The 144,179-nt window shown below is 41.0% G+C and overlaps 3 protein-coding genes, 2 non-coding genes and 1 pseudogene across 7 annotated transcripts in view; 5 read left to right on the top strand and 1 right to left on the bottom strand.

The window, feature by feature from the left end:
• The first annotated feature begins 12,954 nt into the window (after nucleotides 1-12,954).
• ARHGAP11A (Rho GTPase activating protein 11A) lies at nucleotides 12,955-44,374 on the top strand. The gene is made up of 13 exons (XM_007521689.3): nucleotides 12,955-13,370; nucleotides 13,563-13,827; nucleotides 16,179-16,249; nucleotides 17,508-17,604; nucleotides 28,629-28,882; nucleotides 30,253-30,416; nucleotides 30,708-30,854; nucleotides 32,592-32,666; nucleotides 33,265-33,432; nucleotides 35,098-35,224; nucleotides 38,028-38,136; nucleotides 41,386-41,530; nucleotides 41,853-44,374. The coding sequence occupies exons 2-13, from the start codon at nucleotides 13,699-13,701 to the stop codon at nucleotides 43,421-43,423; spliced, it is 3,057 nt and encodes a 1,018-aa protein (XP_007521751.1). The 5' UTR covers nucleotides 12,955-13,370; nucleotides 13,563-13,698; the 3' UTR covers nucleotides 43,424-44,374.
• A 2,057-nt stretch (nucleotides 44,375-46,431) lies between these two features.
• Nucleotides 46,432-111,542, top strand: SCG5 (secretogranin V). 3 transcript variants are annotated; one of them, XM_016187521.2, is made up of 6 exons: nucleotides 46,432-46,684; nucleotides 49,037-49,260; nucleotides 89,577-89,726; nucleotides 97,261-97,373; nucleotides 106,114-106,167; nucleotides 110,971-111,542. In XM_016187521.2, the coding sequence occupies exons 1-6, from the start codon at nucleotides 46,536-46,538 to the stop codon at nucleotides 111,064-111,066; spliced, it is 786 nt and encodes a 261-aa protein (XP_016043007.1). In that variant the 5' UTR covers nucleotides 46,432-46,535; the 3' UTR covers nucleotides 111,067-111,542. The 3 variants fall into 3 exon arrangements, with proteins under 3 accessions (XP_016043007.1, XP_016043008.1, XP_007521777.2); XM_016187522.2 differs by having other exon boundaries at nucleotides 46,521-46,684; nucleotides 97,264-97,373; XM_007521715.3 differs by having other exon boundaries at nucleotides 46,521-46,684; nucleotides 49,040-49,260.
• On the top strand, nucleotides 84,742-84,880 carry LOC132533623 (small nucleolar RNA SNORA70). Its single transcript, XR_009545484.1, has one exon. It is a non-coding gene; the product is annotated as a small nucleolar RNA SNORA70 (small nucleolar RNA).
• A 2,690-nt stretch (nucleotides 111,543-114,232) lies between the features above and the next one.
• On the top strand, nucleotides 114,233-118,938 carry LOC132533458 (large ribosomal subunit protein P1-like; annotated as a pseudogene).
• Nucleotides 118,939-128,285: 9,347 nt separating this feature from the next.
• Nucleotides 128,286-128,392, bottom strand: LOC132533566 (U6 spliceosomal RNA). The gene has a single exon (XR_009545430.1). It is a non-coding gene; the product is annotated as a U6 spliceosomal RNA (small nuclear RNA).
• A 14,408-nt stretch (nucleotides 128,393-142,800) lies between these two features.
• Nucleotides 142,801-144,179, top strand: part of GREM1 (gremlin 1, DAN family BMP antagonist) — a 12,249-nt gene continuing 10,870 nt past the window's right edge. The window contains exon 1 of the mRNA XM_007521685.2: nucleotides 142,801-143,008. The gene's annotated coding sequence lies outside the window, so the exon portion shown is untranslated. The remainder of the gene's footprint in view (nucleotides 143,009-144,179) is intronic.

Here is a 144,179-nt window from a genome sequence, read left to right on the forward strand (position 1 = left end):
ATTGTGTGTGTGTGTGAGCCAGAACTACTGCAGTTTCCAATGGAGGAATTGGGGACACAGAACTGGTGGGAACGGTACAGAATTATACCCCTGTTACGTAATAATTTTTGTAAATCAATATTAAATCACCAGTAAAAATTGAAAAAGAAAAACGGCTTGTACTTTATTTATAACATCTCTATTGCTAATTGTGGGATATTTATTAAATTAATGTAACAGTATTTTCCAAAGCTTTTTTTTCCCTAAGTGCTACCCATAAATTGTACAATTCCATTTACATTAAAAACAGTAAATTTGAGGCCCCATACCTATGGACATCTAATCTTTGACAAAGGGGCCCAGACTATTACATGGGGAAAGCAGAGTCTCTTCAACAAATGGTGTTGGAAACAATGGGTTGAAACATGCAGAAGAATGAAGCTGAATCACTGTATTTCACCAAATACAAAAGTAAATTCCAAGTGGATCAAGGACTTGGATGTTAGACCAGAAACTATCAGATACTTAGAGGAAAATATTGGGAGAACTTTTTTCCGCATAAATTTTAAAGACATTTTCAATGAAACGAATCCAATTACAAAGAAGACTAAGGCAAGTATAAACCTATGGGACTACATCAAATTAAAAAGCTTCTTCACAGCAAAAGAAACCACTACCCAAATCAAGAGACCCCTCACAAAATGGGAGAAGATCTTTACATGCCATACATCAGATAAGAGTTTAATAACCAACATATATAAAGAGCTTACCAGACTCAACAACAAGACAACAAATAACCCCATCCAAAAATGGGGGGAGGAATTGGAGAGAATATTCACCACAGAAGAGATCCAAAAGGCCGAGAAACACATGAAAAAATGCTCCAAGTCTCTGATTGTCAGAGAAATGCAAATCAAGACAACAATGAGATATCACTTCACTCCTGTGAGAATGTCACACATCAGAAAAGGTAACAGCAGCAAATGCTGGAGAGGGTGTGGGGTCAAAGGAACCCTCCTGCACTGCTGGTGGGAATGTCAATTGGTCCAACCTCTGTGGAGAACAGTCTGGAGAACTCTCAGAAGGCTAGAAATGGACCTACCTTATGATCCTGCAATTCCCCTCCTGGGGATATATCCTAAGGAACCCAACACATCCATCCAAAAAGATCTGTGTACACATATGTTCTTGGCAGCACAATTTGTAACAGCCAAAACCTGGAAGCAACCCAGGTGTCCAACAACAGATGAGTGGCTGAGCAAGTTGTGGTATATATACACAATGGATTACTACTCAGCTGTAAAAAATGGTGACTTCACCGTTTTCAGCCGACCTTGGATGGACCTTGAAAAAATCATGTTGAGTGAAATAAGTCAGAAACAGAAGGATGAATATGGGATGATCTCACTCTCAGGCCGAAGTTGAAAAACAAGATTAGAAAAGAAAACACAAGTCGAACCTGAAATGGAATTGGAGTATTACACCAAAGTAAAAGACTCTGGGGTGGGTGGGGAGAATACAGGTCCATGAAAAATAATGAATGAAATAGTGGGGGTTGTATTGCTAAATGGGAATCTGGGGAATGATATGCATGTAAAAAAAAAAAAAAAGAAGTAGAAACGCAAAGCAGAAATTGACTGAGTTTGGAGTATGGCACCAAAGTAAGAAAGCAGAAGTACACTAGAGTTTGCAGTGAGTACCTCCCTAATACTTCCTCTCCACTTTTCCAAGCTTTGGGTCCATGATTGCTCAACAATTTGTTTGGCTTTGTATGTTAACTCTCTTTTCAGTCACCAGGTTCCAGGTGTCATCAGGATGCCAGCCAGACTTCCCTGGATTGAAGACCCCACCAATATGTCCTGGAGCTCAGCTTCCCCAGAGACCCATCCTACTAGGGAAAGAGAGAGGCAGACTGGGAGTATGGACCGACCAGTCAACGCCCATGTTCAGCGAGGAAGCAATTACAGAAGCCAGACCTTCTACCTTCTGCAACCCTCAATGACCCTGGGTCCATGCTCCCAGAGGGATAGAGAATGGGAAAGCTATCGGGGGAGGGGGTGGGATATGGAGATTGGGCGGTGGGAATTGTGTGGAGTTGTACCCCTCCTACCCTATGGTTTTGTTAATTAATCCTTTCTTAAATAAGAAAATAAATAAATAAATAAGCAAACAAACAAAAAAAAAAACAGTAAATTTGTCTCCTGGAATGAAATGTTACACATTTGAAATAGTAATAGGAAGAAATTATTAAAAACTGTTTTTAGTATTGATTCCACTATACTTGAAAATGAAATCTAGAAAATGAAACTTCACACTTTGCCATAAAAATGCTCTCAGGTAGTGCATTCTTATCTCCTCTAGTTTCTGATCAAAAGTCAGTGCCACTGTAACCGGCCCATGTATACTTTTGCCTCTGTTGCAGACCATGCTGCTCATAGCATCTAATGCAATCATGTAGATCCAGTGGTTAATAAAAAAGCATGAATTTGAAGACTTACCAGTTCTGTTTATGCACAAGGACTGAAAGAAAAGATCACATTCTTTTAGTGTTCCTTTACTTCCCTCTGCTGGTAATTCTAATATAACATCTTTTTTTTTTTTAGTCAAATTAATAAAAACGCCAGTTATATTTTTTAAACTACAAGGGAAATTAGTTTTGAAAAACTACAAAAATGTAGTCTGTATTTTCCAGAACTGCAATTTGAATAAATCATTGGCTTATACAATCTTTCTCTGATGTTCAGATAAAGGTCTTCTGCCACTTAAATTTGACTTATGGTCAAGAGAATGGAGCCAGTTGGAATAAGCAAGATATATACATGATTATAAGACTGAAACGTATCTACTAATTAAAATTATACCGTGTCTTTTTTTTTTCCCTCCAACGTTATTCCTGGGGCTCTGGCTCAGTGTCTGCACTATGAATCCACTGCTCCTGGAGGCTTTTTTTTTCCCATTGTTGCCCCTGTTGTTGTTATTGTTGCCATTAATGTTGTTGTTGTTGGATAGGACAGAGAGAATTGAGAGAGGAGGGGAAGACAGAGAGGGGAAGAGAAAGATAAACATTTGCAGACCTGCTTCACCACTTGTGAAGTGACCTCCCTGCAGGTGGGGAACCGGGGCTCTAACCTGGAACCTTATGTCAGTCTGTGAGCTTTGCACCATGTGAGCTTAACCTGCTGTGCTACCACCCGGCCCCCCAAATTATACCATACCTTGCTTATTTTAAGTTGTTCACATTACAAAACATTCTTATGGCTTAACTGGTAGGGGATCAGATGATAATGATTACCACAAGAATTATTGCTGGAGCTTGATGCCTATAGGAGGGGTCCACTGCCTAGCAACCATTCTTTCTCCTTCTCTCTTTCTTACTTGATGGAACAAAGAGAAATTGAGAGGGGAGGAGGAGATAGAGAGGAGGAGAAAAAGACGTCTTCTTCACAGCTCATGAGACCTTCCCCTTGCAGGTAGGAACCAGGGGCTTGAACTTGGATTCTTGTGTATGGTACTGTGTGCACTCAACCAAGTACACCAACGCCTTACCCAGTATGGATTTTCATACCTACAGTTCCTGGTTTCATCCTTGGCACTGCATATACTATTGTGGTGCACTGACTGATCCTTTCATGTCTCATGTGAAACTCCCTCTCTTATATGTAACAAATAAAATTTTAAAAAATTAATTATTAACAAAAAAGAGAGAAACAAGGGAGAGGTTAGCCAGAGTATCACTCTGTCACATGTAAGGCTGGGGATTGAACTCAGACTTCATATTCCAGTCTGAACCTCTAGTCATTATGCCACCTTCCAGGCTGCTAAAATAAGTGTTTTAAAAAAATATTCTCAGCGAGTCAGGCAGTGTGCAGCAGGTTAAGCGCACGTGGCAAGAAGCTCAAGGACCGACCCAAGGAACCCAGTTTGAGCCCCTGGCTCCCCGCCTGCAGGGGAGATGCTTCACAGTTTGTGAAGCAGGTCTGCAGGTGTCTATCTTTCTCTCCCCTTCTCTGTCTTCCCCTCCTCTCTCCATTTCTCTCTGTCCTATCTAACAATGATGACATCAATAACAATAAAAATAATAACTACTACAACAATAAAAAACAAGAGCAACAAAAGGGAAAATAAATAAATATAAAACAAAAAATTCTCATTGGTGTCTCATTTTTCAGAATATCATGAGATGTAGGTACATTCTAAAATACTGGACTTACTTTTCTTGAAGAAAAAAAGAAATAAATAAAATAAGTAAATATTTGCTGTGGATTCTGCTGATACAATTAACTGAGATTGTCTTGTCAATGTTTTGCAGCTGCTTGGATGTGCCTTGCATTACTGACCTCAGCAGGGAAGTACCCTGGATAAGTAGATAAACATACTAAACTCTGCCAGGGAAACCTGCAAAGTGGCGAGGGGTGAGGTGGGAACCTGACTGTTCCTTGAAGTGAGAATTAATTGAGAATGCCTTTATTCTGATAAACTAGGAGAAAGATTTATTTAATTTACTTATTTATTGCTCAGCTCTGGTTTATAGTGGTGCTGGGGAATTGAATCTAGGACCTGCAAGCCCCAGGCAGGAGAGTCTTTTGCATAACCATTGTACTGTCTGCCCCGCCCAAAGAGGATCACTAAGAGCTCTCCACAAGAAGTCTAGGTCAAAGCTGCCTCCTACTTTTAACATTCTGTGAGTACATACTTTAGCTACAAGTACCTGGAATAATAAACCTTGACATTTAGAGAGGTTTTCAGTGCATCAGGCAGAAAGCTTACCATTTTATTTTGTTATTCACGTAACAACTTTTCGAGTAGGCTTTTTATTTTATTTTATTTTATTTTACCTCCAGGGTTACTGCTGGGGCTCAGTACCTGCACTACGAATCCACTGCTCCTGAGGCCATTTTTCCCACTTTGTTGCCCTTGTTGTTACCCTTGTTGTTGTCATTATTATTGTTGGCATTGCTGTTGTTGTTGTTGGATAGGACAGAGAAAAACTGAACACATGGGGAGACAGAGAGAGGGAGAGAAAGGCACCTGCAGACCTACTTGTTTATTTTTATACAAGATGTATAGTGGGAGAAAGAGAAAGAGAGAGGGGAGGGGTGGAAAGGAACCAGAACACTATTCTGGTTTATGTTGATGTTAAGGTGAAAAAAAAAAGTAGAAGAATGGAGGGGAAGGGAGAGGAGGGAAGTAGGAAGGCAGGTAGGAGAAACATCAAAGCTCTCAATCTAATTTGAAAAGTTACGCAAACCACCTCACTCCAAGCAGGAACACAGGAAGGAAGTTTAAGGAAGACTTTGGCAGATACATGAAACAGAAAAGTGAACTAAGATAACATCTGAAAAGAAGAAATGCAAGCCATCTTGCAGTACTACTTTTTCAATAAATATTTCTTTTTATCTAAACAAGTTATTCTATGAAGCTGTAGTGTTTTATTTTTCTAAATACATATATATATATATAGTATATTTGGTAATGAGTAGTGAGCACAAATTTCTACAAATGGAAGTGCAAAAGACATGTTATTTTGTATGATATTGTCAAATTCACCTTTTGCATCAGTTCCTTGTTTGTCCATAGCCTCTTTTTTTTTTTTTTTTTAAACCAGAGGACTGATCAGTTCTGGCTTATGGTGGTGCGGGGGATTGAACCTGGGACTTCAGAGCCTCAGGCAAGCCAGCTGTTTGCATAACCATTATACTATCTACCCCCACCTTTCCATAGCCTCTTCAATAGTATAGATTGTCAAACACCTGGAATTTTGCTTATTTTATAGGCAGGGCATGATATCCCAGTGTAGTTTTGCAGTTACCTTTAAAAAATATTATTTATGAGAGCCAGGCTGTAGCGCAGCGGGTTAAGCACACATGGTGCAAAGCGCAAGGACCGGAGTAAGGATCCCGGTTCAAGCCCCTGGCTCCCCACCTGCAGGGGAGTCGCTTCACAGGCAGTGAAGCAGGTCTGCTGGTGTCTGTCTTTCTCTCTCCCTCTCTGTCTTCCCCTCCTCTCTCCATTTCTCTCTGTCCTGTCCAACGACGACGACATCAACAATAACTACAACAATAAAGCAACAAAGACAACAAAAGGGAATAAGTAAATATAAAAATTTAAAATAAAATAAAATCTTTAATTTATAAAAAAATTATTTATTATTGGATAGAGACAGAGAGAAACTGAGAGCAGGTAGATAGAGAGGGAAAGAGACAGACATCTGAAGTCCTGTTTCACCACTCATGAAGCTTTCCCTCAACAGGAGGGAAAAGGAGCTTGAACCTGGGTCCTGCCTGGCTCACTTAATGTCTGCACTTAACCAGGTGTGTCGCTGCCTGATCTTGCAGTTACCTTTCTAGATGGCTTGTTTTGTTTTGTTTCTGGAGCACTGCTCAGCTCTGGTTGATGGTAGTGCTGGAGACTGAATCTGGTACTTCATAGCCTCAGGCATAAGTCTTCTGCAAGATCACTATACTAGCTCCCCCACCACACATAAAGTTTTTTAAAAAGCATGGAAATTTGTTTCATAAGCTACTTTGCTATCTCCCCAGGTAGGTGAAGTACCTTTGTTAATGGTGCATGGCTACAGTGAGAGAGGGGAATAAGGCTGTTGAGTGTGGAAGATATTTAGTAATGCAGTAACTTGGCATAGATCTCCTATCCATTTATTTTTTATTTATTTATTTTCCCTTTTGTTGCCCTTGTTGTCTTTTTATTGTTGTTGTAGTTATTATTGTTGTTGTTATCGATGTCATTGTTGTTGAATAGGACAGAGAGAAATGGAGAGAGGAGGGGGAGAGAAAGATAGACACCTGCAGACCTGCTTCACCACCTGTGAAGTGACCCCCCCCTTCAAGTGGAGAGCCGGGGGCTTGAACCGGGATCCTTATGCCGGTCCTTGCGTTTTGCACCACGTGCGCTTAACCCGCGGTGCTAGCGCCCAACTCCCCTCTGATCCATTTTTAATCTGTTCAAAGTAGAAAAAAGAATGGATCCAATTTTATCTTTTCCCATACAACTCTCCAGCTCTAGACAATTTCATTTACATTTATGTCAAAGAACTGCTACACCGAACTCTCAAAGTCACAAAACACTTTCTGCATCTCTCTTATTAAAATAAAATGAAATAAAAAAACATAAATGATTTCCTTTTAAAACACAAACTGGCTATTTCTCCTGTTACCTGAATGATAGGTCATTCTATTATTCTATCTCCCTCCACTATATATATTTAAAAGAGTGAACATTCTAGTAAGAGAAATTTGAGTAAATTGAAACTAAGTAAGAAAAGCCATCTTTATTTCAAATTACTACTAAAATATTAGAATCTATGTCATGAAACAAAGAGCAAAGTTACACTTCAGAATATAATGAATGAAAATACTGAAATAGAAAGTTTCTCTTACAAATCTGTTAACAATGGGGCAGTAATTCTCAACATTTTGTCCTTTTTTTTTTTTTTTTAATTTAAGAAAGGATTAATTAACAAAACCATAGGGTAGGAGGGGTACAACTCCACACAATTCCCACCGCCCAATCTCCATATCCCACCCCCTCCCCCGATAGCTTTCCCATTCTCCATCCCTCTGGGAGCATGGACCCAGGGTCATTGTGGGTTGCAGAAGGTGGAAGGTCTGGCTTCTGTAATTGCTTCCCCGCTGAACATGGGCGTTGACTGGTCGGTCCATACTCCCAGTCTGCCTCTCTCTTTCCCTAGTAGGGTGGGTCTCTGGGGAAGCTGAGCTCCAGGACACATTGGTGGGGTCTTCAATCCAGGGAAGCCTGGCCGGCATCCTGATGACACCTGGAACCTGGTGACTGAAAAGAGAGTTAACATACAAAGCCAAACAAATTGTTGAGCAATCATGGACCCAAAGCTTGGAAAAGTGGAGAGGAAGTATTAGGGAGGTACTCACTGCAAACTCTAGTGTACTTCTGCTTTCTTACTTTGGTGCCATACTCCAAACTCAGTCAATTTCTGCTTTGCGTTTCTACTTCTTTTTTTTTTTTTTACATGCATAACATTCCCCAGATTCCCATTTAACAATATAACCCCCACTATTTCATTCATCATTTTTCATGGACCTGTATTCTCCCCACCCACCCACCCACCCACCCCAGTCTTTTACTTTGGTGTAATACTCCAATTCCATTTCAGGTTCGACTTGTGTTTTCTTTTCTAATCTTGTTTTTCAACTTCGGCCTGAGAGTGAGATCATCCCGTATTCATCCTTCTGTTTCTGACTTATTTCACTCAACATGATTTTTTCAAGGTCCATCCAAGGTCGGCTGAAAACGGTGAAGTCACCATTTTTTACAGCTGAGTAGTAATCCATTGTGTATATATACCACAACTTGCTCAGCCACTCATCTGTTGTTGGACACCTGGGTTGCTTCCAGGTTTTGGCTATTACAAATTGTGCTGCCAAGAACATATGTGTACACAGATCTTTTTGGATGGATGTGTTGGGTTCCTTAGGATATATCCCCAGGAGGGGAATTGCAGGGTCATAGGGTAGGTCCATTTCTAGCCTTCTGAGAGTTCTCCAGACTGTTCTCCACAGAGGTTGGACCAATTGACATTCCCACCAGCAGTGCAGGAGGGTTCCTTTGACCCCACACCCTCTCCAGCATTTGCTGCTGTTACCTTTTCTGATGTATGACATTCTCACAGGAGTGAAGTGATATCTCATTGTTGTCTTGATTTGCATTTCTCTGACAATCAGAGACTTGGAGCATTTTTTCATGTGTTTCTCGGCCTTTTGGATCTCTTCTGTGGTGAATATTCTGTCCAAGTTCTCCCCCCATTTTTGGATGGGGTTATTTGTTGTCTTGTTGTTGAGTCTGGTAAGCTCTTTATATATGTTGGTTATTAAACTCTTATCTGATGTATGGCATGTAAAGATCTTCTCCCATTCTGTGAGGGGTCTCTTGATTTGGGTAGTGGTTTCTTTTGCTGTGAAGAAGCTTTTTAATTTGATGTAGTAAACATTTTGTCCTTCTTAAGAAAACAAAAATCTCATGAACAGAAGTTGAGCAACAAGAACAGAAAAAGGAAACACAAAGTAGATCCTGGACTGAGTTTGGTGTATTGCACCAAAGCAAAGGATTCTGGGGAGGGAGTGGTACTTTCAGGTCCTGGTGCATGATGGTGGATGTAGACATAGTCTGGGGGTGACAGTGTCTTGCTGAAAATCATAAAATTTTGCCTATATATCAACAACTGTACTTCATGGAAACCACTGATCCCCCAATTAAAAAAAAAAAAAAGAAAGAAAAGAAAAAAGAAAAGAAAAACAAAATTCACTAGTCTCATCAGAATATTAAATAAAATCCATCAGAACTAAAATCTGTCAATTGTCAAATTGAATAAGCCATATTGGGCATGTTTAACATTTAAATTTTTAAAAGAAAAACACTATCATATATATATTTTTTAATTCTATATTTGTTTGCTGGATAGAGAGTCAGAAATTGTGAGGGAAGAAGGTGATAGAGAGGGAGAGAGACAGAGAGACACCTGCAGCACTGCTTCACCACTTGTGAAGCTTTCCTTCTGCAGGTGGGGGCCAGGGGCTCGAACCTGGGTCCTTGCGCACTGTAACATGTGTGCTTAACCAGGTGCGCCACCACCTGGCCCCACTATCATATATTTTTATTGATCTTGTTTTTGCTATAACATTTTACCTCTTGAAATTTTTAAAAATATTTATTTGTTCACTTTTGTTGCCCTTGTTGTTTTATTGTTGTAGTTATTATTGTTGTTGCTATTGATGTCATTGCTGTTGGATAGGACAGAAATGGAGAGAGGAGGGGAAGACAGAGAGGGGGAGAGAAAGATAGACACCTGCAGACCTGCTTCACTGCTTGTAAAGCGACTCCTCTGCAGGTGGGGAGCCGGGGGCTTGAACTGGGATCCTTAAGCCGGTCCTTGCGCTTTGCACCACGTGTGTTTAATCTGCTGCCCTACACTGCCCGACTCCCAAAATTTTATTAAAATATTTTGATAAGCAACATTCAAGTTGATATTTTAAATTCTGATTTAGGTAATTTTAACTATGTATTATTATAATATTTGTAATGTACATAAAATGTAATAAATAAAATTAATATTTGATCAACAGGAAATTGAAAAAGCATATTCTTTCATTATGCATTATACTTTAACTTTGTTTTCACAATAGGGAATAACTGAAATTTTGCACTTCACCCATTATGTTTTAGGAGTTAGGATATATGAATGATAAATCAAACACATTAAAGATATGCAGATTAAATTTGATACTTTAATAAGTAGAAAGCATGCCACTTGGGAGTTGGGTGGTAGCACAGCGGGTTAAGCGCAGATGGCGCTAAGCACAAGGACCAGCCGAAGGATCCCGGTTCGAGCCCCTGGCTCCCCACCTGCAGGGGAGTCACTTCACAGGCGGTGAAGCAGGTCTGCAGGTGTCTGTCTTTCTCTCCCCCTCTCTGTCTTCCCCTCCTCTCTCCATTTCTCTCTGTCCTATCCAACAACAATGACATCAATAATAACTACAACAACAAAACAACAAGGGCAACAAAAGGAATAAATAAATAAATAAATAAATAAATAAAATTTAAAAAAAAAAAGAAAGAAAGCATGCCACTCAGAGTTGCCCCTCTTAACAGTATCTGGGCAGAAATTAATCTTTTTTTTAATTTATGTAATTTTTATTTATAAAATCGAAGTATTGAGAAGACCATAGGATAAGAGGGGTACAATTCCATGTAATTCCCACCACCAGAACTCTGTATCCAATCCCCTCTCTTGATAGCTTTCCTATTCTTTATCCCTCTGGGTGTATGGACCCAGGGACATTATGGGATGCAGAAGGTAGAAGCTCTGGCTTCTGTAATTGCTTCCCCGCTGAACATGGGCATTGGCAGGTTGATCCATACTCCCGGCCTGTCTCTCTCTTTCCTTAGTGGTGCAAGGGTCTGGGGAGGCAGGATGCCAGCAGGACACATTGGTGGGGTCATCTGCCTAGGGAAGTCAGGTTGGCATCATGGTAGCATCTGAAACCTTGTAGCTAAAAGAGAGTTAAGATAGAAAGCAGAACAAATTATTGACTAATCATGAACCTAAAGGCAAGAATATTTCAGATGATGATTTGGGGTCTCTGTTTTCGAAAAAGCTAGTAGGTCTATTTTAGGTATATTCCAAGGGGCCCATGACTACTAGTTTTTGCTTGAGCCTGACATCTGATATGCAGCTGGATCCAGGTTATTGTCTGGAGATGGTGTCAAAGTTGTAACACTTGAAATATTTTAAAATGGGGACCAGGTGGTGTCAAGCCCCCAGTCCCCATCTGCAGGAGGGAAAGCTGCACAAGAGGCAGAGCAGTAATGCAAGTGTCTGTCTCTCTCTCCCTTTCAATTTTTCTCTATCCTATCAAATAAAATAAAGTTTAAAATCAAGTATATGTATTAGGATGTTAATTTATTAAAGAGAAAGTGAGAAGCAGAGCGTGTGTGTGGGGGGGGTTGAATCTGGGATTTTGGAACTTCAGGCATAACCTTTATGCTAGCTACTCCCACACCCCTCCCTCTGCTCCCCCCTTTAATTTTTTTAAATTATCCTTATTTATGTATTGGATACAAACAGTCAGAAATTGAGAGGGAAGGGGGAGACAGAAAGGATGCAGTACAGAGAGACACCCGCAGCACTGCTTCAGAACTCGCAAAGATTCCTGCAGGTGGGAACCAGGGGCTCAAACCCGGGTCTTTGTGTATTCCAACATGTGAGCTTACCCAGATGCGCCACCACGCGGCCCCTCCCTCTGCTTTTGACACTTCGATTTTTACAGATTCTTCAGATCAGTTTGTTATTCATAATCCCCTTTTCCCAACTAAGTGATTTTTATTACACTGTATCATGAGATAGTATTTCTTTGTGCATTTGATTGATAAATTATGCCCTCATTAATGAATTCCTTCATTAATATTCTTCTCTCGTTTAGGGCAAACTATGTGCTTTTTTTTTGTTAATCATGCTCTATTACATGATATATTAGGTGCTCAACATACAGACGTAAAAATAAAGCAAAAACCCCTCCATGTTGTTCTTATCTCTCCCGAGAACTTTATGTTGGAAATATCTGAGGATATGAACTCCAAAAGGAACAAAGTTTATTCTATAAATAAATACCCCTCCATAGGTAATCCATTTGGCAAATTCTCATGGTCGCCCCTGGACTGTAATAAGGATGCTAGAACAGATGAAACAGATAAAATCGTGTCGATGTTCTTACAAGTAGACTAAGAGTCTATTTGCAATGTGGACTGGTAATGAACAGCGTCTATACCGCACTTACATTCTCTTGCCCTAAATTAACCAAATCCTCGAAGGCAGAGGACACCCGGACGAGTGGCTGATGCTGGAGAATAGATTCAGGTTCCACACTGCGGTCTCCTAAACCAGAATCCCACCAAAAAAACCTTGAGCAGCAGTCGCCTCCTGCCCACCTAGCATTCGTGCACGCTATTCTTTCAGCACAGACCTTATTAACTGCACTGAACATCTGGGCTTTGAGCGAAGAGTATCCCCATCAGTCCCCAAAGGCAGACCAGTTTTAAGTTTTCTTCAATTAGTGGTTTAGTGTGACCAACATTAGCGTTTGTTAATTCTGACTTAATTTGACTCAAGGCAGGTCCCGTAAGACCGGTTGCTCCATAAAAGGACCTCAGCCTAGCATTGAAGAAATGAGGTGTCTGTGACGTCTCCCCGAGCATATTGGCGCAGGTCAGATAGAGTAAAATGCACTTTTAATGGCAGTTTTACCCCACGATATAACCACAATGGAATCAGTAGAGTTGATCTTCTCTTCGTGGTTTTAATTTCTGCCCGCAGCACTCCTTGTGGCGCCCCCTTTGCCTTCGCCTCCCTAGACAGGCAGCGCCTTAGCCACTCTCTGGGGTCCTGATTTTGAAAAGCGGAGCAGGCCAATCAGAATGCGGAGCGCTGTTTGGCGCTGCCATTTGAGTCTCCGCCGGAACTGAAGCGGAGACGGCCTGGGTGTCGCAGGGTGTCTGCTGGGGTGCTGCGGGTGGAGGCATGAGGAAAGCCGCTTGGCTTCTGTGAGCTCACCAGGATGTGTAGGCCGCGGGCCGGAGGCAGGCTGGTGGGAGAGGGAAGGAGCAACCTGTGAAACGGGGTGACGGCGGTGACCAGCCCGGGCGGGGACCGGGACTGGAAGAAGGGGCCTGGGCAGCCGGCTGGGCCGGCGGCTGGACCCGGGAGGGGTGGGGGGTGCGGGGGACTGAGGCAGGACACCCATCCGAGCCTGCCGGGACGGAAGGGACGAGGAGCGTCTTTACACTGGGGAGACGAGGGTAACGTGAGGCTTGGACGGAAGAGGTTCGGTGCAAGTGGCGAGAAGCAGGTGGGTGACAGGCGTGGTCCGAGGGGCTGGAAAGAGCGAGGAGGAGGAGGAGGAAAGGCTGTGTAGGTAGCTGCAAGGGTGGGGCGGCCGGAGAGTCGTGGTCGGGGAGGGAAAGGCGGGGCGGGGCGAGGATCGGAGGACTAAGGAAGTGGGAAAAGGACCGGGGGAAGCTGTGGAAGTGGCTGGGCTTAGGGGCCGGAGTGCCAGACCCGTTCAGAAGGCGGCGGAGCCCAGAGCAAACCGCAGAGTGTTGGAGAGTTGGAAGACTTGGTGGCGAACGAGAGTCCAGAGCCAGATCGTGCGTCGGCGAGCAGGCCGAGCGCCCGCGATGCGGGACCACAAGCTGGTGAGGTTGGCCTTGCTGCAGCAGCTTCGGACGGCCTATGGCATCAAGGTCAAAGGTGGCCGTGCACAGTGTGACCGCAGGAGGCCAGAAACCGCGACGTCTGAGAAGGCGGTGAGTTCCGGGGGTAGGGGGTCTAGGTGCTTTTTTTTCTTATGCGGTTAAATACGGTGACTTCATAGTGATTAAATACCGACTTGCAAAAAAAAAAATTACTAGATAACGGGTATAATTTCTCACCGTTCCCACCACCAGAGTTCTCTGTCCTCATTCCCACCCCTGGAAGCTATAGTAATTCTCCCAAGGTCGCAGGTATGGGTTGACTGTTATTTCTGTAACTGTGTTTATATGTGTTTGTCTATTGTATTCTATTGCCCTGCCTTCTTTTCAGTTATCATTTATTTATTGGATAGAGACAGCCAGAAATCAAGAGAGAGGGGAGTGACAGGGAGAGAGACACCTGCAACACTACCCGCAAAGCTTTCCCCATGGAGTTGAGGACTGGGGGCTCGAACCTGGGTCCTTGTGCATTGTAACATGTGCGCTCATCCAGGTGCACCACCACCCGGCCCAAACTTCTCTTCCTTTCTAAGTCACACCTACATCTATTACTTCTGAATGTCCCCTCCCTCCCCGTTTTTGGGGAGTTCAGAGCCCTCTGGTCATCTTCCCCTAACATTTCCCCCTCTGGGAGTCTGGACCAAAAATCTTTACGGGGTGTAGAAGGAGGTCTGGCTTCTGTAATTGTTTCTCTGCTGGACATGGGCTTTGGCAGGTGGATCCACACTCCCACCTTTCCCTGGCGGGCCAGGGCTCTGGAGAGGTGGGGCTCACGACACACTGGTGAGTGAGATCGTCTGCTCAGGACGTTCAGGATGAAATCGTAGGAGCATCTGCAACATGGTGGTTGGTGCTTTACTTTTTTATTTTAAGAGTTTTTTTTTTTTTACCTTTATTTATTTATTGGATAGAGACAGCCAGAAATTGAGAGGGAAGGGGGTGGTAGAGAGGGTGAGAGACACCTGCAGCCCTGCTTCACCACTTGTGAAACTTTCCCCCTTCGGTGGGAACAGGGGGCTGGAACCGGGTCCTTGTGCTTTGTTAACAGGTGTGCTACCACCAGGCCTTGCTAATATCTTCATTTTATGTGACTGTGGAAGAGAATGTAGTTAAGTATGTCTGATTCTATCCAAGTAATCAGCTGCTGAATTTAAAAGAATGACATTCTCGGTTCTTTTCAACTAGATGATCCTTTGGTATGGGGGGTGAGAGGTGGCTGTCTTGTGTGTTGTAGGATGTTTACGCTTCTGCTCACAATGTGCTAGTGGCATCTTATAATTGCAACAGTCATCTTCAGTTGTTGCCCATGAATTGTATTTAAACAGGTAACACCTGTGGAGAGGAAGACAAATATTCATTACCCTACCATCTCTGTAGTAGCTTGTTAAAAAAAAAAAAAAAATAGGGTGTTTTAACATTTTGATGTTTGTTAATAGTCTTTGGAGCTAAAATGCTAGTATTCTTTATTGATATAAATGCTTTATTATTATTTTTTTTTTTAGTTTCTCAGGTTTCACCACTCCAGGACAACATTTTCTGATGGAGACAGTAGTGGGTGGTTGGGGGTTGACATCACAGCATCAAAGTTTCCACCAGCAGTGGACACAGGGCTGGGCTTGACATCTTTTAGTTCTCTGTACAGTGCTATGACTATAATACTGGGCCATACAGAAAGTTAAACTTGGTCAAGGTCACTCAGCTAATAAGTGAAAGATCCAGAATCTAAAATATGGTCTTAAACCTCTAGGACTTGCCTCCTTTAAGCACTATAATCAAATGGAGTCTTATGATTGAAAAAGGGGTGAGTATGTAGTACAGTTGACCCTTGAGCAAAATGGGGCTTGGGGACACGAATCCCACAATTCCAGAGGAGTTCATGTGTGCCTAGGGACTCTCCAAAAACTTTAACCACTAAAAATCTATTGTTGATCAGAAGCTTTATTAATAAGTCAATGTATATTTTATATGTTCTGTTTTAAAATGGAGAAGAGAAAAACATTAAGAAAGTTATAAAGATAGGGAAATAAAATTTCTCGTAGTGTATTAGTTCCATAAATGTATGTCATTTGTTTATAAAAAAAAAAAATCTAGTGGTCCAGGAGGTGGCGAGGTGGATAGTATTGGATTCTCAACCATGAGGTCCTGAGTTCAATCCTTGGCAGCACATGTACCAGAGTGATGTCTGGTTCTTTTTCTCTCTCTCTCTGCCTGTTTCTTTCTTACGAATAAATAAATAAATAAATAAATAAATAATTTTAAAAATAAAAAAAAAAAGAAATCCACACATGCAGCTACTTTAAACCTTTGTTGCTCAGGATGTCCTAAGGTTTTTAATTTGCTTAATAGTAAGAAAACTGCTGTTGTTCTTAATGTTTGTGTTGTAAAAGCCACATTTTTTACTTTAGGGCAAAATATTTGGAGTACCTATTAGTGCATTGCCTCATTCTGTTGTACCAGAATATGGACAAATTCCAAGGTAAGCAAAGTGTGAAATAAATTGATATATATGAGTATTAAATTAGTTGATTGATACATTTGTCTTAAACTAGCAACTGTTATTTTTCAACATTGATATAAATTTGTTTTTAACTTTATCTTTATTCTCAGTATTGAAATTCTTAGAACTTTTATTTATTCTCTTTTGTTGCCCTTGTTATTTTATTATTGTAGTTATTACTGTTGTTATTGATGTCATCGTTGTTGGATAGGACAGAGAGAAATGGAGAGAGATGGGGAAGACAGAGGGAGAGAGAAAGATAAAACACCTGCAGACCTGCTTTACTGTCTGTGAAGCGATTCTCCTGCAGGTGGGGAACCTGCTGCGCTACCTCCCAGCTCCCCAAAACTTTATTTTCTTTAATAAAATATTTAAGGCTAAATCCTAGGAAAGAAGTTATTTTTTGTTTGAATTAAATCAGTTGGTGTTTGTTTGTTTTTGTTTTGTTTTGTTTTTGTTTTTTAGAGCACTAATCAGCTCACCTCTAGTTTTATGGTGGTGCTGGCAGTTAACCTGGGTGGAACCTTGGAGCCTCAGGCATGAGGATTTTTTTGCATAATCATAACACTACCTTCCCCACTGAGTTTTCATTTCATTTTTTTTTATTTCTATGTCAGTTATTTTGCCCCAGTTTAAATAGCAATTAGTAATAAATGCATTTAAATCTTAATGTTTCATTTTAGAAATGTGTGAAAGAATTTATCCAAACTATTAAGCAAATGTGTGATTGTAGACTATATGATACTTGACCTTTTCTATACCATTTACTAATAAAAAGTAAATTTTTGGACTACCTATATTGGAAATTATTGAGGGGTACTTATATCTGAAGAGAATAGTTAAAGCATGTACATAATCATTTTTAGGGGCTGGGTGGTGGTACCCATTCGGAAGAGAAACCAAGTTATCATGTGCAAAGACCCAGGTTCAAGCCTCAGGCTCCCACCTGCAAGGGGAAAGCTTCACAAACGTTGAAGCAGTACTACAGGTGTTTCTCTTTTTCCTGCTCTGTCTGTCCCTCTGAGTTTCTGTCTCCATCCAACAAATAATACATATATAAATAAATAGTTTTTTTTTTTTTTTAAAGAACCATGTCTAGCTTTTCCTAATTTGTTTTCTCCAGCTGATTGGTGACACTAGAACCTATATAAAGTGCTTGGCATACCCATGTATTTTTGGCAGAATTGAAGAAAATATGATGTGTAGGTGGCTATTTGAAAAGATTTCTCTCTTTCAGCTTTCTTGTTGATGTTTGCACATCTTTAGAAGGACATATGCATACAGAAGGGCTTTTCAGAAAATCAGGATCTGTTATTCGCCTAAAAGCACTAAAGGTAAAGCCTATTCTTGAACTATTTCATTTAACTTGTGCCACCTTTTGATTTAATTGTGACTGAAATTTAGAACCACCACATGAATTATCAAAGAAACTGGGTTTGTACATATATTTATATTTTTAATTTTATAGGGGGATTAATGGTAAACAGTAAATACAGTTGTTGGTACGTGTGTGAAATAGCTGAGTTTTCTGCAAGACACTAACCCCCCACCTAGGTCCTTTACCATCATGCACCAAGACCAGAACCCACCCCACCTGCCCATACCCAGTTCTTTACTTTGGTGCAATACTCCAAACCCAGTCTAAGTTCTGCTTTGTGTTTCCCTTTCTATTCTTATTTCTCAACTGTGGTAGGATCATCTCATATTCATCCTTCTCTTTCTGTCTTATCTCACTTAACATGATATCTTCAAGCTCCATCCAAGATGGGGTGAAGATGAATTCACCAGTTTCAGTAACTGAATGGTATTCCACTGTGTATATATACCACAACTTGCTCAGCCACTCATCTGTTTTTGGACACCTAGGTTGCTTCCAGGTTTTGGCTATTACAAATTGTGCTGCTGTGAACATAGGTATACACAAATCTTTTTGGATAGTTGTGTTGGGTTCCTTAGGATATATCCCCAGGAGAGGAATTGCCAGGTCATAAAGTAGGTCCATTTCTAGCCTTGTGAGGTCCCCCACCAACTTACATTTCCACCAGCAATGCAGATAGGTTCCTTTGTGCCCACAACCTCTCCAGCATTTGGTGTTACTACCTGTTTTTGATGTATGACATTCTCACAGGGGTAAAATGGGATCTCAGTGTTATCTTTATTTGCATTTTTCTGGTACTCAGTGACTTGGAGCATTTTTTCATATGTCTCTTTACCTTTTGAATCTCTTCTTTGGTAAATATTCTGTTCATATCTTCACTCTGCTTTTGGATGGTTTCATTTGTTATTATGTATATATATATTACAGAATTACATGTCGACAGGGGTTTGAATCCACACCATACCCACCACCAGAGTTCTGAACCTTCAGTCTTCCCTCTGCAATCCACCACGGTTCCCCTTAAGTTTTAGACATGGACCAACTATCTTCTCTACAACTATCTGTCCACATTTATACAAAGTTACCCCTTCTTTTCCTCTGATTCAATCCTCTTTCCCTCTAAACCACTCATAACATCAAAGCTACCTCCACATGTCCCTCTCCTTTTCTTTCTTTCTGGGTGCTTATTTTTATTTTAATGACAGGATAATCTTTTCAAAATAAATTACATACATTTATATTCTTTTTTTAATTTATTTTTTATTTAAGAAAGGATAAATTAACAAAACCATAGGATAGGAGGGGTACAGCTCCACACAATTCCCACCACCCAATCTCTATATCCCTTCCTCTCCCCTGATAGCTTTCCCATTCTCTATCCCTCTGGGAGTATGGACCCAGGGTCTTTGTGGGTTCCAGAAGGTGGAAAGTCTGGCTTCTGTAATTGCTTCCCTGCTGAACATGGATGTTGACTGGTCGGTCCATACTCCCAGTCTGCCTCTCTCTTTCCCTAGTAGGGTGGGTCTTTGTGGAAGAGGAACTCCAGGACACATTGGTGGGGTCTTCAGTCCAGGGAAGCCTGACCGGCATCCTGATGGCATCTGGAACCTGGTGGCTGAAAAGAGAGTTAACATACAAAGCCCAACAAATTGTTGAGCAATCATGGACCCAAAGCTTGGAATAGTGGAGAGGAAGTGTTGGGGGGATACTCACTGCAAACTCTAGTGTACTTCTACTTTCAGGTATATATTTTGCACTAGTTTATGGATACATGTGAACATATGCTCTCTCTCACAGAACCTGGTGTATATCTAGGTTTTGGGACTTTGTTAGAAAGTGAACCACCTGAGATGGAATTAGAGAATACTATGAAAGGAAAGGTCTCACCCGAGTAATGAAGCTGAAGGGTTGTCATTCCACTCCTGGAGTCTCTGGACACAGTCTGAGCTGAAGCATGTTGAGGTGGCAATGGTTGTGTTGATTAGGTTGCGATCGGCTGATGCAGTATTATTTGATATGGATTGGGAGAGGCATGCCGGAAAGTGTGCCCTATCCTAAGGTTCCAGGACTGGGGGAAATATAGGCTCTATAGTGGAAATGTGAGGTTCCTGCTTACTTAGGGTTCAAAAAGACGATGGATAGTTATTGTTATCATCACATTATTTGGTAATTGGGTTAACTTTGAAAAGTCCTTTTGTTAGGGTTTGCTGTATAGTACCCAGTATCTTGTACATAGCTGTGCCACTGATTGCCTCTAATCTACTTGGTCTAGGCTTTTGAGAGAGTCCGCATATCAAATACACAGCCTATATATTAAGAAGACTCAGTCTGTTTTAAAAACTTCGAGACATACAATTAATTTTCCCCCTCTCATATTAATTAACTAGTGATTTATATGACTACACTTTACTAGGAGTGTACATAAACACCATTCCCACCACCAAAAGACTGTGTCCCATCCCACCCACCCAACCCCACCCCCACCGACCCAGGAGCCGCATGTCCACCCTCCCCCTCACCACAGGGTTTTTACTATGGTGCCCTACTTTCAATTTAGCAGTCAGATCCTGCTTTTAGTTTCCCTTTCAGATCTTCTTACTCAACTTCTGTTGATGAGTGGAATCATCCCATACTCATCTTTATCTTTCTCACTTAGCTCACTTAACATAATTCCTTCTAGCTCCGTCTTAGATGGGTCAGAGAAGGTGGGTTCATTGTTCTTGATAGCTGCATAGTATTCCATTGTGTATATAAACCACAGCTTTCTCAGCCACTCATCTGTTGTTGGGCACCTGGGTTGCTTCCAGGTTTTAGCTATTATGAATTGTGCTGCTATGAACATAGGAGTACACACCTCTTTTTGGTTGGGTGTTATGGAGTCCTTGGGGTATAACCCCAGGAGAGGAATTACTGGATCATATGGAAGGTCCATGTCTAGTCTTGTAAGAGTTCTCCAGACTGCTCTCCACAGAGGTTGGACCAATTTACATTCCCACCGGCAATGCAGAAGGGTTCCTCTGTCCCCACAGCCTATCCAGCATTTGTTGCTGCTGTCCTTATTGATGTATGCCATTCTCACAGGAGTGAGGTGGTATCTCAGTGTTGTCTTCATTTCCATTTCTCTGACAATCAGTGACCTAGAGCAGTTTTTCATATGTTTGTTAGCCTTTTGGATCTCCTCTGAGGTGAATGTTTTGTTCATATCCTCTGCCTATTTTTGGATGGGGTCATTTGCTTTTTTGTTGCTAAGTTTGCTGAGCTCTTTATATATTTTGGTGATTAGTTTCTTGTCTGATGTATGGCATGTGAAGATCTTCTCCCATTCTGTGAGGGGTCTCTTTGTTTGTTTAATAGTTTCTTTGGATGTGTAGAAGCTTTTCAATTTGATGTAGTCCCATTGGTTTGTTTCTGCTTTAGTCTTCCTTGCAATTGGGTTTATTTATCAAAGATGTCCTTGAGGTGTAGGTGGAAAAGTGTTTTACCAATGTTTTCCTCTACGTATTTGAGTGTTTCTGGTCTAACATCCAGGTCTTTGATCCATTTGGAGTTGATTTTTGTTTCTGGTGAGATAAGGTGGTTCAATTTCATTCTTCTGCATGTTACAACCCAGTTTTCCCAGCACCATTTATTGAAGAGAGCCTCCTTCTTCCATTTAATGGTTTGGGCCCCCTTATCAAAGATTACATATCCATAGGTGTTGGGATTTATTTCTGGGCTTTCAATTCTGTTCCACTGGATGTGTGCCTATTATTGTTCCAGTGCCATGCTGTTTTGATGATGGTGGCTTTATAATATAGTTTGAGATCTGGGAGTGTGATGCCTCCATTTCTGTTTCTTTTCCTTAAGATGGTTTTGGCAATTCTAGGTATTTTCATGTTCCAGATAAATGATTGTAGTGTTCTATTCTCTTAAAGAAGCTTGGTGGAACTTTAATGGGTATCGCATTAAATTTGTATATGGCTCTTGGGAGAATATTCATTTTGATAATATTTATTCTTCTAATCTATGAGCATGGGATGTCTTTCCATTTCTTGGTATCAGTTTCTATTTCCTTGAGTAGCAACTTAGAGTTTTCAGTATACAAGTTTTTCACTTCTTTGGTCAACTTTATTCCTAGGTATTTGATTGATTTTGCTGAAACAGTAAATGGGAGTGATTTCTGGGTGTCTTCTTCTTCAGATTTAGTATTTGCATAAAGAAATGCCACTGATTTTTGTACATTGATTTTGTAGCCTGACACCTTGCTATATTGCCTAATAACTTCCAGTAGTTTTCTGCTGGAGTCTCTAGGTTTTTCTTTTTTTTCTTTTTTCTTTTTTTTTTTTAATTTATTTCTTTATTGGGGAATTAATGTTTTACATTCAACAGTAAATACAATAGTTTGTGTATGCATAACATTCCCCAGTGTCCCATTTAACAATACAACCCCCACTATGTCATTTATCATCCTTCATGGACCTGTATTCTCCCCACCCACCCACCACAGAGTCTTTTACTTGGGGGCAATATGCCAATTCCATTTCAGGTTCTACTTGTGTTTTCTTTTCTGATCTTGTTTTTCAACTTCAGCCTGAGAGTGAGATCATCCCATATTCATCCTTCTGTTTCTGACTTATTTCACTCAATATGATTTTTTTAAGGTCCATCCAAGATCGGCTGAAAACGGTGAAGTCACCATTTTTTACAGCTGAGTAGTATTCCATTGTGTATATAGACCACAACTTGCTCAGCCACTCATTGCTTGTTGGACACCTGGGTTGCTTCCAGGTGTTGGCTATTACAAATTATGCTGCCAAGAACATATGTGTACACAGATCTTTTTGGATGGATGTGTTTAGTTCCTTAGCATATATCCCCAGGAGAGGGATTGCAGGGTCATAGGGTAGGTCCATTTCTAGCCTTCTGAGAGTTCTCCAGACTGTTCTCCACAGAGGTTGGACCAATTTACATTCCTACCAGCAGTGCAGGAGGGTTCCTTTGAGACCACACCCTCTCCAGCATATGCTGCTGTTACCTTTTCTGATGTATGACATTCTCACAGGAATGAAGTGAAATCTCATTGTTGTCTTGATTTGCATTTCTCTGACAATCAGAGACTTGGAGCATTTTTTCATGTGTTTCTCGTCCTTTTGGTTCTCTTCTGTGGTGAGTATTCTGTCCAAGTCCTCCCCCCATTTTTGGATGGGGTTATTTGTTGTCTTGTTGTTGAGTCTGGCAAGCTCTTTATAAATATGTTGGTTATTAAACTCTTATCTGATGTATGACATGTAAAGGTTTTCTCCCATTCTGTGAGGGGTCTCTTGGTTTGGGTAGTGGTTTCTTTTGCTGTGAAGAAGCTTTTTAATTTGATGTAGTCCCATAGGTTTATACTTGCCTTAGTCTTCTTTGTAATTGGATTCGTTTCATTGAAAATGTCTTTAAAATTTATGCGGAAAAAAGTTCTCCCAATATTTTCCTCTAAGTATCTGATAGTTTGTGGTCTAACATCCAAGTCCTTGATCCACTTGGAATTTACTTTTGTATTTGGTGAAATACAGTGATTCAGTTTCATTCTTCTGCATGTTTCAACCCATTGTTTCCAACACCATTTGTTGAAGAGACTCTGCTTTCCCCATGTAATAGTCTGGGCCCCTTTGTCAAAGATTAGATGTCCATACGTGTGGGGCCTCATTTCTGGGCTCTCAATTCTATTCCACTGGTCATTTTGTCTATTCATGTTCTAGTACCAAGCAGTTTTGATGACAATGGCCGTTTAATACAGTTTGAGATCTGGCAGTGTGATTCCTCCGGTTCTGTTCTTTTTTCTCAAGATTGTTTTGGCAATTCTAGGTCTTTTCTGGTTCCAGATAAACATTTGTAGCATTTTTTCTATTCTCTTAAAAAATGTGCTTGGGATCTTGATGGGGATAGCATTAACTTTGTAGATGGCTCTGGGTAATATATTCATTTTGATGATGTTAATTCTTCCAACCCATGAACATGGAATATCTTTCCACTTCTTTGTGTCTTTTTCAGTTTCTTTGAGTAGTGACTCATAATTTTCAGTATACAAGTCTTTCACTTCTTTGGTTAGGTTTACTCCTAGATATTTTATTGTTTTTGTTGCTATAGAAAAGGGAACTGATTTCTGGATTTCAATTTCTTCTAACTTAGTGTTTGCATTGAGGAATGCCACTGACTTTTGAATGTTAATTTCGTAGCCTGACACCTTACTGTATTGCCTGATGATTTCCAAAAGCTTCTTGCTGGATTCCTTAGGTTTTTCCATGTATACTATCATGTCATCTGCAAATAAGGAGAGTTTGACTTCTTCTCTTCCAATCTGTATCCCTTTAATTCCTTGCTCCTGCTTGATTGCTATGGCAAGAACTTCCAACACTATGTTGAATAGTAATGGTGATAGTGGGCATCCCTGTCTAGTACCTGATCTGAGTGGAAATGCTTCCAGTTTTTCACCATTGAGTATGATGTTGGCTGTAGGTTTGCTATATATAGACTCCACTATCTTCAGGAATTTCCCATCTATTCCCATTTTTTGTAGTGTTTTGATCATAAAGGGATGTTGTATTTTGTCAAATGCTTTCTCTGCATCTATTGATATGACCATGGGGGTTTTGATCTTGCTTTTGTTGATATGGTGGATCACATTGATTGATTTACGTATATTAAACCAACCTTGCATGCCTGGGATAAACCCCACTTGGTCATGATGAACAATCTTTTTGATATCCTGCTGTATCCGGTTGGCTAGAATTTTGTTCAATATTTTCGCATCTATGTTCATCAGAGATATTGGTCTGTAGTTTTCTTTTTTGGTTGTGTCCCTGTCTGCTTTTGGTATCAGGGTGATGTTGGCTTCATAGAAGCTGGCAGGGAGTATTCCAGTGTCTTCAATCTTCTGGAAGACTTTTAAAAGTAGAGGTATTAGTTCTTCTTTGAAGGTTTTGTAGAATTCATTTGTAAAACTATCTGCTCCAGGACTTTTATTTTTGGGGAGATTTTTGATAACTGTTTCAATTTCATTAGCTGTGATGGGCCTGTTCATGTTATCCACTTCCTCTTGACTTAGTTTTGGAAGTTGGTAGGTATCTAGGAAATCGTCCATTTCTTCCAGGTTCTCTAGCTTGGTGGCATATATTTGTTCATAGAAGCCTCACATGATATGTTGAATTTCTGCAGTGTCTGTTGTGATATCTCCTCTTTCATTTACTATCCGATTTATTTGGGTCTTCTCCATTTTTTGTTTTGTGAGTCTGGCTAAAGGTTTGTCGATTTTGTTTACTCTTTTGAAGAACCAACATTTACTTTCATTGATCTTTTGTATGGTTTTCCTATTCTCAATGTTATTTATTTCTGCCCTAACTTTAGTGATTTCTGTCCTTCTGGTTGCTTTAGGATTCCTTTGTTGTTCTTCTTCTAGGTCTTTAAGATGTGCAATCCGGCTGTTTATTTGTGCTTTTTCTTGTTTCCTAATGTGTGCTTGTATAGTTATGAACTTCCCTCTTAGGACTGCTTTAGCTGTGTCCCAAATATTTTGATAGCTTGTGTCTTCATTTTCATTGAACTCTCGAAACATTTTGATTTCTTCCTTGATTTCCTCTTTGACCCAGAAGTTGTTAAGAAGTGTACTGTTGAGCTTCCACATTTTGGGACTGTTACTAATCTTTTGTTGATTGTTAAGTGTTAGTTTAATTCCACTGTGGTCTGAGAAGATGCTTGGGATGATTTCAATGCTCTTGAATTGGCTGATGCTGTCTTTGTGGCCTAACATATGGTCTATCCTTGAGAATGACTCATGTGGATTTGAGTAAAATGTGTATTCCAGTTTCTTGGGATGAATGACTCTGAAAATGTCCAATAGTTCTAGTTTATCTATCTCTTCATTTAGCTCCCTTATGTCTTTACTGATTTTCAGCCTGGATGATCTGTCAAGTTGAGAGAGTGGGGTGTTGAAGTCCCCTACTATGATTGTGTTACTGTTAATATATTGATGTAGCTCTTTCAGTAGAAGTTTGATGTACTTAGATGGCTTGTCATTGGGTGCATAGATGTTAATAATTGTTAAGTCCTCTTGATTGACTGATCCTCTGAGTATTAAGTAGTGTCCATTCCTATCTTTTTTAATCTTATCTATTTTCAAGTCTATCATGTCAGATATGAGAATAGCTGTTCCTGCTCTTTTTTGTGGGCTTGTATGATAGTTTTCCATCCTTTCACTTGTCTTGTTGAGTTAGGTGGGTTTCCTGTAGACAGCATATGGTTGGGTTGTATTTTCGATCCATCTTCCTACTCTGTGTCTTTTAATAGGTGAATTCAGGCCATTGACATTTATTGATATCAAAGATTGAAGATATTTTAATGCCATTCTTGTAGAGTTTTAGAGTGTTTTGATATATGTCCTATTTGTGGTGGTCTGATTGTTTATAGGAGACCTTTCAGAACTTCTTTCAGGACAGGCTTGGTGATGGTTGATTCCTTCAACTGTTGCTTGTCTGAGAAGGTTTTGATGCCTCCATCTAGTCTGAATGACAGTCTAGCAGGATATAGTATTCTTGGCTGAAAGCCTTTCTCATTGAGCACTCGATAGATATCTTGCCATTCTCTTCTGGCCTGTAGTGTTTGTATGGAGAAGGCTGCTGCTAATCTTATGGGTTTTCCTTTGTAGGTGACTCTTTGTTTTTCTCTTGCAGCCTTCAGGATCCTTTCTTTATCTTTATTCCTTTCCATTCTAAGTATGATATGTCTTGGTGTCTTTTGGTCTGGGTTAATTCTGTTTGGGACCCTCTGGGCTTCTTGAATATTTATGTCTTTGATGTTGTCTAGACTAGAGAAGTTTTCAGCTACTATGGCCTGGAAAATGCTTTCTTCCTCTCCTTCTCTTTCTTCCTCTGGTATGCCAATAATGCGTATATTGCTTCTTTTGACGTCATCCCATAGGGCTCTGTTATTGTTTTCAGCATCTCTTAATCTCTTTTTGAGATCTCTTACTTCTTTTTTAGTTGTCTCTAATTCATCCTCAATCTTGCCAATTCTGTCTTCAGCCTCATTGATTCTAGTCTTTCTGCCCTCTACTGTTTTCTGGAGTTCATTTGTTTTGTTGCCCTGCTCTGATACTGTTTTAGCTTGTTCAGCTATTTGCATTCTTAGCTCAGCGATTTCGGCTGTCAGCTCTCTAATAACTATGAGATAATTAGAATTTTCTTCCATATTCTCATTTGTTGTTCCTGCATTTCTGATTACAATTTTTTCAAATTCTTTACTCACTCCTATTATTATTTCCTTATCTAATGTTTGGATGTTGAACTTGTTATTTTGTGCTTCACCCTCTGGAGGACTTTTAGCTGGACTCTTGTCCTGGTTCGATTCTCCAATATTTTTTCTTGTTTTAACCATTTTATATATTATGTTATGAGTTCCCTTTATCAGTACTTTTCAAATTATTGATCACTATTGCCTGGAGTGACTTGTGTCTAAGTAAGTTAATTAAAGGGTTCACAGTGGTGGAAGTTAACAGTTATTTCCATCCCTGAGTTGGAGCTCAGTGGTTTAAAAGCCTCTTTTTTTTTCCTTCCCTGTAGGCTATGGGAGCCTGAGGGCTTTTAAACTATCAATAGGCTTCTTAGCTTAATCACTGACTCCTGACCAAGAGATAAAGCAGGGTGTGGCAGAGATAATCCAGTGGTTATGCAAAGAGACTTTCACAGCCCCACAGCTATGCCACTGAGGTATAGGTCTTCTGAGTTTCCTGGTTAGGTCTCTGTCCCCTGGTGTCCCTTCCTGTCGCTGCTCCAGATTCTGAGGGTAGTAGCAATGAAGACTCAGAGTTGCACTTGGTGAGTCTCTGGGGAGTCCTCTCCTCCCTTCAGCTGTCCCCTTGTTGGTGGAGCAGACTGGAGGTGGTGCCTCAACTGATAAACTGCTGAACTGTTAGCAGTCAGTTAATCTCTCATTAGGCCCCTCTCTCCTCTCTGTCACCAGCCACGAGTGTTTGTACTCACCAGTGATTTACTGGGTTCCTGTGGTCATTCTAGTGTCTTGTTTGGGGCGGGGTGGTCTCCTTTGGTATTCCTAGTTGATCAGGGAGAGGAGAGGAGAGAAAGTGATCTGCTGCTCGTAGCTCCGCCTCCGGTAGTCGAATCCCTCTCTAGGTTTTTCTATGTATACTATCATATAATCTGCAAATAGTGAGAGTTTGACTTCTTCCCTTCCAATCTGTATTCCTTTGATTTCTTTCTCTTGCCTGATTGCTATGGCAAGAACTTCCAATACTATGTTGAAGAGTAATGCTGACAGTGGACAGCCCTGTCTAGTCCCTGATCTGAGGGGGAATGCTTTCAGCTTCTGTCCATTAAGTATGATGTTGGCTGTAGGTTTGCTATATATGGATTCCACTATCTTGAGGAATTTCCCATCTATTCCCATTTTTTGTAGAGTTTTGAGCATGAATGGGTGTTGGATTTTGTCAAAGGCTTTCTCTGCATCTATTGAGATAATTATGTGGTTTTTGGCTTTGCTTTTATTGAATTGGTGAATGACATTGATTGACTTACGGATGTTGAACCAGCCTTGTATTCCTGGGATGAATCCCACTTGCTTGTGATGAACAATCATTTTGATGTGCTGCTGTATCTGGCTGGCCAAGATCTTGTTTAATATTTTGGCATGTATGTTCATCAGAGATATTGGTCTGTAGTTTTCCTTTTTTGTTGTATACATTTATATTCTTTTCAATCAGTTTTATTAGGCATATTTTAAGTAAAAATGTGCTTTTTTGTGGTATATTGTGAAATAATCACCCAGTCAAGCTGCATGATGCATGTTCCTTTCACTTCATGAAAATACTATATAGTTTGTAGCCTTCTAGAAAGGAATGATATGAGTTGAGAAAAGTTAGTTTTTAAAATACAGAGTTTAAGAAAGGGTAATAGTTTGTGCTAAATTCTTAAACTCACAGACTACTGAGTATTATATTTCTTTCAGAGTAAGCTGGATCATGGTGAAAGTTGCCTGTCTTCTGCACCTCCTTGTGATACTGCAGGACTCCTCAAACAGTTTTTTCGGGAATTGCCAGAGCCTGTGCTCCCAGCTGATTTGCATGAAGCACTTTTCAAAGCTCAGCAGTTAAGAACAGAAGATAAGAGTAATGCCACATTGTTGATCTCATGTCTTATGGCTGACCACACAATTGATGTTTTAAGATACTTCTTTAACTTTCTCAGGAATGTTTCTCTTAGGTAAGTGGTTATTAGAAAGTCTTGAGAAATGACAGGTTTGTTATTAATTTTTTTTGTCTTATTACCAGAGCACTGTTCAGCTTTGGTGGATTGAACCTGAGACCTTAGAATCTCAAACGTGAATCTGTTTGGATAACCAGTAGGCTGTCTCCCTTGCCCTGATAGTTTAATTTCTTAACTTACTAAATTTATCCTTGTAGAAAATAAATTTTCATGTTGCATAAGAAGTTTTGAGAACTTATTCCAAGTAAAATTTTATTTTAAAAATACATATTTACTTATGGGAAGTAGAGTCTGTATAATTTAAGAAACAGTATACCAAATGATTTAATGTTTCCTCAAAGTCTTAGTTATTATTGCGAATGGCTTCATAATACTGTTTTAAAAATATTTTGCTTTATTTTTGAAATTTATTTCTTCTCCCTGCTTTTAGTGAGTCTGTCTGTTCTAGGTATACTGGCTGCTACTTAATATTTCCAGTGTTTGGAAATCAGATGAACTTCATTTGTGTAGAAATCAGTATCTGGAATATAAATCCATTGATTTCCTTTTTTTTTTTTTTTAGTTTTCCTTTATTGGGGGATTAATGTTTTACATTTGACAGTGGGTACCATAGTTTGTACATACTGTACATACATAACATTTCTCAGTTTTCCACATAACAATACAACCCCCACTAGGTCCCTGTCATCCTTTCCCAGGGCCTGTACTCTCCCCCCCCCCCACCCCCCAGATTCTTTTACTTTGGTCTAATACACCAACTCCAGTTCAGGTTCTACTTGTGTTTTCTTCTTTTTTTTTTAACCAGAACACTGCTCAGCTCTGGCTTATGGTGGTGTGAGGGATTGAACCTAGGACTTTGGAGCCTTAGCCATGAGAGTCTGTTTGCATAACCATTATGCTATCTACTCTCTTGTGTTTTCTTGTCTGATCTTGTTTTTCAACTTCTGCCTGTGAGTGAGATCATCCCATATTCATCCTTCTGTTTCACTTAACATGATTTCTTCAAGCTCCATACAAGATGGGCTGATTTTATTTTCTTTTTAAAAACAGTTCTTTATTGAGGAAAGAACCCGAGCATCAGTCTGGTAACATGCCATGCCAGGAACCAAACTCAGGACCTCATGTTTGAGAGTTCAACACTTTATCCACTGCACCATCTTCCAGACCGCTAACTTAATTATTTTCATGTTTGTGTTTAGCCACAGGGACTGCATTTCTTGTTCTGTCTTAAGTTCAAATCAGTTACATAGATGAAGGGTAACTATTTGAGTATAGGTGATAAACCAAGTCTTCAACATGTTCTTAGCATATTTTAATTCTGTATTTTTACCTCTGGGTTGATCTAATAAAACTGTTTATCTCTTTAGGTCAAGTGAGAATAAGATGGATAGTAGCAATCTTGCAGTGATATTTGCACCAAATCTTCTTCAGACAAGTGAAATACATGAAAAGATGTCTGCTAACACAGAAAAAAAGCTTCGATTACAGGCTGCAGTTGTACAGACTCTTATTGAGTATGCATCAGATATTGGTAAGATATATCAAAGCAATTTATTAAATGAGGGAGACAAAGGCTTTTTTCAACCAGACTCTGAGGACAACCCTTAGAAAGTTGGTATAAGCTATTTAAACATTTTGAGGAATAGTGGAAGAAATATCATAATTGTTGGGCAGGGGTAGATAGCATAATGGTTATGCAAACAGACCCTCATGCCTGAGGCTCCAAAATCCCAGGTTCAATCCCCTGCACCACCATCAGCCAGAGTTGAGCAATGCTCTGGTTTAAAAAAAAAAAAATCGTAATTGTTAACACTTTATTTAGGGCATGTTCCAGATTTTATCTTAGAAAAGATACCAGCTATGTTGGGTGTAGATGGTCTCTGTGCTACTCCATCTCTAGAAGGCTTTGAAGAAGGTGAATATGAAACCCCTGCAGACTGTAAAAGAAAGAGAAGACAAAGTGTAGGAGGTAAGTGGTGTGTCAAAGGCAAATTTCAGGAGCTACCACCATTTCCTTTTACCTGAAATAGGTATTTGACGAAGACTAAGGAGATAGCTCAGTGGTAGAGCACAGTGCTTTTATGCCTGATGTACCAGGTTTGATTTCAAACACTGTATATACCAGACTTAAGTGGTGCTCTGTTCTCTACTGTCTCACTCTTTCATAAATAAATAAATCTTAATAGTATATTTAGACATTGAAAAGCACACACTATGGTGTATGCCTTAGACTTATTATTCTAGCTCTGATCTTTTCTACAAAAGGATTAGCATCAATTTCTTTATATTTTCTGTATTTTCTTATAGCCATCTCTTAACTCTTCATTGTACAATTATCTTTACTGAGTATGTTACTATTAATTAGTTATTCATCACAATTAGAATTCTAGATGTCCTTGTCTACTCTTTCCTCAATCCCACATATCAAGTTTGTCATTTTGAACCATATCTGCCTGCTTTCATGATTCCAACCTCATTTCAGAACTTTGTCCCTTGTCTGTCTAACTCTATGCTTCCCTTCTTAGATTTCAGTTTAAATATAATTTCCTTCTGACTCCTTGTCATATTTGTACTTCTGGCTACATACCTTGTTCTGTAAACTACATATTTGTTTATTTCCTCCATTGCACTAAATTTCACAAAGGGGAATACTGTGTCTATTTTGATTGTGTTATCTTCAGTGCTAGCACTGAACTTGGCGTATAGTAGTTACAAATTATATATTGAATGACAAAATTGCATACTTAGTTTTTTTGTTTGTTTGTTTTACCTATTTACACTGTTGCCTAAACAGTTTTTTGCGTTCATGGTATAGTGGTCAGCATAGCTGCCTTCCAAAGTAATTTTTTAAATTTTTTTATTAAATATTTATTTATTCCCCTTTTGTTGCCTTTGTTGTTTCATTGTTGTAGTTATTATTGTTGTCTGTCTTTGTTGCTGGATAGAACAGAGAGAAATGGAGAGAGGAGGGGAAGGCAGAGGGGGAGAAAAAGATAGACACCTGCAGCCTTGCTTCACCGCCTGTGAAGCAACTCCCCTGCAGGTGGGGAGCTGGGGGCTTGAACTGGGATCCTTACACCGGTCCTTGCGCTTTTTGCCATGTGCACTTAACCCGCTGCGCTACCGCCCAACTCCCCCAAAGTAATGAATATGACAGTTTGCTTCCCATTTGGAAAAATTCACATTTTTCCAAATGTCATGAGGGTTTTGTCTACCTTGTCATGAAGGTATAACTCTTACCTTATCCTCTGCTCACTGTTCTAGCAATATTAAACTACTGGCTTCCAGTATACATGAATCTTACTTTCATACATACCTTTGCATATGTCATTCACCTGGCTGGCTATCAGCTACCTTCCTATCTGATCAGCACTTGCTAATAATATAATCCCTTAGGACCCTGTCTAGGTTTTTATTTTCCCTGAGAGCTTTCTCTTTTACCAGTCTTCCTTTTTCTCTCAAAAAGAAGTGACTAAACATACTACTTTACATTTCATTCTGTATTGTATACCCCTTCTTAATGAGAGAGATCTGAGAGTATAAATGAAGAATAGAATAAAACTATCCTTTACTTTCTACTTTGAAGTAAATCCTTGTCTCAAAGGCTTTACCCATAAAAGCTGAGATAAACAAAGACCACAAATATCAATATAGGTCATTTATGAAAGGTAAACATTGTTAAATATATGCTTGTCTTATATTTCAGATTTCGTTAGTGGTGCATTAAATAAGTTTAAATCTAACAGAACACCCTCTATAACACCTCAACAGGAAAGAAATGGTAGGTAATATATGTATTATATCTACTATATGTAGTTTCTGTAAAATATGTGAAAAAATAATTATGCTAATTATCTAACTCAAATCCAGTATTTTCACTGGAGATATTATATTCTAGTACTGTGCTGTAACATGGCTAGTTATGTTGACTGTAGTGAAACCAAAGTTGTAGGTGATAATTTCCTTTTTATTGTTATATCTTTAATCTTCTCAATCATGATTTTTTTGTTGTTGTTGCTTATGAGTTGAATGCTAATAACTATGTGAAAATCCAGTTTTATTTTAGACCAGAAACGTTTTTTTTTTATGTGAATGCTTAAGATTGAGTCTATTCAGCCCAATATCAAACATGATCCTTTGTTTTATTTTCTGATTGAAAAAATTGGCTGGCTAATACTCAGTTATTATGAAAAGCAAAAATAATTTTTAGATAATCTTTTATTTCAAATTCACTATAATTTTCTTCTCTATGGTAATATACTTTAGAGTGAATCATACATCTAGTTTGAGTTACTTGATAACTATTTGTTAAAGAGTTGTGTTTTATCAACTCTGGAAAAACAGCAAATTGACCTCTTTTTATTTTTCCTTTTTTCTAGCTCAGTTATCCGTATCACCAGTGACTCTCACACCAAATGCTAAGCGTAAACTACCAGTAGATTCTTCTCATGTTGTCTCAAGTAAGAAAAGGAAGTCTATCAAGCATAATTTCAATTTTGAGTTGTTGCCAAATAATCTCTTCAGTACAAGTTCAACACCAGTATCAGGTAACAAATGGAATTTATATAATTGGGTTGTAAGCTTTAACATGAATGCCTACTCAGTAGGGCAAAATATTACTGCATATCAGTACTGCTCTTTAGGAATCAGAACATTGTTCTGCTTTTAACAAATCTTTTTTTTTTTTTGTATAAAGCCTCTAGCTTTAAAAATAGCTATTGATTCAGTGTAATTAATGTATGTATGTGTGTTTATGTTTTATGATCACGAGCATCACAAGTTGTGATATGTTACAGTGAGACTTTTGGGAGTCTGTAGATAGCACAGGTGCTCAGATTGTATGTGATTAGACATTTTGAATTTTGCTGTAGTTCCTTCTGATCTGTAGGTTGGGCTGTATTGCTATCTTTTACTGAGTTGAGTGTTGGAAATGTGGTCATCTCTGGATCTAAGATAGATTGATTCAGTGAATTCAGAGATGTTCCCCTTGTAATGAACAGGTTGTTGGGGAAGAGGAAGTTTTATGTTCAATTGGCTTTTATAAAAGTTATGAAAACATTATTATACCTATTCCTTGTGTTGAGATTTCTTTTTTTCTTTTTTCTTTTTTTTTTCCTCTAGAGACAGAGAGTGAAAGAACCACAGCACTGAAGCTTCAGTGCAGTGGGGGCCAGGCTTGAGCCTGGGTCATGCACATGACAAAGCAGCACACTATCCAAGTGAGCTATTTTACCGGCTCAACATTTTCTTACAAAGGAACTACAAATGCTTAATGCGACCAGTAATCAAAATCTCTGAAGAATGTCCAATGATATATAGCCATGCTAACTTAAATACTAGATATTTGTGTAGTTTTTTTAAAAAATAAATTTTATTTATTGGATAGAAACAGAAATTGGGGGGGTCAAGAAAAGCAGAGAGACACCTGCAGCACTGCTTCACTACTTGCGAAGCTTTCCCATTGCAGGTGGGGACTTCGGCTTGAATCTGAGTCCTTTCGAATTGTAACGTGCGCTCAGCTAAACCAGGTACACCAGCACCAGGCTCTGTTTTATGTTTTGTAACTAAGCAAACAAGCAATCAAGGATGTCTAGACAGGGAGCTGTGCAAATCCTCTAAATACCAGTGATGAATTGAGGGCTTGTGTTTGTTTTATCCCACATAGAACTTAGTTGTAAGTCAATCTATATAGAATCTTTGTTCATAATTCTTTGTTTTTCTTTTTTATTATGATCAGTATCATGAAATAAGGGTTTTGAGAGTTAATGAAATGAGCTTCTTTAACCAATGTCAGCATTGAGCATGACAGTAGACCAGTGGATAAATCTGTTATAATGAGTTTTTTGGTGTGTGTGTGTGTGTGTGTGTGTGTGTGTGTGTGTGTGTGTGTGTGCAAAAAAAAATGGGACAGATTACATTTCAGAGTCACATAGTGAACATTTGACCAGCAGGTGCACACAGAGTACTCATATTCTTAGGATTTATTAATATTATGTGTTATGCTAAACACTTTATATCATAGTAATCTTAAGCCTGACCTTTACCTGGCAACTGAAAATAAGAAATGATAGTGTTTTACGTCAGCTGGATTAGTTGACAACTTGTGTTTCTAGCAAAATGACTTTGTGATTTTGTTGTCTAGGGGTTAGAGTTTAATCACTACAAATTTGTTGTACTTTTTTAAAAAAAAGTATATGTGGCTCTTTTTATAGTTCATTTTGACACAAGTCCAGAAGAGTCATCTCAGAGTTCACTGTCTCCTGTGGTCATCAGTGGAAACCATTTGGGTATAGATGTGCCAAGGCGAAGTAAAAGAATTGCAAGCAAAAAAGTTAGCAGGTGACTTATTTAGGACATGTTATTTTCTTTGACTGAATATTTGGGGGTGTGTGTGTATATATATAGTTAACAGACTAGTTTGTCTTTTTACTGATAATAGATATATTTTTTTAATTTAGAAAAAGGAAACATTGACATAGGATAAGAGGGGTACAACTCCACACAATTCCCACCACCAGAACTCTGTATCCTATCCCCTCCCCTGATAGCTTTCCTATTCTTTTTTATTATTATTTTAATTTATTTTTTTATTTAAGAAAGGATAAATTAACAAAACCATAGGATAGGAGGGGTACAACTCCACACAATTCCCACCACGCAATCTCCATATCCCATCCCCTCCCCATTTTCTATCCCTCTGAGAGAGTGGACCCAGGGTCTTTGTGGGTTCCAGAAGGTGGAAGGTCTGGCTTCTGTAATTGCTTCCCTGCTGAACATGGACGTTGACTGGTCGGTCCATACTCCCAGTCTGCCTCTCTCTTTCCCTAGTAGGATGGGTCTCTGGGGAAGCTGAGCTCCAGGACACATTGGTGGGGTCTTCAGTCCAAGGAAGCCTGGCCAGCATCCTGATGGCATCTGGAACCTGGTGGCTGAAAAGAGAGTTAACATACAAAGCCAAACAAATTGTTGAGCAATCATGGACCCAAAGCTTGGAATAATGGAGAGGAAGTGTTGGGGGGGTATTCACTGCAAACTCTAGTGTACTTCTGCTTTCAGGTATATATTTTGCAGTAGTTTATGGATACGTGTGAACATACACTCTCTCTCACAGAACCTGGTGTATATCTAGGTTTTGGGTTTTTGTTAGAAAGTGAACCACCTGAGATGGAATTAGAGAATACTATGAAAGGAAAGGTCTCACCCGAGTAATGAAGCTGAAGGGTTGTCACTCCACTCCTGGAGTCTCTGGACACAGTCTGAGCTGAAACATGTTGAGGTGGCAATGGTTGCGTTGATTAGGTTGCGATCGGCTGACGCAGTATTATTTGATATGGATTGGGAGAGGCATGCCGGAAAGTGTGCCCTATCCTAAGGTTCCAGGACTAGGGGAAAGTCAAGTTCTATAGTGGAAATGTGAGATTCCTGCTTACTTAGGGTTCAAAAAGACGATGGATAGTTATTGTTATTATCACATTATTTGGTAATTGGGTTAACTTTGAAAAGTCCTTTTGTTAGGGTTTGCTGTACAGTACCCAGTATCTTGTATATAGCTGTGCCACCGGTTGCTTCTGATCTACTTGGTCTGGGCTTTTGAGAGAGTCCGCATATCAAATACACAGCCTATAAAGAAGACTCAGTCTGTGTTTTAAACACTTCGAGACATACAATTAATTTTCCCCCTCTCATATTAATTAACTAGTGATTTATATGACTACATTTTACTAGGAGTGTACATAAATACCATTCCCACCACCAAAAGACTGTGTCTCATCCCACCCCCCTCCCCACTGGCCTAGGAAGCCGCATACCACAGGGTTTTTACTTTGGTGCCCTACTTTCAATTTGGTCAGATCCTGCTTTTAGTTTCCCTTTCAGATCTTCTTTCTCAACTTCTGTTGATGAGTGGGATCATCCCATACTCATCTTTATCTTTCTCACTTAGCTCACTTAACATAATTCCTTCTAGCTCTGTCCAAGATGGGTCAGAGAAGGTGGGTTCATTGTTCTTGATAGCTGTATAGAGCTTTCCTATTCTCTAACCCTCTGGGAGTATGGACTTTATTTGAACTGCCTTCTGTTATAGTCTTACTAATCAAGTTCCTGATATAGCAATATATTCTCCAGATAACAAGTCGTAATTTGAATTCACTTTATTTGCACTCCATCCCTGTTTAAAAAAATTTTTTTTTAATTATCTTTATTTATTGGATAGAGACAGTCAGAAATCAAGAGAGGGAAAGAGACAGAAAGATACCTGCAACCCTGCTTCACCATTCACAAAGCTTTCCCCCTGCAGGTGGGGGCCAGGGGCTCAAACCTGAGTTTGTCACCACCTGGCTCTTTTCTTTTCTTTTCTTTCCTTTCTTTCTTTAACATAGATTTACCTTATTTTGCCAAGCAGTAAACTGAGGTCCAGGGCTTTTTTTTTTTTTTTTTTCCCTTTTCTCTTGATGTTGTTGTGTCTCTACCCCCCCCCCAGGAGTTGGGGGAAGCAGATTTATTATTATGATGATGATGATGATGATGATGATGATGATGATGATGATGAATACTTAGGGAGAGAGATACCAAAGCACTGTCACTTCTATCTTGAGACATCTAACCATCCCTGGGTACTCACGTCGTCTTACCAGGATTCAGCCCAGGGCCTCAAACATGGTAGTATATGAGCTCTATCCACTGAGCTGCCTCCTAGTCCCCATTTTGTTTGCTTGAAATCCTAGTTTATATTGAAAATTTGTTGTTTTCCAATTTCCTGTTAATGAAAATAAAGAGTCATACATAATTCTGTAATTAAATTTTTTGTAATAATCAGAATATTTTTAAAATTTAAGGATTTTTTTCTTTTTTTTTTTAGTATATGGTGGGTGCTAGGATTGAACCTGGGAGCCTCTGAGTCTTAGGCATGCAAGAACTATGCTTTAATAGTGATATATCTCCCTTTGCGAAAGATCATTTCTGTATATGTAAATGCATTATTCGTGTATGGTATCTTACAACATAGAGCTGATTTTAGCAAAGTATTGTTATGTCCAGTTACTAGAAATTTGATTTGCCATGGGCTTTCCCAAAAATATTCTTTTTGTAAGAAATTCTCTAGTTTTTAAACTATAGACTGATATTTCAATTTTTCTCCTTTTAGGGTAGAATCAGGAAAAGCAGGGTGTTTTTCTCCTAAAATTAGTCGTAAAGAAATGGTTCGAAGATCTCTTCGTTTGAAATTTAGTCTGGGGAAAAGTAGCAAAGACGTGGTAAGTACCTTCCACCATTCCACTGATGTTAACATTAACATGAAACTGTAGAAGTGATGCTAAAAGAGCCTCCTACTCCTCCATCTCAACTACTATCCCATTCCTTACTCTTACATACCAGATGTGGAATTGAGCTCTAGTTCATTCTTTTCTAGTCTGCTTAAATTAATTCCAGTGAAACTGTCATCTCTAACACTCAGTTCAATGCACCTGTAAAAGTCATCAATAAATTCAAGATTTGTCTGGCCGTCACTCCTCTGGACATCTAATTTTTGACAAGATTTCTAAACTATTAAATAGGGAATGGAGAGTCTCTTCAACAAATGGTGTTTGGGAAATTGGGTTAAAATGTGCAGAAGGATGAAACTGGATCACTACATCTCACCACACACAAAAGTAAACTTTAAATGGATCAAATATTTGGAAGTTAAACTAGAAACTATGAAATATTTAGAGGAAACCATTAGCAGAATTCTTTTCAATCTAAATTTTAAAGGCATCTTTGATGACTCAAGTCGAAACATAAGGACTATATCAAACTGAAAAGCACAGCAAAAGGAGCCACCACCAAAACAGACTCCTTATGGAGTGGGAGAGATCTTTACATGCCATCAGACAGAAGGCTAGTGACCAGAATATAAAGAGTTGGCCAAACTCAGCCAAAAACCTGGACCCTGTACACCTATGCTGATAGCAGCACAATTTATAGTAGCCCAAACTTGGAAGTAAGCCAGGTGTCCAACAAAAGATGAGTGGCTAAGAAAGTTTTGATGTCTATATATGCACAATGGAGTCCTCCTTGGCTGTTGAGAATCATTAAGAGCTCTTTTGCCTCATCCTGGATGGAGCTTGAAGGAATCATGTTAAGTGAGATAAGCCAAGAAGAGATGGGTAAATACTAGATGATCTCACTCAGGTGGGATTAAAAAAAACAAGGATGAAAGGAGAACACAGGGTAAAACTTGGGCTGGTTTGATGCCTTGCACCAAAGCAAAAGACTAGGGAAAGAGAGGGGCAGGGGAGGTGGGTGGTACTGGGGGTAGCTTTGGCGTCTGGATGCATGGTTTCCCATGGAAAAGGACCTAAGTTGGGGGTAAGAGTGTTTTGCAGACATAGGGAGACGAGAAATTGTATCTGTATGTCAACAACAGTACTATAAACCATTAACCACCTCTCCAAGAAGATGATAAATAAAAGGCTCCTCAAAAAAAAAAAATCAGGAATTGTTCAAGTTAGCAATCCTTGGTTGACTTGCTAACAGTGTTTGAGCTGAACAGTAACCTAGTCTGTTGTGTGCTTTTGTTTTGCTTTCTTTGCACTGGGGTACCCAAAACTTGGACTTTTCACTCTCTTGGGTGATGATCGTCAGGTCAGAATGTTCTCCTGAACAGTGTGGATATTTCTCAGCATCTGTCTGCTTGAGCTCCCTACTTGAACGTTGATCCAATAGACATCTCAAATGTAACCTGTTCCATGTAGATCTGTCCTAGGGACCAGGAGGTGGCACACTTCGTTGAGTGCACACGTTACCAAATAGAGCTTTCCAAATGCTTTTTTTTTTTTTTGCTATCTCTATTTCTCCACTATCCCCATCAGAAAAGACACCCATCTCTCTCTTTTCAGTCTTAGTCCTAAAGGACTAAGTCCTACAGAGGTTCTTGACTCTTCATTTTTTCTCCTGTCTTAAACCATTAAGCAGTCTTATCTTTCTATATTTGGATTATCCTATTCTCACTCTTACACATTTCTAAGTTTTTCAGAGCTCTGTTACAGTGAGATCTTACTGGTCAGGTCTGTCTTTGTGCAGTACTGTACCTAAAATTAGCCTTCTATGGGGGTCAGAAGGTAGCACAGCGGGCTAAGCGCACATGGTGCAAAGTGTAAGGATCCTGAGCTCCCAGCTCCGCACCTGCGGGGCGGAGTGTCACTTCACAGGCAGTGAAGCAGGTCTGTAGGTGTCTATCTTTCTCTCCCCCTCTCTGTCTTCACTTCCTCTCTCCATTTCTCTCTGTCCTACCCAACAACAATAACATCAGTGGCAATAATAACAACAACAAAGCCAACAAAATGGGAAAAAATGTCCTCCAGGAACAGTAGCCTCGCAGTACAGGCATCGAGCCCCAGAAATAACCCTGAAAGCAAAAAGAAAAAAAAAAAAAACCTTTTATATATATGTAATTTTTATTTTCTGTTTTGTATACAGAGAAGTTGAAAGGGGGAAGAGATAATTGCACTGTTTAACCGCCCCCCCCCCCCTCAGGTGAGGACGAGGGCCTTGAACCTGGGTCCTTGTGCATGGTAATGTGCTCCACAACCCAGCTGCAGCCAAAATAATCCTTTTAAAACCATGAGGTGGTGAAATGGCTCAGCACTAGAGTACATGTGTGAGACCCTGCATTTGGTCCCTGGCACTAGAACTATGATTTGACTGGTTTCATACAATAAAAGCAAATTTCAGCTAAGCCTAGAATCATCCACTGAGTCTTCATCTTTTAAAGAAGAAAGCTGACACCTACACTGACCTGCAGTAATACTGCATGGTCTGTTCCTGTTCTTCCTCTTCAAGCTTTCCTGTTACTGCTCCTTGCTAACTTGATTTTAATTTGCTCCCTTGCCATGTATTTGTTGAATGCCAGAATTTTGCTTTAGAACCTGCATTGACATTTTCCTCTTCTGAAATTTTCTTCCTTATACCTTCATGGCATCTTTCTTCCCACCCTAGAGCACTGCTCAGCTCTGGCTTGTAGTGGTGCAGGGGACTGGACCTGGGACCTTGGAGCCTTAGGCATGAGAGTCTTTATCCATAACCATTATGCTATCTACCCCACTTGCATTTTAAATATTTAATATCACTCCCCAATTCATCACAATTTTTTGACCTCCTTTGTTTTTTTGTGGTTTTCATTCTATATAATATATGATATAATTTACTTTATTTTCTGTTGTATGTTGCCCCCCCCCCCCCAGAATGTAAGCTCCATGTGTGTAAGTTTGGGGGGGGAGTTAGTATAATGAGACTTTATTATAGACCTTGAAATACCAATGAATAGCTGAGTCATATGTTTATAGTTTTCATCTATTTATCTGCAAGTGTATAATTGCTTCTCAATTACCTGTTTTTAAAATTAGCTATAGAGGATACTGATTACTACCAATACAGAGTACTGCTCAGCCCTTAAAACATTTGTCTTATTATTTGTAAGTAGTTAAGTTTTTTTCTTAACCAGTTTTTTTTGTTTGTTTTTACAGAATAATACAGAATATCCTGTTATTAATAGACGTGAAAATGTTGGTCAACGACTTGCAAATCAACAAAATTTGAAAAACAGGATTGAATCTGTAAAGACTGGCTTAATTTTTAGCCCAGATATTGATGAAAGATTAGCAAGGAAAGGTATATTTACACTATAGTGTAAGAGTTCTACCTAAAACACCTTATACTAGTTGCTCTCTTAATAGTAAAATAAGTGATTGTTATAGAAATGAAAAATCCATGTTTGGGTAATGAAAATACTTGAGTTGGCATTGTAGTTTTCTATGAATAATTGGAGATTGTTATACTTGTAAATATGAAAGTGTTTTGATACTTCTACACTAAAATGACTTAATGTGATTTGATACTTAATGCTTAACACCTTTACTCAGCATGTGTTTGCATATTTCAAAACTAAGCCAGTTATAAATTTATTAAAATAGCTAAACTGCTTTTTTTTTAGGTTCAAAAAAGATCAGTAAATCTTCAGAAAACTTATTAACTCCAGAACGACTACATGAAACAAGTTACCGGATGTCTTGGACAGGACCTACTAATTCAAATTTTCAAGAAATAGATGGAAATGAAGCTTCTCCAAGCACAGGGCATCTTGAGGTAGGGAACTCTGCCTTGGAGTCTGATATTACAGTTGAAAAGTCACCTGTAAGTTCATATGAACTCACTCCTTCTAATGTGCACAGTAAGCACATTGATGTAACTGGAAGCTCTCTTAGTGGAGATGAAAATAACTTGACTACAGAGACTTTGGAGAAAGTTCAAAAAGCATTTTCTGAATCTGGAAGTAATATTCAAGCCTTGATACATCACGGGCAGTCGCCAATAACTAGTGTGAGGGAAGTAAAATCACATGAAACATCTATAGAATATAGCCCAGAGGAAAATCTATTTGAAGCAAATGATTTGACTGTTATAGAGTCAAAGGAACACCATTCTAATAAAGATGAAACTAGTTTCTCAGAAAGAGACTTCTCATTACAACAAATGCAAGAAATGAATAAAGAAACTACAAAATGTCATTCAACTCAGATAAAGATGGAACATGAAAAAAACATTCATTCAGATATGACAAATAATTGTTTAAGCAAAGAAGAATTGCCCGGTGAACAGTTAAAGAAAGAGCAGACCCCAAAGGACAAACTTGATACTGAATTAAAGGAGGATGAGAACATGATTGAAGAGAGCTTACTAAAATACATAGCTTCCAGGGAGGATGACATAACTAAGACCTCTTCCTCAGAGAAGATTACATCAATTGAAACAAGCTTCTCAAAAGCTAAGCCTGTGAGAATTGTTAAACAGCAGTCACTAGTGGAAACAAGTGAAAAGATGGTTTCTGAAACTTTACAAACAATGGAGCATGGAAAGGTCTCAGACCACATACAGTGGTTTAACAAGCTTTCTTTAAATGAACCAAACAGAACTAAAGTTAAGTCACCTCTGAAGTTTCAGCGTACACCTGTCCGTCAATCTGTCAGGAGAATTAATTCTTTATTAGAGTATAACAGACAACCAGTGAGGTGTAAACTGCTGCCAGGTGATGCTGTTTCTCCTCTGGTTAAAGCGGTGAGCTGTGAAAGTGCTCTTGCTTCTTGTTTGGAAAGTACATCAAAAGATTCCTCTGTTTCCTGTCTTAGATCAGGCCCTAAAGAACAGAAACCTACATCATGTGAACAGTCCAATATTAATGTAGTTTCAAAATCAAGCATGGAGTTAACGTCTACATCTTCAAAGATAAAAAGGCACCCAGACTCCCTGGATATTTCTCTTGAGTCTACCAGAGTTTGTAAACGGGAAGTAATAACTGGTGGCTATGTTAAAATTCCCTTGGATGATCTAACAAACCATGATGGATTAAGATCTGTTGTGAATAGTAATAGGGGATTTTCTCCTGGGATAAATAACAGGGTATGTAGGAAGTCATCAGAAAGAGAAAGGATATGGTATAAGGGCTCTCCAAAAAATCCTATTGGGAAAGCTCAGCTATTACCAACAAGTAAACCTGTAGATTTGTAATTGATAGATGTTCTACTTATCTCTAATGTAAATAAAGTGATTAGTGATCTGACTGCAGGCTATCTGCGTTGGTTTATAGCTCAGGTTAATTAAGTAATAGATTTTAATCTCATTGCATAAGCAACTTGGATTTTTGACATGTGACTACTTCATTTCTTATAATTATGGTAGTATTTAAGCTTAATTTTGTGAACTCAAAATAAATTGTTGACTGTTTTTATAAGAAATGTCTTGCAAAATTGTGTGAATTGTTAAGCATGATACGAAGAATGAAATTAGTTATACGGATTTCCTGAGTTTTTCCTCCCAAGTCAGAAAGAAATTTCTAATAATAATGGCTGAAACAAAATAAATGATGATGTGTTTATATAGCCTATGATGCTGCAGAATTAATTGACCTTAGAGTTTTTTTGTTTTGTTTTTTTTTAATTGCCACCAGGGTTATCACTGGGGCTCAGTATCAGCTGCTGGTGGCCTTTTTTTTTTTTCTTTCACTTTTTCTTTTTCTAATTTATTTGACAGGATAGAGAAATTGAAAGGGAAGGGAGATAGAGAAGGAGAAAGACACCTGCAGACTTGCTTCTCTGTTTATTACGCATCCTCCTTACATGTGGGGAGCAGGGGCTCAAACACGGATCTTTATACAGGGTGATAATATGCATTTACCCAAGTGTGCCACCACTGGCCCCCACCATAATGTCTTTAAAGTAAATTTGCACAGACATATTTGTTTCTGTTTTGCCCAATACTGAATTTAGCCAGGGATAATTAAGCTTGGAAGATTTAAATCAAGGTGATTTCTTATTGCATATGCTTGACTTTAGAATTTAAAATAGTTGATGCATCTTTGTACATTTACTTAAGGTTCTTATACTTTGAACTCTCACAAAAGTCTGTAATGATTTTGTCTTATGTGTAAATTATTTATTTGACATAGACATTAAAAGTAACTTGGGAAAATAACTTGACTGAAACATTAATAAAATTCAAAGTATCTCTTAAAATTGTCCCAAATGATTATTAAACAAATCTATTTAAACTTATACTTTGAATTAACATTTTATACAATATAATTATATAAGTGAGTTGATAGTTTGACAACTTTATATAATCATTAAGAATCTAGTGTAGGATTATGACACTTACCAAGTCCAGGGTATAAGAAATCTATTAAAGATTTGGTGTGAGAGAAATGGTAACATGTCCATGGGGATCAAACACAGCCTCATATGCAAGTCCCTCACTATGCTGAGCCATCTCCCTGGCCACTCTTGTCTCTGAGCCTAGAACTAGTAGTATTTATCCTATTTACTGAGCATTCACTGAATGGAAAGCTGGAAACAAAAACATCACTTGGAGAGGATGACACTAGGGCAAGAAGCTTGTTTCCAACCCAAAAAACTGTCAGCATTAAACTTTGTGGGTCCCTCTTTGCACAGAATTGCTGTAGGTGCTAATGGGTTGCTGCATTTAACTAGGACAGAGTTCAAGATGCCAACATCAAATCAATTATTCTCAGACTCCTTGGTACTTTACTAAGAATTTGTGATTTTTATTATGTCTTTTAACATTTCAATTTTTATGGGTGATGTTCAATTTTTGTGGGTGATGCTGGGGCCTCGTACATGCAGTTTCATTGTCCCCAGTCCTGCTGTTTACTTTTCTGAAAGAGGAGGGAGAGAGACCACTGTTTGGGAGCTCCCCTAAGTGCCAGTAGTAGTGTGAGGGGTCAAATCCAGGCCATAGTCAAAGCAACAAATGCTCTACTGGGTAAGCTATTTTCTGGGCCCAGTAAATGCATTTAAACAAAATTTCTTATCTCACACAAAGATGTTCTTATAAATCATTTTACAGAAAAATTCTGTATCTGGCTGGTTAAATTTCTGCACTGTGCAGTGGGCACAATTTCTGTTTGGTAATTTGTTAGTTGGTCTGTAAGCTTAGAAATACCAGGCAGCCTGGAGAAGGCTCAGTGGCTAGAACATTTGAACGTAAAAACATTACTAGGGTGGCTCAAAGCAGAAGGATCCCAGTTGGAGCCCTGGCTGGCTCCCCAGCTGCAGGGGAGTCGCTTCACAAGTGGTGAAGCAGATCTTTCTCTTCCCGTCTTCCCCTCCTCTCTCCCTTTCTCTGTCCTATCCAACAGCAATGACATCAACAACAATAACTACAACAACAAGGGCAACAAAAGGGAATAAATAAAACATTATGGTCATTCATGGCGTCATATGTAACAGTGATACCTTGATTCTCACTCATGTTAGTAAAATCAGCTTTCAATAAGTAGAAGTAGTACTCCCGATTTTTTTAATTTCCTCGTCATTTTATGGGGGCGAGGGGAATAACAGTTTACAGTACACATGGGTACAATTTCTCATCTCCCCGTTAAGTCTACAAAACACTACCAACGGGGACCCGGGTGGTAGCGCAGATGGTTAAGCACACATGACACAAAGCACTGGGACAGGCCTAAGGGTCCCGGTTCGAGCCCCAGGCTCCCCACCTGCAGGGGTCGCTTCACAAACTAGGTCTGCAGGTATGTTTCCCCATATTCCCCTCCTCTCGGTTTCTCTCTTCCCTGTCCAACAACGACATCAATGACAACAACAGCGATAACAAGGGCAACAAAGGGAAAAAATAGCCTCTAGGAGCAGTGAATTCATAGTGCAGGCTCTGGAACCCCAGCAATAACCCTGGAGGCAAATAAATACTAAAAAAAAAACACTACCAACTTTAGTTCTTTTCTACTATCATGCTCCAGCAAGTACACCGCCCTCTTTTTTTTTTGTTTTTCATGTGTCCTTGGTGTCACTTAAATAATTTTACTGGGGGTTGATTTACAGTGTAGCCGTTGACATGCGTATAATTTCTCACCTCAATGAAAGTGCAAAACACTCCTCCCCTCAGCCTTTTCCACCATCGTGCACTAGGTCGCTTTTACAGAATCTCCTATATTACATTGACCTCATAGTGTAGTCTTCATTTTCAGCAAGACAGCTTCTAAAAGCACTGCCACCTTAAGAAGTTCTCAGGACTTCATCTTTTGTCTCCTCGAGTCAAAGACAGTAAGAGTCTCTGGCAGGTGGCGGAAGGAAAGAGCTTCCTCAGCCCCATGTTGGGCGGAGCCGGGGGAGGTCTCCACCTGCAGAAGGCGGGGACGGGGCGGAGCTGGCAGGAGGGTGGCGACGCCAGAGCCTCGGCAGCGCAGGGCACCCGGCAGACCCCAACCCTGCCCGGCAGCTGCTGCTCCACTCGGCCTCTGTGAGTCCTGCGAGGGTCACGGGGCCTCCGGGCGACGCGAGGGCTTTTACGGGCGGACTTGGGACAGGGGGTGCGCGGTGGTGGAGGGTGGAGGCTGGAGGCGGAGGACAGAAGAAGGTGGGGTGGGGGCGATTAGCAGGTTCCGCTACAAAGAAAAGGCGCTTCCCGATGGAGCCTAAGGGGTCATCACAGAACGCTGCTGGCCTAGGTTCAAATGAAACAGGACATCCTGCATCCTGTATCCCATTGGTGCATGCTGCTATCTGAGCCGAGGAGGAGGGAAGATGGAGGTGGCTGTGGAGGCTGCTGTCAGCTTCCTGCCTTTACCTCAGAGTTGCAGTCTTTTCTGCCTCAGCTTCTGGGCGCTGATGTTTTATATTAAGGGGTGGCGAGACAAAGGTTTCCCTTGACTGACAAACCAAACCTGGGAATTGTGCATAATCTGGTTTTCCTGGAAGATTGGTTCCCATCCTAGAGCATGGCCAAAAGAATGGTTTGCGCACCATGGTCTGGGAAGGCCTTTCTGAGCAGGGTCAGCAGGTGCAGGGAAACCCGTCTGAATATGTGTCCTTGAGTTCTGCATGCCGCTGGAATTTTAGAATCCAGAAGTGAGGACAGGCTGACTCCCTGGACTAGGTTTCCTCCCTCCTTCACTGAACTGCCCAGTACTTGTTCTCTTCATTACCTCTTGCCCAGCATAATAGCAGCTTAAGGCTCCTTTTCAGTCCTCCTACCTGAGTTCCAATAGGTAGGAGGTGTCACTCACGACGCTATGAGACAGATGCTCTCTTTAGCTACGTTTTTTAGAGAAGGCCACTGAAACATTTACTCAAGGATGTCCAGCTAGTATTTTGTAGAGAAAGCATACCGCATATCTCATCTGCGCTAATCATCCCGCGATCTCAAATGTGTTAGCTATTTCCTAAGATAAAATATACCTTTATACCACTCCAAATCTTTTCTTACTTTTTATTTTAAGTATTTTAATAGTGTGTTAGCTTTTAAATCAGTCAGTTCTACAGCAGTATTTTTTAAATAGGTCAACTCACCAGTAAAATAAATTCAAATGTAAATTTTAAAGTAACATTACATTTAAAGAATATTTATGAAAGAGAGTGAACCAGAGTATAACTGGCACATATGATGTTGGAGATTGTATTCAGGATCTCATAGAAAGTCCAGCAGTTATTGTACTGCTCAACTTTTTTTTTTTAAACACCACTAGTGTCTTCTTGAGTCCTTCCTATGAGTCTTTTTTTTCTCCTAACACTGGAAACACAAACATGACACTCCTCCTTTTCACAAAGTTAGAACAAGTTTTGGTTTTGTGTTTAGGAAGAGGGTGGAGAGAATGGTGGTTCAGGGAAAATGTAGAACTTTTAGAGAACTACAGAGAGGATTAAAAAATGACAGCAGGGAAAACTGGGAAATGTTATGCATGTACAAACTATTGTATTTTACTGCCAACTAAATTAGTAATCCTGCAATAAAGAAATTTTTTAAAAAATGACAGCAGGATACTCTGATCTATTTTTTCCCAAGAATGCAGAAGGAATTGGCTATTTTGGATTTATTTTATTGCTATCAATGTTATTGCTGAAATTTGGTGCCTCCATGACTCTACTATTTCTGGTAGCCATTTTATTTATTTATTTTCCCTTTTGTTGCCCTTATTTTTTTTTATTGTTGTTGTAATTATTATTGTTGTTATTGATGTCATTGTTAGATAGGACAGAGAGAAAATGGAGAGAGGAGGGGAAGACAGAGAGGGGGAGAGAAAGATACCGGAAGACCTGCTTCACCACCTGTGAAGTGACCCCCCTGCAGGTGGGGAGCCAGGGGCTTGAACTGGGATCCTTACACTGGTTCTTGCGCTTCACACCACATATGCTTAACCTGCTGTGATACCGCTTAACTCCCCCTGGTAGCCATTTTTCATAGTGGGTAAGATATATATACATATATATACATATATAGAGAGAGAGGGAGAGGGAGAGCAAGCACAATAGATGAGGAGAAACACTTGCCGCACTGCCTCACCACTCATGAAGCTTCCTTCCTGCAGGTGGAGATGAGGGATCTGAACTTGGGGCCTTGTATGTGGTAATGTGTGCTCTTTACTGGGTCAGCCACCATCTGGATCCCTTGGGCTACTTTGTTTCTTTGGTACCTTCCCACAAGTAGACTGAATACTAAAGCCAAATGCAAGCTTCTAGGAATTGTTTAAGATTCCTTTCTGAGATCGAGGTCAGGAGGAGGAAGGTTTTGGAATCACTTGCTGGAGTGGTTGGTTGCATGATTTTTACGGTTGCCTGATCACATTCAGTTGCTATGTGTTCTCTTTCTTTTCAGCAGGTTCAGAATGGCCTCCACCATGCTATCTGGCCTAGTGTTTTGGCTGACATTTGGATGCACTTCAACATTTGCTTACAGCCCAAGGACCCCTGACCGGGTCTCAGAAACAGACATCCAGAGGTTGCTCCATGGCGTTATGGAGCAGTTAGGCATTGCTAGACCACGGGTGGAGTATCCAGCACATCAGGCCCTAAATGTTGTGGGGCCACAGAGCATTGAAGGTATTTATGCATCCCATAAATTTGAAATGTCTACTTCATGTTCAAAATAGCTAGTATTCATAGAAGAAACTGTCTTCTCTCTCTTACTTCTCTTTCCTATTCTATGCAGTATTTCTCTTCTTGCCACTTGAGAATGTAAAGCTTATGAGAGATCTTACCTAATCAATTCACAGCTGAAGTAGTCTGGGCTACTAACCAAAGCATCTTGTACAAATGCTGGTACTTCTTTGCTGAGTGAATGGCAGAGTCTCTAATTTTTAAAAAAAATTTTATATTTATTTATTTATTCCTTTTTGTTGCCCTTTTTATTGTTGTAGTTATTATTGTTGTTGCTATTGATGTCATCATTGTTGAATAGGACAAAGAGAAATGGAGAGAGGAGGGGAAGACAGAGAGGTGGAGGAAAAGACAGACACCTGCAGACCTGCTTCACCACCTGTGAAGCAACTCCCCTGCAGGTGGGGAGCTGGGGGCTCGAACCAGAGTCCTTAAGCCGGTCCTTGTGCTTTGTGCCACATGCGCTTAACCCGCTGCACTACCGCCCGGCCCTCTAGAATCTCTAATTTTATCCCCAAAGAGAAATTAAGAGCCAGGTCCAAGTTTTCTCACCTACCAGTCTTCGGGAAACTGCTACCCACAGCTGACTGTCCTTTTTTTTGTCATTGCTTGCCAGCACTTGTAAAAGATCCTCAAAATGTAAGACCTGTGGGATCTGTTTTGTTTCTCAGTGAGGATATGGCTATGAAGTATCTCTCTCTCACACACACACACACACACACACACACACACACACAGTTTAACTATATCAAATATTTATCATTTTAAAAATTAAATTGTTTTAATGTGGTATGACCACACACCCTACCCCCTGGGGTTTTTTTCTAAGTTTCTGACAATGTGATTTTAATACTTTAAAACTTTAAAAATATTCTTGGGTGGGGGTAGATAGCATAATGGTTATGCAAAGAGACTCTCATGCCTGAGGCTCCATAGTTCCAGGTTCAATCCCCCATACCACCATAAGCCAGAGCTGAGCAGTGCTCTGATAAAAATAAATAAATAAGTAAATAAATAGATAGATAAATTAAAAAATATTCTGTATATTTATTCATTTATTAGAGACAGAAACTGAGATGGAAGGGGGAGACAGAGAAAGACAGACACCGACAACACTACTTCACTGATTGTGTTGCTTACCCCCACAGGTGGGGACCAGAGGCTTAAACATGAGTCCTTGCATATGATAACATGCTCTCTCAGCTGAGTGTGCCAACACTCGGTCCCTTAACAGTTTTCTTAAAAGAAGTACTCCAGTGGTCTGGGAGGTGGCACACTTTGTAGGGCATTGGACTCTCAAGCATGAGGTCCTGAGTTCAATCCCCTGCAGCACATGTACTAGAGTGATGTCTGGTTCTTTCTCTCCTCCTTTCTCATTAATAAATAAATTAAAAAAAAAAAAAAGAAGTACTCTTGTGCCAAGACATAGTGCTAATGCAAGAAACTTTCATGCTTAAGGTGCCAAAGTCCCAGGTTCAGTTTCTGGCACCAAACATAAGCCAGAGCTGAGCCGTGCTCTGGCAAAAATAAATACATGGCTGGGGAAATAACTGGTTTTATGCCTCAGGTTCCTGGGTCAGTTCCAGCATCACATATACTAGAAAAGTGGTGTTCTGTATTCTCTTTCCTTCTCTGTACCTCATGTAAGTCTCTCTCTCTCTCATTATGTAGTAAATAAAAATAAAATAAGTAGCCTGCAGTGCATCTGGCATAACATGGGGGATATTTTTTAAAAAGTAATTTGCAGTTTAATGATTTATAGGGAAAATCTGAGTCTAGTTTTTTTGTTTGTTTAATCGGTGAAGTGCTGGGGAATGAACCCAAGACCTCATACATGGATGATATTGTTAAGCAATTTCCCCCAGACTAATATCATCTCTCTCTCTCTCTCTCTTTCTTCCTATCTCTCTATTGCTCTCTGTCTGTCTGTCTGTCTGTCTTTCACTGCCTTCGTTCCTCCCTCCCTCCCTCTCTGAGAGAGAAAGAGAAGGGGATAGAGTTGAACATCAAGGCACTACTCAACCATCCATGGGGCTGCTGTCCATGGTGCCTCCCTGTGGTGCTTGGGGTAAAACCCAGGACCTCATGCATGTCATGGTGTGTGCTTTGCCTACTGAGCCACTCCCAGTCCTGCATCCAGCTCTTAGGTAATCATGAGCAGGTTTGTGAGGAGCTGCCTTCTTTCTGTGCCTGACTTTGTAGCCTCTTTTTCTGAATGAGTTCCTCCATTGAGGTGGAACCTCAAGTGGTAATTTAAATGCAAGGAACACTGCAAAGATTTGCCCATGGAAGTGAGTCCTGAAGAAAAACATGAATTCTGCTCTATTTTCAAGACACACACTCAGCAAATGCCATTCCTATCATCTGATTATGCATCATTTTGCCTGATTTCCTATAAATGCTATCTGTCCTAGGATTCTGTGAATGGCATTAATGCTCTTGAAGGATGATTTCTGTTTTGTGGCTCATAGCTGTAAGCTGTCGAATGTAACACTTTCTCTCTCCTTCAGGATTGTTGTCTGGTTAGGTGAACATTTGATTTCAGTTAATATATTTACATGGATGATTAGAGCCAGCAAGCATGCAAACCTAGCACAAGGCCCAGATAAACACAGTTCAGGTGGGGCTTCATGCTTGCCTCCTGGGAGGAAACAAAATCCTTCCCAGTGTGACCCAGGAGTTTATATATCTACCCATCATCACCCAGGAGACAGTTCAGTGGATAAGGCAATGAACTCTCTAGCACAAGGCCCTAATTCAGTCCTTGGCATTGTATGTGGCAGAGTGGTAGTCTTAGTCTGGTTCTTTTTTTTTTTTTTAATAAAATAAAAAATACTGATAAAACCATAGGATAAGAGGGGCAAAATTTCCCACCATCAGAGTTCCATCTCCCATCCCCTCCATTGGAAACTTTCTCTCTTTATCTCTCTGTGAGTATGGACCCAGGATCTTTATGGGGTACAGAAAGTGGAAGGTCTGGCTTCTGTAATTGCTTCTCCACTGAACATGGGTGTTGGCAGTTCGATCCATACTGCCAGCCTGTTTCTCCTTTTCTCATACATAAATTAATCAATTAAGAAAATCCATCCCAGCACCTGCCATCTGGTGTGTCTACCATGCCTATCCATTTTAGACCAGCACTTTTAGAGATAGTAAATATCTGCCCTTTTAACAAATGCAATGAGTGCTTGGTTAGTCACCCTGCTGTTGTCATGCAGAAGGCTTTCCAAGTTTCCATTAAAACCCAAGGGTTGATTATTTGTGTGGAAAAGAAAGAGCAACTTCCTGGGTATGAAAACCCTGTGTTTATCCAAGACCTCATTTTTTTCACTCCGTGTCCAGCTGTCTAGTTAGCACCCACTATAGGCTGGCACTACAGGAGACAGGGGCAGCTTTGCCCTGACTCACAGGCTGGGGGTGTTATGAGGCTACTGCAGTGCATCTTGGCAAGCATTTTGATATAAAAATAAGTTGCTTTGGGGCCAGGTGGTAGCACCCTTGGTTAAGCACACACACTACAGTGCAGGGCTCCAGCTCCTGGCCCCCACCTGCAGGGGGATCACTTCATGAGTGATGACACAGAGCTACAGGTGTCTCTCTGTCTCTTTGCCTCCCGATCTCACCCTCCTCTCTCAATTTCTGTCTCTATCCAATAATAAACAAATTAAACTAAAAAGAAAAGATTTTTAAAAAAGATAAACTTTTGCCCTGGAAGTGCAGGGAGTGGTGGACTTATGGAAAATACACATTTTACCCTTTTATTATTATTTTTAAAATTTATTTATTCCCTTTTGTTGCCCTTGTTATTTTTATTGTTGTAGTTATTGTTGTTGTTATGGATGTCATTGTTGTTGGATAGGACAGAGAGAAATGGAGAGTGGAGAGGAAGACAGAGAAGGGGAGAAAAAGGCAGATACCTGCAGAGCCACTTCACCACTTGTGAAGCGACTCCCCAGTAGGTGGGGAGCCAGGGGTCTTGAACCATGATCCTTGCGCTGATCCTTGTACTTCGCACCATGTGCGCTTAACCTGCTGTGCTACTGCCCGACTCCCCATTTTACCCCTTTAAAGTTTGAGTAAGAAATCATTAAGGGGTGGCAAAATAGCTCATTGGTTAGTGTGTAGGTTTACCTTGGGCATCATGCAGATTAAAGTCCAGCCCCCATGGCATTGAAGGAAGCTTTGGTTCTATGGTCTCTTTCACTCTCTCACTGACTCTCTGTTTCTATCTAAAAGAAAAATCATCAGGAAATGGCCAGTTAAGAGCATGGATCGTGACAATTCAATTGAAATATGTCTCCATTGTGACCTATGGTCATAGTCATGGTAGACCTCCTCTAGTATAGAAAAATGATCATTGCCTTGTGTTTCTTTTTTTAAATATTTGTTTATTTATTACAGATAGTCAGAAATCGAGGGAGATGGAGATAGGTAGGAAGAGAGACAGAAAAACGTATTCAGCACTGTTTCACCCCTCACAAAGCTTTCCCCCTGCAGGTGGGACTGGGAGTTTGAACCCATGTCCTTGTGCATTATAACATGTGCGCTCAACCAGGTGTGTCACCACCTAGCCCCCATTAAGTAAACTTTATCATAATGCTAATCCTAGTTCCTGGGTCTCCAGTAGACACAGCAGAGCTTACAATAAACCTTCAAAGTGTGACATTCCTTACCTCTTGGGTACTGTTTTGTAGATTTCACAAATAACTGACAGAAGCAAGCTTTCAACACAGAATTAAAATATTTAATGACAAAAATCAGAAATAGTCAATCAGAGTAGGTAGTGCTTGTCTGTGAAAGAAACAAAAATTGTACTTGACATCTTAGAGAGATTTACAAGATTGTGGTTGTCACATTTTCATGTTTCCCCAAGATGGGCTACAGTAATCTTCCCCTCCACCACACCATTTTCCTGTTCTACTACAGGGACTTATATTCCCAACCTCCCCTTGGTGTTCCTCCCTGTCCCATTCTAAGTCTCCAGACCTGCTGAGCTAGACCACAGTCCACTGAAGATTCATCCTGTATTATTAGATACCACCTATGAATGAGATAGCCCAGCTTCATCCTTATCTTTCTGACTTACTTGACTCAACTCAGTTCTCTTCAGTTCCATTCATGCTATACCAAAAGAGAAGATTTCACCATGTACTTGTTTGTTTGTTTGTTTTAAATTTTTTAAATTATATTTATTTATTTATTGGATAGAGACAGTCAGAAATTGAGAGGTAGAGAGTGAGAGAGACAAAGAGACACCTGCAACACTGCTTCACTACTTGCAAAGCTTTCCCCTTGCAGGTGGGGGTTGGGGGATTGAACCCAGGTCCTTGTGCATTGTAATATGTGCACTCAACCAGGGGCACCACCACCCGGCCCCCCATGTCCTTTTTAAAAATGCTTGTTTTATTGATTTCATAGCTAGAGATAGATAGATAGATAGATAGATAGATAGATAGATAGATAGATAGATAGATAAATAGATAGATAGATAGATTTGGCTGTGGTGTGAGGGAATAGTCCGAGACTGATGTATTGGACTGAAGTTAACTCCAGTAATTGATAGAGGATGGCCCAGCCTGTAAACAGGACAGAATCAGGAATCCATCCCCATTTCTCCCTGATGACCTTACCCCTTTGTTACAATGGAGTGTAGTTGAGACCCATTATGGACTTGGACCTAGGGAGAACTATAATCATAGAGGCATGAAGAGTCCTCCTTGAGAGAGAGGGACTTGGTTTGAATTAATGAACTCCAGCTCCAGCTTTGGGTTGGAACTACAATTAAAAGTTTCTCTCCATGCAAAAGCTGGTGTGGCAGAGTGTGGCTTTCACTGACACCAGGAAGAAGGTCCATGTTTGCCTTCAAGGGGACCAGACTATCACTTTAGTATATGTGGTGCTGGGAATTAAACTTGAGGCCTCAAGCATTGAGGGACATGTACTCCACCACTGACTGAGCTACCTCCCCCAGTGCCTTTTTCTGGTGTGTTTTTTTTTTTCTTTTTCTTTTTGAGATTTTATTTGACAAGAGAGAAAAGGAGAACAGACAGTTAGGAGAGAGAGAGGGTGAGAGAAGCAGAAATCACTCTGGCAAGTGCAATGCTTCTAACTCTAAAGTTCTAGTAACTCTACAGTGTCCCAGAATGCCATAAAGACAATATTATGTCCACCAAGATCACACCTGCAATATTTTGAGAAGAATAAGACATTCTGTCACCGGACTATGCTCCTGTCATATGAACCTTAGCCCACCACCAGGCTCTTATACTTGGTCTTTCTTCTCTGCACAGCTGCATCTTCACTTTCCAGCCTCAGTTTCAGGGTCACCTACTCAGAGAGACCTGCCTGACAGCTCTACTTGAGTGGCCCTATTCTTTGTCACTATGTCCTTTTTTTTTTTTTTTTAAGTGTATATCTATGGTGTGATTCCTTATTTATTTTCTAGTTCCACACAGGAATGTAAACTTCAAGAGACTGTTCTGTGTTATAAGTTGTTTTCTGCCCAGACGTGTAATAGGGACTCAGTAAATATTTGAGGAGTGAAGACTAGGAAAAACAAATCAACCCGGAGCCACTAAGTATACATATTTATTTAACATTTGGATCTGTTGAAATTTCTCCCCTTTTAGTTCAAGGAAAAGATTCTGTGTCTATCTGCCTTTTTAAAACATTTACCTAAAAGCCCTTGCCATGAACTCAGTAGTCCTTGTGCTCCAAATCTGTTGCCTTAGGTTGGAGGAGACAGCATAATAGTTAATACGAATAGACTCTCATGCCTAAGGCTCTGAGGTTCCAAGATCAATATCCTGCTCCACTATAAGCCACAGCTGAGCAGTTCTTTGGTAAAATAATGATAATGATGAAATAAAATAAATAAATAAATCTGTTTCACTAGACTGAATGCCATAGTGCAATTATTTCTTACAGTTCTAGAACTAAACCATCTGTGGACCAAGTAGGCCAGACGTATATATTAGAGGTTTTCTCAAATCTCAATGGATTACTCCAAATGGTCACTGGGAAAGAAAGATAAAAACAAAAAATCCAGAGGAGGGACTAGGGTAATTTTTTAATCCACCAAAGTCCCCTTAAATATAAATGGTTAAATAAAAAAAAATAATAAAGGACAGATCAGATTTGATTGAGGAGTTTAATTTAAAACATACGTTCAGAGGGAGTACAAGCAGATTTGGGGGTGAATTGCACTGTTCAAATTTACTAGAAAAGTATAAAGAGGGAGGTAAAACATTATTGAAAAGGGAAAAGTGAGGACACTCAGAGTGTGGATTGAATCTAGAGTGAATTTCACCTTAACTTGCATAAAATACTAGCCCATAGCAAAACCAAATTATGAAGTAAATAAAAGCAGGAGAAAAGATTTATTTATTAAAATGAGAGAACCAGAGCATCACTCTGGCATGTGATACTGGGGAATGCTTTCTTCCTTTCTTTCTCCCTTTCTTTCTTTCTTTCTTTCTTTCTTTCTTTCTTTCTTTCTTTCTTTCTTTCTTTCTCCTTTTCTTTATTTCTTCCTTCCTTCTTCTCTCTCTCTTTTTCTTTTTATAAAATGAAAGTATTGACAAGACCATAGGATGAGAGGGGTACTTAAGTCCAGCACTCAAGCTACTGCACCACCTCCTGAGCTACTCACTTGTCCTACAGTGAGGAAAACATGTGGTGTGATGGCAAGAATGGGGACCAAGTCTTGCCCTTCTGATTACTAGCCATGTGTGGTTTGGCAATTGTTCTGAGCATGTCTGTTTTCACATGAAGTGGTGTTTGCATCACCGCTGCCCACCCACCCCCCTTTGCATGTAGTTGATAGGTGTTATACTGAAATACAGGCCTGCCTCCTCTCACCATATGAGTTATCAGCAGCACAGTTTGATTTCAATCTGTTATGGCTCTCACCTGATAATATTTTTGGTCAGTCATGTAGTTAGCATGATTCAGATATGCTTCCATGCACTTTGTAACTCAACAGAACCTATCTCCCTCCAAGCCCAGAGTTGCCCCTGGGTCCCAAGACATAGTTAAATGGCTACTGTTCTTACTTTGTCCCCCAAAATAAATATAACCATGAGAGTAAGTGTTGTAAGACAGAGATTTGGGAGTGAGAGCAGTCTTTGTCAACCAACATGAGTGCTGACCTTGTATGAATCCAGCCAGCCAATGTGTGAGTAGCTATGGATAAAGGGTCTCCTTCCTCATTGCCCTTGGTCATTTTCCCCAAAGTTCAAGGCTACCGTATATTGTGATGACGCAAGAGCCAGAGCTGAGATAAAAATTTATAGACATTGCTATTTGATAGATGTGAGTACTGACATTGACATTTGAATAATTTTGAACCCATATTGTCAGGCATAAACATATAGAAATTCCTTTTTTAAATTTTATTTTCATAAAGGTTCATTCTTTATATTTTTATAAAGGTTTATTTTTAACTTATTGAATTTATTGTTTATTTCTTCTTGAATGCTTTATTTATTTATTTTATTTATTGGATAGAGACAGAGAGAAACTGATATAGAAAGGGGAAATAGAGCGGGAGAGTAGAGAGACACTTAGAGCACTTCTTTACCACTTCTGAAAGGCATGAGAGCCTTTTGCATAGCTACTGTGCTATCTCCCTCACCTTAATTTTTTTTTTAAGATAAAGATAGTGAAAGATGCTACAGCACTAAAGCTTTCTTTAATGCACTGGGGACCAGGCTTGAACCTGGATCATGCACATGACAAAGGTATGCACTCTGCAGGTGAGCTATTTTGCTGGCTCTTAGGCACCACGGGGACCCCTCTCACCCCAGTCCCTTTCTCCTGTAGCCTCAGGCTCAGAACACTGAACCCCTCATTCCTTTAGCCTGAGCCTTTCCTAGCAGGGATCTCAGCACTCATAAAGGATGCAGACAGACACATAAAAGTCTGTAATATAGGTGAGAAATAATAAAAGTATTACTGAAAGCAGTACTGGATGTGTAAAGGTAAAAGTCTAAATTGCACTGTTCTATAAAGAAAAAAATTAAAATGTGGGGGTCAGGTGGTCCTACACTTGGTTGAGTGCACACATCACCATGCACAAGAACTTGGGTTCAAGCCCCAGGCTCCCACTTGAAAAAAGGAAGCTTCAAGGGCCATGAAGAAGTGCTTCAATTATCTTGATTTCTCTCCCTCTCTATCTCCTATTTTCCTCTCAATTTGTGTGTGTGTGTGTGTGTGTGTGTGTGTGTGTGTGTGTGTCCTTCAACTTCTTCTACTGCACAGCTTTCTGTGAATGGCTGTACTCTCTTCCCCAGTTTGTGGCACCTTGTTTCCTTTGCTAAGTATACGTTACTTATTTTCAATCTTTTGACATGCAAGAATGACATCTCATCATTTCAATTTCTGTTCCTTTAATTCGTGATCATGTGACCATCTTTTCATTAATGACATTGTTGCTGACATTTCTTTCTTACTCTGTGAAAGATTTGTTAGTGAGCCAGATAGATCTTTATTAGATCTGGTTGAAACTAACCATGCTCTGGTCTTCTGCATTCCTTTTTCACAGTGCAGATTTATTATAGCCAATGTTTTGTACTTTTTTAACTTCTTTATTGGGGAATTAATGTTTCACATTCAACAGTAAATACAATAGTTTTTACATGCATAACATTTCCCAGTTTTCCACTTAACAATACAAACCCACTAGGTCCTCCATCATCTTTCTTGGATCTGTCTTCTCCCCACCCACCCACTCCTATGCTTTTTTAGTAGCAGAGGGAGACACAGGACAAGAGTGGGGGATGAGATGGGAGGTTATACTTGTGCATAAATTGTATGTTATCTAAAATTTATTCAACTAAACCCTGATATTAGAATAAGGAAAAAGGAGCGCCCTTACACATTCAGGTATACAGACTTTGAGAGACCAGAAAGATCTGGTCAGGAAATTCCTGTGATGGCCACAAGGTGGTGGCATCGGCTCAGGATGATTTACTTTCTCTGGCCATAGAGCTGGAGAGTTAGTTTAGTTTGTAATAAATAAGGAGGTTGAGGCGATAGGAGGCTAAATGTCAGCTACACACAGAGGACATTAATTAGGCATTTGTAATTAACAGGTAGAAGAAAGATCACAAGTTGGCATGGTAGTTTGGTTAGGACTAGTTTTTTGGTATTGGTTTGTCAGAAAAGTCATGATGTATTTCTGCATAGACAAAATGTAGAGAAATATGTCATGGCTTTTTCAACAGCCCAATGTATAGTAGTGTTACTGAGATATAACTCACAGGTCATGCAATTCATCCATTTAAAATGTTGGACAGATAGCATACTGGTTATGTAAAAAGATATCCGTGCTTGAGACTGACGTTCCATGTTCAGTTCTCCAACACTACCATAAGCCAGAGACTGAACAGTGCTGCATATAAAATAAAATAAAATAAAAATAAATTAAATATGCAATTTTCTTTTTTTATTTGTTATTTGATAGAGACAGAGAAATTGAGAGAGATGAGGAAGATAGAGAGGAAGAGAGACAGAAACACCTGCAGACCTGCTTCACTACCTATGAAGCGACTCCCCTGCAGGTGGAGAGCTGGGGGGGGGGGGGGCTCGAACTAGGATCCTTAAGCCGGTCCTTGCGCTTTGTGCCACGTGCACTTAACCCACTGCACTACCACCTGACTCCCAAATAAGCAATTTTCTATGGGAGCTAGACATACAGGGGGAAATCATCATGTAGCATATGCAGATGTAGGGTTATGTTTCTGTTTTAAAAATGTATTGTCATTTAACTTCTGGATAGAGACAGAGAGAAATTGAGAGGGGAGGGAGAGAGATACCTGCAGACCAGCTTCACCACTTGTGAAGCTTTCCTCCTGCCTGTGGGGGTTGGAGTCTTCAACCTGAGTCCTTGTGCACTGTAATATGTGTGCCCAACTAGACGTACCACCACCTGGCCCCTAGGATTATAATTCTATATGCCTGAAACTGATATATAACTGTAAAGCAATGTTTCTTTTATACTTTTTTTTCTCCCCAGGACCCTGACAACAATAATCTATTTGCATGTGATCTCTATGGATTGTCCTGCTCTGAATGTTTCATAGGAAGGGAATCATACTGTCTTTTAGAAAAATAAAGTTGAAATAAATTTAGTGTTGATCTGTAGTACTCGATGATGTTAGGACTATAGTTTCACACCTATGTGTGTGGATGTGAATATACTCACCACAACCCCCACCAAAGCTCCTGTGCCATTACATAAACTTGCTCCCGCTGGCTCCCTCTTCTCTCCCTGTCTTCCTCTCCTACTGTTTCCGCTCTCTTTGATGACTATCATCTTTTCCACAGATTTAGTATTCATTTAGTTATTGAATGCTGAGACACTGGTTCATGTCAGAATGTCTTTTTTTTTTTTTTTTAATGAAATAGATAACCAAAGCTTCATTTCAGCACACGAAACTCCAGGGACTGAACTCAGGACATTATGCCTGTGAGTCAAACACTGTCTACTGAGTCGTCTTCAAGGCTACCAGAATATCATCTTTGACTTGGCATGGCACTATACTTAATTAAAGGCCATCAAAACCAATGACAGCAACCTTATCTCCTCTCTAGCTGGCAGATGTCTGCAGGGTGGGGGAGAGGGAAGAACCCTGAAGTAGACTTCTTTTTTTTTTTTTAATTTTCTATTTTTCATTTTATTTTTATTCCCTTTTGTTGCCCTTGCTGTTTTGTTGTTGTTGTTGTTGAATAGGATAGAGAGAAATGGAGAGAGGAGGGGAAGACAGAGGGGGGAAGAAAGACAGGCACCTGCAGACCTGCTTCACCTCTTGTGAAGTGAACCCCTGCAGGTGGGGAGCCGAGGGCTCAAACCTAAGGCTCATCACACTACCTCAGTGAATCCCCCTGGGCTGTTGTGAGCATGGATAAGAGTGGGTGTTCCCACTCTTACATAGCATAACGAGGGAACTGGAATCACTGGCTGAGGCCAACATTGGAGAGTTTTTAAAAAGAGAGAGAATTTAAAAGTAAGGAGCCAGATCTGTGGGGTTGTATGTGATCTCAGGTAAAACTTAGTGTTATTTGTGTCATATCAAAATATCCTTTCCCCACTAGGGAGAGACATGACTGAAACTTTCTTGTTACTGAGGACTTCCTTTGTTTTTCATCTCAGTTTTATTGTTGTTTAGAAATGAGCATTCTGGAGTATCAAAGCACAAAGGTAATTCAAATCTTGGTGGGTTTATAGCTCTTTGAGATGTAGGATGGAGGATTCCAAGGGAAGTTTCTTCTGTACCTAATGCAATACTCCTACTCCCCACCCCCACCCCCACCCCCAAGTTTTGAATCATGGATTCCAGACATCCTCAAAAGCTCTTCCCCAGTGATTCCCAAATTCTTAACAAATCAATCCTAGGGAGAAAATAAACAAATAGGCAGATGGGCAGAAGGATACTTAGGACATGGTTTTAATTAACATTTTAAAGTTTTCCTTCTCAAAACCTTCAATATGCCATTAGGAAGGCAGTCAAGATCACTACCATTGGAGGTTTTAATTTTTTTTTTTTAAAGATTTGTGTATTTATTAGAGAGAAAGAATCAGGAATATCAGACGGCACAAAAGGTGCTAGAGATTAAACTTGGGACCTTGTGCACACATGTCTGGTGTGCTGTCTTCTGTGCTGTCTCCTGGCCACAGAAGTTTTGTATTTTATGATATACAAGTAGCTTTTTTTTTTTTTTTTCAGAGCACTGCTCAGTTCTAGTTTATGGTGGTGGTACTAGGGATTGAGCCTAGGACCTCAGAGCCTGAAAGTCTTTTGTAAGACCACTATGCTATCTTCCACCCAATAACCTATTTGCTTTTCTTACTAACATCAAGGGAGAGTCTCAGCTGTAAGGATCAGGTGGTGGTGCATGTGTTATAATGCACAAAGACCCAGGTTTGAGCCCCGCCTTCCCCCCAGCTGCAAGGGAAAGCTTTGTGAGTGGTGTAGCAGGGCTGCAGGTGTCTCTCTGTCTCTCTCCCCCTTCCCTTTCCATGTCTGGCTGTCTCTGTCCAATAAATAAAGATAATAAAAAATTAAAGTATTTAAGAAAGAGAGAGTCTCAGCTTCTATATTCCTATTATAGCTTTTTTATTATATGTAAATATATATATATTTTATTATAGCTATATTATTCTATATAGCTTCTATATTCCCAGCAGCCAGCCTATTGTATTAGGCACAGAGGAATGTATGATAGAAGATAAGTCTGGGGCCGGTGGTAGTGCAGTAGGTTAAGCACACATGGCACAAAGTGCAAGGACAGACAAGGATCCCGGTTCGAGCCCCCAGCTCCCTATCTGCAGGGGGAGGCACTTTACAAGCGGTGAAGCAGGTCTGCAGGTGTCTATCTTTCTCCCTCTTTGTCTTCCCCTCCTCTCTTGATTTCTCTCTGTCCTATCCAACAATAACGACATACTAACAACAACAATGATAAACAACAAGGACAACAAAAAGGGGGTAAAAATGGCCTCCAGGAGCAGTGGATTCATAGTGCAGGCACCGAGCCACAGCAATAACCCTGGAGGCAAAAAAAAAAAAAAAAAAGATGCAAGTCTCTTCCATCAGCCTGTGAAACAGTGAGCCTGCCTCCTGTCCTAAAACGTATAATAAAGGGACTGAAAAAGGAATACCGGGTGTGCACCTTTACTGCCCAAATGAGCTTGTAACCATCTGGATGCTGCCTTGTGACCTGCTGACTTTGGGACTCTCCAGTTTGCTGTCTTACCTCTCTGTTCTCCCCACTGGCCATTTGGCTCTTTCTTTATTAGTTGACTGACAACTGAATCCAGGGGGGAAAAAATGGACATTTTACTAAGTGTTATGTTTGTGTTCATTACTCAAGGAAGCACGGTTATCACTGGTTTTACAGGAAGAGAAGCTAGTATTCCAGGAAAAAGATAACTTGCCCAGGGCTATGGAAGTTTCAAGCGAGGGCCTGGTAAAATGACAGCCATTTATTTGTTTATTTACCAGAGCACGGTTCAGCTCTGGTTTATGGTGGTGCGAGGTATTGAACCTGGGAACTTTGGAGCCTCAGGCTAGAGAGCCCCTTTGCATAACCATTATGCTATCTACCCTCCATGCAAATGACAGCCATTTAGTATTGGCCAGAATGCATTCAAAGTCTATTCCTTCTGGGCTGTTTTATTTTGTTTTCTCTTCATTCTCACCCTTTAAGTTTGGGATTACTTGGATCTTCCTTTTATGGGAGTCATACTGCCAATGCAATGGAGGCAATATTCAATATTGTGGACCTTGTATTTCACTTCTTTTTTGAGTGAGAGAAACCTAAGTGTCACTCCACCATCTATGATGTTCTGCTTGTTTTATAGTTCTTAATTTTTAAAAAGATTTTGTCAACAAATAAACAGAAAAGGAGAGAGAGAGAGAGAACATCAGAGCATCACTCTGGCATATGCAGTGCTGAGGTTTAAACACAGTACTCCATATTTGAGAGTCCAATACTCTCACCACTGTGCCACCTCCTGGGATGTATTATGCTTGGTTTTCTGTGGTGCTGGGAACCGAACTCAGGGCCTCACATGTACAAGGCCAGTACTTTCTTCATTGAGCCACTGTCTCCCTCTCAGAGCAGCCGTTTTTGCCATCATGCCAGCCATCTTCCGTAACAGCCATGTGGGGTATCACTAACACTTGAAGTTTGGCTGGTTTAAACTGTGCTGTGCTCTAAACATCATCTACTCAACAGACTTTGAAAGCAGTGTTTAAAACAGAAAATATTTCATCAACCATTTTTTTCAAATACTGACTATATGTTGAATAATTTCAGTACATTGGAAGACATACAATATACTATTGAATTTCACATTCTTTTTTTTTTTTATGTAAGGCTACTAGACAGTTTAAGTTTGCCCAGATAACCCACATATATTGCTACTATTTGCTGTTTCAAGTATAGAGACTTTGAAATCTACTGAGACCCATAATAGTTCTAACTAAAAAATTGGCTGGGAAAGTAGGAACCATTAATTTTTTTTTTTCAAAGCCAGTTTTTAAGTGAAAACTTGGATTTACCTATGAGTTTGAATTTTGTTTTCTGCATCACATTACTAAGGTTAAGAAAGATAACCTTTTTAAAGTTCAGAAGAAATCACGAGTCCTAACTTTAGTGCCCATGTAGAGACTTCACCTACCTGAGCATATGGGACCAGATGCCTCTCTCCTAACCCTGAGGGAGTTGCACCTGGCTCTTCATGGTGACACCAGTAGTGTGTATGTTGTTTGTGATTGATTTATTTACTTTTTTTTTTTTTTTTTTTTTTTTTAGCCAGAGCACTGTCAGCTCTGGTTTATGGTGGTGTGGGGAATTGAACCTGGGAATTCAGAGTCTCTTTACATAACCATTATGCTATCTGCCCCTGCCCAGATTTGTTTATTTGTTTACTTATTTTTTTTAATAATTTATTTCTTTATTGGGGAATTAATGTTTTACATTCAACAGTAAATACAATAGTTTGTACATGCATAACATTCCCCAGATTCCCATTTAACAATACAGATAAATACAAATTCCCATTTAACAATACAAATAAATACAATTTAAACCCCCACTATGTCATTCATCATCTTTCATGGACCTGTATTCTCCCCACCCACCCACCCACCCCAGAGTCTTTTACTTTGGTGTAATACTCCAATTCCATTTCAGGTTCGACTTGTGTTTTCTTATTTCTGTTTACTTATTTTTAATGAGCCAGGGTCTCATGCATGCACAGTTTCACCACTCCTGAATTCCTTTGTAATTCATTCAGTAGATAGATAGGCAGACAGATAACAGACTGATCATACCAGCAGAGCTGCTCCCAGTACTATGACACTCCTATGTGGTGATATATATATATATATATATTTAAAAAAAAATTTTTTTTTAACCTCCGGGGCTATCGCTGGGGCTCAATGCCATCATTACAAATCCTCTGCTCCTGGAGGCCTTTTTTGGGGGAGGAGGGAGAGTGTGTGTGTGTGTGGGGGGCTGAGCAGGACAAAGAGAAATTGAGAGAGAAGATGGAGATAGAGAAGGAGAAAGACAGACACCTACAGACCTGTTTTGCTGCTTGTGAAGTGTCCCCCCTGCAAGTGGGGAGCTGGGAGGCTCAAAGTCAGATCCTTGAGTGGGTCCTTGTGCTTAGTACTATATGCACTTAACCAGGTACGCTACTGCCCACCCCCCCTTTTAAATATTTTTATTTATTTATTTATTATTGGATAGAGACCGAGAGAATTTGAAAGAGGAAGAGAGAGAAAGAGCATTGCTTCATCACTTGTGAAGATTTCCCCCTGCAGGTGGGGACCAGAGGCTTGAACCTGGGTCCTTGAACTGTACTGTGAGTACTTTACCAGGTGTGCCACCACCTGGCCCCTTAGTGCTAGATCTTAAACTTAAATCTGTGAGCTATTCCTCTGGCCCCAGTAATCTGCCATTGTGACCATTTCCCTCTGTACAGTTAAATGGTATTAAGGGCAGTCAAAAGATTACAGGTCTTGTTTTATCCCTAAGAACTGTTGCCAGGCAGAGGTGATACAGACACAAAAGAAATAACTTGGGAATGTTTGTGTGAAGTGGGAAGTCCCAGGTCAGAAGAATTATATGAAAGGTTTGCAGAAGATTTAGCCTGAATGAACTACCACCCTTCCCAAGCTGGAATTAGAGAGGGAGAAAGAGAGAGATGAGGAGGAGGAGGAAGAGGAAGAAGAAGAACAAGAAGAAGAAGAATAGGAAGAGAAGGGGGGAGAGAGAGGGAAGGAGAAGGAGAAGAAGAACAGAAAAAGGTAAGAACTTCCAGGAACTCAGAAACAGAATAAAATGTCCCACATGGAGATTACTCTTTATCCAAAACAAATGTTTATGCTAGCTATTTATAAAAGACACTTGCTTATTTACAGTTGCGGTGGAGGGAGAGAAAAGTGTGTGTGTGTGTGTGTGGGGGGTGCTTATTCAGGGACTGAGTATTAAGGCCCAGTGAGCATTTTCTTTGCCACCATCCAGAAGGCTGATTCAAACTGAGTCCCCTTAATCTAAATCTGTTCTTGAATGGAGATGGTCGCTGGAAATCATTGTGGTGGCACATTTCGCCCCCTAGTGGACTTTGGTACGCAGGCACCCACCTCTCGCTTCCTTGGCCAATGAGGAACCTCAGAAGGGAGGCTCTCAACACTGAGCTCGCCGACATGATGGGACTCTGCTCTCCCAATATCACCAGGCTGTGCCACCTCCTGCTTTCATCCCACCCAGAACAGCTCTATGTGATGGCTTCACCCTTTTCCTATGCCCCTTCCCTGGGCATGTGTTTCTGGCTACCTTATCCCTAACTCAGCTTGGCTCGGCAGAAACTATCTGAGACTGGGCCAGAGGACATGTCCACTGTTACTTTGTCTTCGGGTCAGCACTTTGCTTCCCTCTTTCCTAGGCTTTTGCAGCTCTCCTTCCTTCTCTCGTACAATGGAAACTATTTCCTGGGACCCACTTATTTTCTTATTCCTTTTTAAACCAGAGATCTTCTTAGCTATGGCTTTTGGTGATGCCAGGGAATGAACCTGGGGCCTTAGAGCCTCAGGCATGGAAGTCTTTTCCATAACTACTATGCTATCTCCTTTGACCTTTGATCACTATGCACCTCATAGCCATTTATCGGACTCTGGTTTAGCCTGTGACATCCTTCTTAAATCAGTGTCTGCCTGCCTGCCTGGCTTCCTGCATGCCTGTCATCACTGTTACCCTTCTTCTTCACTCAATAGCCTGGGTTCCTCTGCTGGTCTCTTTAGCTGGGGCTTTAGCGGCCTGGAACTGTGGCTATGAAGTCACTACTTCAAATTAAATAATTGTGAAATTCCCTAAGGTGTGACTTTATCATATTGGATCAGAGTCCCACAGGTCAATGCACACTCACTATCAGGTTAACGGGGCCCTACCCAAGGGAGGAACAAACTTGGAAAACAAAGGTGTGGGACTTAGCTTCTGCACAGGATGCCACCCATAAGTGACGTTTCAGGAAGATGCAATTTAAAGAATTGGAGGTAGGGGCTGGGACAAAACCTATTAGTGGAACACATAACTTGCATGCTTGGGGTCCTGGGCTTGATTCCCAGAACTGCCATAAAATGACAGGGTGGTGCTCTGTGCTCCACCCCACCCCCCAAAGTGAAGTCAACAGGGATCTATATAGAACCAGGTATTAGAGGGCCAAGTGCACAATTTTGTTCATGTGCTCTCCTAATCCTGGTCTTCACTGCAGTTTTGTTGCTTTATCCCATTATTTTCTCAAATACAATTGATTCCTCACCGAAGCTCCATTCTCACTCCCAGTTAAATCATATCATTGCAAAGGAACAGTAGAATAAAGGTTTTTTTTTTTTTTTTAACATTTTTTCCTTTATTGGGGGGTTAATGTTTTACAGTTGCCAGTAAATAAAATAGTTTGTACATGAATAACATTTCTCAGTTGTCCACATCCACTAGGTCCTCTGTCATCCTTTTCCAGGACCTGTATTCTACCCTTCACCCACACCGGAGTCTTTTACTTTGGTGCAATACACCAACTCCAGTCCAGGTTCTGCTTACTGTTTTCTCTTCTGATCTTGTTTTTTAACTTCTGCCTGTGAATGAGATCATCCCATTATTCATCCTTCTGTTTCTGACTTATTTCACTTAACACAGTTTCTTCAAGCTCCATCCAAGATAGGCTGAAAACGATGAAATCACCATTTTAAATAGCTGAGTAGTATTCCATTGTGTATATATAGACCACAACTTGCTCAGCCACTCATCTGTTGTTGGACACCTGGGTTGCTTCCAGGTAGAATAAAGTTTGTTTGCTTGCTTGGTTTTACCATCAGGATTATCACTGGAGCTTGGTAGACCCACCTCATTGCTCCCAGCAGCCATTCTTTCATGATGGAGACTGGGAGAATTAAAGAGGTTGGGGGAGAGACCTGCAGTACTACTCCATTGTTCATGAAGTGTGGGTGGGTGCTTGAACCCAGATTCTCATGCTTGGTAATGTCTGTGTTCTGCTGGGTGCACCACTTGTCCAACCCCCGAATAAATACTTTAAAGGAACTGGTAAGATAGCTTATCTGAAAAGCGTGCCTGTGTTGCCATGTGCATGATCCAGGTTCCAGCCTAGCCCCCACAACATTGGGGGAAACTTCAGTACTGTGGTATCTTTCCCTCTCTCCTAATTCTCTCTGTCTGAAAAATCCAGTTCTTAATGGCAGGACCCCCATAATGAGAAAAGGAAAAAAAAAAAAAAAAACTTTTAAATGACCAGCTGTACAAAACATATTTGGCCTCTTTACAAATTACTGAGTAAGGCCTCATTCTAGGCAGCAAATAAAGTTATATGAAGGAGCTGAGAGTATTACCGCAAATTACCTTTGAAGAAGATTTGGAATAATCTACAAAGTTCACAGTTACCTTAACAATGCTTCATTTTCAAATTAATATATGTAATTTATTTGAGGAGGGGGACTGGTCTGCATGCATTGTGGACTTGTGGTGGCTGCTGCAGGGAAATTAGTTCAATTCACAGACTCAGATGTGAATTTTTGCAGATGAGTAAACAGCCAAAGCAAACACCCCTTTGGAAAAAATAATAATAATACACATTTTCTCCTTTTGAAAAGCAAGCAATGCCTAAGCAAAATACCTTAAAAGTGAACTCAAAAGCTTTTTCTCAAATAAACAGCATTGATTGTGAGCCTAAATTGGGACCATGTGTAGATGGGAAAGGGACGAAGGCAGACACGCTTGGGCTCCGCGTTCCTGCCTTCACTGCGTTCGTGCCTCCCTGTAGATGATGATATTGTTGCCTTTGGTCCTGAAGGATCAGAATATTTTCAGACCCTAGTGTGGGGGAGGGGGAAGCAAGAGAAGAGAGAAGGAATGCAAACAATTGCCTTTCAAGACAAAATATCTGAGCAATGTGCTTTACTTTGCTTATCTGCCAGCAGGCTCAACTCAACTCCTACCTCTCTCCTGCCGTTGTAAACAAGTGCCAGGGACATGTGCAGTGCCAGGCCTGGAAGCGGGTTGTGTGGGGAAGGCCCTCTGAGGACCAGGCTGGCACTAGGAGTTAGGACAGCTCTAGCAAACCACAGCCCACACTGGCCCCTTGCCCTGGGGCCAATCAGTGAATAAGTCAATTCAGCATAGATAGAATCATTCCTTTGTTTTTCCCAGTTACCAAACACTGCACACTTTGGGGACTCTTGTCCTAGGTTTGGAGAATGTGGCTATTACAACATCAGTCTGAACAGCTTCAACTAGATTTTGTTATTGGACAGGAGAAGAGTTGAGGCCAAAGCAACTCTCTTGAAGAGTAACTGACTAGGCTCATGTTCTCATTGATGGACACAGGTTTCTCTTGACTGGTACATTCAGTCTCTTGCCCGAAATTGCCATCTGCATCAGATAGGAGTTTATATGGCTGTGCCTTGCCTTCTCAGATTGGATGGAAAATCCTTGAGAGAAGGAGTTGTGCTCATGGGTGGGGGATAACTGTCCTGAAAAATCAGTAGCATGAGATCAAGTATTAATTTCTATTTATTTTTAAACAGAACACTGCTCAACTATAGCTTGTGGTGGTGTTTTGAACCTGGCACTGGAGTCTCAGGCAGGAAAGTCTTTTTATTATGCTTTCTCAGCCTCTCAGTAATATATATCAATGCCATCAAGATAGCTCACCTGGTAAGATTCCTACCTTGCCATGAGTGTGTCCCAGATCTGAGTCCCTGCCACCACATGGGAGACTGTGGAGGAATCTTCAGTTCTGTGGTATCTCTCCCCTCTGGACTTCCACACCTGCCCCCATTCCCCATACACTTTCTTTTTCCTTCACACTGTTTGAAAAAGTAGGTCTGGATATGTGAAAACAAACATGTACAAGGATTCAGACATGCCCCAAACTGCATTTTTAAAAAGTAATATATATATATATATATAATTCTTTTTTAAATTATTTATTTTATTTTATTACCAGAGCACTACTCAGCTCTGGTTTATGGTGGTACAGGGGATTGAACCTGGGACTTCAGAGCCTCAGGCATGAGAGTCTCTTTGCATAACCATTATGCTATCTACCCCTGTCCATAATCTATATTTTGTGAGAGAGAATTACTCTGGCACTTGGGCTGAGGATCAAACCTAAGGCCTCATGTGTTCAAGTCTTGCTCTCTACCAATGAGCCATCTCCCTGGCAATTATTCATTGAGCTTTAAGTTGGTAATGAAGCACTACTCTGCAGAAAAAGCAAATAAACAAAAACAAACAAATAGTTGTTTTGAGCCCTTGCTTCACACTGAACCCAATATAGAGCTGTGATCACCAGAATGAGATATCTGTAGAATCATTCACCATTCTAATTAATTAACTTTTTTTTTTTTTTTTTTTTTTAACCAGAGCACTACAGCTCTGGCTATGGCAGTTTTAGGGACTAAACCTGGGACCTCTGAGCCTCGAGCATGAAAGTCTTTTTACATAATCATTATGCTATCTCTGGGAACCATTTGAACTTTGTTAATTGTGCTGGCTGGGAATGTTGATTGGATAATGAAAATAGCTAACTTTAGAGGCAGGCTGGGAGTATGGATTGACCTGTCAACACGCATGTTCAGTGGGGAAGCAGTTACAGAAGCCAGACTTTCCACCTTCTGCATCTCACTATGGCCTTGGGTCCATACTCCCAGAGGGATAAAGAATAGGAAAGCTATCAGGGGATGGGATGGGATACAGAGTTCTGGTGGTGGGAATTGTGTGGAGTTGTACCCCTCTTATCCTATGGTTTTGTCAGTGTTTCCTTTTTTTTAAATTTATTTTTATTTATTTAAGAAAGGACACATTAACAAAATCATAGGATAGGAGGGGTACAACTCCACACAATTCCCACCACCAGAACTCCTTTTTATAAATAAAATAAAATAATACAAAAAATTAAACAATAACAAATATATATATATATATATAAAGAAAACAGCTAACTTTCATTGAATCCTTACTACATACTGAATGCTTAGTACATATGTACAAGGCATTGAGCCAAATTCTTTGCATTTTTTTTTTTTTTTAGATAGAGACAGGCAGAGAGAGAGAGAGAGAGAGAGAGAAAGAGAAAAAGGGTGAGGGGACAGGAGGGGAAGGAGAGGAAACAGCACAAAAGCTTCCTTCAATGCAGTGAAGCCTGGCTCCTGAACATGGCAAAACAACACACCATCTAAGCTATTTCAGCAACCCTTGTGCACAGTATCCTATGTGATCCTCTCACAGGCAAACTCATCCCCAAATTTAAGAGGAAACTGAGATCCAAAGAGAGAGTGTTGTTATCAGGTATGTTGCAGAATGTGAACCTGGACCCAGAGTCTAGTTTCTAGGTCTCATCTTTCAGATATCACCCTGCCCCCCCCCCCCAACAAGGGCTGACTCCTTTGTCATTCCCCAGCTCTTTATCCTCACGTCCATCTCTTGGCACCAGTGCAGACAGTGGTGCTGGGCAACCCGGAAGGAGAAACACAAGCCACAGATTGCACAGAATAGAACAAGTTGTTGAAATTTGATTGTATTTGCTGTCAGAGTGTATGCTTTCCCGAAGTCTTGGGAGAGAAAAAAAAACTTTCAGAGCAAGTTGAATGTTCCTCAGTCAGGTCCTCAGGATTGGGGAGGGGGGAGTTTAGACTCCTCTTGGTCCCCCCAGGACTGCCAGCAGGTGACATCCCTTCCACACCTACTTGGTGGCCTCTGAAACCCACCATCAGAGGCCTTCTACTTATGGTTCCTCTTCTGTCTCTCCACTTTCTTTTTCAAGATTTACTCATTTATTAATGACAGAGAGAGAGCAAAGAGAAAGAAAACCAGGGCACCATTCTGGCACATGCAATGCCAGGCATCGATCTTAGGACCTTATGCTTGAGAGTCCAATGCTTGACCCACTGTACCACTTCCCAGATGGTGCATCTCCACTTTCTTTCCTCCTTTCTCACACCTTCTCTCCTTTGCCCCACCAAACGTTTCTCAGGAGACTGAGGGGGACAGAAATCAAAAGAGAGGCAGCATTGACTCTCCCAGAACCTTCACGAAAGCAAAGCTGGTCATCACTTTATAAATGATGTATAGAGACGTGTCGGGGGAATGGAGGCCCCAACCGCAGTGTATTTTTAGTGAGTGCTGTTTGTGGTAACATAAGTGAAAACTGCTGGACCCTTTCCCTTCAGCTGAATGGCTGGCATTCAGGAGAGCATGCTTGCTGCCTGCCAGACTGTGCTCACGGAACTCCCTTTTTATGAGGTGGATGACTAGCTCCTTGGCACCAGGCTGCCCCGCCACAATCCTCCTTTATTGCCCAGCGCCAAAGCCCAGTTGCAAGGTTCCGCGAGCCTGGGCTGCCGGCAGGGGTGGGGGTCTGGAGGAGCCGGTTAGTTGCCGGCTTGTCAGAGTGTTGGCAAGATGGGGACAGATTCTGAAGACCGGGGCTGGGTCTGGATGCCTTCTGCTATGAGACTGGCACTCAGATGTGGAGGAGCCACAGAGGAGAGGGCCAAGGCTGTCTGGCTGACTCCCTGCCTCAGTCAGTTTTCTGGTTCCTGGCTCTCATGGGCAGGTGACTACTCTGGCAACTGACACTTTGAGTCTTCACTCACAGTGAGCTAGAAAATATAAGAGAAGCCCATGTTCTTCTGACAGCTCATTCTACCCATTATTGCTCTGGAGTGAGAGCTAATCTTTGGAAGACAGGTCTATGTAGACGGTGTGGATGAACTGATTAAATCCCCCCCATGCCTGTACACAGTGGACTCTCCCAGTGCTGTAGTGGAGTAGAATCAGTGCTGGGTTTCCATTATGCTAAAGGTTGTTATTGATGTTGTTATTTTTTTTCCTTAGGTTTATTTATTTATTTATCCCCTTTTGCTGCCCTTGTTTTATTATTGTAGTTATTAATGTCATTGTTGTTGGATAGGACAGAGAGAAATGGAGAGAGGAGGGGAAAACAGAGTAGGGGAGAGAAAGACAGACACCTGCAGACCTGCTTCACCACCTGTGAAGCTACTCCCCTGCAGGTAGGGAGCCGGAGGCCTGAACCGGGATCCTTATGCCGGTCCTTGCGCTTTGCGCCACATGTGCTTAACCCGCTCCGCTACCGCCCAACTCCCTGTTGTTATTTTAACTAGAGCACTGCTCAGCTCTGGTTTATGGTGGTGCTGGGGATTGATCTTGGGGTCTCAGAGCCTCAGGCATAAAATGATTTTGTGCAGAGTCATTATGCTGCCTCCTGAACCCCAGTGCTGGGATTTCAGTCCCTAAATCACACCAACTTGCTCTGTGACTTCTGGGAAATAGCAGCCACTTTGGATTCACTTTCTCACTCATGATTGGTAATGCTTGTCATATGGATCTTACTAAGATGCTTTAAGAAGGAGATGAAAGCACCTTGAGACTATTAAGACCGAAGTATTACAAAGAAAGGGGGGTGGGTGCAGGCCCACATTTGTTTTCTTCCTTTCTGGCCAGCCTTGACTTCTGTGTAGACTGCCTAGCTGCTCAGTCCGCCGGGGTGCTCTCAGATTCCGGGAAGAATGGTACCTGTGTCTTGAGAAATTCCTCTGCTTTCTTTTTTCAAATCAGAAAGTCCTTTCCTCCTTCCTTTCTCTCTCTCTCTCTCTCTCTCTCTCTCTCTCTCTCTTTCTTTCTTTTCTTCTTTCTCCAAAATCATTTTATTGGGGAAATGCTGTCACAGGGAGTTCCATATCTCCCTGAGGTTGGTGCCAGCACAACTCAACGACCACCAAATCTTCCTCCACTATGGAGCACTAGCTCCCCAGCCCCCTCTACCCCACCCCAAGCACTTCCCCTTCTCCCTTTTGAGCTCCCCATCAGATCTGAGTCCCCCAGATTTCACCCTGCTTTGTCATGGCCCAACTATGCAAGATTATCAGGTATTCACCCTTCTTTTGATTTATTTCACTTAACATGATTCCCTCCAGACCCATCCATTTTGTAGCAAAAGAGATCTCATCCTTTGTTATAACTGAGTTGTAGCTCACTATTTCTGTAACAATTCATCTGCCATTGGACACTTTCATTGTTCCCACTCTCCCCTGCTGACCAGAATCTACATTTTGACAGGATTCTCAAGGGGCTCTTGCTTACAGTCAAGCAAATTAGAATCTGGGACTCAGGGCCTAGCCCTGTCCTCAGTTTACTTAGTCGTGTGCCGTACTTCAATATGGCAAGGATTGGGGACAAGAAGGGTTGATGACTCATGAGGAAAGAGAAGCTTTACAAGCTTTGCTATTTGGAGCCTACTAAATACAGTCCTTTCACTGCATGTACTTGCGTGCTCTGAAAAGGCACTGCTACAGCAAATTTATGTTACTGAGATTCCCGGGAGTAGTTATAAATTATCACAAAATAGTAAGGATAGGTTACAAAACTGCTGTGTGAAAAGTACTTACCGGAAATTTATTGTGAATGTTTCAACTTAAAAATGGTTAAATAAGGGCTGCATGGTAGCACAGTGGATTAAGCGCACATGGTGTAAAGCACAAGGACTGGCAGTGTAGGGATCCTGGTTCGAGCCCCCGGCGCCCCACCTGGAGGGGGAGGGTCCCTTCACAGGCAGTGAAGCAGGTCTGCAGGTGTCTATCTTTCTCTCCCCCCTCTGTCTTCCGATTCTCTCTCAATTTCTCTCTGTCCTATCCAATAACAGCAACAACAATAATAATAATAACAACAACAATAAACAAGGGCAACAAAAGGGGAAAATTAGCCTGCAGGAGCAGTCGATTTGTAGTGCAGATCCTGAGCCCCAGCAATAACCCTGGAGGCAAAAAAAAAAAAGGTTAAATAAATGAATATTGATCTTGCTTCAGTGGATACTGTAGGGAAAAAAAATGCTATGTTCTCCAGTAAAAAGAGAAGTGACATGGTACCACAATTGGAAACCTCAGTTCACTCAGATTCTTTTTATTATTATTGGCTAGAGACAGAAACATTAATAGGGAAAAGAGGAGATGGATAGAGGAGAGGAGAGAGACAGTGCTGCTTCACCATTTATGAAACTTCCCTTCTGCAGGTGGGGTCTGAGGGCGTGAACCCAGGTCCTTGTGCGGAACATGTGCACCACCACCAGCCACCTCAGATTTTATTTTTTAAATGCATTTAATGATAACAAGCTATGATACCAGAGATTTACTCTGTAAACAACTAAAAACAGAAGTTAGTTTAAAAAACAAAAAAAACCCAAAAACCAACTCTAGGACCAGGGTAATATCTGAATGGTTAGGATGCATGCTTTGTTAAACACATGGCCTAGGTTTGGACCCTGGCACCAGAGGACACTTCAGTGTTGTGGTTTCTCTCCCTCACTATGTCTCACTATCTAAATGAAAAAGCAGCCTGGAGTGGTAAAACTGTGTGTGCACGAGATCCTAGCACACACACACATACATACAGATAAAATAAATAAATAAATAAATAAATAAATCTCAAAAGATAAACCAAAGTGTCCGTGACTGTCCACAGACAGGTAAAGTTTGTTGTTGTGTGTGTTTTTTTTTTTGATCAGCAAGTATTCAGTTTTCATTTACTAAATACTGGAAAACTGATCTCTAGAACCACTCAGACAATAAAGTAGATTTGAAGCCAAAAGCAGTGATTTTTTTTTTTAATTGCAATAACATTGGATCTCTTCTGTGGTGAGTATTCTGTCCATGTCCTCTCCCCATTTTTGGATGGGGTTATTTGTTTTCTTGTTGTTGAGTTTGGCAAGTTCTTTATATATTTTGGTTATTAGCCCCTTGTCTGATGTAAAGATCGCCCATTCTGTGAGGGGTCTCTTGGTTTGGGTAGTGTTTTCTTTTGCTGTGCAGAAGCTTTTTTAATTTGATGTAGTCCCATAGGTTTATACTTGCCTTAGTAAAAAGGAGTTTTTAATTAACAAAAAGTTATATTTTTTATATGTATGTTAAGGTATTGGCAATGCTGGGCTCTGGCAAATTCTCTCAGAACTCTTGCTGAGAGCTGCCTTTTTGAGACCAAAGAAGTTGTGGGTGACAGAAACAAAAAATAACAAAGGACAAAGGAGCTGAGGTTGACCAGTTAGCCAACTTACAAGGTCAGTGGCCCAACTAAATTATTAATCTGAAATGGACATGCTCAGAGGACTGAGGAGGGATGGTGAACTCAGGTACAAAGCAGAAGATGAGACCATACAAAAAGTTGAAAACAGTTGGAGGAAACTCCCCAAATGTGAGGGAGAGCAGTCTAAGTTTTAATGCAGAGTACCAGCACAAACCAAAGGTTTGGGCTCAGATCAGACCAATCCAGTTATCTTTCCCCATCGCCCTCACTCCTTGCCCTTCATTGCCTCTCAATGTATGGCCAACTGGTGCTTTATTGCCATAACAGTGCAAAGAAAACTTAACATGTAGTAGTACAGTAGTTTGTACATGTATAACATCTCTCAGTTTTCCACATAACAGTTCAACTCCCACTAGATCCTCCTCTGTCTTCCAGGACCTGAACCCTCACCCCAATCCCAGAGTATTTTACTTTGGTACAATACACCAATTCCAGTCTGAGTTCTGCTTTGTGTTTCCCTTCTGTTATTATTCGTCAACTCTGTCTATGAGTGAGATCATCCCATATTCTTCCTTCTCTTTCTGGCTGATGTCACTTAACGTGATTCCTTCAAGCTCCATCCAAGATGAGATGAAGAAAGTGAATTCATCATTTTTAATAGCTGAGTAACATTCCATTGTGTATATATACCACAACTTACTCAGCTACTCATCTGCTGTTGGACCTGGGTTGCTTCCACATTTGGGCTATTACAAATTGTACTTATTTTTTTTGAATAACTTAATAAACTTTATTCTGATCTGGGGAAGGAGGGGGGAGAAAAAGCCACCTGCTCCACTCCTCTCAATAAATAACACATGGCCAATCCCTGGGCCCTAGACAAATTGTACTTATTTTTTTTAAGCTTTTAAAAATATGTATTTATTTATTTATTTATTCCCTTTTGTTGCCCTTGTTTTATTTTTGTAGTTATTATTGTTGTTGTTATTGATGTCGTCATTGTTGGATAGGACAGAGAGAAATGGAGAGAGAAGGGGAAGACAGAGAGGGGGAGAGAAAGATAGACACGACACCTGCAGACTTGCTTCACCATTTGTGAAGCAAACCCCCTGCAGGTGGGGAGCCGGGGGCTTGAACCAGTCCTTGCACTTTGTGCCACCTGCACTTAACCCACTGCACTACCACCTGACTCCCACAAATTGTACTTCTATGAACATAGGTATACACAAATCTTTTTGCATGGTTGTGTTTGTTTCATTGGATATGTCCCCAGGAGAGGAATTGCAAGGTTATAGGGTAGGTCCACTTCTAGCCTTCTGAGACTTCTCCAGACTGCTCTCCACAGGGCTTAGATGGTACCATATCTTATATGACTTCCTTTATGAGTCTTAGACAACTAAAATGAAGAGCTGACTAAAGAGCATGACCATGTCTTTTGTATTTATATTCTCTACAGAGCCTAATGTACTCATTGGCAGATTGCTTCCTGCAGGAAGTCCTCCATGTTCTAGCAGTAGGTTATATGTTTCTCTACTATATACCCATGGCATTTCTCTGTATATGAGTTACATCCTAGTGCATTACAACTTTGCATTTTGAGCATGTCTGTCTCTGTGTCTCTCTGTCTCTCTATCTCTCATTTATTGCCATCAGTGTAATCACTGAGGCTTGGTGCTTGCACAAAAATTCCACTGCTCCTGGTGGCCATTTATTTTTGTTTATTTTGCATTTTGATAGTATAGGGAGAAATTAGGGGGAAGATAGAGAGGGAGAGAAAAAGAGAGACACCTACAGCATTGCTTAACTTTATGAAGCCTCCTTCCCCTGCAGGTGGGGACAAGGGGGTCTTGAACCTAGGCCCTTACACCTGGTGACATGTGCACGCAACCAGGTATACCACCACCATGCCCCCAGAATTTGTTTCTTTGTGAACCCTAATACAGTCTGAGAACTCTGAAAAAAAGACCCACATGTATCTGGTAAATTGGTGTCCCTTTGGCACTTAGTCTGGGTCTTGATATGGTATATACATTCAATACATATGTTTATGTGCATATGTATGTGCACATGACATTTAAGTGCCTCTGTGTGTGTGTGTGTGTGTGTGTGTGTGTGTGTGTGTGTATAATCAGACCACCGAAACACTTCTCAGCTCTGGTTTATGGTGGTGCAGGAAATTGAACCTGGGACCAGTGAACCTCAGGCATGGACATATTTTTGCATAACTACTATGCTCTCTTTCTTTAAATTTTTTTCCCCAAACATTCCCTGCCCCCACTAATCAGCACTGTTCAGTTCAAGTTTATAGAGGTGCCAGGGATTGAAACTGGGACCTTGGAGCCTCAGGCATGAAAGTCTTTTGCACAACCATTATGTAATCTCCTTGGCAACACATTTTTGTTTTAAAGGAAATTGTTGATTTGATTGTGACAAATGATCCAAACACAAGTTTTACCTTCATAGTATTTTGACTGATTTGGTTTTAGGTACAATAGATTGGCATACCTTTAATCCAACAAATCGTATAACATACTTTGCAATATGAGTCTACACTTATTTTCTACCCATGGATACTTTTCTTTTTTTTTTATTTAAGAAAGGATTAATTAACAAAACCATAGGGTAGGAGGGGTACAATTCCACACAATTCCCACCACCCAATCTCCATTTCCCACCCCCTCCCTTGATAGCTTTCCCATTCTCTATCCCTCTGGGAGCATGGACCCAGGGTCATTGTGGGTTGCAGAAGGTAGAAGGTCTGGCTTCTGTAATGGCTTCCCTGCTGAACATGGGCGTTGACTGGTCGGTCCATACTCCCAGTCTGCCTCTCTCTTTCCCTAGTAGGAAGTGTCTCTGGGGAAGCTGAGCTCCAGGACACATTGGTGGGGTCTTCAGTCCAGGGAAGCCTGGCCGGCATCCTGATGACATCTGGAACCTGGTGACTGAAAAGAGAGTTAACATACGAAGCCAAACAAATTGTTGAGCAATCATGGACCCAAAGCTTGGAATAGTGGAGAGGAAGTGTTAGGGGGGTACTCACTGCAAACTCTAGTGTACTTCTGCTTTCAGGTATATATTTTGCAGTAGTTTACGGATACGTGTGAACTTATGCTCTCTCTCACAGAACCTGGTGTATATCTAGGTTTTGGGACTTTGTTAGAAAGTGAACCACCTGAGATGGAATTAGAGTATACTATGAAAGGAAAGGTCTCACCCAAGTAATGAAGCTGAAGGGTTGTCATTCCACACGTGAAGTCTCTGGACACAGTCTGAAGTGAAGCATGTTGAGGTGGCAATCGTTGTGTTGGTTAGGTTGCCATCGGCTGATGCAATATTATTTGATGTGGATTGGGAGAGGCATACGGGAAAGTGGGCCCTATCCAATGGTTCCAGGACTGGGGGAAGTAGAGGCTCTATAGTGAAGATGTGAGGTTCCTGCTGTCTTAGGGTTCAAAAAGACAATGGATAGTTAATGTTATCATCACATTATTTGGTAATTGGGTTAACTTTGAAAAGTCCTTTTGCAGAAGCAACCAATAGCACAGCTATATACAAGATACTGGGTACTGTACAGCAAACCCTAACAAAAGGACTTTTCAAAGTTAACCCAATTACCAAACAATGTGATGATAACATTAACTATCGATTGTCTTTTTGAACCCTAAGACAGCAGGAACCTCACATCTCCACTAGAGAGCCTCTACTTCCCCCAGTCCTGGAACCATTGGACAGGGCCCACTTTCCCTTATGCCTCTCCCAATCCACATCAAATAATATTGTATCAGCCGATGGCAACCTAACCAACACAACGATTGCCACCTCAACATGCTTCACTTCAGACTGTGTCCAGAGACTTCACGTGTGGAATGACAACCCTTCAGCTTCATTACTTGTGTGAGACCTTTCCTTTCATAGTATACTCTAATTCCATCTCAGATGGTTCACTTTCTAACAAAGTCCCAAAACCTAGATATACACCAGTTTCTGTGAGAGAGAGCATAAGTTCACACGTATCCGTAAACTACTGCAAAATATATACCTGAAAGCAGAAGTACACTAGAGTTTGCAGTGAGTACCCCCCTAACACTTCCTCTCCACTATTCCAAGCTTTGGGTCCATGATTGCTCAACAATTTGTTTGGCTTCGTATGTTAACTCTCTTTTCAGTCACCAGGTTCCAGATGTCATCAGGATGCCGGCCAGGCTTCCCTGGACTGAAGACCCCACCAATGTGTCCTGGAGATCTGCTTCCCCAGAGACCCACCCTACTAGGGAAAAAGAGAGGCAGACTGGGAGTATGGACTGACCAGTCAACGCCCATGTTCAGCAGGGAAGCCATTACAGAAGCCAGACCTTCTACCTTCTGCAACCCACAATGACCCTGGGTCCATGCTCCCAGAGGGATAGAGAATGGGAAAGCTATCAAGGGAGGGGGTGGGAAATGGAGATTGGGTGGTGGGAACTGTGTGGAATTGTACCCCTCCTACCCTATGGTTTTGTTAATTAATCCTTTCTTAAATAAAAAATAAAATAAATAAATAAATAAATAAATAAAATTTTAAAAATTTAAAAAAAGAAAAGTCCTTTTGTTAGGGTTTGCTGTACAGTACCCAGTATCTTGTATATAGCTGTGCTATTGGTTGTTTCTGATCTACTTGGTCTAGGCTTTTGAGAGAATCCGCCTATCAATTACACAGCCTATATATTGAAAAGATTCAGTTTGTGTTTTGAAAAACTTCAAGACATACAATTAATTTTCCCCTTCTCATATTAATTAACTAGTGATTTATATGACTACATTTTACTAGGAGTGTACATAAACACCATTCCCACCACCAAAAGACTGTGACCCATCCCTCCCACCCACTCCCACCCCCCACTGGCCCAGGAAGCTGCATGTCTACCCCTCACCACAGGTTTTTTACTTTGATGCTCTACTTACAATTTGGTCAGGTCCTGCTTTTAGTTTCCCTTTCAGATCTTCTTACTCAACTTCTGTTGACGAGTGGGATCATCCCATACTCATCTTTATCTTTCTCACTTAGCTCACTTAACATAATTCCTTCCTGCTCTGTCCAAGATGGGTCAGAGAAGGTGGGTTCATTGTTCTTGATAGCTGCATAGTATTCCATTGTGTATATAAACCACAGCTTTCTCAGCCACTCATCTGGTGTTGGGCACCTGGGTTGCTTCCAGGTTTTTTTTTAGCTATTATGAATTGTGCTGCTATGAACATAGGAGTACACACCTCTTTTTGGTTGGGTGTTATGGAGTCCTTGGGGTATAACCCCAGGAGAGGAATTACTGGATCATATGGAAGGTCCATGTCTAGTCTTGTGAGAGTTCTCCAGACTGCTCTCCACAGAGGCTGGACCAATTTACATTCCCACCAGCAATGTAAAAGGGTTCCTCTGTCCCCACAACCTCTCCAGCATTTGTTGCTGCTGTCCTTTTTGATGTATGCCATTCTTACAGGAGTGACGTGGTATCTTAGTGTTGTCTTAATTTGCATTTCTCTGACAATCAGTGACCTAGAGCAGTTTTTCATATGTTTGTTAGCCTTTTGGATCTCCTCTGAGGTGAATGTTTTGTTCATATCCTCTGCCCATTTTTGGATGGGGTCATTTGCTTTTTTGGTGCTAAGTTTGCTGAGCTCTTTATATATTTTGGTGATTAGTTTCTTGTCTGATGTATGGCATGTGAAGATCTTCTCCCATTCTGTGAGGGGTCTCTTTGTTTGTTTAATAGTTTCTTTGGATGTGTAGAAGCTTTTCAATTTGATGTAGTCCCATTGGTTTGTTTCTGCTTTAGTCTGCCTTGCAATTGGGTTTGATTCATCATAGATGTCCTTGAGGTGTAGGTGGGAAACTGTTTTACCAATGTTTTCCTCTAAGTATTTGATTGTTTCTGGTCTGACATCTAGGTCTTTGATCCATTTGGAGTTGATTTTTGTTTCTGGTGAGATAAAGTGGTTCAATTTCATTCTTCTGCATGTTACAACCCAGTTTTCCCAGCACCATTTATTGAAGAGAGCCTCCTTTTTCCATTTAATCCTTTGGGCCCCCTTACCAAAGATTAGAAGTCCATAGGTGTTGGGATTTATTTCTGGGCTTTCAATTCTGTTCCACTGGTCTGTGTGCCTATTTTTGTTCCAGTACCATGCTGTTTTGATGATGATGGCTTTATAATATAGTTTAAGGTCTGGGAGTGTGATGACTCCATTTCTGTTTCTTTTCCTTAAGATGGTTTTGGCAATTCTAGGTGTTTTCATCCATGGATACTTTTCTTGTCAATAAAATTCAAGCTCCTGGAGAGAAAAGGGTAGAATATTTTGTTTCCACATTTCTTCCACAGTCCTTCTCTCTGTGAGCATCTCTAGACTCAGTGTTATTAACTGTATCTCTCAAAGCTCCTGTGTTATGATGCATTTGCCTGGTGCTAAACATCTGTTGCTTCCCTAACAAGCACTGCATTCATTTCAAGGGCACTGGTGCACAGAGGTAAACAGAACCTTGGCAGGTTTTCCATAAGGGAAACTGTGTTGGCTTCCTTCATTAATTGCTAATGGAGCATTAAGACATGAGTCCTCCTCGAAGCCAAGTTGGCTAATTCCTGGCACTTGCATTTGCGGCAAGGGTGCTTTCAGGAGCTGAGACATGTATTAACACAGCAGAGAGGAGAGCAGGTCCTGTAGTCTGCACGATGAAGACTGCAGGGCCAAGACTGTGCAGAGGTTCAGATTCTTCACACCGAGTGTACCAGCCTGTCTGCTTCACCTTCTGCAGGTCTTGTGTTAGCATAGAATAACAAGTAGGAATCTTCAGAATGTCAACTACGAGCTGGACAAATGGCCAGAAAGATATAGAATAAGTTAAAAATAAAAGTATAACTAAAGGTTGACCAAATGCAAAATAGTAGAATGAGAGTGTCAATGCTAACAAGAAATGGAGATAAAACTGTGATTTCCCCAGTTAAGTAGTGTCTTATTTAACAATAACTTAATAGTATAGTTAAAATGAAGAATTTCTACTCTTGGAAATGCCAACTGGCCTACCACAAAAATGTTAAAGCAAAGCCAGTGAAAAATAGAAGAGGTTCGGGGGAGATAATTGCAAAAAGACTTTTATGCCTGAGGCTTCAAAGTCCCAGGTTCAGCCCTACTGTAAGCCAGAGCTGGAGAGTTCTCTGGTTAAAAAGACAAAAAAGGTCAAAGGGTGCATGATTGTGGAGGAGGAACTAGACTAGGGGTGAGAGTGTTTTGCAGAAAACTAAGAAATTTTTGCACATGTACCAATAACCATATATACTATAAACCATTATCCCCCAATAATTTTTTAAAAAAGGAAATGAAGAAATAAAAGTGTTTGACATACATATTGAAAATAGTAGATTTAACAATGAGCAATCAGATTATGGTAGATTATCTAGATAAAATATGAGTAAGATTATAAATTATATAATTTGTATAATTAAGAATGCTTAATAATTAGATCTCTTTAGGCGCCTATACGTTACATAAGTTTATCTGATTTTAAATATCCACATGGAAAATCTTCAGAAAAAAAATCCTTTTCTTTTTGAATGCAGAATATTGGCATGCTACTTGTTCTTAACACAAACAATGGAATGTAATATAAAGGCAGGTAAGACAAATCTGAGGGTAGGTTCAAGAGATAGCTCTCTGGGCAGGACCTGTGCTTTATTGTCTTTCAAGCCTGGGTTGACCCCAAGAACCATGGGCAACCACTTGACCCCTGGGACAGAGTCACAGGTGGAACAGTGCTGTAAGCCTCTCTCTCTCTCTCTCTCTCTCTCTCTCCTACCTCTCTCTCTCTCTCTCTCTCTCTCTACTCTCTCTCTCTTTCTCTCTCTCTCTCTCTCAAATAAATCTTTTAAAGAATAAAATGAGGGAGTCGGGCTGTAGCGCAGCGGGTTAAGCGCAGGGGCGCAAAGCACAAGGACCGGCATAAGGATCCCGGTTCGAACCCCGGCTCCCCACCAGCAGGGGAGTCGCTTCACAGGCGGTGAAGCAGGTCTGCAGGTGTCTATCTTTCTCTCCTCCTCTCTGTCTTCCCCTCCTCTCTCCATTTCTCTCCTATCCAACAACGACAAAAACAATAATAACTACAACAATAAAACAACAAGGGCAACAAAAGGGAATAAATAAATAAAATAAATATTAAAAAAAGAATAAAATGAAAAGGATGAAAAAAATGATCCAGTCATGATGGAATCATACACTCCTAAGGGCCCCCAGCACTAAAAAGAAAGAAAGAAAAGAAAAGAAAGAAAGAAAAAGAAATCTTTGCAGGCAATTAAGCTGACCAGCCCTCCTCCCTGGGTGGGGGGGAAAGGCTGGTATAACATGGCTACAAACAGCAGCCTCCTGGGTAGAGTCTGCAGCCTGTTGCTTGTACAGGTTGCTTTAAGGAAGCCTGGAGATAATCCTTCCCACAGAGTATTCATTTCATGCCTGACCACCTGCTGTCCCTAACCTTCGGCTCAAGACCAGTGTGTAGGGTGTCTATAGAAAGCCACAGGGCATTGTGTCCAGAATACATATTGGTCAGATAATCATGCTCATCTGCACTAACCTGAAGAACAAAGAGGCCCTGCATAGACTCAAGTTCAAGTTCCTGGCCACCAGAAGATCTGTATCTCTAAGAATAGGGGCTTCACCAAGTTTAATGCAGCTGCATTTGAATATATGGTGGCTGAAAAGCACCTTGTCCTAGATTGATGTATGGTCAAATACACCCCTAACCATGGTCCCTTGGACTAGTGGTGGGTTCTGCAGAGTCTCAGAGATGACCCTTTCTATATTCATATCAATTTTTTAAAATCATACTATGGAAAGATAGAAACAAGCTGGGGGTATGGATCAATCTGCCAATGCCCATGTCCAGCAGAGAAATAATTACAGAAGCCAGACCTTTCCCTTTCTGCACCCCATAAAGAATTTTGGTCCATACTCCTAGAGGGGTAAATGTTATGGGAAGATGATCAGAGGGCTCTGAACTCCAATTCAGTCAGAATCCAGAGAGAGAGAGAGAGAGAGAGAAAGGACACCCAGAAGTAATAAGTGTGACTTAGAAAGGAAGAGAAGGCAGGGTCATAGAAAAAAAAATGAACAAATATGTATTTGAGATTTTGGGAGAACTACTGTAATTTCCAATGGGAATGGGGACACAGAACTCTGGTGGTGGGAAAGGTGTGGAATTATACCCCTGTTATTTTATAATGTTGTAAATCAGCATTAAATCACTAATAAAATTTTTATCGCAAAGTGCAGGGACCGGCATAAGGATCCCGGTTCAAGCCCCCAGCTCCCCACCTGCAGGGGAGTCGCTTCACAAGCGGTGAAGCAGGTCTGCAGGTGTCTATCTTTCTCTCCCCCCTTTCTGGCTCCCCATCCTCTCTCCATTTCTCTCTGTCCTATCCAACAACGAACAACACCACCAACAAAAACAATAATAACTATATCTATATGAGCAAGCTAGACTTAAATTTGGAATTTGGAGTTAAAGCTCAGTTCTGGTTTATGGTGATGCAAGGGATTGGACTTGGGATCTGGGAGCTTCAGGCACGAGCGTCTGTTTGCATAAATTCCATGCCTGAGAGTGATATACTTTTTTATTTTATTTTTTTATTTATAAAAAGGAAACACTGGCAAAGCCATAGATAAGAGGGGTACAACTCTATACAATCCCCACCATCAGAACTCAGTGTCCCATCCCCTCCCTTGATAGCTTTCCTATTCTTTAAGTGATATACTTTTAAGGATAAACTCCAGTCAGACATAATAGATGGAGAATGATGTTGCCATCTAGGAGAGATCATATGACTCCCAGGACACTTGGATCTAATCATCTTCCTACTGGATATATGGATATTTCCAAGGGTGAGATTGTATCACCACAAAGGGGAACTTGTTCAGCTCACAAAGCAGAAGCAAATAAATAAGTCCAGTAGTGACAGAGGATACACCTTGACTGAACTCATTCAGGGGGATTAAATAGGATCTACTGACCAGACTCCCCTTCTCACAGAGGCAAAAGCATGAGTATTTCAGCTTGATTTTGGTTCTGACTTAATGCAAACCAAGCAGAGCACCTTTTGATTTTGATTTGGTCCCTTGTGTACAGGCTGTGTACAGATCTGTGTACAGGCTAGTTTGCATTAATGGGTGGGGAGCCTTTTGGTTCCAGGACAGTTAATAAATAAGAATTCAGGGAGTCGGATGGCAGCACAGTGGGTTAAGTGCACATGGCGCAAAGCACAAGGACTGGTGGAAGGATCCCAGTCTGAGCCCCCTGTTCCCCACCTGCAGGGGAGCCATTTCACAGGCTGTGAAGCAGGTCTGCAGATATCTATCTTCTCTCACTCTCTCTGTCTTACCCCCCTCTCAATTTCTCTCTCTCCTATCTAGTAATGATGACATCAACAATAACTACAACAGTAAAAAACAGGGCAACAAAAGGGAAAATAAATAAATAAATAAATATAAAAAAAATAAAGGCATTCATGGAAGAAATGGTCTTCTTAGTGCTGGACAAGTGAGGTCTCTGAACATTATGAAGGAAAGAGAGAGGGAGAAAGACAAAAGAGAAAAAAAAGGGAAAGAAGAAGAAAGGAAGGGCGGGATAAAGAAAAAAGGAAGGAAGGAAAGAGAGGGAGGAAGAAAGAAAGAAGGTAGGAAAGAGAGAGAGAGAGAGAAAGAAAGAAAGAAAGAAAGAGGAGAGAAAGAAAGAAAGGAAGGAAGGAAAGAAGAGAGAAAGAAGGAAGGAGGGAAGGAAGGAAGGAAGGAAGGAAGGAAGGAAGGAAGGAAGGAAGGAAGGAGCCAGCTCAGGAATTGATAAGTATCAATTTGCATGGCATAAACTGATCATATAACATACAGTGCAAATTGTATCCTGGAACTCCGAACAAGTTTTGAGTATCAGAACATGGGATACTCAAGTACTTGTTGAAGGAATGCAGTAAATGTAGAAACACCTATTTATTTAACAGCAGTTGGTGGGGATATTGGATAACTACTTCATATGCACTGATACACATAGTGTGTCAATTAAAGAGTTACTATAAAAAAATAGAAAAACCTTGTGGTCTAGGAGGTGGTGCAGTGGTAAAGCTTTGGACTCACAAGCATGAGGTCCAGAGTTCGATCCCCGGCAGCACATGTGCCAGAGTGATGTCTGGTTCTTTCTCTCTCCTCCGATCTTTCTCATAAACAAATAAAAATCTTAAAAAAAATAGCAAAACCAAACAAAATATCCAAATGTTAGTGGTAGCTCTGAAGGGGCAATAGCTTTGTAAGTTTAGAAGGACAAGAAGAAACCACAAGAACAGCAACAAATGCAATTCCTTAACTATTAAAAACTTATGTCAGGGAACTATGATAATAAACAGAATACAAAGGCAGACAACATGAGAGATGCTTGCAGGAAATGTGACAGCCAAGGACCTGCTGTCCTCATGCAAAATGTTCATACAAGATGATAAGAAACACCAAGATTCCAAGAACATAAACATGCAACTTAACAAAAAAAAAAAAAAAAGAAAGAAAGAAAGAAAAGAAAAAGAAGTTAAAATTAGAACACAAACACAGTGAAAATAGTTGGCTGAGCTGGTAATCAAAGACATTCAAAATAAAACAGCAATTGAGCTAAAAGCCTTTTAAATTAGCAAAGAAAATATAACAAGTTATTTTTATAAAGGCGAATACTGGTAAGGATGTTGTAAAAAAAAAAAGGCGTTCTCATGTTTTGTTGACAATTCTGTATACACTGATACCTCCTTTTTGGAAAACAATTTGGCAATCTAATATAAAGAGCCATAAAAATATTTCTAGCCTTTGACTTAGTAATTTGACTTCTGGGAATCTATCTTGAGGAAGAGTTATCCAAAATGTGGAAAAATTAAATCCCAAGAGTAAATTGAGAAACACTAAATGTTCCAACATAGGGGAATAATTATTATGTTGTGGGGAAGCCACTATATAAAAAACTACATGGCAGTTTGTAATTCTAGGAATAAAGATCCTACAGCCACATAGGGAGCTTGTGCTTCAGTATTAAGTGGAGAACATTTCTTTATTATTTTTACCAGAGCACTGCTGAGCTCTGGCTTATTTATGGTAGTGCTAGGGATTGAACCTGGGACTTTGGAGCCTCAGACATGAAAGTCTTTTGCATAAAACTATGCAATCTCCCCATTCCGTCCTCTTAACTGAACCATCCTTCCCTCTCTTTCTTCCTTCTTTCATTCCTTCCTTCTTTCTTTCCTTCCTTCCTTCCTTCCTTCCTTCCTTCCTTCCTTCCTTCTTCTTTTTATCATCATAATCATTATTTTACCACCACACTGCTTCTCTGCTCATCTTTGGTTTAGAGGGTGCCAGGGATTGAACCAGGGACCTAAGTCTTCAAGCATGAAAGCTTTTTTGCATGACCGTATGCTATCTCCCTGTTCCCATGACTGAATCTTCATTTATTTTAATTTATGATTAGTAGTTGGTTATAAAATTGTAAGAATAGTGTATAGTTCCACACCACACCCACCACCAAAGTCCTGTGTCCCTACGCTTCCACCTCCCAAAGAAAAACAATAGTTCTCACAAGTTTTAGAAACAGTTTGCTTGATTGTTCTTTTTTCAAGTTCATATGAATCTGATCTCTAGATTCCACCCAGTAGTTGTCACTCATCTCTTTATTTAATCTTTATGTATTTATTTGTTTTCTTTATTGGGGGGATTAATGGTTTACAATCAATAGTACAGTAGTTTGTACATGAGTAAAATTTTCAGTTTTCCACATGACAATTAAATCCCTCCCCCCACTTCTTTATTTGTTTTTAACCAGAGTACTGCTTTGCTCTGGCTTAATCCATGCTGGGGACTAAACTTGGGACTCTAGAGCCTCAGGCATGAAAGTCTTTGTGCATAAATGTGTATGCTACTCATTCTGGGTAACCCCTCCTATTACCTGAATCTTAAAACTCTTCGGGTACAGGAATTCTTTGGTTTTCTTTCCTTTCCTAGACCAGAGCCAAGTGTCTGCCTGTGTGGATGTTATGGATGTCTACATAACTGCTAGTTGGAATGAATTTCATTTCTACTCAAATGAATGACTTCTGCTTGCTTGGCAGGTGGAGCTCATGAAGGTCTTCAGCACTTGGGTCCTTTTGGCAACATACCAAACATTGTGGCCGAACTGACTGGTGACAACATCCCTAAGGACTTTAGTGAAGACCAAGGCTACCCAGACCCTCCCAACCCCTGCCCACTTGGAAAGACAGGTAATGGACCTGTTCCTGGGGTCCCATAGGCAGTGGAGACTTTGGGGGGGGATTTTTTTATTTCTTTATTGGAGAATTAATGTTTTACATTAATTAACAGTGAATACAATAGTTTGTACATGCATAACATTTCTCAGTTTTCCATATAACAATACAACCCCCACTAGGTCCTCTGTCATCCTTCTTGGACCTGTATTCTCCCCCCACCCACCTACCCCAGAGTGTTTTACTTTGGTGCAATACGCCAATGATTAAAAATTCTTATATCAGCTACAGATCTTCTGAGAAATAGGTCTTCTGTTCTGATAAACAGTGATGCATTCATAAGTAGACTGGAAAGGAACATTATTCTAGAACCTTTGTTCTGTTGTTGATTTATTGCCACATAGGACTTCCTTGCCAAGGCTTCATTTTTATAGTTTATTTATGTCTGCCTCCTCCTTCTTCTTCCTCCTCCTCCTCCTCTTCTTCTCCTCCTTTTCCTTCGCCTCTTCCTCTACCCCCTCCTCCTTCTCCTTCTCTTCCTCTATCTCCTCCTCCCCCTCCTTCCCTTCTTCCCCCTCCTTCCCCTCCTCCCCTTCCTTCTCCTTCTCCTCCTCCCCTACCTCCTCTTGCTCTTCCTCCTTCTCCTTCTCCTTCGCCTCCCCCCCTCCTTCTCCTTCTTCTTTTGCCTCAGGGTTATCACTGTGACTTGGTGCCAGCACTGTAAATCAATCCACTGCTCCTGACAGTCATTTTTTTGATTTTTATTAAATAAATTTCATTATTAGATAGGAAAGAGAGAAATTGATGGATGATAGAGAGAGAAAAACACTGGAAGACCTACTTCACTGCTTGTGAAGCATCCCTGCTGCAGGTGAGGAGCCAGGGGTTCAAGCCTGGGTCTTTTTGCGGGTCCTTGCGCTTAGTACCATGTGAGCTTAACCGGGTGTGCCACTGCCCAGCCCCCTTCTTTTTTTATTTCCTACCCATTTATTTGTTCATTTATTTTTAGTTGCTAGGACATAGACAAATTGAGAGAGGAGACAGAGGGAGATAGGGAGAAAAAAGAGACACCTGTAACACTGCTTCACCACTCATGAAGCTTACCCCTGAAGTTGGGGACCAGGGATTTGAATTCAGGCCCTTGTGCATGGCAGCATGTGTATTCAACCCAGTGCCCAGCCCCTCTTCTTCTCTCTTTATGTGATGCTTGAGAATAAGCCCTGAATATGTGGGGTACCACTGGACAGATCCCCTAGGCCAATTTTCTATTTTATACTTATTTGAACCAGAGAGGAGAGACACCACAGTACTGTTCCACTACCCATGGCCATCTGTGCCTGTGCCACTATCCCAGTGCCATCTGTGGTTGCTTCCTTGGGCTGCCAGAGTTCAAACCTAGGTACCCTTCACAGTGAGGCATGTGTTCCAGCAGGTTAGCTCTCTCCTTTACCTCCACCCACTCCTCCCCCTTTTTTTTTTCTTCTCCTGACAGTCAGCATTTCAACTTTGGCACAACTGATTATCTATCCTGAAATATTTCTTTGGAGGTTGGGAGGTGACATGAGTGAGAGAAAGAGGATCCAGTGAAGTAAAATGCTGGGTAAAGAAATTTATAACTTTTCTGGTTATCTCTGTATTAGTCCCATTATCCTGCCTCCTAAAGCTAAAGATAATGGATGGTGAGCTCACTACACTTGGTTATGAACACTTTGCCTTGGTAGTTAGGAAAAGTGACTCAAGACTGCCTATGTTCAAATCCTTTGACCATGAACGAGGTAATTAGCCACTTTTTTTTTTTTTTTTGGTCTCCAGGATTATCACTGGGGTTCGGTGCCTCCACTGCTCCTGGAGGCTATTTTCCCCCCTTTTGTTGCCCTTGTTATCATTATTGTTGTTGTCATTGCTGTCATTGTTGGACAGGGCAGAGAGAAATCGAGAGGGGGGGAAACAGTGATGGGGAGAGAAAGACAGACATCTGCAGACCTGCTTCACCACTTGTGAATCGACCCCTCTGCAGGTAGGGAGCCGGGGGCTCCAAGTGGAAACCTTAACGAGGGTCCTTGCGCTTTTGTGCCATATGCGCTTAACCACCCACCCCCATTAATTAGCCACTTTGTATCTCAGTTACCTCATCCTCAAGATAGAAGAGGGGGTCGGGGAATTAAATGAAAGTATGCTTTTTTAGTGTTACTTTTTAATTGGTGATTTAATAATGGTTTGCAGAATTATATTACAGGGGTATAGATTCATACCACACACATCCCCCACCACCACCAGAGTTCTGTGCCCGACCCATAACCACCATAATTCGCATGAAGTCTCAGAGACAACTTGGTTGCTTCCCTACCCTTCAATCTCATAAGCTTTAATTATCTATATTATATTCCTAATATGACCAAAGTCATCTGATAGCTTTCACCTCCTTACTTCACTAAGCATAATCACCTCTAATCCCATCCATTTGGCCCCAAAAGACACACTATCATCCTTTTAGATTGCGGATTAGTATTCTATGAAATATAGGATAGGGCCCATAACTTCTTTTTTAAATAATTTTTTAAAAATTTAATTTTAAAAATATTTTTATATTACAGAATTACATGTCAACAGGAGTTTGAATCCACACCATTCCTACCACCAGAGTTCTGAATCTTCACTCTCCCCACTGCAATCCACCACAGTTCCCCTAAAGTTGCAGACATGGGCCAACCATCTTCTCTATAACTGCCTGTCCACATTTATACATAGTTGCTCTTTCTTTTTCTGATTCAATCCTCTCTTCCCCTCTAAGCCACTCATATCATAGCTACCTCCATATGTCCCTCTCCTTTTCCTTCTGTCTCTCTCTGGGTGCTGATGGAGCTGGAGTGCAGAGTCCCCTTATCTTCATCCTATCACTTCTCCCCCACTGGAATATGGATTAAGGTTGTTTATCGGGAGCAGAAGGTAGGAGTTCTGGCTTTTGTAGCTGCTTCTCCGCTGAACATGGGTGTTGACAGGTCGATCCATAACCCCAGCCTGTTTCTAACTTTCCCTAGTGGTCCCATCACTTCTTTAGATAGTCATCTGTCAAAGGACATTTAGGCTACTTCCACTCCTGGGCTGTTGTGAATAATGCAGCTATGGACATAGGGGTCATATGTCCCTTTGAAGTAGTGTTTTCATGTTCTTTAGGTGGATGCCTAGGAGTGGTATTGCTGGATCATAAGGTCTTTCCATTTTTATTTGTTTAAGGACACTCCATTTATTTATTTTTGTTTATATCTAACACCATTCTCACCATTCCTTGTTAAGTATTTTGCACCATACCTAGCAGAGTCAGGACTTAGTTAATAGCATCCTGAGTATAATTAGCTTTGCTAGCACCAGAGTAATCTCTCCCCTTCTTCTTCTTCTAGCGTTTGCCCTTCTTCCGTAGCCAGTCAACAGCGTCAGGTTGAGCCTGATGTAAAGTTTCGAGACCTCCTTTGAATCTGGAGAGGTGGCAGTCGTTGACTATGTGGGTCATAGTCTGTCTGGAGCCGCAGGGGCAGTTCGGGTCGTCTCTGGCTCCCCAGCGATGGAACATAGCGGCGCACCGGCCATGGCCTGTTCGATAGCAATCTCTCCCCCAAACCTAATAACAGTAATAGTTGTTATTTATTTAATTTTTATCAGATTTTTTTTAGAGATTTTGTGTATGTATTAATGAGAAAGATTGGAGGAGAGAAAGAAAGAACCAGACATCACTCTGGTACATGTGCTTCCAGGGACTGAACTCAGGACCTCATGCTTGAGAATCTAATGCTTTATCCACTGCACCACCTCCCAGACCACATAATTGTTATTTATTACTTCTACTTTCCATATATGGAAACTGAGGCATAAAGAGTAATTTCTCAGGGTAACCTATGTAGCAAGTAGTGGAACCAAGACTCAAGCCAGGCTGACCTGGTCCAGGATGGTGTTTTCAGCCACTGTGACACTGTTTATAACCTTGTTGTGAAAATGGTGCCAATACTGATTCCCCCTCCCCCAGCTTTTCTGAAGCACCATGCAGATCCTCTCTGAAACACAGCCCTCTTTTCATTTAGGGAGAGGAGTCTGTTTCTCAAAAGGTACAGACAGAGCCTTCCTCCAGGAATGAAACCACCCAGGTAGCTGCATAATGTTGGGAAGCTGGCCCAGGGCTTAGTACTGCACAGAGTCAACCACTCCAGGCACATTTTACTTGTCTGTAGGCTTTTGTCTGGGAATGAAGAAAGACCAGCTCCGGACTTACAGAGCAGCAGTCTCTACGGGGATTGATTAAATTGATTAAATGCCATGGAGTGAAGTGGATCTTAGAGTTTGGCTCCAGGACCATTAACATTACTGAAAACTTGACAAAGTAAATTTTTAGACTTTACCCCAGATCTAGTGAATCAGAAACTTGGGGCTAGGACCCAGAAATCTGTATTTTAATATGCCTTCCTATGATCCTGATACACATTGGTGGTTGAGGAGCACCATTATATCCAATAGAAAGAACCAGAGCTGAGGAGATAGCATATGATCATGCAAAAAGACTTTCATCTGGAAGCACCAGAAGTCTCAGGTTCAATTCCCAGTACCACTATAAACCATGCTCTGGTTTTAATACAATGAAAGAGGAGGAGGAAGAAGAGAAACAGAATTTGAGCCAAGAGCTCTGAATTTTAGTTTTCTTTCTATCTTTCTTTCTTTTTCCAGACATGGGAGATAGCAAAATGGTTATGTAAGCAGACTGTGATGCCTGAGACTACCAGGTCTCAGGTTCAGTCCTCTGAACCATCATAAGCCATAGCTGAGCTGAGTACTCTAGAGGAATAATAATAATAATAATAATAATAACAATTTTCCACCAGGCTTATTGCTGGGGTTCAGTGTCTGTACTATAAATCCACTGCTCCTGGTAGCCATATTTTCTTTTCTTTTTTTAATTTGGTATCACAGAGAGAAATTGGGAGATGAGGGGGAGATACACATGGGAAAAAAAGAGATTCCTGCAGCCCTATTTCACAACTTCTGAAGCTTTCCCCCCGTAGGTGGGAAGTCAGTGTTTGAACCCAGATATTTTCACATGGTGATCTATGCACTCAACTGGGTGTGACGCCCAGATCTCTCTGAGTTTTATTCTTAAAGTACAGTATGACACTTTGTTTTCCTGGACCTCAGACTCTTCATTTGCAGACTGAAGACCTAGTTAGTAATTACAATTGGTGGGTGAAGAAAGTAAATGAATAATTCAGTGAAAAGTGGGGAGTTACATTAAAGCCCCATGAGGGCTCTATTCCCAATACTGATGATTTCTACACTAGCTTCATGTATCTAAGAGCTGAGAGAGGAATGCTCAGAACTGCTGGAAGACTTCAGAGCAGTCACAGGAGACTATAGACTACCTGCGCAAGTGTATTAAACCCCACCTAGCATTGACTTTAAAGCCCCATTATTCCTTTAGAAAGAAAGCAAGCATTTTCTCTTCCCAGCCTATCCAGAAATCCAAAGTCCCTTTACATTGTTGTGTAAAATACATTATAGACATTTAAGGGAGTAGGGCGGTGGCGCAGCGGGTTAAGTGCATGTGGCGCAAAGCAAAGCACAAGGACCAGAGTAAGGATCCCGGTTTGAGCCTCCAGCTCCCCACCTGCAGGGGAGTCGCTTCACAAGCAGCATGCAGGTCTGCAGGTGTCTATCTTTCTCTCCTCCTATCTGTCTTCCCCTCCTTTCTCCATTTCTCTCTGTCCTATCCAATAACAACGACATCAATAACCACAACAATGTTAAACAACAAGGGCAACAAAAGGAAAAATAAATAAAATTTTAAAAAATGAAAAAAAGAGTAAAAAAAAGACATTTAAAACTACTGTTTTCAAAGCATTATTTTTGGCAATGATAGGATTTAGGTTAAAATAACAGCCAAAGAGAGAGGCATTTTCTTGGGTTTGAATGGGAGACATGCTTATTTCAAAGAGAAGTCATAGTGTAAACTGTCATTGAAAAGGAGATGGTGGAGGGACTGGGCACTGGAGCACTGGTACAGTGCACAAACAGCTATGTGTGAGGACCCAGCTTCAAACCCCCAGTCTGCAAGGGGAAAACTTCATGAATAATGGAGCAGTGCTGTGGATCTCTCTCTGTCTTCTCTACCTATATCACTCTGTCTCTACCGTAATTTAAATAAATAAATGAAACACAGATGGTGGGAAGGGCACAGTGTAGACCTATTGTATCCAAACTTCTCTACATATAATCATCTGTCTTCTTCATTGTCACATTGCAAAGGTATTTGATTGTCCCCATCTCATGGATGAACATGTGAAGGTAAAGATACTAAGTTGGTTTTCCCAAAGAGCTCAACCCACCTGTCACTTATGAGCCAGGATTTAAGCCCTGAACCCTTATCTCTCTCACTCTGCACTTATCCTTTTAGCTACTACGGGGCACACCATCAAAAGCTGTCTGGTGACTGTGGTTATTCTTAGATATAATGAACTTTCTTCAAGAAGCAGAAAGTATTATTAAAGAGTCCACACACAAGAGAAAACAGTCATGTAGAATGTAGGTATACTGATTAAGGAAACATTTGCAGTTATAACAAGTGAAAAAAAAATCATAGTAATGACATAGGAGAGTTTTATTTCTCATTGGGATGAAGTCCTGCCAGAGGTGGGTGAAGGTATGCTGGGGATGAATTATTCAGCAACTTAGACCTGCCACCTTTCACTTTTACACCTGACATTCACAGTTGTCCTGGTTGGCAACATACAGCAACCAGCCAAGCAACTGATGGGTGGTGATGGAGGGAGTAGAGATTTATCCTGTGGGCTGAGTTTTGTGTCCTTGTCTTAAACTCAGACTGAGAGAGAGAAAAAAACAAACAAACAAACAAAAACCTGAGTTGAAGATTGAGAGGTGTTAAGCTCCAATTTCTTTTCTTCTGGGGGTCTAATAACTGCACTACTGTCCAAGATGGTACAGGTTGTCAGCACTGCACTGCCCACCCAGAGCTCTGGATTTGACTGTGTCTTCCAATCCACTCCCCTGTTTTCCCCAACCATATGTGCAGGCACCCACCTGAGGCTGTAGATTTTTTCAGCTATATATTATGTGTCCAATTCAATCTCTTGTTGTGTTCAATAGTTGCTTTTGGGAGAGTGTAGGTCGTATCTCGGCGACTCCATAAACCTCGCCTCTTGGAAGTCCAAGAATTATCTAGGGGATTTTATGGGCTGGGCCTAGAAGTATAAACCATCACTTCTATGTTCTATTCCATATGCTAAACTCAGCATAAGACTCCACCAGATTTCAGAGGGAGGCTGAAAAAGGCGAAGGAAGAAGTTAGTCAGTCTCTCTCAGGGGTAGAAGGAAGACTGGGAGTCTACGGTGAACAGTTCCATCCAACAGGGAGACTTGAACCCCTGAGGGAAAGTGATGTATAGTGACCATTGTGAATACTAGCCTATAGATGTCTGCTTGTTTGTAGTAAATTAATTCTTAGGATAACAATAGTTGCCTTGGCCATTCCTCAGAAATCTTTTGCTGTTTGCAGTAGATGACGGATGTCTAGAAAACACCCCGGACACAGCAGAGTTCAGTAGAGAATTCCAGTTGCATCAGCACCTTTTTGATCCAGAACACGACTACCCAGGCTTGGGCAAGTGGGTAAGTCTAGTCTGAATTTCTAGTAGACTTCACACTCTGGAACTCACTCTGAAGGGTCCTGATGGTAGGGGTGAGAAATATGAGTGAGGGGAGAGAAAAAAAGGGAGAAAAATTATTAAAAAGTAAGTTTTCAGAACTTATTGAACTACAAGGGACTTAAAGTAATTACCAAACCAAACCACACTCATGATGTGTCTGGGATGCAGTGACCTGAATGAATCTTACCAGCTCTATTACCCAAACTCTTCTACTCAGAGGTCTTCCACACTCATCCTAAAGCCTTATCAGTCACCAGTATTTCACTTTCTTATAGGATGTATTTGATTTTTGTTGTTGTTATCACCAGGATTCACCACTCGGACTGAAAAAATATATATCATAGTACTTACTCTTTCTCCAATGGAGTAGAGGCCAGGTTCAAGCCTGGGTCATGCACATAGCAAAGCTGTACACTATCCAAGTGAGATATTTTTGACAGCCCTTGGTTTTTAAAAATATTTGATTTATCAATAAAGGATTTATTTTATTGGATAGAGACAGAGATAAAGGGAGGAAAGGGAGATGAAGAGAGAGACAGAGGGAGATATATATGGAGAGAGAGAGAGATGGGAGTTGGAGAGGGAGAGCTATCTGTAGCACAGCTTACTGCTCATGAAGCTTCTCCCTGCAAGCAGGGAACAAGGACTTGAACACAGGTCTGTGAGCATGGTAAGATGTGCACTCAAGGATACTGAGAAAATCCGCAAATTTTATTTCCAGACTAAGGAAGATAGTCTCTGTAGTGCAAAGAGCAAAAGATGTCCAAGCATACTAACATGCTAGACTACTTTGTGGATGGAAAAAAAAATTCCCCCACTGCATAGCAGTGAACTTGCTGTCAATACCCAACAGAACACTATAACTGTCAGTTAAGGAATTTGTTTATAAGGACTTGGAAAGAGAAATCATGGCCACTTGGCATCAATTTGTTGAGAAGTTGTGTCAATCTAACAGTATTTTGCTGGCCAGCAGTATTCTCTTTACTTGCCAGCTTGCTGAAAGAAATGAATTGAGCATGGTGCATTTGGACTCTTATGAGGTCTTCCATGATCTCTTATTGATAGAGTTCCTAGACTAGAGAACATTACCCAAAGGGAGCTAAAGTGTTTGTTCTCTTGGGGAGGGAGATTCCTTTTTGGTCCTTGCATGTCTTAGCACTACTTCACTCCACATTTTTATAAATTCCTGAAAAAAATATATAGAACTTATACTTATCAGATTCTCCAAGGATGACACAAAATTGGTAGGGAAAGCCCTAGAAGACAGAGTTGGGATTCAAGAAGTTCCTGGCAGGCTGGGACAAGAAGTCAAACAGGATCACAGTTACATGGGGATGTATCTGTGTTCCTGGGGTTGGGTCAAAATGCTGAAACCATGTGAAGAAAATGGGAAAATACTAAGGAGTATGAATTCACATAAAAGGAGGGGGGCAATGCAGCTATGGATTTGAATGCATGGGTGAATGAAAGGGAAACTTTCTAATAGCCTAAGTCTTTCTAGAACTAGTGATCCTTTCTCAGCTTACCTTGCTTCCTAATTTTCAAGGACTATGGTAGCCTCAGAGCAAAACTCTCTCCTGCATTTTATATGGTTTCTGAGAAACATGCCCCCCTCCTCACTAGTGAGCACACTTGTTTGTCCACCATTTTGCATCAACACTGTACTGAGTAGCTTCATTTCATCTATAAATTTTCCATCTAAAAACAAGTCCAAAACAATAAGTTCATTTCATTTTCTCCAATATGTATCACTCTATTTTTCTTTAATTTTTTAAAATTTATTCATATGAGGGGAGAGAAGCCTACAGTACTGCTTCACCCTTTTTCAAGCTTCCCTTTGCAGGTAGGGACTGGGGGTTTGAACCTAGGTCCTTTTTTTTTCTTTCTTTATCAGGGAATTAATGGTTTACAGTTGACAGTAAAGTATAATAGTTTGTACACATGTAACATTTCCCCATTTACTACGTAACTGTTCAACTTCCATTAGGTCCTCCCCTGTCATTATGTTCCAGGACCTGAACCCTTCCCCACACTAGAGTCTTTACTTTGGTTGCAATACACCAACTGCAGTCCAAGTTCTGCTTAGTATTTTCCCTTCTGATCTTCTTTTTCAACTTCTGTCTGTGCATGAGATCATCCCACATTCATCCTTTTGTTTCTGTAATATCTCACTTAACATGATATCTTCAAGCTCTATCCAAGATGGGGTGAAGATGAATTCACCAGTTTTAATAGCTGAATAGTATTCCATTGTGTATACATACCACAACTTGCTCAGCCACTCATCTGTTGTTGGACACCTGAGTTGCTTCCAGGTTTTGACTATTACAAATTGTGCTACTATGAACATAGGTATACACACATCTTTTTGGATGGGTATGTTTGGCTCCTTAGGATATGTCCCCAGGAGAGGAATTGTAGGGTCATAGGGTAGGTCCACTTCTAGCCTTCTGAGAGTTCTCCAGAATTCTCTCCACAGAGGTTGGACCAATTTACATTCCCATCATCAGTGTAGGAGGTGAACCCAGGTCTTTGAGCATGGTAGCATGTGCACTCTACCAGATGTACCACTTCCCAGCCCTATTTCTCTCTCTTTTTTTTATCAGCAACTTTTACCTTTATTTATTTATTGTTGGATACAGACAAATTGAGAGGATCAAGGGAGATAGAGAGGGGTAGAGACACAAAATAGACACCTATAGCCCTGCTTCACCACTCTTAAAGGTTTCTCTTTGCAGGTGGGGACCAGGGGCTTGAGCCTGGGTCCTTGCGCATTGTAATGTGTGTGCTTAACTAGGTGTGCCACCACCTGGCTTCATCAACAATTCCTGAAAGGAGAACTGAACCTTTTTGAAGTCTTTATTTTATATGTACGTATAATCATATCTATACATATATGTGCGCACATTTATATGTAATTTATATATAAATCCTTTTATTTTACATAACACATGTGAGACCTCAACACTTCCATGCTACTTTTTTTTTTTATTTAGAGATAGAGCGAGTTTGCAGCCACATCACCCTGAACACACCCTATCTCATCCGATTTCGAAGCTAAGTAGGGTCGGGCCTGGTTAGTACTTGGATGGGAGAGATAGAGCAAGAGAAAGAGAGAAGCAGAGGTATGACAGCACTGAAGCTTCCTCTAGTGTTATATAGCGATTTTTATGTAGTGCCAGGGTTCACACCACGGCCGTGTGTATAGTAAGACACACATACTACCCTGTGAGCTAACTTTCTGGCCCACTTGAAGTATTTAAAGTTGAATTACACAGAAAAATCTATAGGCTTTTGAAATGAGAGGGAAATCATGAAAGTCTCCTACTAGAAGAATTATTCAGGTGACACCTTTAAGGATGAAACAGAGAAAGAAGAGATTGGAGCCAGAGGGAAAATATTCTGGTTATGAAGGCTGTGAACATACTACATTCAGGTAAACCTCACCAACATGCTGAGAACACAGGGCATTTCAAAGAGGGCCAGAGAACTGACAAGGATTGCACACAGAATATAGTATGAGGAGGGAAGAAGAGATAGTGCATGCTTATGTGACATAAACTGTGAGCTTTTCCTAAGTGAATTTTTTTTAAGGAGTGAAAATGAGAGGGAGATGTGAGGGAAAGAAGGGAATGGAGAAACTGAAAGGGAAGAAGAATGAAAGATTACGGAGGCAAACTGGGAAGGACTCCACAGAGGTGTGCAAAAGCGTTGCCTCTCAGACCCAACGACCAAGTTCAAGGAAGAAGTAGAAGATAGCTCACTTCATTATAGGACCTGTGCTAGACACTTGCTGTGTAGGCACCATTAACACACAATCTTCAAAGAGATTATAATCCTCTGGTTTAGATGAGTTGCATGAAAATAAAAGAAACTCAACTCCGTTCAGCGTCTGGTTCTGACTATACTTATGAGCACTAAGTACAATTTCTGGGGAAAATGGAAGCCAAGGACTTAGGAAGGGCCAGGACTGGGGACTGGCATGGCCAATTGGTTCGGCAGCCAGCAAGTATTATTACAGACTAGGAACAATGCCCACACACCTTTTACCTTCTGTATTGTGTTTCAACTTGAATCTTCTTTCCTTTTCTTATTATCACCTAGCAATAAAGCATTAATTGATCTTCACATGGAAGTCTGTCTTGAGGATGTGTCACAATTTGATACCCTCCCCTATCCACCCCAAAACAGTCTTCTCTCCTCCCCCCCCCTGCCTCTCTCCATCTCTCTCTCTCTCTCTCTCTCTCTCTCTCTCTCTCTCTTTCTCCATCTCCTGTGTTTGTACAGAATGAAGGTCTGGAGCTTGCTGTAAGTTCAATCATGGTAATTTTCTTTCATAATAGAACTGCAGACAAAACTGGTTCCTTATTTGCTGATAGTCCTCCCCTGGTTTTAACATTAGCTCTAGCTGAGCTGACTGTTTAGTAGTGATTCACTTATATCAGCGTCTTGTTCCCTGGATTTCTCTCTTCCTAAACACATCAAAACACTTTACTGAATGAGCAATTTCTATCTCTCAGGTCCTGTGTTAGGTGATAGGACTAGAAAGATGAATTAATAGTATAGTGCATTAAGAAGCAGTGATCTTTATTGAGCAATACTATGTGATAGATGCCAGGCTTTAGTCTTTATACATGTCATTCAGTCTGCCCATCCCTGTCACATTCATTCTTGCAGATGAGAAAATACAGGCTTGGGACATTGAGTAGCCTGTCCAGTATTACAGAGCTGATGGTCGGCAGAGTTAGGATTTGAACCAGACCATCTGACTCCATAATTCTTTAGACACTGGATAAATTCCTTATCTTTGCATGACTCTTGGCTCTGTGGTTCCTGCCTGGCCAGGATGCAGGTCCTGGTTGCTTCGCAGCAACTGTAGCACTAGGCATCCAGAGTGTCAGGTACCCTGCTCCTTTGCATGTTAATTGCTGACTGCTTCTCACTTAGAACAAAGTTCCCCCCTGGCTTTTTTTGTTTGTTTGTTTGTTTTTGTTTTTGTTTTTACCAGAGCACTGCTCAGCTTTGGCTTATAGTGATACTGGGAATTGAACCTGGGACTTTTGGTGCTACAAGCATGAAAATTGCTTGCTTGTTTTTACATAACCATTAAGATATCTCCCCAGCCCACAAAGTTCTGCCTGAAAGCACTCCCAAGTGTTGCTTACATTTCTTCATCTGCAACTTGAAGAGTTAGAGGCTGTTCTTAAACTGAAGAGGTTGGTGGTGGCCAGAGTCTGAGCTGTGGAGAAAAGGGAGATGAGCTCTCTCTCTGCAACTCAGTATTTCTGACTTCAGTGTTCTCATTTTTATTTTTTTTGAAAAAAGATCCTATCTAGTTACTATGTGATTAATAATCTCCAAGCAGATTCGGACAGAATAAAGTATGATTGAGGCCCCAAATTCCCAGGTTCAGTCCTCAGCACCACCATAAGCCAGAGTTGAATAGTGCTCTGATTCCAACTTCCCCACCCCCCATCTCACTCTCATAAAAGTAAATACACAGGGGGCTGGGCAGAGGCCACCAGGTTAAGCACACATGGTGCGAAGCGCAAGGACAAGTAAGTGCAAGGATCCTGGTTTGAGCACCATCTCCCCACCTGCAGGGGAGTTGCTTCACAAGCAGTGAAGCAGGTGTCTATCTTTCTCTCCTCCTCTCTGCCTTCCCCTCCTCTCTCAATTTCTCTCTGTCCTACCCAATAGCAACAACAACAATAATAATAAAAACAACAAATGGAAAAAATGGCTGCCAGAAGCACTGGATTCATAGTGTAGGCACCGAGCCCCAGTAATAACCCTAGAGGCAAATAAATAAATACATAAATCTTTCAGAAAAATGTTGACAGATGCTAACTAGACTTACTGTGGTGATCAGTTTGCAATATATCCAAATAGTATATAATTTTTAAAAGAAACTTTAAAAAGATTTTTCCCTCTTGTTGCCCTTATTGTTTTATCATTGTTGTTATTATTATTGTTGTTGTTATTGCTGTTGCTGGATAGGACAGAGAGAAATCAAGGAGGGGAAGACAGACAGAGAGGAGGAGAAAAAGATGGACACCTGCAGACCTTCTTCACCACCTGTGAAGTGAACCCTCTGCAGGTGGGGAGCCAGGGGCTCAAACCTGGATCCTTACACCGGTCCTTAACCCACTGAGCCACCGCCCAGCTCCCTAGCATATAATTTTTAAAACGTACCTATTTATTATTTTTCTCTGATAGGACAGAGAGAAATTGAAAGGAGAAGTGGACATAAAGAGGGAGAAATTGACAAATCTGTAGCACTGCTTCACTGTTTGTGAAACTTCTCCCTGCAGGTGGGGACCAGAGGCTTGAACCCCGGTCCTTGCACATGGTGATGTGTGTGCCCAACTGGATGCACCACTGCCTGGCTCCAGCAAATGTTTTTTACACATAAAGTTAATGTTATGTTATATGTTAATTATACCTTAATCAAAGCAGAAACAAAGTTACTTTAATTTTATTTACTTATTAGAAAGAGACAGAGAGAAATTGAGAGGGTCTGGGGAGATAGAGAAAGAGACAGAGAGACACCTGCAGCGCTTCTTCACTCATGAAGCTGTCCCCCTGCAGGTGGGGGCCAGGGGCTTGAACCTTGGTCCTTGTGTAATGTGTGCACTTAACCAAATGTGACACTACCTGATCTCCAAAACAAAGTTTGTTTATTCACTAGAAGTACAGGCTTATCAACCCCTGTTATTTATTTTGGGATTCAGACTGTCCTGAATTTAGTCACTGGTTGTCTCTGAAAGCTTGCTTTTTAAATTTTTTTTCCCTTTTGACACATTCTGGTGTTTCTTACAAAGTTCTTACTTTCTGACCTCATTTGATCATCCAACTTCATCTGTTCTGTGTTATGGTGTGTGTGTGTGCGCGCGCGCGCACACACACACGGGCGCACACACTCTGTAGTCAGACATTTCCCTCAGAAGTCTCCCTGGTCATTTCAGAATGGAACTTGAAACCTAGAAACAAGCAGTTGTCCAAATCTTTTTTCTCAATTTTTTCAATGATCTTTGTTTATTTACTGGATAGAGACAGCCAGAAATCTAGGGGGAGAGTGGTGGTAGAAAGGGAGAGAGACAGAGAGACACCTGTAACACTGCTTCACCATTCACAAAGCTTTCCCCCTGCAAGTGGGGACCAGGGGCTTGAACCTGTGCCGCCACCCAGACACAGTTGTCCAAAATCTTGATAGCACAATGGAAAACTTTTTCAGGAACTTGAACCTACTTCTCAGATAGAATACAAGTAAACAAGCTTAGCACTCCACTCCCTGACAGAGAAATGGATGTCAGGGTTGGAGGCTGGTATGTGTATTGTGTGCCTGCCAATAACTGCTTTTCAATCTGGATGGTAGTGGGGGCTCGTGGAAAGTCTCGCCAGTTCCATTCAGGGTAGAGAACCATTACCCTGCTAATTATCCCCCAAGTTCATAGGCAAACTTAAGAGTCATCTTTGAGAAGAAGACTTGCCAGACATTTTATAGGGTCTGTTATCTTGGATAATCTCAATTGAAGGGAAATCTGTTGAGCATGTGTCTGATATTCTAGAGCTCATTTAAGTCCACTGTGTGTCTGAAATACAGAAATGTGTGGAAATGCTTATACAAACTGTGGTCACAGAGCCCCATATGCCCCACCCCCCAACATAACTTTCCTCCTGCCAAGAAGTCTTTTGGCAGTTTTTAAAAGGTTCACTCTATTAAAAATGTTACAGACCAAACGGTTTTCCGATGGTCTTGACTGGAGACAGAGGACAGCAGTCAAAGAAGGAGAGAGCTGTAGAAGTAGGCAGCTCGTTGATTTTTTTATTTACTGCTCCAGAGACCAGTCTGCACGTTCAGCTCACAAAAGGGAAGACAAAGAGAAATGAGATGACAGTTGTTTAGAACAACAGTTGTTCAAAGTGAGAGGATGGGTTCCCTGCACTCCCTATGTTTTTATTTTTTTAATTTTTTATTAGCAATTCCATATTGGTTTACAAAATTACATGTCAACGGAGTTATAATTCCACACCATCCCTACCACCAGAGTTCTGAATCCCAAGTCCCTACATTGCAAACCACTGGGGTTCTCCCATGGCTGCGGACATGGGTTAACTGTCATCTCTACAACTATCTGTCTACATTTGTACATAATTGCACCCCCTTTAACTTCCGGGTCCAATCCTTTCTTTCCCTCCCAGCCATACACAACTCTACTACTACATCTGAATATCTCTCCCCATTTTCTCCTCTCTCATGGGACCCCATGGAACTGGAGTTCAGAGCCCTCTTATCCTCTTCCTTCTATTACTTCTCCACTGGGAATATGGATCAAAGTTGTTTTTGGGGGTGCAGAAGGTAGGTGTTCTGGCTTCTGTAACTGCTTCTCCACTGGATTTGGGCATTGGCAGGTTGATTCATACCCCCAGTCCAGCACGCCCTATGTTTGAGACCATTCTACTCTGCTGTGTGCCTGATTGTGGCTGACACACACAGTGCCTCAAGGCACCATCTCAGAGAACTTTATTAAAAACTGCGGTCTCGCTCTCTGACATGATGACATTTCTGTCCTCCAGTTATGTTTCCAAAATATGTGTATGCAAATATCCAGGGGACACACTGAGTATTGCTTTTTTTTTAAGTTCTCCAAATTTGATCTGTCCTTCTGATTTTGTGTCTTCCTTTCTCCTTGTTCTAGAACAAGAAGCTCCTCTATGAGAAGATGAAGGGGGGTCAGAGGCGGAAACGGAGGGTAAGCAGTGGTGTGGGGATAGCTGGACTGCCTGAGATGGGCAGTTGACAAGTACAACCCCTGGGTTTCTGGACAGTGGCAGAATCCTTGTACATGCAGTCCCAGGAGGACCCAACAGCAGTGGAGAGATTATCAAGGACCACGCTTAGAAAGTCTGCCATTTTGACTTCCCTAAACTTCAGCAAGATGGGAAGTGGGGGGGTTGGCTCTCCATTAATACATGTCTTTTCTTTACTGCTCTATAGGTCACTGCGCCAGACAGCTCACACACCTGCTTCTGCATAAGTTTTATCTCATGCCCAGGCTTTAACTTGGAAGGAATGCAGGGGGCCAAATGAAGACACAGAATAAACCTTGTAACTTTGATAGGTCTTTCTTCTTAGCTGGGGCAAGGTGGCCGTAAAATCCTGTAGTTCTATGATAGCTGCTGATTTGTGAATTTGACATATAGACTTAGTTACTGACCATCTTACAGCTGCTCCGGGGAGGGAGACCCCTGCTTGGGAACCCCAAAGTTTGCTGCTACTGCTGCCTCATGCAAGCATGAATGCCAAATTTGCTCTGGGTTTCCAACAACTGTTAGGATAGTGAGACCAAGGAAGTACCCTGGGCCATTCTGCTCATCTCCTGGTGCAGTTATATCCTCCACAGACTTGTCTGACCTCCCACCTACCTCTTGCTGATCTGATAAAGGGGGAAGTTGAACTCCTGTGCTTATGTAAAGGCGTTCTTCCAGATAGCAACCATTTCTGTTAAAGCATATAAACCATATTCCCTTATGCTGGTCCTTGTGCTTCATGCCACGTGTGCTTAACCCGCTGTGCTACTGCCCAACTCCTATAAACCATATTCCCAAGTGTGTTTATTTACTCACTGGGCTGAGGAATTGAACCCAGGGCCTCACCCACCTACTGCAGGAGGTTCTTTGGCTGATTTTTTTTTTCTTGAGAAAGAGAAGCAAGAAAGGGATAGACCCAGAGATACCACAGCACTACTCCACCATGCATGGAGCTTGTCTGGTGCTATTCATATTGCCCCCATATGATGGCAGGACTTGAAGGCAACACCTCATGTGCAGTAAAGCATGTACTCTACTGAGTGAACCATCTCCCAGCCCCCACTATTTACTACTTACTCAGAACAGCAAATCCTTAGACCCTAGCCTAGTTTTTGGAATCTCAAAGTAATTGTTATGACTGTTCTGAATGGTTTTTACAAACTTCCATCAGTAGTTGTTTTAAGAAATATGTGTTCTCTAAGTTTAGCACTGATTCAGAGCCCCACACAACAGAGTCAACAAGTCACTATGCTGTCTGCCTGACCAAACACAGAAGACACAGAGTCATCTGTGCAAAGCAAAGTGTTGATGTGCAGAAGCTGATCTGTGTTGAAATGTGAAAAGGGGTCATTAGATGTTTCTCTTGGGTGATTGCAGTTTCTTCTGGTGGGTGGTGGCAGCCAGGGTCCAAAGGTGTAATGTAGTCCTGAGAAACAATCAAAAAATCCTATTTCTGGAGCTCAGAAGACACATCATTTACCAAGAAGATGGCTTGAACTATCCCCCATGCCACAAACAGGGGAATTGCCAAATAAAACCAATAGATGACCCAAAGCAAACACTTGAACATGAAGTTTTAGCAGTCTCCACTTCCTGGCTTACCATGTCTTCTGCCTGTGGGTCGTAATTTAGGTTATTTTTCCATGAGACCAGTGATTACTCAAACTCAAAATTCTGGCAAAGATACATGTTATAAGGACTTAGGCTTTTGCCTCAGCTTCCTCCACAAGGTTTAGATATGAAAATAAGGATCACTTTGACCTGGAAGCTTCAAGTTCTTCCTATTCTTGGGTATCCCAAAGATCCATTCTCATGCCAGAAATCATGGGTCCCTTGAGACAGATATGGAAGTACAAGTTGCTGTGTCCATATTGACTGAAGACTGTGGCTGCTCCTTTAAGTGCCTGAAACAATAGAAATAAATGGCAGACTGGCTTCTGTGAAAAATTAAAGCTTTATCCAGTGAAGTCCACAACAGTTGTGGTTTTCCAGAAGACTTCAAACATAGGCATCTGATCCCAGTGGTTCTTCCAATCATGAAATGTGATTAATGCCTTTGGTATAAACTAACCAGTCTGTCAGTTAGAAGAGAAGCACACAGATGTCTGTGTGAGTTATGGATATTTCAAACCAAGCATCAGCAGCATAAGTACTCTCATTCTTTTAAAGTTTTTATTAGCTTCATGAGAGGTGAAGTAGGTCTGCAGGTGTCTCTCTATCTCCCTCTCTCCTCTCAATTTCTCTGTCTCTTCCCAATAATAAATAAATAAAATATTTTAAAAATAAAGATAACTAAGATATTAAAAATATATTGTTTATTCCTGGTCCCCACCTGCAGGGGAAGCTTTGTCAGTGGTGAAGCAGTGTTGCAGGTATCTCTCTCTCTTTCTCTGTCATCCTCTTTCCCTCTTGATTTATGGCTGTCTCTATCGAATAAATAAATAAAGATAATATTTTTATGAATATAAATATGAAAAAGAGAGAGAGAGAAAGAGAGAACCAAAGCATCACTCTGGCACATGCCATGCTGGGGATTTAACTCAGAACCTCATGATTTTTAGTTAAAAGCTCTAGTGACTGTGCTCTCTCCCAGGCTGCATCATCATTAGTGCTCTTACATGTAGGATTTAATACTAATATTTGGTTATTGGAAAAGTCATGGCACATTTTTGGGTAGCAAAAAACATAGGAAAATATCATGACAATTCTGACAGATCAATAGCAAATGTTTATATTGTCCTATTTATTTCCTCATTAACTTACTCCCCTTGCCCTCTAACCTTTGGCATTTTCTGCATCTCAAAATATTTTCTCCCACAAGTCTTACCATAGGGCATCTTCCCAAAGTAACAGCTAAATTTCAGGTGGTTTTGTGTCATGTTGATCTATTTGCGAAATCCAACCGAATTCCTAGTTATTAAGAGTTTGTCTTAATACTTGTATTCCATACTGTAAAAATTCCATGCTGTAAAAATCTTATATGGTTTTAAAAATATATTAGGATTTCCATAATAAATGTCATTACCAACATGGAAGTACTAATGAGATTGGATATACTTTTCCAGTCTGCATTTGCTCCATTTACCCAAATAGTCTATCACATTCAGACTCCTGAAGCAAGTCAGGCCATTCTAGTCAACAATTCTAGTACTTAAAAAAGTATTTTAGGGAGTCAGGCAGTAGCGCAGCGGGTGAAATGCATATAACCCAAAGTGCAAGGACCGGTGTAAGGATCCTGGTTCGAGCCCTCGGCTCCCCACCTGCAGGGGAGTCGCTTCACAAGTGGTGAAGCAGTTCTGCAGGTGTCTGTCTTTTTCTCCCCCTCTCTGTCTTCCCCTCCTCTCTCCATTTCTCTCTGTCCTGTCCAACAACAAAGACAGACAACAGTAAAACAAGGGCAACCAAAAAAGGGAATAAATAAATAAACCTAAAAAGTATTTTAGCTATTTTAAATTTTTAAAATATTTTAAAGATAGCTTCCCAGTGAAGTACTGTATTTTTGTGACACGTCACTTTTCAGGTCTATGAGGACAGTGCCTAATGCACTGTAATTTACAGCTTGTTTGTATAGGGCCTTCAGTGAGTCATACTTTCACCTGTCAAGATGTGCAAAGCTATTTACAAATACTGAGCACGAGTTCCATTTCCTTCCCTTTTGGAGACAGCCCACTCTTATATCTAAAGAACATTGCAAATAAGAAACCTGCCTTCATTCATTCGTGAGTACCTAGCACATAGTGGAACTGCTGGTCATTTTTAACTACCTCTCCTTATATTCTTGTTTGTTATTGGAAGATGACTTTGGTAAACAATTATCTTCCAAAACTCTTGAGCATTTTTTTCCCTGCTTGCTAAATGCTATGTTGTAAAGCTCCAAATACTAGTTCTAATCCAAATCTCTAAACATAGATATGTATTAGAGAAGGAATGGAAAAACCTTGAGTCATGAAGGAGATTTCAGACTATTAAATTCTATGTTTCCTTTCTTTATTTTATGTTTTTAATTTGAAGGAAGGCTAATAAGGTGCTAGAGCTAAAGAAATCTCTTTGATAGCTTATTGACATGATAGGATCAATAATAAAACCAAACTGACCTGTACCCAACTGCAGAGGCTGATTCCCTCTTGATCCTGCTCTGTCATCTTTAGAATATTTTCTTGTAAAATATTTAATGCATTTCAGATTTTCTTTTACACCTAAATAAGATCGTAGGAAAATATTTCCATACAGGGCTTTATATCTATATAATAAGGAAAAGTTATTAACTAGTTCACTCTAAATCTTTTTGCCAGAAGAAAAAAAAGTAGGTAAGAGGGTGCAGTGCATATTGAATCTGGTAAGTATGATTATGTGAGAGACATACTTAAATCCCCTTGTCAGAGTTCTCCCCATCACTAAAATACTTTCTAGTGGACTGTAATAATCCCCTAGTAAGTGCTAGATACTACTGTTACCTCGTTAACCTTATCAGTGAGAAACATTCTTCTTTTTCATATTTTTATTTATTTTTTTGTGAGATGTTGATATCTAATACCCAAATAGAAATATCAAACCAGTGGTCTGTGAGGTGGCACAGTGAATAAAGCACAGGACTCTCAAGCATGGGATCCTGGCATCTCATGTGATCTCAGAGTGACGCTCTGGTTCTCGTTCCCTCTGTCATTGATAAATAAGTGGGGGTTTTTTTAATTAAAAAAGAAAAAAATATAAAGTCATATGCTTTTTTTTTTTTTAATCCTTCCTAGAGTATCAACCCTTATCTACAAGGCCAGAGGCTGGACAATGTTGTCGCAAAGAAGTCTGTCCCCCACTTCTCCGAGGAGGACAAGGAACAGGAGTAATGTGGAGCTGCACGTGGAAATGCACACAGCGCCTGTTAGGCCTCAGTCTTGCTCTGTGCACGTGTTCTTCCTCGAGCCCCATGAATGCCAGCATGTTTCTCATTTAGACAAGTGTGGATGAAAAGCAGCTGTGTGTTTGATAGTGCATCATTGCTCACACCAATAGCTTCGCTTTCTGCTATGTTACAAAAAAAGCTTTTTTTTTTCACTGTGGATCCTCTGTGAGCATGAGCATGAAAGTGTGTATGGCAGCATTTATCAAATGTAACACTAGAAGTGAAATGTCCTCAGATGTCTTGCAATTTAAAATGGCTGTGATGTCTGGGCCCAGTCTGTGGAAGCTGCCATTTGATTTTGATTATGGAGTCCAGCTAGCCCTTGGGTGTTATTACACAGTAATAAAGAAGATCACACTGCAGAGAAGGAACTTCCATGTTTCACTGGCTGCAGCTTAATAAATGTATAGGTGAACTTCAGTGTGTGGCATTCTTTATTTAGAAGATTCTAGATATAATCCTTTTTAGAGAGAGAGAGAGAGAAATAGAGAGGGAGGGACAGAGGAAAAAGAGAAACATCTATAACACTGCTCCACTGTTTATGATCTTGCAGGTGAGGACCAGGGACTTGAACCCAGGCCCTTGCACATGATAATGTGTGTGCTCTACCAGATGCACCACTGCCCAGTCCTGTTCTTTTGCTTTTAGAATAGACTCACCAAGAAGATCGTGTCTAACCTTGATTATAATATTGTGAAGTTATTGGGAGCCATTAGGATTCTTCCCATATTATAGATAGCAGAACTGAGACACAGAATGTGGTAGCTAAGGGCTTCTGACTTTGAATTACTTTATTTGTTTAACAAGTATTGGGCAGGGCTCTGAGAGTTGGATTCGGGGTAGGGGGGGTGTTTCAGGCTTCAGGCTGTGGCAGAGCATATAGTCCAGGTCTCTGTGCCTCCCCCAGCAAGATCCAAGTTGAGTCATTCAGTTCCATGTCACTGCTTAAGTTTGGAACAGCTGATGTAAAAGCATTCTGGGGCTTTCTGATGAGCTGTGCAGTTTTCTTTCACCTGAGTTCTCTCAAGTCTTTCAGTGAAAGACGGGCAGAATTTGGTTCATTGGTGAGATGATTTCTGTGCTTTTTACACTTCTTCCCTGTGAAGGAGAGAAATGAATTCTGTCTTCAAAATTGGCCTCAATTTCCTCATCTATAAAAGGACGGGACGATAAAAAAGCACTCAAGGAGAAAGCTCCTTCTGGATTTTGATTTTAATAAATGCATGTTGAGCTTACGTGCCAGTCACTTGTCTACTAGAATTAATTTGACCATAAGTCTGACATGATTAGCTACAAAGTATAAGAAGAAATATCTTGACCCATTTTTTTTTTCCTATTGGGGGCATTTTTTTTTCTTTAGGGCTTCTGCAGATTTCTCTGCAGCCCAAGGTAGGATTTCAGACACACCCTGCCCTATGATTCCAAGAGATAGATTCCTCACATTCTAGAGATGTGCAGTGTCAGAGGGTCTGCGCTTTGTAGGCATTTTTCTTACATCTTGTACCAGGTCTGTCTCTCTTGGATACACTTTCTACAAGATTGGATGGATGAAATTTTTTTTTTCTCCAGGGTTATTGCTGGGGCTTGGAGCCTGCACTACAAATCCACTGCTGCTGGAGGTCATTCTTTTTTCCATTTTGAGGCCATTGTTATTGTTGTTATTGGGTTAGAACAGAGAGAAATAGAGAAGAGGAAGACAGAGAGGGAGAGAGAAAGATAGACACCTACAGACCTGCTTCACTGCTTATGGAGTAAACCCCCTGCAGGTGGGGACCTGGGGGCTCAAACATGTATCCTTAACACTGGTCCTTGTGCTTCACACCAAGTGCACTTAATGTGCTGTGCTGCTACCTGGCCCCTGAAAAAAAATATTTTGACTTAGAGAAGACAGTATGTGAGAAGGTAAGGTCTTTGTGCCTGTGTTTGGTCTGTTTGCTGTGTGTGTGTGTGTGTGTGTGTGTGTGTGTGTCCCATCCCCTCCAATGGAAACTGCAGAACTGCTGTAGTTCTCCCAAGGTTTCTGGTATGGGTTGATTATATATATATCCGATATTTTAAACTGTCCTCTCTTCACTGCCTTTCTAGTTCTCACCCCTACACCTATTACTACTTCCAGGTGTCTTTCCTTGTTTTTCCTCTTCTCTCTCAGATAAGTGAAATCATTCCTGGCTTCCTCTGGTGTTTTCCAGATTAACTTGCCTTTCATTGATGGTATAAAACACACGATTCCTGGTGACCAGCACTTTCAAGTCCTGGTGGAATGGGGGTACAGCGCCCTCTGGTTTACTGCCCCTATCATTTACTCCTCTGGGAATATGGGCCAAAATTCTTTTAGGGGTGCAGAAGGTAGGAATTCTAGCTTCTGTAACTGCTGCTCCATTGGACATGGGTGTTGGCAGGTTGATCCATACTCCCAGCCATCACTACAGGTATTTCTTACAACCACATACAGTCTTGTCCTATGCCCAAATGCCAGACTCAGGCTTTAGACAGCTGAGGGAAGTGCTCTGTGACTGGACCATGAAACTGAAATACTCAATGCACAGTCCTAGCTGCTCAAAGAATATGATCCCCTTTTTATTAATATTTTTTAATATTTATTCTCTTTTGTTGCCCTTGTTGTTTTTATTGTTGTAGTTATTACTGTTGTTGTTGATGTCATCATTATTGGATAGGACAGAGAGAAATAGAGAGAGGAGGGAAGACAGAGAAGGGGAGAAAAAGATAGACACCTGCAGACCTGCTTTACCGCTTGTGAAGTGACTCCCCTGCAGGTAGGGAACCGAGGGCTCGAACCAGGATCCTTACTCCAGTCCTTGTGCTTCATGCCACGTGCCCTTACCCTGTTGCACTACCGTCCAACTCCCATATGATCCCTTTTCTAGGAGTTTGTGAAACTGTGCTCCTGTATGCTACTTCACCATCTTCTAGCCTTGAATTTTCTCCAATCAAGAGTAGATCATCTGCACCCTTTCTGCACCCAGGCTCCTCAGACTCAGTCATCCTCCTTCCAGAAATGACACTTCCTTTCTGTTTCTGCTCCAGATCCTCTACACACACACACACACACACACACACACACACACACACACACACACAAATACGTACCCTTAAGTAGGAGCACAACTGAGATTCTCTCCATATCTCTGTGGCAATCATTTCAGGACTATGCCAGTTGAGGTGATGGAAGCGATGAAAGATCCCAAGGAACTCAACATGTGGGGAAACTAACAGGTTGCTGGAATTGACAGCAGGATTTGTGCAAGTGTTATGAGGACCCAGAAGAGGGGGACACTAACCCAGAGAGTTAAGATCATGGAGGACAGAAAAACAGTAGCACACATGAAGTTCAGCCTGGTGCTAATCTTAGAGATGACGTGCAGGGGTGAACTCAGAGATAAATCTGGGGAGGGGGAAAAAATTGTCAGAAGACTCTGAGGACCATGCTAAGGTATGTGGACTTCAGCTGTAAGAGACTGCAACTCTTAAGAGGAATTCATAAGTAGGGAGGGCATTATCAAGCTCATATTTCAGAAAGCTCAGCGGTGTAAGTGCAGACCAGGCCAAATATGGTTCAAGTTTATAACCTAGAAAAACAAATAATAGAAGGCCCTGGCAAGAGAACTAGAAATACTGACACTTCAGGGCACATGAAATAAAGGTGAATCCTGAGAGCTACTTTCAAAGCTAGGTAGACTCAGTCCTGGCCCATCTCCACCTCATTATGCCAGAATACATAGGGCTCATTCTAGAAGTATATGTATGCCGATACGCTAGGTAGATATTCTTTCCATCAACTATTATCTGGAAGCCCAGTATTCATTCACTCTTTCTACCAAATCAGCTAGCTCTGACTGAATGTCTTCTCTGTGTTCCCAAGGAGTCTCATACACACGTATGGACTGGGGAGATAGTATAGTGGTTATGCAAAGGACTTCTTGTGCCCGGGGCTCTGAAGTCTCAAATTCAATCCTGAGCACCACCATAACCCAAGCAGTGCTCTGGCAATTCTCAGTCTCTCTCTCTCTCTCTCTCTCTCTCTCTCTCTCTCTCTCTCACACACACACACACACACACACACATACACTAAGATAAACAAATAACAAACATACTTATCCAAAAAGATTTCTATATACCTATCTTTACCGCAACACAATTTGTAATAGCCAAAACCTGGAAGCAACCCAGGTGTCCAACAACAGATGAGCAGCTGAGCAAATTGTGGTATATATACACAATGGAATACTACTCAGCTATTAAAAATGGTGATTTCACCATTTTCAGCCCATCTCACATCCCATGAGTACCCATTCACTGGGGAAACTGACAATCCTTCCTAGCCGACTGAATCCACATGGATCCCAGTCACTTTCAAAGCCAGCAACAAGCAGCTCCTGACAGCTTTCAACCTGACCTGTTGACTGGCTACGGAAGAAGGGCAAACGCTAGAAGAAGAAGAAGCCCATCTCAGATGGTGCTTAAAGGGATCATGTTAAGTGAGATAAGTCATAAACAAAAGGATGAATATGGAACAATCACACCCATAGGCAGAAGTTGAAAATCAAAATCAGAAGAGAAAACACTAAGCAGAACTTGGACTGGATATGTATTGTGCCAAAGTAAAAGACTCTGGGGTGGAGGGGGCCAGGTGGTAGCACAGTGGGTAAAGTGAAAGACCTGCCGAGTATCCCTGTTAGAGCCGCCCAGCTCCCCACCTGCAGGGGAGGTCACTTCACAGGTGGTGAAGCAAGTCTGCAGGTGTCTATCTTTCTCCCCTCCTCTCTATTCTCCCTCCCCTCTCAACTTCTCTCTGTCCTATCAAAAAAAAAAAAAAGGCTGGGGTGGGTAGGGGATAGGGGGGCTTAGGTCCTGGAACATGATGGGAGAGGACCTAGTGGGGTTATATTGTAATATGGAAATGTTATACATGTACAAACTGTTGTATTTTACTGTCAACTGTAAACCATTAATCCCCCAATAAAGAAATAATAATAGTCCCTTTCCTTCGCTGCCGCCAAAGTGCTGGGTTCTTCTGAGGGAGCTAAGGCCGTGTTGGGGTGACAACCTCAGTTCACCTGCGACTAGACAGCCCAGCGTTTGGCAGTGGGCGAAATGCCCTCCAACTCCGAGCTCACCTGCATCTACTTGGCCCTGATCCTGCACGACAACGAAGTCACCGTCACGGAGGACAAGATCAACGTGCTCATCAAGGCAGCCGGCGTCAAAGTGGAGCCCTTCTTCCCCTGGCTGTTCGCCAAGGCACTCGCCAACTTCAGCATGGGCAGCTTCATCTGCAACGTGGGCACCGGGGGCCCAGCGCCTGCCCCTAGGCCGCCGCAGCGAGAGCCTCTGCACCACTGCCAGCGCCTTGCCCACTGAGGAGAAGAAGGTGGAGGACAAGAAAGAGGAGTCGGAGGAGTCCGACGTAGACAAGGACTACAGGCTATTCGACTGACGGGCTTCGGGCCAATAAAGCACCACCGAGCCTCAAAATAATAATAACAACAACAATAATAATAAATGAAAAAAAACCAAGAGCCGTGGTGTTGCACAAGTGTGAGGTCTTGACACTTGAAGCAACCCAGGTGTCCAACAACAGATGAGTGGCTGAGAAAACTGTGGTATATATACACAATACTACACAGCTATTAAGAACAATGAGCCTACCTTCTCTGACCCATCTTGGATGGAGCTAGAAGGAATTATGTTAAGTGAGCTAGGTCTAAGCTTTTAAGAGAGTCAACATATCAAAGATCAGCCTATGGTCTTTGCATTAAAAAGTTTGCGACATTCAATCAATTTTCCCCTCTCATAGTAATTACATAGTGATTTATATGACTACAATTAATAGGAGTGTGCATAAACACCATTCCCACCACCAAAAGACTGTGTCCCATCCCATCACCTCATCCCACACGCCCTGGGAAGCCAAACATCTACCCTCACCCTCAACCCAGGGTTTTTACTTTGGTGCCCTACTCCAAATTCAGTCAAATCCTGCTTTGAGTTTCCCTTTCTGTTCTTCTTTCTCAACTTCTGTTTATGAGTGGGATCATCCCATACTTGTCTTTATCTTTCTGACTTATCTCACTAAACATAATTCCTTCTAACTCCATCCAAGACAGGTCAGAGAAAGAGGGTTCATTGTTCTTAATAGCTGCATAGTTTTCCATTGTGTATATATACCACAGCTTTCTCAGCCATTCATCTGTGGTTGAGCACCTGGGTTGCTTCCAGGTTTTAGCTATTATTAATTGTGCTGCTATGAACATAGGTGTACTCATAGCTTTTTGATTGGGTGTTATGGAATCCTTGGAGTATATCATTAGGAGAGGAATTACTGAGTCATTTGGAAGGTCCATGTCTAGCTTTGTGAGACTGCTCTCCATAGAGGTTGGACCAATTTACATTCCCACCAGCAGTGCAGAAGGGTTCCTTTGTCCCCACAGCCTCTCCAGCATTTGTTGCTGCTGTCCTTTTTGATGTATGCCATTCTCACAGGGGTGAGGTGGTATTTCAATGTTGTCTTTATTTCCATTTCTCGGACAATCAGTGACCTGGAGCAATTTTTCAAGTGTTTGTTAGCCTTTTGGATCTCTTCTGTAGTGAATATTCTGTTCATAACCTCTGCCCATTTTTGGATGGGGTCATTTGTTTTTTTGTTGCTAAGTTTGCTGAGCTCTTTGTAGATTTTGGTTATTAGTCTCTTGTCTGATGTATGGCATGTGAAGATCTCCCATTCTCTTTGTTTGTGTGATAGTTTCATTGGCTGGGCAGAATCTTTTCAATTTGATGTAGTCCCGCTGATTTGTTTCTGCTTTAGTCTTCCTTGCAATTGGGTTTGTTTCATCAAACATGTCCTTGAGGTTTAGGTGGGAAAGTGTTCCACCTCTAAGTGTTTTCCTCTAAATATTTGATAGCTTCTGGTCTAACATCCATGTCCTTGATCCATCTGGAACTGATTTTTGTTTCTGGTGACGTAAAGTGGTTCAGTTTCATTCTTCTGCTTGTTTCAACCTGGTTTTCCCAGCACTATTTATTGAAGAGAGCCTCCTTCCTCCATTTAATACTTTGGGCCCCTTTATCAAAGATTAGATGTCCATATGTGTGGGAGTTTAGTTCTGAGCTTTCAATTCTGTTGCACTGGCCTGTGTGCCTATTTTTGTTCCAGTACCAGGCTGTTTTGATGATGATGGCCTTATAAGATAGTTTGAGATCTGGGAGAGTGATGCCTCCATTTCTGTTTCTTTTCCTCAAGTTTGTTTTGGCACTTCATCAGAGATATTGGTCTATAGTTTTCCTTTTTTGTGTGTCCGTATCTGCTTTTGGTATCAGGGTGATGTTGGTTTCATAGAAGGTAGAAGGGAGTGTTCCTGTTCCTTCGATCTTGTGGAAGAGCTTTAGAAGTATAAGTATTCACTGTTTTCTGAAGGTTTTGTAGAATTCATTTGCAAAGCCATCTGGTCCATGACTTTTGTTGTTGGGAAGATTCTTAGTAACTGTTTCTATTTCTTTGTGATTGGTGCATTTAGGCTTTGTAGTTCTTCTTGGTTCAGTTTTGGAAGGGCATATCTTTCTAGGAATTCTTCCATTTCTTCCAGATTCTCTAGCTCAGTGGTATATAGTTCTTCATAGAAGTTTTGCATAATTTTCTGGATTTCTGTGGTGTCAGCTGTGATAACTCCTCCATCATTTACAATTCTATTTATTTAAGTCTTCTCCCCCCCCCCCTTTTTTTTTAGTGAGTCTGGCTAGGGGTTTGTCAATCTTGTTTAATTTTTCAAAGAACCAACATTTGGCTTCATTGATCTTTTGTATGGTTCTCTTATTTTCAATGTTGTTTATTTCTGCTTTAATTTAGTGATTTTTGTCCTTCTGTTTGCTTTAGGGTTCCCTTGTTCCTCTTCTTCTAAGTCCTTAAGGCATGCAGTAAGGATGTTTATTTAAGCTTTTCTTGTTCTCTAGTGTGTGATTGTATGGCTATGAGTTTCCCTCTCAGTACTGCTTTAACTGTGTCCCAAATATTTTGATAGCTTGTGTCTTCATTTTCATTTGTTTCCAGGAACATTTGAATTTCTTGCTTGAGTGTCTGTCTGACCCAGCGGTTATTAAGCAGCATGTTTTAGAGTTTCTAAATTTTGTGACTTTTAGTAATGTTCTGTTTGTTGTTAAATGTTAGCTTTACTCCACTGTGGTCTGAGAAGTTACTTGGGATGATTTCAGTGCTCTTGAATTTGTTGATACTGTCTTTGTGGCCTAAGATGTGGTCTATCCTTTGAGTATGTGCTGTGTGGATTTGAAAAGAATGTGTATTACAGTTTTTTTTTGGGTGAAGAACTCTGAAAATGTCCAGGAGGTCTAGTCTGTCCATCTCTTCATTTAGTTCTCTTTTTTCTTTGTTGATTCTCTGCTTTGTTGATCTAAGTGTGAGAGTGGGGTGTTGAAGTCTCCCACTATTACTGTATTACTACTGATGTATTTTTGTAGTTCTTTCAGTAAATGTTTGATGTATTTAGATGGCCCTCATTGGATGCATAGATATTAATAATTGTTAAAATTTCTTGGTTGAATGATCATTATGTAATGGCCTTGCCTATCTTTTATTACTTTATTTAATTTAAAGTCTATTGTGTCAGAGATGAGAATGGCTGTTCCTGCCTTTTTTTTTGTTGTTCCTGTCCATTAGCCTGTATGATAGTTTTTCATCCTTTCACTTTAAATCTGTGTTTGTCTTGTTGGATCAGATAGGACTTTTGCAAGCAGCATATGGTTGAGTTGTGTTTTCTGATCCATCTCCCACTCTGTGCCTTTTAATGGGTGAGTTTAAGCCATTGATATTATGGATTTAATGTATGGTAGTGCCATTGTTCAACAATTTTTTATTTGCTCTGATATATGGCAAGTATTATGAAGATGTTCTTGTTTATAAGAGGTCTTTTAGAACCTCTGTCAGGACAGGCTTGGTGATGGTTGCCTTTTTTAACTACTGCCTGTCTGAAAAGGTTTTGATCCCTCCATATAGTTTGAATGACAGTCTAGAAGGATATATTATTCTTGGTTGAAACCCTTTCTCATTGAGGACTCAGTAGATATCTTGCCATTCTCTTCTGGCTCTAACAGTATGAATGGATAAGTCTGCTGATAGTCTTATGGGTTTTCCCCTGTATGTGACTTTTTGTTTTTTCTCTTGCAGCCTTTAGGATCCTTTCTTTATCCTTACTTCTTTTCACTCTAACTAAGATGTGTCTTGGTGTCTTCAGGTCTGGGTTGATTCTGTTTGGGACTCTCTGGGCCTCTTGAATCTCAATGTCCTTTCTGTTGTTTAGGTCTATTATTTCCTCTAGAATGTTTACTTCCCCCTTCCTCTCTTTCTTCCTCTGGTAGGCCAATTATAGGAATGTTACTTCTTTTGAGATCATCCCATATGTTGCTGTTGCTCTTTTCAGTGGCTCTCAGTCTCCTTTTGAGCTCTTTTACCTTTTTCTTAGTTTTCTCTAGCTCATCCTCTGTCCAGCTAATTCTGTTTTCTGCTTCTGTTAATCTGCTTTCCTTTCCCTCAGCTTCTTTCTTCAGTTCAGTTATAGTTTTAGAACAAGTTTAGCTTGTTCTAATTGGCCTTTTAACTCAGCTATTTCAGCTTTCAGTTCTCTAGTTACCTCGAGGTAGCTAGTATTTTCCTTGAGGGTCTCATCTGTTGTTTCCCTAATTCTGATATCCCTTTCCTCCATAGTTGTCTTCATTTCTGTGATTATTAGGTTTATTATTTCTTGCTTATTTTTCTTATTTATGGTTACTTCTGACTGACTTGGAGTTTCTTCTGGGCTCCTGTCCTGATTCCTTGTAGTAGCAGTTTTATTTGCTCTTGATTTAACCTTTTTTTTATTGATGTAGTTTTTATTTTTCTGTTCTGTCATTCTTCAGTTGTTGTGTTTTGAGTACAAGCCATGCTACATACTAAAGATCTTTCACAAATGAAGTCACCAACCTCAGAAATTACAACAATAGTAACTGAAGCAAGAGTTGATGTAGTTCAACCAATACCAGTTAGCCAAACAACCCCTCCAGTCCAAGAAAAAAATAGCAACCAAATCCAAAAGAAAAAAATATGGGAAAAAGGGAAAGCAAGATAGACAATTAAGTAAATCTACCGTCCATTATAAATTCTAGGGATAGCAAGAGGAGAAAGGGAAATAGAAAAGAGAAAGACACAGACACACACAGAGTCCACTTTGAGTCAGATTTCTTCCCCAAAATAATTCACAAATGAGAACTAGTGAATTCAGAAAGCAAATGAAGGAAGAAAAGAAAGAAAAAAAGAAAAATCAGTGAAAGAGATTTTTTAAATTTCGTTATTGGGAAATTAATGTTTTACATTGGACAGTAAATACAATAGTTTGTACATGCATAACATTTCCCAGTTTTTCCTATAACAATACAACCCCCACTAGGTCCTTTTTTTAAAAATTAGCTAGGAGGAGAGAAAAAGGAGAGTGGAGGGAAAATGGAGAGAGAAACAAGTTCCTCTCACAATGAATAGGACACCCAGTCACCTATCAATGGAAAAAACAACAACGGTTAATTTTGGTCAACCTGAAGAAGGAGGCGGGAAAGGGACACATGTATATAATATTAGTACTAATAATAATATAATAAGATAGAGTAAAAAACCCAAACAGTCTTCTGCTTGGACTGCTCCAGATTGGCTGCAGGCAGTCTGAGCAAAAACAGCCAATTATAAGAAGTAAAAAAAAAACAAAAACCTCCAGGTAGTCTTTCCCAGGCAGGGCAGAGACTCTGATTGGTCACGTATTTTGTCACTCAAATAGAGCTCCAGCCACTTAAAAAAAGAAAAGAAAACAAAAAGAAGAAGGCCTGGAATGACACCCCTGGTGAGCCAGGAATCTTGGTAAAGAAAAAAGAAAATAGCTCAGGGGGAAGCCTGCTAGGAGCAGCTGTCCAGCCCCTGGGGTCTGGTTCTGGGGTGGGAGAGAGGGGTGAGTTCAGAAATAATCAAGCCAAAGATTTTCCTTTCTTTATCCTTTTGGCCCCTGCCAGCTCAAGAGTGGGTTATAGGACTCTTTTTCAATTTAATTTTATTTATTTAATTACTCCCTTTTTGTTGCCCTTGTTGTTTTATTGTTGTGATTATTATTGTTGTCTGTCTTCGTTGTTGGATAGGACAGAGAGAAATGGAGAGAGGAGGGGAAGACAGAGAGGGGAAGAGAAAGATGTGAAGCGACTCCCCTAAAATGGGGAGCGGAGGGCTTGAACCAGGATCCTCACACCGGTCCTTGCACTTTGCGCCACATGCACTTAACCCATTGTGCTACCACCCAACTCTCTGGGTTATAGGACTCTTTTTGATGTCACCCTGACCACCCCTTGTTCACCCTCCTACTGATGGCCCAGTATCCTGTCCTGTCCTGTCCTGTCCTGTCCTGTCCTGTCCTATCCTATCCTATCCTATCCTGACAATCCCAGGTTTAAGCTACTTCTTTGCATCTCATGCCAGCTGTTGTTTCCAAGTCACCATTTTGTCTCCATCCCGCTCCTCAATAGTATCTTATCTCCCTGTGATAAGTATCTGCACATGACTTTTGCCACTAGGACTCTCTCTTCACCATTGTGTACTAGATACCTGAAACCATCCTCAACCTTACCTCCCCCAGCCTAGAGACCTTTGCTTTGCTGAAATACATCACACCTGGTCCAAGCTTCACCAATGTTTCCCTTTTCTCACTTTTGTTTTTTAAAGTACCACTTATTAGTGGGATAATCTGATATTTATCATTTTCCTTTTGGATTATCTCAACACGATTCCTTCAAGTTCCATCCAAGATAATTGTAAAGGAGAAAGTTTCTTCATTTCTTAGAGCTGAGTAGTATTTCATTGTGTATACTCTTTTTCCAACACCACATTGCCACATATTTAGGCCTGGTCTAATACACATTCACCTATTATATGTATGCCTCACTCTATTGGGTCATAATCTCCTTAAGGCCGTATTGTGTCGTATTTTTATTCTAGTCTAGTGCCTTGTACTGGTTCCGACAAAGTTAATCACTGTTTGTTGAATTAATGAACATTATGGAATACTATTTTTAATTTATAAAAGGTTGTTATTATCTTAGACTATATAAAGAAGGAAGGGTGGTGTTACTCTTTGCTTTACAGATTGAATTTTTTTTTTTTCAGATTGACTTTAAGTGATATATAGAAGTCAAGTAGTGGAATTTTTAGTTATGAACCTCTAAAAAATAGAAAGGCACATAGGATGTGTGAGAAGTAGAATGTGTGCTAATTGATTATGTCCACTATTAAGATTTATTCATTTCTTTTTAGATAGAAAGATAGACCATAGCACCGAAGGTTCCTGCCGTGAGGTGGGGGCCAGAATGGAATGTGGGCTGTGCACATGGCCAAACAGTGCTCTACAAAAATGAACTATTTCACTGACTCTATGCAGAGTTTAAACACTTTTTACAGTGTTAGCATGTGATACTGTCTTCAATGCAACTTATCCTTATTATGAGCTAACTACTTTAAGTTAGCATTTATAAACCCTTCTTAAATTTGAGTGTAGCCACACTACTCTGCTTTGTCACGTAAATGATTTTTAAAAATCTATAGTCTTCATATAGGAATAGCTAGTACACAGGTAAACTGAATGCTTTTCCTAAGGTCAAAGTTGAGCCCATCTGTTTTTATCTCCTTGCAGTTATCAAGTCATGACTTATAACAGTGCCAAATGAGCAACTGTGGCCAAATGGTAGATTGTGAAATTTTAGACTTTTTTTTTTATAAACTTCTTGCTTAAGAAAAAAAGTATGCTCTCAAGAAATGGGTCATTACAACAAAAAATATAAATTAAATCCAAATGCTATCAATAGTGTTGACATGGGAAATCATTTCTTCCCTCACTGTATGTGGCATGGACAAACAAGGTGAAGATGGGGTCAGGGAGATAGCTCAGCCTGTTAGAGCATCAACTTGCATGCCTTAGACCCTAAAGGAAGGTCTCAGAGTCTACAGATTTAATCTACATTCGACCTTGAGCCAGAGCTGGCCTCTCTTTCTCTCTCTCCACTCCCTCCTCTTTCTCTCACTCTCTCAACCTTTTCTGTTTTTTCAAATACAAGTTACAGATGAAGGACTTTGTTACTTCTTTTTCATTACAATTTGAATTTTTTGTTGGTGAATTTTAGATTAGACTGTTCACATTTTCTTGTTGTTTATTATCTTTCTTTATTTTACATTGGGATTTTAATACTTTACTGTACAGTTGTTGGCACATGGATACAATTTCTCATGTCACTATGGTAAGTGGTAACTTTGGGGGACTGTCAGCTTTTCAGATGCTTCACTGTCAGATAAGGAATAACACACTGGGTTTAGTACTTTGCAATCAGTCAGTCATATCCCAGAAAACTCTGAGAAGTCTGTGTAGAAAAGAGGGAGTTAATTCTGTTAGAACAGCAGATGAATTCAAAAGTGAGGGGCTGGGGAGATGTCATAGTGACAAACTACATACTTTGCATGTAGGGGGCCCAGGTATAATCCCTCTATACCGTATGAAGCCAAGAAAGACAAAAGGAAATGAAATATCATAGACGACATATGTGTTCTTCCCCACACACATACACTGGAATTCTCTCTCTCAATTGAAAGTGAAAGGGAACAATAGAAGGAACAGAGAGAGAATGGAGAGATGCCATAACAAGTCTATTCTCAAACAATAACTCAGGAAAAAAACATCCAAATCACTTTATGCATATGCCTTGCCTGTTGATTCATCAAAGATGTCTTCAGTCAATTCATAACCAAAACCACACTGCAGTGTTTTTTATTAGAGAGGATTGAAAATGTGAATATAGTATTTCTTCCAGTCTACAAATAGATCAGTTCTATACAAAACACTGTCATCAGCTAGTATTATGCTAATGTGCTCAGATCTACTGAATACACAAATTTTATTCCTGAATGAGGAATAATCAGGTGCTTTTTTTTTTTTTTTTGGTATGAACAAGAGGAGTTTATTTGTTACATTTCAAGAAGCTGAAAGTCCAAGATCAAGGTGCTAAGAGGGTTTTCTGTCTTATGAGAATTTTTGTTTTGATTTGAACATGACTGTTACAACCTGTCTTTCATTCATTTATGGGTGTATGAGTAAAAAAAAAAACCTTAAGATATTAAAATGCAGATTTTTGAAATTTATTTATTGGGGGATTAATGGTTTTGGTTATTATTTGGGGATTAGTGTTTTACAGTTGTCATTAAATACAATAGATTGTATATGCATAACACTTCCCAGTTTTCCACATAACAATAAAACCCCCACTAGGTCCTCTGTCATCAAGTTCCAGGACCTGAATTCTTTTATCTGAAGTCTTTTACTTTGGTGCAATACAATACACCAACTCCAGTCCAAGTTCTGCTTCCTGTTTTATCTTCTTCTTCTTTTTTTTTTTTTTAGGTGTTAGGTTTCTTTTTTTTTTTTTCTTTTTTATTTAAGAAAGGATTAATTAACAAAACCATAGGGTAGGAGGGGTACAATTCCACACAATTCCCACCACCCAATCTCCATTTCCCACCCCCTCCCATGATAGCTTTCTCATTCTCTATCCCTCTGGGAGCATGGACCCAGGGTCTTTGTGGGTTGCAGAAGGTAGAAGGTCTGGCTTCTGTAATTGCTTCCCTGCTGAACATGGGCGTTGACCGGTCGGTCCAAACTCCCAGTCTGCCTCTCTCTTTCCCTAATAGGGTGGGTCTCTGGGGAAGCTGAGCTCCAGGACACATTGGTGGGGTCTTCAGTCCAGGGAAGCCTGGCCGGCATCCTGATGACATCTGGAACCTGGTGACTGAAAAGAGAGTTAACATACGAAGCCAAACAAATTGTTGAGCAATCATGGACCCAAAGCTTGGAATAGTGGAGAGGAAGTGTTGGGGGGGGGGGGGTACTCACTGCAAACTCTAGTGTACTTCTGCTTTCAGGTATATATTTTGCAGTAGTTTGCGGATACGTGTGAACATATGCTCTCTCTCGCAGAAACTGTTGTTTTATCTTCTTGTTTTTCAACTTCTGCCTTGTTTCAGTCTCTGTGGAGAGCAGTCTGGAGAGCATTCAGAAGGCTAAAAACGGACCTACCCTATGACCCTGCAATTCCTCTCCTGGGCATATATCCTAAGGAACCCAACACACCGATCCAAAAGATTTGTATATACCTATATTCATAGCAGCACAACTTGTTTTTTTTTTAAATTTATTTCTTTATTGGGGAATTAATGTTTTACATTCAACAGTAAATACAATAGTTTGTACATGCATAACATTCCCCAGTTTCCCATTTAACAATACAACCCCCACTATGTCATTTATCATCCCTCATGGACCTCTATTCTCCCCACTCACCCACCACAGAGTCTTTTACTTGGGGGCAATATGCCAATTCCATTTCAGGTTCTACTTGTGTTTTCTTTTCTGATCTTGTTTTTCAACTTCTGCCTGAGAGTGAGAGTGAGATGATCCCATATTCATCCTTCTGTTTCTGACTTATTTCACTCAACATGATTTTTTCAAGGTCCATCCAAGATCGGCTGAAAACAGTGAAGTCACCATTTTTTACAGCTGAGTAGTATTCCATTGTGTATATATACCACAACTTGCTGTTGTTGGACACCTGGGTTGCTTCCAGGTTTTGGCTATTACAAATTGAGCAGTACAACTTGTAATAGCCAAAATCTGGAAGCAACCCAGGTGTCCAACAACAGATGAATGGCTGAGCAAGTGTGGTATATACACAATGGAATACTACTCAGCTATTAAAAACGGTGATTTCACCATTTTCAGCCGATCTTGGATGAAGCTTGAAAAATTCATGTTAAGTGAAAAAAGTCAGAAACAGAAGGATGAATCAGACATTTATACATGCAATTCTGTCTTTCTCACATTATAAGAGAGAGGACTGTTCTGGATACATTTTGTCAACAAAATGTGCAAGAGGCTAAAAGCTTTGTCAAGAGGCTAGAGTGTTTCCCTCCTAATTCATTGTGGATGGCTGCAACACAGTTTCTGTTTAACCTAAAGCATTTTACAAATTCTTTCTACTGAATCAATATACATAAAACATTATTTTTAATCAGCAACTTTTATTACTGAAAATTCATTCCACTGTATCCTAACCTTTCTGTGAGACGTGGGAGAAAAGAAGCAGAGTTCATTTAAGACACTTTTGCTATTGATAGAATCAACCACACCTGGTTTGCATAATATTAACCCACTCCCAGAAAGAAAATCTGAATTTCAGAGTACCCTGTGTTTGGTCAGAAGGCACACCAAGGAGAAAGGGCTCATTTCAATTCAGTATATTATAAGAAGGAAAAAATCAAGGAAGAACTGGTCTTAAAACTGTCAAAATATGAGAATTTGATGGGAAGCTAGAAGGAAAACAGAGCAGCTGAAAATGCAAAGATAAAAGAGTTGGATCCAGACATGTCTATGTAATTTCCCAGAAGTGGAAACTGTGCTGGCAATTTGGAAAGAGATATCGAGAAACAATATGCATTAAATGTTGAATGTTTCTTGCAGCAATGAACTTGGAAGGCTCTTAGTACACATGGTCTAATGATCTTATGATTCATCTACATATGGCCTTGCACTGGTAAGTGACAAGGGAAAAACCATTTTTTGAAAGGAATTAAACACAGACAAGATGGCTAAGTATTATTCAGAAAATGACTTTAGGAAACTTCTAGGTCAGCAGTAATTAACTAACTCATTCTATTAAATACAGAAAGATAGATAAAATATGTAATTTTCTTGAATTTTGCAACTTTATTATTTGCTCTGTTATCCTGATTATTGTCTGAAGTTGTTTAGGTAGTTGATTGCTGAGCTGGAGTGCAAATCTTTCCAGCATACCCAAACCACCTGAAGAGTTTTGTGAAGATACAAATTCTCAGATCTTGAACCAGGAAAGTATGATTGAATAGTTTAGAGGAACTCTGAATTATTATTATTATTATTATTATTATTCCAGATAAGAGGCCACTATGTACAAAGAGAAGGGAGATTTATTTCTTGGTCTCTTCCTTTTTGGACAAAGTCTTAATGATTTCTTCCTTCTTGACCCGGAGCCGCTCTTCACGGCACTTTTGTGCTTCCTAAAAATATGGAACACTTCAAGAATTTGCGTGTCATCCTTGTGCAGGGGCCATGCTAATCTTCTCTGTATCATTCCAATTTTAGTATATGTGCTGCCGAAGCGAGCACTGAAGGTCTTTTTTTTTTTTCCAAAGTTCTTACTGTTATTCTGATTCATGGCCAATTTAGAAAAACAGCATACTGCAAGTAGGGATTAAAGGGATGAAAATAAGAGAACAGGAAGATTACAGGAACTCAACTGCCAAGTGAGTTGCCTACAAAATTAAACCTGATTTCAGTTACCTTCATGGTTATTTTTCCCCCTACATATATTTATTTATTTTAAAGAGAGGGAAAAGATACAGAAAAAGAGAGGGGAAAGATGCAGAGAAAGAGACTAGATGACTGCCCAACTCTGGTTTATGATGACCCAGCACTCTTACCTTAATCTATGGTGGATTAAAGTTGGAACTTCAGGAATGAAAAGTCTTTTGTATAACCATTATGCTATCTCCTGGTTTTGCTTACAAAATCTTAATTCTATAACAGCTGAAAAGTTTGCCTTGTTATCACCTTCCTTCCTTCTTTCCTTCCTTCCTTCCTTCCTTCCTTCCTTCCTTCCTTCTCTCCTTCCTTTTTTATAGACAGACAGGCAGAGAGACAGAGAGAGGGAAAGAGACCATAGCACCAAAGCTTCCTTCAAAGCAGTGAGGGCCAGACTCAAACCTGGGTCAGGCACATAACAAAGCAATATGCTATCCAAGTGAGTTCCAACCCTCTATTTCTAGCATTCCAAATCTTCCTAACCAACTTATTTCCTCCCAGGTAGCCCCATAGTTAAAACTTGTGTTTTCCTAGTATAGCTACAAACTCTTTGAAATATAACTAAAATATGCCTACTAGCTATCAACAAAATGGAGGACCACCCAAAACTTCATCTGCACTATTCCAGCCTTTAGGTCCATGATTGTCCAACAATTTGTTTGGCTTTGTATGTTAACTCGCTTTTCAGCCACCAGGTTCCATATGCTAGCAGGATGCAACCAGATTTCCCTGGAGAGACAACCCCACCAATGTGCCTTGGAGTTCCGCTTCCCCAGAGCTCTTCCCCACTAGGGAAAGAGAGAGATTGACTGGGAGTATGGATCGACCTGCCAATGCCCATGTTCAGTGGGGAAGCAATTACAGAAGCCAGACCTTCCACCTTCTTCATCCCACAATGATCTTGGGTCCATACTCCTAGGGGGTTAAAAAAATAGGAAAGCTGTCAGTGGAGGGGAGGGGATATGGAGGTCTGGTGGTGGGAATTGTGCAAAGTTGTACCCCTCTTATCCTATGGTTTTGTCAATGTTTCCTTTTTATAAATAATTTTTTAAAAAACCATGTTTTCAAAAGACAAACATAATAAAATGCTGGTGATACATCCTATTTCATCCAAATGAGCTAGAGTGAGATTACTAAATTTACATCAATTACTAGTAAGAGAAAAGGCATTTAGAACAATAGATGTGGGCTGGGGAGATAGCATAATGATTATGCAAAAGTCTCTCATTCCTGAGGTCTCATGTTCAATCTCTAGCACCGCCCTAAGGTAGAGCTGGACAGTACACTGGTGTCTCTCTCTCTCTCTTTCTCTCTCTCTCATAAATAAAAATATTATAAAAAATAGAACTATAGATGCCCAAAGTATATGTGGCTAGTTACTCGTAAAGCAGTGGTAGGCCAGGTGGTGGTACACCTGGTTGAATGCACATATCATCATGCACAAGTACCCAGGTTCCTGCTCCTGCTTCCCTCCTATAGGGGCAAAGCTTTACAAGTGGTGAAGCAAGTCTGCAGCTGTCTCTCTTTATCTTCCCCTCTCTATCTCTCCTTCCTCCTTTCAATTTCTCTTTGTCCTGTCAAATAAGATAGAAGAGAAAAGAGAAGAAAAGAAAAGAGAAAATGACTGCCCAGGAATACTGGACTTAGAGTGCTGGTGCTGAGCCCAACAATAACCCTGGTGGCAAAAAGAGAAGAAAGTAGTGGTAAATTGTGCACCATTCCTGTCCATGTCATGAATGTCCTTTATGTTATCCTCTTAGTAAAACTTTCTTCACTTTCTTCTCTGGTGTTCTTCTCAACAGGTTGAGAAAACAAAATTAATCTACCTACCAAAATCTAGTGAGTCTATTTTTTTTGGTTACCAGAACACTGCTCAGCTCTGGTTTACGGAGGTGCTGGGGATTGAACCTGGGATCCTAGAGCCCTGGGCATGAAAGTCTTTTTTTTTTTTTTCATAAAGGAATGCACATTTTTTAAAAGTTATTTTATTAATTAATTTTAAATTTTAATTGATAGGACAGAGAGAGAGATTGAGAGGTAGAGAAAGGGAAAGAAGCAGACACCTGCAGCAATACTTCATGGCTCATGAAGCTCTCCCCTGCAGGTGGGGGCGGGGGACTTGAATCTGGGTTCTTGCACATGGTGATATGTGTGTTCAAATGGATGCATTACTGTCAGGACCAGGGCATTAAGGATTCAGATACACAGTTACACTGAGCCCCTTCTGTGGAGCATTCCCATCAAAGTGTAGAAGCCAATAGCCTGGACAAGAAAAAATGGAAGCTAGAGCTAGGCAGAGAATGTGCAGGTGAAGGATGATGACCCAGCACTCTTATCTACTCACACCATGCTAGAGGCCAGGAAGACACCAACCAAGCCGAGAGGAGTTTCCCCTACAGAGCTCATAGGCATGTAGGGGGATAGGAGGCCAATTAATGTGCTGGGGCATTTTGAACTTTGGTAAATGTTAGGAAGAAGAGAACTTAGATCAAGGAATGACATGCCTTGATATGTGATTGAAGAAGTCTCTTTCAGCACCCAAGTGTCAACCTGAGTAGAAATGTACAGAGCAGGTGTCCAACAACAGATGAGTGGCTGAGCAAGTTGTGGTATATATACACAATGGAAACTCAGCTATAAAAAATGGTGACTTCACCGTTTTCAGCCGATCTTGGATGGACCTTGAAAAATTCATGTTATGTGAAATAAGTCAGAAACAGAAGGATGAATATGGGATGATCTCACTCTCAGGCAGAAGTTGAAAAACAAGATCAGAAACGAAAACACAAGTAGAACCTGAAATGTAACTGGCATATCGCACCAAAGTAAAAGACTCTGGGGTGGGAGTGGGTGGGTGGGGAGAATACAGGTCCATGAAGGATGATAAATGACATAGTGGGGGTTGTGTTGTTAAATGGGAAACTGGGGAATGTTATGCATGTACAAACTATTGTATTTACTGTTGAATGTAAAACATTAATTCCCCAATAAAGAAATAAAAAATAAAAAAATTGGAAACAAACAAACAAAAAAAAAAAAGAAATGTACAGAGCAGGACGGAGGTCTGTATGAGAAGTGACAGTGACCTGAGCAAAGGTGGGGGGAGTGAAGAAAAGGACATGAGCTGAATACCTGAATACCTCATCTGCTCTGCTCCTACTTTGGGTGCCTATTTATTAAATATTTTGTCCTACTTTATATCTTACCACCTTTCAACCACTAAGTTGCAAATTCTACTATGATTCCATCCTGACTTCCCTGGGTAGACAACCTTACTAGTATGTCCCAGAACCTCACCTCTCCAGAGCCCTACCCCACTAAGGAAAGATAAAACTGAAGGTATGGGTAAACCTGCCAAGCCCATGTCCAGCAGAGAAGCAATTACAGAAGTCAAATACCCTTTACCTCCTGTACCCCATAAAGAATTTTGGTCCACCTGCTGCAACCCACAATGACCTTGGGTCCATACTGCCAGAGGGTTAAAGAATGGGAAAGCTATCAGGGGAGGGGATGGGATATGGAGATCTGGTGGTGAGAATTGTGTGGAATTGTACCCCTCCTAACCTACAGTTTTGTTAATGTCTCCTTTTTTAAAATAAATAAATAAATATAATAAAAATAATAATTAAATCAATTAAAAAAAAAAAAAGAATTTTGGTCCATACTCCCAGAAGGGAAGAAATGTTAGGGGAAGATGATCAGAGGGCTCTGATCTCCAGTTTCATCAGGGCCTTGAGAGAGAAGAGGAAAAAATGAAGGACATTTAAAAGTAGTAATAGATATAGTTGTGACTTAGAAAGATAAAAGTAGGACCATAGGAAAAAATGATTTATACATAATCAACCCATATCTATTGGGAAAACTACAGCAGTTTCCAGTGGAGAGAATGGGGCATAGAACTCTGGTGGTGGGAATGGAGAATTATACCCCTGTTATCTCATACTTTTATAAGTCAATATTAAATCACTAATATTTTTTTTGAAAATTGACACTTAAGACAACAGAACTAGATTTGGGTACCATTAAGAGAAAGTGCTGTTTTCTGAAGTCATTTATCTTTCTTAGTTCAAAGGGCTCATCCCTCCCCCTCTTCTCCCTTCCTTTCCTTCTTTCCCTCCTCTCTCCCTCCTTTCCAGTTCAGGAAGACCTAAAATATAACAAGGGGTTCAGGCTAGTTTCTGTGTGTGGCTAGATAGGCATCGTGAGGTGCTGAGAGATGGCCACAGCAACAAGTCCAGTCCCAAGTCTGCCCTCTTTTGTTTGCTTGTTTAGTGACACACCAGCGACCTACAGTATAAAAACAAACAGCGCAGACAAGCCTCTTAGTCTCCTGCTGCCACTGCCTCAGCTTAGGGGAAAAATACAGCTCAGACTTCATCTCAGAGATCTCCTTTCACATTCTGAATGCAAATATAAAGGGAATTTCTTTAACTGTTGGTTTCTTCCTTCTCTGATCCTCTTTCCAAAGGCACCGCATTTCTCCAGAGAGTGAGTCCCAAATGACTTATGTCTAAGAAACTTTCTGCAAACATTAATAGACAAATGGTTAGTTTATATAAAGTACACATGGAGGGCCCTGACATAAGCAGTGAGGAGCCCACAGTTTACATTTTTGTCTTTCTTTTTAAAAAGGAATGAGAAATCATATTCCAGATGACCCAATCTTTTAAGTCAAGGAAGGAAAGAGCGAAAAGGGAATGAAGATGGGAAAAAAAAATCTCAAGTGGGACCCTTTGCAACCCCAGTGCAAACTGGTGTGGGAATGAGCTTTAAGAAGGGAAAGCAGTTTTTGAATTTACTGTCCCACTTTCAATTCTGTTTGTCTGCAGTGGGTTGATCCCATAACACTGAACTAGTTTATGCACTCCTAATTAGAAAAATAGGCAGATGTTAATAGCAGTTACAATGGCAGAAACACAGTTTTTGCACAGATCCACCAGAAATCAGGCATGTCTGAGTCCTCACTGATCACATATTCAGAATTCTTTCTAAGTCGAGTCATTCTGGTTCTGAACTCATGCTCCTCAAATCTGTGGTCATATTTTACATGTCCAAATGTCTTGACAGTAGCAATTAGTATATTATTTAAATCACTTGGCATTACATGTGCTTTTATTTTATGGTACAGCCATGGTGTTTGAATGCCATTTTAAAAAAAATGTGGGCCAGGCAGTAGCACAATGGGTTAAGCACACATGGAGCAAAGTGCAAGGACTGGCATAAGGATCCCAGTTCAGGCTCCTGGCTCCCCACCTGCAGGGGGGTTGCTTCACAGGCAGTGAAGCAGGTCTGCAGGAATCTATCTTTCTCTCCCCCTCTCTGTCTTCCCAACCTCTCTTGAGTTCTCTCTGTCCTATCCAACAATGACAGCAACAACAACAATAATAATAACAACAATGATAACAAGGGCAACAAAAGGGAAAAAAATAGCCTCCAGGAGCAGTGAATTCATACTGCAGGCACTGAGCCCCAGTGATAACCTTGGAAGCAAAAAAATAAATAAATAAAAAAAGAAAAGAAAACAGCATTGCTGACAGAGAAAAAGAAAAGAAATTACAGTGCTGAAGCTTCTTTCAGTGCAGTGGGAGTCAGGCACTGCACAAGGCAAAGCAGTAGAGTACCCAAGTGAGTTGGATATCATTCCTATCATCCAAAACCATGTAGAAGATTAAGAGGATCAAACACAGATATAAACTGAGGTGAATCCCTCCTCTGCCACATATGGGGTTATATGCCCTTGAGACAGTCACAGAATCACTCTGTACATCTTTAAAAGGAGTAGAGAATAACTTCAACTTCACAAGCTTGTTGTAAAGATAAAATTCAATCAGGTGTATAAAGCCTAGTTGTGTGGTACCAATTCAGTGATTAACAAAGATGAATCAACTATTTATATCTAGCATTTATTAATTATCTAATCTTCATGTGTGGTGTGTGATATAGGTGAAAACTCATTATTTAGGGGCTGTGAGACTATGAAGACTAAAATTTTTTTTTGTATTGTCTCAATTTTCTATTGTTTCTATGATTATCTTGTCATATGTTTATATCATCATACAAATCTTTGAAGTGATGTAGTAAATTGGTATATGTGAATGGAATGTAAAATCTCACACCTGCTTCATGCCTTAAAAAAAAAAGGAGATCGAGCCCCCAGTTCCCCAACTGCAGGGAAGTCACTTCACAAGCGGTGAAGCAGGTCTGCAGGTGTCTCTCTTTCTCTCCTCCTTTCTGTCTTCCCCTCCTCTCTCCATTTCTCTCTGTCCTATCCAACAATGACATCAATAACAACAATAACTATAACAATAAAGCAACAAGGGCAACAAAAGGGAATAAATAACTATTTTTTTAAAAAAAGAAGAAAAAGATCTTCACATGCCATACATCAGACAAGAAACTAATCACCAAAATATATAAAGAGCTCAGCAAACTTAGCACCAAAAAAGCAAATGACCCCATCCAAAAATGGGCAGAGGATATGAACAAAACATTCACCTCAGAGGAGATCCAAAAGGCTAACAAACATATGAAAAACTTCTCCAGGTCACTGATTGTCAGAGAAATGCAAATGAAGACAACATTGAGATACCACCTCATTCCTGTGAGAATGGCATACATCAAAAAGGACAGCAGCAACAAATGCTGGAGAGGTTGTGGGGACAGAGGAACCCTTTTGCATTGCTGGTGGGAATGTAAATTGGTCCAGCCTCTGTGGAGAGCAGTTTGGAAAACTCTCACAAGGCTAGACATGGACCTTCCATATGATCCAGTAATTCCTCTACTGGGGTTATACCCCAAGGACTCCATAACACCCAACCAAAAAGAGGTGTGTACTCCTATGTTCATAGCAGCACAATTCATAATAGCTAAAACCTGGAAGCAACTCAGGTGCCCAACAACAGATGAGTGGCTGAGAAAGCTGTGATATATATACACAATGGAATACTATACAGCTATCAAGAACAATGAACCCACCTTCTCTGACCCATCGTGGACAGAGCTAGAAGGAATTATGTTAAGTGAGCTAAGTGAGAAAGATAAAGATGAGTATGGGATGATCCCACTCATCAACAGAAGTTGAGTAAGAAGATCTGAAAGGGAAACTAAAAGCAGGATCTGACCAAATTGTAAGTAGGGCACCAAAGTAAAAGCCCTGTGGTGAGGGGGAGGGTGGACATACGGCTGCTGGGCCGGTGGGGGTGGCGGTGGGTGGGTGGGATGGGACACAGTCTTTTGGTGGTGGGAATGGTGTTTATGTACACTCCTAGTAAAGTGTAGTCATATAAATCACTAGTTAATTAATATGAGAGGGGGAAAATTAATTGTATGTCTTGAAGTTTTTAAAACACAGACTGAGTCTTTTAAATATATAGGCTGTGTATTTGATATGTGGACTCTCTCAAAAGCCTAGACCAAGTAGATCAGAAGCAACCAGTGGCACAGCTATATAAGATACTAGGTACTATACAGCAAACCCTAACAAAAGGACTTTTCAGAGTTAACCCAATTACCAAATAATGTGATGATAACAATAACTATCCATTGTCTTTTTGAACCCTAAGACAGCAGGAACCTCACATCTCCACTATAGAGCCTATATTTCCCCCAGTCCTGGAACCTTACGATAGGGCACACTTTCTGGCATGCCTCTCCCAATCCATATCAAATAATATTGCATCAGCCAATCGCAACCTAATCAGTGCAACGATTGCCACCTCAACATGCTTCACCTCAGACTGTGTCCAGAGACTTCAGGTGTGGAATGACAACCCTTCAGCTTCATTACTTGGGTTAGACCTTTCCTTTCATAGTATTCTCTAATTCTATCCCAGGTGGCTCACTTTCTAACAAAGTCTCAAAACCTAGATATACACCAGGTTCTGTGAGAGAGAGCATATGTTCACACGTATCCATAAACTACTGCAAAATATATACCTGAAAGCAGAAGTACACTAGAGTTTGCAGTGAGTACCCCTCCACCCCCCAATACTTCCTCTCCACTATTCCAACCTTTGGGTCCATGATTGCTCAACAATTTGTTTGGCTTTGTATGTTAACTCTCTTTTCAGCCACCAGGTTCCAGATGCCATCAGGATGCCGGCCAGGCTTCCCTGGACTGAAGACCCCACCAATGTGTCCTGGAGCTCGTCTTCCCCAGAGACCCACCCTACTAGGGAAAGAGAGAGGCAGACTGGGAGTATGGACTGACCAGTCAATGTCCATGTTCAGCGGGGAAGCAATTACAGAAGCCAGACCTTCTACCTTCTGCAACCCACAATGACCCTGGGTCCATGCTCCCAGAGGGATAGAGAATGGGAAAGCTATCAGAGGATGGAATGAGATATGGAGATTGGGTGGTGGGAATTGTGTGGAGTTGTACCCCTCCTACCCTATGGTTTTGTTAGTTTATCCTTTCTTAAATAAAAAATATATTAAAAAGAAAAGGAGAAAAAGAGAAAATGCAAATCTTAAAACATAGCTCCTGGTACATAACAGCGAGCTCAAGGAAGCCAAACCTGAAATGATTAAATTAAGTCAAAAGTCAAATAAGGAGCCAGGGAGCCAAAAACAATGGACCAAAACTCAGAGACCTTCAGCTTAATAATCGTATTCAGCAGATCTTCTCCAAGGCATTGACATTTTAAAATTACAGCAGAATGAGCTTTTCTTGGAACCTATATACCAAAAAGTTTAGCCAAGAACCATAGCTGTTCAAATGTCTGGTTGAGAGGGAAAGCAGAAAATCAATAACTGATTAAAGTCCCATTCAGTTTTCTTTAAGAGTGGTATCACAAGAGAGCTCAGAACAAATAGAAACATTTGGTATTTAAGGAGACACCCAGTCTGCTGACCAGAAGAAAGCTTCATTTCAAGCAGGTTATACAGAGACACTGAGTAAGTAAATCTCTACTGAGAAATACTTTTGTTTCTACCTTTCTGTCTTGTTTCACTCACATGCCTCTGCCAGCAGTTCTGGGCATAGAGTCTGACCCTGTTGCACTGAACATCTTCTGGGCTTTCTTTCTTAGGTTCTGTCTCTGCAGTGAACATATTTGGAGAACTACAAGTTTTGTTGGCTAAAGAAATTATTCTGATGCAAGTCAAAGTGAGCCAGCTTTGCTTTGCTGTTTTGCTTATATCATTTTCTGGTTCATACCAAAAATAGAAGTTGCCGTGCCATTTACTGGAATGGTATCACTCTTTTTCTTCCCTTCCCTTTCTTTCCTTTCCTTTTGACTCTCCCACCCTCCCTGCCTGCCTGCCTTCTTCCCTCCCTGTTTCCCTTTTCCCTAGGCAAGTACTCCTAGTTTATCAATTACCTCCTTGGGAGCATCCAGGGCACCTTACACTACCAATGGAAAGATACATAAAATACAGATCATGTTGACATTATACATTCATTCTCTTTGTTCTAGCTCCCAATGAACTCATATCCACGTAGACACTGCTGTTTATTGGGTGTCTGCTACATGTCTAACACTTTCACAGAGCTTATTTTTCTTAATTTCATCATCTACGCAGAGGCCGTCACTATTGCCATTTATAAAATACAGACAATTGGATTTAGGCTTAACCCAGAGGCGCCCAGTTTCTCCCAGGAATGCTAGGAACCTGATTTTTTTAGATTCTTTTTTTTTTTTTCTTTCGGTCTGTCTGCATGTTGACTGTAGAAGACCATGCTCATACTTGGACACTTTCACCCCTTATGTATTGCACTGCACTGTGGGTGGTGTATGAAATAGTCGGGTGATGCTAGGTTCTGAATTATATTAAAATCATCTGTGCTTTATATGCTTTTTATATGCTTATATCTGGCAGCACTGTTCAGAGTTTTCATACCCACAGATATTTGCCACATACAGGGAACTGGTCAATGTTTGACTGCGTGTGGAAAGTAGTGGCTAGGCAGGAGTTGTTGAGCCTCAGTTATGTCAGCAGATATAGTGGGCTGTCATGAGGTATTTTTCTGTTCTATGTAAAAATGCATTAGGACTTTTCCAACAACCCAGTATAAACATTTAATAGACTTGTGGGTGCTCTGAAGACATGGCCACCTTGACTGGATTTGGCAGTAGAGGAAACGCACAAGGGTAATATCCTCAGTGCCCCGATGACAACAATCCTCTAGAAACCACAATAGAAAAGACAGGCTTTTGTTGACAACTGAGGCTGTGGAGTGGTTATAACAATTTACACTCTCACTGGCAATAAGTTTTAGTACTTGCTTCTCCACACCCTTCTCAGAGGTGGATATTGGCAGATAAGCAAATATATTTTTATTTTCATTTTATTGGGGAGTTCATGATTTACAGTACAGTTACTGACACATGGGAACATTTTTTATATTTTTTATATTTCAGTATGCCTTTTGCCAATTTAATACCATAATTTACCATCTTTTTATGTTTGTTGGTGACTTATTGCTTCCTTCCTTTCTTTATCAGACCACTCCTCAGCTCTGGCTAAAGGTGTCGCCAGGGCTCAGGCTAGGGACCTCCTGGATATGTTACTGCTGAGTTGTCTCCTGGATTTTCTTTTCTTCCTTTGTGAAGTGCTCAGATTTGCTTCAGTTTTCATGTGCTTTCCCCATTTTTTTTTCTGTTATGTCATTTGCTGTTTTTTCTTTAATGATTATTTTATTATTAATTGATTATTTTTCTTATTAATAATTCATGACTGGGGCTGGGTGGTGGTGCACCAGGTTGAGCTCACATGTTACAATGCACAAGGACCTGGGTTCAAGTCCCCAGTTCCCACCTGCAGAGGGAAAGCTTCATGAGTGGTGAAACAGTGCTGCAAATGTCTCTCTGTCTCTCTCTCCCTCTCTAGCTCACTTTTCTCTCTCAATTTCTTACTGTCTCTATCCAACAAATAAATAAAGATAACTTTTTAAGAAATTCCTGGCTTTTTCCTTCCTGCCAGTCATACATGTTGTGTGAACACTATGAATAGCTATGAACATTTAATTGATAAAAAAGAGAATATATATATATATATACACATAGATATATATGTATATTAATGAGAAAGAGTGATACAGAGAGAAAGACCAGAGCACTGCTCAGCTCTGGCTTATGGTGGGGCTGGGAATTGAACCTGGGACATCAGAGCCTCAAGCATGAGAGTCTTTTTTCATTATGCTGTCTCTCCAGCCCCTAAAGAAAGAACTTTTTTACTTTAGTGTTTAGTTTCTTCTTTGTAGGTTATACAAAGCATTGATTTATATTAAATTTTCTACTAGAGGATCAGCAAAATAGCTCACTTGGATAGTGTACTGATTTGCTATGTGTGCAACCCAGGCCAAACCTCTGCAATACTGAATGAAGCTTCAGTGACGTGGTCTTTTACTCTCTTTTACTCTCTCTTTGCCTAGCTCTGTCTGAAAAAAAAAAAATCCTACTACAGTAAACCTAAATCCCATTAGATACTAATCTGTTTTCACTTTTCATCATGTGTAAGTGCTGTGTTATTAGAAGGATAGGAAACATTGGGTAAAACCTGGTGTGTCTTAATTCCTTCATAGCTAAACAATGAAATCACCTGTCTAAGCTATCAATACTTCAGTCAATCAAAATCTGTATAGAAAGCAAATGAATCAATTAAATCTGAAATTCCAGTTTAAATCCTTGCCCAAATCTAGAGAGTAACTTCTCCTTATAGTGTCTTGGAAGTTAGATGAAGACAAGTACATTCCACAGGTAGGTGAATTAAACAGAAGAAATAATGGACTTGCCTTTTATACACCAGTAGCTGAGATGGCTCTAACTTCTCCCCATAACCTCTGTGAAACTTACCACTCAGTCACCTCTGCTTAGGCATCTCAGGTTTAAAATGTTAACATTTAAACTCCTTGGAATCCTTCTCCTTCTTTTTCTACTCCCTAATACCCTCCCCCCCCCCACTCTTTACTGAAAGCAACTTTCAATTATGTAATTATGGTTAAAAAGGTCTGAAGAGTTTTCATTCTTAAGCCTTTATTCTGAGTGGATAATGGTTTGCAGTGACTAGTTGAAAGCTGTGGAAACACAAATATGGGGAATGAAAAGTTTGGATATCTCTGTAAATATTTACAAACATAGTAGACTGCAAACTCTGTGAGATGTGGACTTATCAGATTCATGGTGGTTCTACCTCAGCATTCAGCTCACTTAGTAATACTAATTAGTAGGAGTGAGCTGAATAGCACCCCCCCAGTTATTTATTTGCTATAATTATATGTTAGATACTTTGCATTCTGTGTTCGTTGTGTAATGAGAATGACCAAGGCAAATTCCTAATTATCCTGTTCTAGTGGTTGGGAGAGATAAATGACAATTGTTCTGTGGAGCGATTAAATTATAGAACAGAGGGTTATGGAGTGAAATGATATAGCTTGAGAGATGGGTGTCTAAAGAATATGAGAAGCTTCCTGAGTAGGAGTCATAGTGATTTATCAATCGCATTTACTCTACACAGAGAACCCCCCCACACACACACAAAATACTTTCCATTCAAGAAGTCAGCTCTACTCACCCCCCAACCCAACTGTGTGTGTGTATATTTTAGGATAGTTTATATGAGTCTGAGGCTGGGAGTGGTGATTCTAGATTAGAATGATAAGCATTGATTCTAGATTAGAATGACAATAAATTTATAAAATAAACTTCTCTTTTCTTTGGAAAGGAAGATTACAAATGCAGAGAAAAACTAGTTCTCTGGTGGTCAGCACTGCAGTGTTAATTTCCCAAGTATTGTGTGTATATTTCTAACTAGCTCTCTCCCAGCCACCTGGACCCTGAATAAACCACCAAGTCCTTTAAATGCCCTCATTTTACTGGCAACTACAAACTATGGCTTCTGAGGGTCTTTAACAACAACAAAATATGGAAAAGCATGTAAAGTTCATGCTTGAAACCACCGCGTGTGTCTACAGGACTCTAAGAGATGAGGATTCTCCGACTATTGATTTAATGCAGACTTCCATATTTTCATTATTTATTTTTAAATCGACTTCAAGCTCCTAACAGTATCTAGCAGGTAGGTATTCAGTGTATTTTTCCTTCTAATGCCTGGCTAAAAAGAAAAAAAGGGGAGAAAAAAAAATCACCACACTGACTTAACTTTTGTTTTCTTAGCTAAGTACTCAAGTCAGGGTTGTTTCACAAGTACCGTTTATGGGTTTCATTAATTCACCCTTTTGCTTATTTTTGCTCTAGTCAGCGCAGACACCTTCGAATTTCCTTCTATAACCCACTCCCCCCACCCACCCCACCCCCTGTCCCAAGCCATCTTCTGACCTGGGTCTTCAGGGCTCGCATCCGGGCTGACTTTTGCAGGGCTCCGACTCCTACACACAGCTCGAGGAATCGGTTGTAAGCCCAGAGAACAAATGAAAGTGTTCACTCATCTACAGAGACATATTTATGCGTTTGGTCTGTTCGCCGCTAGCCTTCTTTTCTCTTCGTCCCCCCCTCCTCCCGTTTTCCTTTTTTTTTCTGGTAATAAATACAGAATGTGACATGGACTTGTCACATATAGAGGCTTTTGTCTTAAATTTTCTGGGGACGTTCTCTCCTCGTCTTGGCGTCTCCTTTTTTTTTTTTTTTTTTTTTTTTTCTGATTTACTCATCTTGAACAGGTTTCCGAAAACCTCCTTCCCGCCTGGCTATTGTTCTCATCTTTTTACGATAGTGGAGGGACGGATACCTTGACTTTCTTGAGTCTAAGTTTCTGTCACCCCCCGCCCCCTCTCCGTTCTCAGCCTGGGAGCTGGGGACCGCGGGAGGGCCGAGAGGAGGGTGTCAGGCCAGCGAGCCCGCGGGGGTACGGGGCCGCGGGGGTCAGCGCCCTGCGAGCCAGGAGCCTCCAGCGGAGCCGCGCTGGAGCCTCTGCGGCCGCAACCCCGCCGCGTCTGGCGGGCACGCTCCCTCCCCGGGGCCCCGCAGTCTCGGGCTTGGGCTCGGCTAGCGGGCGCCCCGCGGGGCGGGCGGAGGAGCGCGGGGCCCCGAGCAGGGGTTGGGGGGGTTGGGGGGGGGCTCCTCCGCGCTTCCCCCTCCGACGGGAGCGGAAAATGTGATTTGCTGTGCATTCCAGGCGCGGTTCCCTGGGGTGACCTCTCTCCGCCGGTCCTTGCGGGGGGAGCAGACAAAGAGGCGAGGCCCGCGGAGCGGGGACCCCGCGGGAAGCAGGCGGGGTGCGGGGGCGGGGGCGGGGGCAGGACCGGGAAAGGGGGCGGCAGCGGGGCCAGCCGCGGCTGCGGCGCCTGGCCAATGGAGAGGCGCGGCCGCCCGCATTTAAACCGCAGCCGGCGCGATGCCCAGCACTCGGTGCCCAGAGCGCCTTCCTCCAGGTCCCGGTGACCCCGCGCCCAGCCCGGAAGGCCCGCGCCTCGGTGGTACCCCTCCACCACGCGTCACCAGCGCAGACCCCCGTCACTGACAGGTGAGCGCCAGCCCCGTGTGTGCGTATGCATGTGTGCACTGGGGTCCGCAGACATGTGTGTGCAGGGCACACTCTCGCCAGTTCCCGGTGGGTGCAGCCCAAGATCCCGCAAACCCTGGAGGCCCGCCGTGCCTTCGCTGTGCACAGACAGGAGAGAAAACTTGGGAAAGAGGTTGCTCACAGAGGCTCCCGCGTCTCACTGCCATCTCCGGAGCCAGCTGCCATGCTCCGGTGTGCATGAGTGCCCTCCTTGCCAGGCGCGCCCTTGCGCATTCTGGGCAGCGGGAGCCCGGGGATCTGCGGCGGGACTGCTGCCCGGAGGGGACCCTGTGTCTGCGGTGGGTCCCTGGGGCCGCGGACCTCGGGAGCGCCCTGAGCGAATCGTCCTGTGAGGGACTGCAGGATGAGGAGCTGGGCTGTTAGCCCCTTTGCCAAAGTGAGATGGAGGACCTCCTCACCCCCACCCCCCAACAAGGGCAGAGGCGTTGGGACTGCGGACTGGCGCTGCGGGATCTCAAGCTCGAAGCCACCTTGCAAATGCAGCCTACACCCAGGAGCTGGCCGCACCCCTGGGCTCTAGGTCCCCCTTGCAGGCTTCTCTGCGCTCTATGCATTCCTTGACTGAACCGTTGCTGTCCAGGCGCCTGGCAGCAGACACTACCCGGTATGGCGTGGGGACTGGAGATACCTCTTAATCTGTGTCCTGAAGACCCTCGCCTCACTGCTGCCTTACTAGCAGGGCTGATGGCCAGAGGTTGGTCTCCAGGTGAGACGCCTGGTCTTCCCTCGCCCCCCTCCACACCTCCCCAGTCTTCTCTGGGGATGGTTGAGCAAGACCAGTGCTGTCAGAATGAGTTAATTTGTAAATTTCAGGCTTGGGGAATAAACCCACCCCCAGCTTTTCTTTGGGGGGATTCCGCAGATTGGCATCTTACCGTGCAGGGTTCGGGCTACAAGACCTGGGCCAGATGGAGGTGACCAGCCACTACTTGGGGGAGTAGGGAGGGGGGGAGGGGCAGGAGGGAGCCTTCAGGCCACTGAACCGGCTTGAGTGGGCTCTCAGGTCATTCCTTACCCTCTGCTGATTGGAAACTCAGGCGTATTTATTTGTTTGTTTATTTATTTTTACCAAAGCACTGCTCAATTCTGGTTTATGGTGGAGTAGGGGATT

Source organism: Erinaceus europaeus, chromosome 16 (genome assembly GCF_950295315.1).
Source record: "Erinaceus europaeus chromosome 16, mEriEur2.1, whole genome shotgun sequence".
In the NCBI taxonomy this organism is placed as follows: Eukaryota; Metazoa; Chordata; class Mammalia; order Eulipotyphla; family Erinaceidae; genus Erinaceus; species Erinaceus europaeus.

Bases quoted from the DNA above. Each gene is read 5' to 3' on its own strand.
- SCG5 (XM_016187521.2), top strand. From the start codon at position 46,536: ATGTTGGGCGGAGCCGGGGGAGGTCTCCACCTGCAGAAGGCGGGGACG. The intron at 46,685-49,036 runs GTGAGTCCTGCG...CTTTCTTTTCAG, and splicing joins TGCTGCTCCACTCGGCCTCT to CAGGTTCAGAATGGCCTCCA. The intron at 89,727-97,260 runs GTAATGGACCTG...TGCTGTTTGCAG, and splicing joins CTGCCCACTTGGAAAGACAG to TAGATGACGGATGTCTAGAA.
- ARHGAP11A (XM_007521689.3), top strand. From the start codon at position 13,699: ATGCGGGACCACAAGCTGGTGAGGTTGGCCTTGCTGCAGCAGCTTCGG. The intron at 30,855-32,591 runs GTAAGTGGTGTG...CTTATATTTCAG, and splicing joins GAGAAGACAAAGTGTAGGAG to ATTTCGTTAGTGGTGCATTA. The intron at 32,667-33,264 runs GTAGGTAATATA...CCTTTTTTCTAG, and splicing joins ACCTCAACAGGAAAGAAATG to CTCAGTTATCCGTATCACCA.